This window comes from Numenius arquata, chromosome 10 (genome assembly GCF_964106895.1).
Source record: "Numenius arquata chromosome 10, bNumArq3.hap1.1, whole genome shotgun sequence".
In the NCBI taxonomy this organism is placed as follows: domain Eukaryota; kingdom Metazoa; phylum Chordata; class Aves; order Charadriiformes; family Scolopacidae; genus Numenius; species Numenius arquata.
Window position 1 is genome coordinate 19,554,260 of NC_133585.1, and position 125,044 is coordinate 19,679,303.

The following is a 125,044-nucleotide window of genomic DNA, read 5'->3' on the forward strand; positions in this document are numbered from 1 at the left end:
TTTTTCTGTGTATGGATATCTTGAAGCACACAGTGTGGGCTGTCTTTTTGGCAGGAAAATAATAACTAGCTTCCAGTTTGTACAGGTCACTACTATAAATTTTAGAGAGGTGCACTGAAATCCTTAAGAATGCTCTTGAAAAAGCTCCTGACAGCACTAAAGAAATGGGAAATGTTTTACCTACACCTAAATAGTAATGTCTGTCTTCTGAAGTACAAAGTGTGTCGATCCCATGAATTTTAGATGAAATGACCTTGAAGCTTAAACTCGGAGCACCGTTCCTACAACCTCATACTCCTGACTACTCTCTTAAATATTTGTTGTCTTAGGACAAAGAGGAGGAAACCAGAACTAAACAAGAATAAAAGGGTTTGAAGTAGGTCCTTCCTTGATGTTTCCTAATATACACAGTCTGCCTTTGTCTTACGGGCTATAAATCCTGATAAATTGTACAGTGTTTTGTCTTCTTTCGTCCAAAATACTTTGATTCTCAAAACTAATCAAAACATACTGTGATGCCGTGTTGCAGCTTTTAGATATCATGGTGCCTTTGGTATAAATGTGATTGTGCTTAGACTAAATGTCTTCTACTTTTCCACAACGTACAGAAAATTTAGCAGATACTGCCAAGCTAATGGGAGTGAAAACCTCTGTCATCTCTCCGTTTTTCTTTGACGGGCACATCTCTTGATAAAAGATGAACCAAAGATTTAAAGTCTCTTTCATGTTCAGCTTGTAACCATGTTTATCTTTTCCTCCATGGGACGAATACAGAACTACTATGAGAAGATACGTTAATTTTTAATGATAAACTTGCATTTTTGTCGTCTTTGTAGAAGTGACAGTGGTTTACCAAAACGGGTTACCTGTGATTTCTGTGAATCTTCCATCCCGACGTGAACGTTGCCAGTTCACGCTTAAACCCATCTCGGACTCTGTTGGTGTGTTCTTACAACAGCTGCAAGCAGAGGACCGAGGAATTGATCGGGTCGCAATCTATTCAGCAGGTACCATTGTTTACAAACTAATTGATTTACTCGCTTGCCAGCTATTTTCATCCAGCCTTTTGCTTTTTAAGTAAAAGCTCGTTATGGTGCGAGTTCTGGGATGTTCCTGAGAAAGTAGAAGGTAGAGATGCCATTCCTAGAGTAAGACTATTGTGAGCTGTCCCTGTCAGGGGGAGGCAGTCAGGTCTGCCAAGGAAATCTGAGTGTAGAGGGGAGGAGGTGGAAAACATTCATAATGTTTAGCTTACCTCCATTAGGACTAACGTCTATGGTTTTGGTGAGTTTCCTACTATTTAGTATGAAAGACACATGTAAATTGGACCTATGTAAATATTCTAATCAATTCGTAAGTAATTGGGTGTAATAGGTAGTACAAGTGAAACAGTATCTTGCTTAGCTAGGAAAACTCAGTCATCTTTCACGTAATGTCATATTTTGCTATGTTTTGCTTAGTTGCTACGTGTTTGCTAGCCACCAAAGCTCTGAAACATCATGAGGATGTCTTATGAAAGTGCCATCAAAGCAGATATTTCCTTAAAAAGTGTTGGCCTGAGAGGGAGGTGTTTGCGAGGTTAGTGATGTCAAAGCTGTCCGATACCAGAGATTAAAATAATCATTTCTAATGCCAGTGGGGAGAGATGAAGGCCACGTAAGTGGATTGTATTGGAAAACATAGTAAAATATTCAAACTGTGTGGGATGATGTGAACTGCTTTTTATAAGATGACCCAAAATATCACAAATTTAGAAAAGCAGCTGCATACGTAGTTCAGCTAGTATTTGCCATGTTAAGGTTTCCCAGTCTATGGATCTGTCTTGACAAAGAGTATTGTCTGTGGGAAAACGTGTAAGTCCAACAGCTGGATTTGAGATGGCATTACAACTTGCTTAGCCATGGTATGTTTAGGTACTTGTTTCTACTGTTTAATGAGTCCTCTGTGTTTGCCTTGCAGATGGCACGCGTGTCGCCTCCTCCACGGGCATAGATTTGCTTCTGCTGGATGACTTCAAACTGATCATTAATGATGTCACATATCATGTTAGACCACCAAAGAGAGGTAAACCAGCCAGGTTCTGGTAAATGTCAGTAATAAATTTCAATATTCAGTTCCCTGTTTAATTGCAGGATGCTTTATTAACTTGTACAAGCACATGAAGTGTTATTTCTACAGGAAACCTTGCAGTTTCTAATCCTGCCCTTGGAGTATAATTTAGTGATATCCAAGTAATCATAGTCATTCATGATGAAAAGCAAATATTCATTATGCTTAAAGCCAGTACCCACCATGAAAGAAAAAAATAAATGTAATTTCTTTTAATTTATAAATTTTTCTGATTACTTTTCAGTAATTGCGGAAAAAAATTAATTTAACTCATTTTCAAGGAGTACAGTATAAAAAGCACCAACTTCTCACGTGCCTATACTTACCTCTGAGAAATTAAACAAAAGGACCAGTTTTGGAAATGTTTCTCTGCTTGTTGCTTGGCTCACAGATAGTGGGGGATTTTTGTCTACCTTATTGTTCTGTTATTGCTGTGGGCAATGACATGAAGTTTGCAAGCAGTATTTTTCTGAAAGGAATTTTTAGCCTTGTAGACAAACAAATTAGTAAGGATCTATAACTTGACTTGCATGTCCAGTTGAGGTTAGATGGTGGAAACGCCTTCCCCTATTTATCTGGATGTTTTCCCTGGTGTTTGGGCCTTCCTCTTTTATGCCTCTCATCAAGCAGTAGATAATTAACAAAATCATTCATAAGGTAAAAGCTGTGAGGGAACTGTTAACGTTCCTTTTACCATCTTGGGAAGCCTGAATAAGTCAACATGATAAAGGAAGTTGGTCTATCAAAAATCAGGAGGCTGACCGTATCTTTTGGGTCAGACTACCCTGGGTGGATGACTTCTAGGAAATCTGCTGATACATGCCGTCTTCCTCTGTAGATGTAGTTAGCTTCCATGGACATTTTTGCAATGAAAATAATAAAAATGTATTCTAGCTTTTTACTGTTTACAATATTTAAAAAAAAAAAAAAGTAAAAAAATAAATCTGACTCAGGGAACTTTGTGCAGCCACTTGTGTCCGTAGCGTGCAGGAGTCTCTGGAACTGGGAGTGCGACATTGGGTGAGATGTTGTTTCTTCCCGATCTGTGGATTAGACTGACCTCCACTAGAAATGTGTTTTTTCAAATCTCCTTAAGAGCACCTTGACGGAAAACTCTCCATTAAGACTGGGTATCTAAATCACTGGATATTTCACACACACACGAGTTATTCTCTGCTCTCTTGCCCTGCTTTGTGTCCTGAATGGGGCGTTTTCACACACTTCTAAGACATTATAAGACAGAGAAGTGGAGTGAGTATTTTAACAAGTTATCTCTTCCAACTGTTAGCCCCTGAGAGCATATGATGGTATCAAGGCTAGCTGGTCTAGGCTGTAATTTTTAATACAACTAAATGAGAATGCAAATACGGTGTCTGTTTCTGCACTAGAGAAATTGGTGTCCCAAGGTAAGGCAATCCATACGTTCCACTTACCTAATGTTTGGGAGAACAATGTCTGTGCCAGTGAGTCGGTGTGGTTTTGGTTAGTTCGCTTGTGTGATATACCCTTTGTGCGCTGGTACGTGAGCTCCGGGATCACCTAGGTTACATGAAATGCTGCCTCTGATTCATTTGCCAAGGAGATTTCTATAGTTAGCTTGTATTAAAATGAATGTGCCCATAAATAGGCATTGAGATTAGTTCTGTTAGACTTTGCAGCCATTGCTTTTTCCATTTTCACAAAATTGCCCTGTGTATTTTGAAATGTAAGTGCCAGAATGCTATAATCTTAAGTACTTTTTGATGGTCACTTCTGTAGGAACACATGGGTTTTTTTCCTTCGGGGCCGGGGGGGGGTGGGGGTGGGAAGAGAAAGTAGCCCTTTAGCTGGGAGGGGAATATCGTGTGCTTTGTGTGCCTTGGCACAGACATCTGAGGCACTTCTTTCCCCTGAGCTGCTAGCGTTAAAACTTCAGTTATCCAGAGCTTTTTATGAATCTAAACTCTTTCACTTGTTGCTCATTCAGAGAGTTGCAGGCCAAGTCTAGATGGGTTGCTGCAGCTTTTCCATGTCAGTTTTGTTTTCTATGTTGATAAAATCATATTTTGAGAAGATAACCTAAGGAGTCACAACTCCTTCACAAGTTGATTTCCTTTAGGAATCCTTTTTGTGTTGAAATGCAGGAATAAAGTCAGTTCCAGTTAGTGGCCCTGTTACTGTCTTTATTTGAATACTGTGAGGGAGAATTTCGTTGTCCTGTAGGCATCACAGCATGGGGAAACAGAGAAACAATTCCTGGCATTGGTATTCAAAATGATTACCATAAGACTGCATGTTCTGGGGTCACTAGCCCAAGATCTTTGGCCACCATCATCAATAACGGTGGTTACTGATGGTCTGAATTCTAGCTGTTTTTTGACAGCTGGTGTGATGCATCATACCAGTTTAGTTGTTTATTTGTCTTTGTTAAGTCTTGTGTATAAATATGGATCGAAAGTAGCTGTTGATAATCGGGCAAGCTAATAGTATGTATGTCTTTTCGTTGTTCTTACCAAATTTTAGGAATATCCGATAATAAAACCTGGTTTTCTTTGGAAGAAATTGTATTGTCTTAGAGTGCTGGAGCTCTTCCAAAGGCTTCTTTGTTGAAAAGATAGTTTCATGCGTTTCCTGTGTAGACTAATAGCAGTTTCTGAAGAGTATATGAGACGTCCTATGGATAAATGCATATAAAGCAGTCTCTTTTTTTTTCCTAGAGCTCTTAAGCCATGAAAATGCAACGACGCTGAATGATGTCAAGACATTGGTTCAGCAGTTGTACACCGCCTTGTGCATTGAGGAGCACCAGCTGAACAAAGAGAAGGAGCTGATAGGAAGACTAGAGGAATTGAAGGAGCAACTAGCACCACTAGAAAAAGTGAGACGTTTCTCATCATATTTTACTTATCCTCCAAACGCAGCTGTAATTTATTTCAGGGTTTTAATTAGGTCCCTGGCATGCTTCAAATAGTTTTAAGATCACTGAAGCAGAAGATGCAGTAAGTGTATACCAAACCATGTCTGTTTCTGGTTTCTATGGAAGTATTTTGTTTCCTTGCTTTATATAATTGGAAATGAACTTGGTAGTAAATAAAGACTGGGACTGATGCAACAGAACATTTCTGAACACAGAGAAATAAGCAGCTTTGCAAGGTATCCAGAGCGTGCTCAGAGTAAAATATATTTGATGGCAAGATACTGATAGAAAAGGCGTCTGGATTTGCCTGCATAACCTAGACTCAAATCATATGTCTCAAAGAACTTAGGATTTAATATAAATACAAGGTGTTATTTTTACGTATCTCTTAATTATGTTAACATATTATTTTCGAGAATATAAGGTGTGTACTTCTGTCTCCTGCAGGTAAGGATGGAGCTCAGCAGGAAAGCAGAGAAGAGGACAACCTTGGTGTTGTGGGGAGGCCTGGCTTACATGGCCACTCAGTTTGGGATTTTGGCCCGCCTCACCTGGTGGGAGTATTCTTGGGACATTATGGAACCAGTCACCTATTTCATCACCTATGGTAGTGCCATGGCAATGTACGCTTATTTCGTAATGACTCGCCAGGTAGGACTTGTTGTGCTGACATTGACACTTCAGTAGAAGACTTGTTTTGAGCCCTACTCTGTAGAAAAATAGGAAAATTGTGCCTGTTTGAAGTCTCTTTGCCCCTTCCTTATCCTTTCAGAATCTAGATGCCACTTGATTTAATTTGTGCTGTCCAGGATGGTGGTCTGTGATTATGGGGGTCTTCTGGTGGTGGTCATTGCTGTTTTCCTGGTCGTCTTACCATAAACGCTTATGTATCTTCTGTGATTGACTGCTTTAGCTATACAGGTTCAGCTACTGACAGGTAATGGTTTCTGCACCCGCATCCACACACACATTGACTTGCACCAGAGGCCTCCAAGTGCTGTGATTTATCAGCCCAAATTAACTATGGGTACATGAGGTACCTTCTGAGTTCCAAGGAAAAACACATTCTGACATGAGATGCTGGCCTTTTTCATGGAATCATGGAATTGTTGGAGTTGGAAGGGACCTTCTAGAGATCTAGTCCAACTCCCCTGCTAAAGCAGGATTGCCCAGAGCACATCACTCAGGATGGCATCCAGGCAGGTCTTGAAGATCCCTAGAGAAGGGGACTCCACCACCTCCCTGGGCAGCTCTGGCACCCTCACCGGAAAGAAGTTCTTCCTCATATTTGAGTGGAACTTCCCATGTTCCAGCTTGTGCCTGTTTCCCCTCGTCCTGTCACTGGAACCACTGAAAAGAGTCTGGCTCCATCCTTCCTCAAACCACCCTTTAGATACTCATAAGCATCTCTTTTTAAAGAGACAAACTCTCAGGAATCATGTTGGAAATGCTTTTGTGTAGGTGTTTCATGGATCTGGCCTCGCATCCAGATGAAAGATCCTTTTCTGGATCCTTGTAGTTGTGACAGACTCTGTGTGAGTTTCTAGTACATGGTTTGTCTCATCACTCCCGTTTAAACTTCATAATCCCACCTAAATAATGAGGGAGAGAGGGCTCAAAGAGTCTCTGCTGTCAGAAGACCATCGGAACAGATGCTGCAGGTGTTCCAGTGTGGTGTCCCAAGGGTCTTTCAGCTGCATCATTTCAGGGGCTGTAGACGCATGTGCTCCCATAGCTTTTGCCAAGTGCAGTTGGAACTTCTGCCACGTTTGAACTCAGATTTGATGTTTTAATTGTCATCTGTATCAACTAGTACCTCTTCTGCCAGACCTTAAAATCTCAGTGTTTCAGGGTTGGCTTGATTCTGGATGCAGCTTTTCTCCACCTGACAGCCCTGATCATTGGACGCATATCAGACGCACAGGTTATGTGATGTTCCACTGCAAGGGAGAGTTAACTTCAGCAGAGGCAGACCTGTGCTTTGTAGAGGCTGTGTGGGATTTGGTGTGAACAGCTCTGCACACTCTAAAAAGCTGTGACTTCTTGCAGTAGAGTATCCCTGACAAAACCTGTGGTATTGGGTTCTTGTTATCGCTTGCATAGCTTCATTAATATTAGCTATTGCATGTTTATGACCTTAAGAAAAAGAGATTAAGGGCCATCTTACAAAGTCTTATTCTGGTATTTATAGCTTTTTCTCCCTTTCTCCCCACAAACTTGTCAGCATTGGAACTCTGAAATGTGTTAGGTTTTGTTCTCCCTGGATGGAAGGATTCACACATTGGGGAGGGGAGGGAAGGTGATGGTAACTCACTGCCGGAGTGTAACATACTGCTAAAGAAGCAAATGCCTGACTCTACTGGGTCTGGCTGGGATGGAGTCAATGTTCTTCTTAGCAGCTGGGTATGGTGCGTGTTTTGGATTTGTGACCACAAAAACACACCAATGTTTTTGCTATGACTGAACAGTATCAAGATATTTTCTCTTTGTCGTTGCTTTCCCCGCCCCCGGCTCCCCCCGGGAACAGGCTGAGGGTGGGTGTTGTGTTGTGAGGGGACACAGCTGGCACAACTGGCCTGAGCTGACCAAAGAGATATGCCATACTATACATCTTCATGTTCAGCAATAAACTGGGGAGAAGTTTCTCCAAAGTAGCTGTTGCTCGGAGACTGGCTGGGCATTGGTCTGCTGGTGGGAGGTGGTGAGTGGTTGCTTTTGCATCACTCCTGTGGGATTTTTTCTTCTCTTATTAAGCTATCTTTATCTCGATTCTCAAGTTTTTCTTGGGTTTTTCCCTTTTGATTCTCTTCCCCCATCCGGCTGTGGGGGACTGACTGGGTGGGGGCTTAGCTACCGGCTGGGGTCACACCACCACACTGGGTGAGCTCAGACAGTGCTGTCTGGTCTTGTGCCTTCACAGACGGAAACTAGTCATCCTCCCAAAACACATCTGTTACATACTGTGCTAATGGTATCCTGTGTTGCATTCTGTTGTGGCTTTGTTCCTATCTTCTCTCTTTTTTTTCTTTTTAGGAATATGTTTATCCAGATGCCAGAGACAGACAGTACTTATTATTTTTCCATAAAGGAGCCAAAAAGACACGATTTGATTTAGAGAAATACAATCAACTCAAGGATGCAATTGCTCAGGTAACAAGAATTTTTCCAGAAATAAGACAAAGAAATTACTGCTTGCTAGTTCTTAGCTGCTATTATTAGATGCACCTCAAATAAGAATGGATGTATCTTAAGTTTTCAGCCCATTTTCTTGTCACAGCCCCAGCGCAATCACTGAATTGGTTTTGATATGCCCCGGAATAGAACTGCTGGATGTGTAAATCAACGCAAAATGGTTGCCTGTATCTATCTGTAAGGGCCATTTAGAAACTGCTGGCAAATCTTGAGTTGCTTCAGGCACTTCATGCCTCAGAGGAGCCTAATTCAAGATTTCCTTTCTTCTCAGCTCCTACACACCAGATGGATTTAGTGAGAAATGAAGACTTGCATCCATTCAGTTCATATCTTCCTGACATAGCACCTCAGTGCACTGGGTTGCAGTCCTGGAAAATAATTTTCAAAAAAATTAGCTGTATTGTTAGAGGCAATGGGGGCAGATTTCTCATATTCTGGAGATGGACGTCTTTGGCAGACTGTCCACACTGCAGGATTTGTTCAGCAAAGGAGTCAGGCAGTGATCTTTCCTCGTGTTTCTGAGAGCATTTCTGAAGAGGGATGGCATAAGCAGAAAAAGCAGAGCTACCACATTTTTTTTCACTGCTCCGTATCATTCTCTGTTTATTTCTAGGCTCTGGAAATGACAGTGTAGGATATCCAGGGCAAGATGTGTTTTCCCCCTGTCTTGGAGAAGGAGCTGCGCGAGGAGTAGAGGGAGGTCAGGGCTAGGCTCTCTTGGCTTCATGAGAAAACCCAGAAAGAGCTCTGGGTTTTCTCATGCCGTGTTGACTACTGTACCCTTGGGTAGCTGTGTTTTCTTGGAGCTTTTCTTCTAGAATCAACCATTCCCATTTATCTAGTTGTTTGGTGTTTTGTGGTTCTTTGTTGGTTTTGGTTGGTTGGTTGGTTTGTTTGTTTAAAAAAAAAAAGGTTCCAGTGAGTTTATGGGCATCAAGTCTTCCCTACTATGTTCCTTTTAAGTGTCTGCATGTAGACGAGTTTAGAGAAGTACAGAGCAAACGTCTTTCAGTAAGTGCTGAGAATGATTTTTCCCAAATATGAGCTTGTGACTGCCTTTTTGAACATTTCCCTTCTGGACAGGAAAAACAAGGAAATACGGAAAAGCTTTCCATACAGTAAAGAGGAATGGTATTGGATGAAGGTGTATTGAGAGCTTGTTCTTTATAATGTTTCTTTTACTTTTAGGCAGAATTGGACCTTAAGAGGCTTCGAGACCCGCTGCAGGTTCACCTGCCCATCCAGCAAATTGATGAAAAGGACTGATCAGCAAAGAAGTTCTGAACCCCGGCAAAAAACCTGTTCATAGCTCTTGCCTTTTTAATAAAAGCATTGCAGGTGGAAGCTGGGAGGTGGTGTGGGGGTGGAGGGTTTTTACCTTTAATCAAGACAAAGGACTGTAGGGGGGGGCATCTCTTAAATCTGAAGATGGGACATTGTGGAATGTTAGTTCTCAAAAGGGCTTGGCAAATAGTCACCTTTAAAAACCGTCTGAATGGCAATTGTGTACAAATACAGGATTGGGGGGTTCATGAAAAGAATGTAATGCTGGGGTGTAGGGGTGTCTTCTTCCAGCTTTGCAGGGTCTGCCTCTTGATAAGACACCAGCGGCCTGCTTAGCTTTTTTAATTTTCCTTTACCTGATTCAGATCTCTCTTTCTCTCTCAAAAAAAAAAAAAAAGGAGAAAAAAAAAAAAAAAGAACAAAGAATCCAAGCCACCTGGAGCTATGGCTGGTGATCAGAACTTGCACTCCACAGCCATTAACACGCACACTTCTGATCAGACCTGGTCTCTTTTATAAAGTTACTACAAGACTGCTTTCTACTGGAAAACCGTGAGCTTCCTTTTCCCAGCCCACCCCATGTGCTCCACTGACTTCCTCCTTTGCTTATTTGTAGCACAGATTGATTGTAGCCAAGTGAGAGAAGGAATGAGTTTTCTTCTGGACATTTGATAATTGATATTTTGGATTATTCCATAATAACTATATAAATTTTGCGTCCCAATGCCCTTGAGCTCCTTCTAGAAATCACTGGCAGCATTGCATGAGAGGTTTTTTTTATATTCAGTCTTAAGGGAGGGAGATTCCCCTCTTCCTACCCCAAATCTGATAGCCACCTGGACTATGAAATTATGAATGTTTAAAGGATTATGAAACTGTTGCAGAATCGTGAGTCCTGCTTAAATGAACAGTTTTGCAATGTGGAATAATTAAACTTGATATTTGACTGCTTGTGTAATGGGATAAAAAGTCTCATATATGGTCAAATCATTTTCCTTGCCCCAGAGGCTTTTTGAAAGCCCGGGGCTTTTACACAGTGCAAGACACAGAACTACTGCAGTTCTCTAGCACTTTCCCTGACTTAAGTAGCTTTAAATGAACTTTGCACCCACAGGTCAGAATTTCATAGGAGTGGCTAATGACATCTTCTGTTCTTAGCTAAAAGAAATAGAGGAAGGAAAGTCAACCCGTTGCCCCCTCTTCTAGCCAAGACTGGCTGATTTCTAACCAGATAAACATCTCTTCATTCAAAGCGGGTCAGTCTGTTTTAGCATCCTGCTGATAAATACTGTGGAGACAGGATGAAGGCGGGAGAAGGGCACTAAGCTTTATACATAGAAAGGCTGGCTGCTTTTTTGATGTTTCACTGCTACTCCTCACTGTGTCATGGAAAGAGGCTTCTGGGTTTTTTGGAGAACCATGTTTAAAAAAAAAAAAAATAAGAAAGAAAAAAAACAAATCAGTATTAACTAGACGCCAGGTGCCTTGCAGATGTGAAAACACAACTGGGATTGCTGCCTTTTCTCACTCAATGGCATGTTGGACCGAATGGGTGCATGTTTCTAAGTTGGTTTTTTTTTTTCCCCCCCTTCCCCTTTTCCTCTGTCTTTCAATTTAATTACGTTGTGTGATTATTTTTTATCTGTTTTATCCTGTTTGTGTGGTGAGTTTTAAAGGGAAAAAAAAAAATGAACACGATCCTGTAGCTGAATCCTTGGTGTGTGTTTGGGATGAGGGAGGGAGCATGGAGAAAAGTCCTTCTTTAAAAAACAAAAAAAAAAAACAAAACCTGAACATGTGTAAAATCCTGTATCATTTATGAAATATGTATAAAAGAGCAATGTACTTCTGGAACAATAAATAACTATTCAATTTTTGAATCAGTGCTCTTGAATAATGTTATTTTCCCCATATGAGAAGAGCATATTCTATGTGTGGCAGCTGTCTCCTGAGTTTCCTCCATTTCTTTTTGTTTAGGTTGTTTCTTCTTCACCTTACATCACTGAGGCCATGATGATGCAGATAGTAGCTTTCCTTGAAGACGCTCGGATGGAGACCTTGCTGCCATGCCTAGCTGCGTAACACAGGGATCTCAGGAGCAGTTGAGGTGGTGAGGTAGATGTAGAGACGTTTGGTCTAACAAAGACCTGCCTTTGTTTGACTGGCACAGTAGCTCCATGTGGAGGCTGACAAAACCTGGAGACGTGTGGCAGGTTGCAGGATAAGAATATATATGGGTGTGTAACGCCCAGCAACCTAAAATGTACCAAGTGGCGTCAGCGTAGTTCTGTATTGCATTCAAATGCTGTTTCAGAGCAAACCGAAGCTTTAAGCTTCTGTTATTTTCTTTCTGGGCCCTTGAATGGCTGTGGTCTGATTTGTCATGGTGACGTATCATTTGTTCATTAAATTTGGGAATCAGCAGACCTTACTTTGCCCTAACTTTATGGGATGTTATGTTGAGATGTTTAGTGCCAGAAGATATTTATTATGTCCATTGACTGTTTTAAAAAAAAAAAAAGAAAATTTAAAAAAATTTCCATGATTGGCCAGATCTTCAAACAGCCAACTCACTCCTATGTTTTTTGAAGTCAGAGAGGAGGGGCTGAAAGCTGTTAGTTGTTCTGGCCTACCTTAAATCACTGTTGAAATTTAGTTCAGCAATGCTGACGCTCTTCTTCCAAGCAGCGCTGTCTGCCGCTGTGTACAGATGAGCTGCCGCCCTCCCTAGACAAATTGCTTGAGCAGTTGCATAAGAACGCAGCCGGAAGAAGTGAAGACTTTGACATCTAGCACCTATTTTTAAAGGAAGAAAATGGTGTGGCAAAATTGTTCCTGCACGTGCTTTAGTATTGCTCTAGAGACGATGTGGGAAAAGGAGTAAAGTAAGAGTCTAGAATTGTGCCCTTAAATATGAGCTGCCTGGTGGGTTTTGTTAGTCTGTACCTCTTGGAAGGTGGCTGTCTCACTCCTCTCTGCGCCATTCCTGCACACATGGTCTCTGCCAGGGGTGGATGGCACGCCACAAACCTCCTCAGTGCCTCTGCTTTTGTTGCCCTTGAATGCTAATATTGAAGGGAAGGGTGGTGGTTGCTCTCCTGATAGACACTGTTGTATATCAACATCAACAAACTCTCTTGCAGTGACTATTCTATGCTTCAGAGCCAGGCAGGTAATAGGGTCCTGTCCCACTGGCAGCACTATGGAGCAGGCAGTGCTGCCTGAATCTTAATGTAACACTGCATTCTTAAGGCCACTTTGAAGGATAAACAGCAGTGTGCATTGCAGTGTTCAGATGCTGCTGCTTCTACCAATTTTATTATTCATTTGGTTAACCTCTGTTCCCTTCTTTTGCTAGGAGGGAGCTTTCAAATACATGTCAAATTCAAAATTGTCTGGAGAAATTGTCTAGAGACATGGTTTAGTGATGTTTTTTTATCAGAGTTAGTTGATGGTTGGACTAGATGATCTTAAAGGTCCCTTCCAACCTAGACAATTCTATGGTTCTAAATGTATTAGGTTCCCTTTTTGCCACGCCTGTGAGGCTGTGCCTTGCAAGCCTCTCCAGGGGAGGTGTTCATGGCTCCTTTTTCCTGAAGGGCAAAGAAGAAATCCTTTTTCTTTTCCCCTGTAACCATTCTAACCTGGCAGGCAGTGACGATGATCCCCTTGCTGCAAGTTCTTACACCTCCACGTTGTCTCTAAGAGGGTTTGCATGATGCTCTGAAGCTGCTGTTGGCTGTCAGACCTTGGCACTATGTCAATCAGGTGAAGCGGGCCAAGTTGCCCTGTCTTTCTGAGCCAGCAGGACGATTTCTTTGATCTCCTCTGTGGTTTCTGTGTGGAGTTGTAAATGCTCCTTGCTGCTTTCCTCTGTGCCACGTTGTATGACTTGATTTTCACCTAGGAAGGAGATTTTTATATCTTAAGTATTTTTCTACCTATCCCAAGAGATTCCAGTTATTCCCTTTGGAAAAAAAAAATATCAATTTCATTTCTATACTGATACTAAAGGGGTTAAAAAGTAAAATACAGGAATGAAGATCAAACTTTCAGTGTATGCAAGCTCTAAAGTATAGGAGAAGCTGGTGTTAATGCTGTCTCATCGTGGCTCTGTGAACTTGTAAAAGATGGGTCCTACTCCTGTTTCTGCCCCTGACTAGTTTTGCAATTGTGGGTCTGCTGTCTATGCCCCAATTCCTCCATCTAGAAACTGAGCATCATGGAAAATACACTGGGTTCTATAGAACCTGTGGAAAAACACTCTCAAAACACCCAAGTTCTGCATCACAGGGCTGCACTAAGGGAAAGGAAATAACTGGTACTCTTCACTAGGAGTTATGTACTTGTCTGATTTTAATGGGTTCTTGGTGTTTTACTTGTTCTCGTGTTGAGTTTGCTCATACTTCAAACTCGTGTTCATTCCCTGATCTCAGCAGCCCTTCCCATTGGCACTGTGTCCTGGAACAAGTTGTTTACAGAAACAAGGCCTATCTCTAAGTCCTTGACATTCACGCAATCCGTCTCAGCAGCCTGTCAAGGCTCATTGTGAACATACATCCTCAAATCAATCGCAGACAGGGATGCTGTCATATGTGTCGGGTTCTCCTCTCTCTCGGGCAGGAAATGCTGATTAGCTCTTCCGCCTGCTCCTTCTGGGCAGGCTGCAGGAGTTACTCCTGCACCACGGGCTGTTCTTCACACACCTCACTTCCATCAAACGTTGGTGTGTCTTGAGAGGTGACTCTGACAAAGACAAGGCCAGCTTCAGCAAACACCAAAGCATCTTTATTCATTAGTCCATTACGAAGAGTGTGAGGCTTTCCAGCCTAGACAATGCTTTGAATAATTTGAGTTCCTTGTGTAAGGATGGTAAAGCCCTCCAAATCTCTGGAAGGAGAGAGAAGTGTGGTTGCCACCTTCGTTTGGTTACCTTCCTTTCTTGCATTAAGACCAGAGATACCTGGCCTTAGACAACAGCAAGTTTAGAAGATCCCATCTCTTGGGTTACCAAAATAAAATCTCAGCCTTCTATTTTAATATCACTTTCCCTCTTTGTATCTTTTAACCCATACTGATGAATACTTTTAAGAAATATTAACTTGATCCCCGATTGTTCTTGCTTCTTGGGAAGTTGGGCTCGCTTATCTTTGGGTTGGGGAAGTAGAGGTCAGGAACAACGGATTTATCAGATCTGTCTAGAGTGCAGGCCCTACAGCATCTAGAGTACTCCATTGGAGTTTATATCCTCTCTCCCAGAGGGTCTGTTTGCAGAAGGGTTTTTTGGGCTTGGGGTTTTTGTTCCTCCGTTCCCCTCACAGGAATAATTACTTCAGCTCCCTGAGGCATAGATTTGCAGTGACCTACTCTAATGCAGGCTACTGTTGTTTCTGGGGAAACTGGAGCTATGTGTCACCTAAAATAGCTTGCAAAACAAAGAGCAAGTCCTGACAGAAGAATTGCCTCTACTGGTGCTTCTTCCGGAAGACTGAGATGAGCTTTGCCTTTTCCTGTGGATCCCAAGAATGTTGAGAGGCAGCACGCCGAGTCTTTTCCAGCTTTAGACTGTTTCTTTGAACTAGATAGTTACAGGGATTTTGGGATAGTGTCGTCTCTGGGAATGCTGGGGCATTTCCTGCTTTAATTCCTTTTGGAGAACTTGATAGGGCCTGTTTGTGACACCTTTGAGGCTCAAAACTGCTATGATGTAGTTTATTTCCTTACCTTAATTGTCAGTTGTCAGTCACTTAGGTATAACTGTCAAAACATGACTAGAGTCAGACCCAATCTACCACCTACAAAAATGAAAGCTGTTGGTAATGAAATGGTTCAGAGAAACATACACACCTCTAACACAAATAGAAAATTCAGCTGAGGTTTGTCAGTTTTATTTACCCAGGATCTTATGTATGAATCAAACTCTCAATGAAAATGGCACAATATAACTTCCTGTGGCTTGCTCTATTATTCTCTGTTCAATTTTAGTTTCTCTTCAGGGAATTCACATAACCACCTTTTGAGGGTTATCTGCCTTGCTAGCTTTGCGTAGTGAAATGCCTTGCTAGCTTTTCCTGTTGTTGAAGAAACTTTTCTGGGACTGCATAGCCGTCAGCACAATATAGCCACAAAGATATTTTTTTCTTAATTTGTGGTGGTGGTGGTGTGAGCAACGATAGTCATTTATAAAGCTTCCTTTGTTGTTCCCTAGAGTCATTCACCACTGAAAACGTCTACTCTGTTGGGGTGGAGCGGGGCAGCACACTGCACTTCACCGCCATGGGAACACCCAGACAGAGAGGCCGTTGAGAACCTTCTATAATGTACCATCTCTACAAAGCAGGCAAATACCCAACCCCTTGTCTCACGCAAACTTGATATGAAAATAACGTAGCTACTTTTTTCCTACTGGGATTTGAAGCTAGCACATCAACCTCGATGTTATCCCTTAGGCCAGCCTCCTGCAGAAATACAGGGTGCAAAGGAAACGGGGAAATGCCTACATTTGCTTGATTGTGCGGTTACTGTACTCTGCTGATGGAGAGCTTTCTGCCTGCCAGAAATCCAGATGATTTCCTGGAGTGTGACCGTTGTTCATAAGCAGGTGGGGACCTGTGGATGTGTATATGTACGTATATGTTAAAACCAGAGTTTTAAATCTATTGTCTATAATAAGAGCTACAGCTAGTGGGATGAGAGGGAAGATCCCTTTCTGCTTATTCATGTTGTCCTTGACATCTCTCAGTGCCAGTCATGGTGCTTGGTAGAGAAGAGATTCAGGGTTCTACATCTCATCTATAGTCAGAGCTTGTGGTTATGACCTGCTACTCCACATAGCTTGGTTTGAAATGGTAAGGCAGAGGTTCCTAATTGCTCGGTTTGGTATGGAAGTTAATTCAGAACTGTTGGGTTTCTTAGTTGTGGGTTTGGGTTTTATTGTTTGTTTTTTTTTAAAAAAAAAAGACAAATCCTAAGACTACTGCAGAAAAATGTCTTTATTTGCCTTGTTTGATAATCTTGCTGCTATGGTCAGCTTGTGTGACCAGGAATGGAAAGGGTCTTTGTGTAGCATAGGAACAGTTTATTTCCCTGTGGGACATCAGTCTTTTACTTTGACTGATGTTCCCATTGTAGCTCTGCTCCACGCACTCATCTGCAATCTCTGCTCGGAAGGATTGGTTCTCTTCCTTTGGCCACTATTTCCTGCAGTTAAGCCCCTCTAGCTGGTGTTTTCTGCCTGTAGGGAGCCATGAAGTCATATGACTTGTGGAAGGAGCAGAGATAACAACAAGCACCCATCTGTTCTTCTTTTTCATTCCTTCGGGATGTCCGGGTGTCCCTAGTTAGAATTCTTCTCCAGATAAGATAGCGGAAGTGTCACTATGGGGCGGTCAGGTCAGAAAACAATAGCGGGTTGAGTCCAAAAACCAAGATTGATCAGTAAGTACATCTCTATTGTCAATAAGGGGCAGAACTGCTCTGTGGAGGTCAAGGCTGGAGCTGTACCTCACATCCCTTCAGCTTCTTCCTCTGATAAACTTCCAGGAGAGCTATCACACTTGCTCTTCAGAAAGCTTGAGGTCAGAAGCTCCACCGAGAGGAAGGCTACAAGAGCCACAGCGTGTGCAAGGGCTTTCAGGCCTCTGTTCCTTGAGGGGTAACTGTTCCTTGGCTGAGTGGAATGTTCCAGTACTTGTTTTTCTGTATCTGCTTCATCATCCAGTTGCAGCCAGTGTCTTCAATGGGTGAGTAGAGGCATTGCCTTCAAGCTTATTCCTGTTTGCTACCTTTAAGGTTCATGCTGAGCCTTGGTATTCTTAGGTGAAAGACTGAAAGACATGAGAAATATCCTTTTTCTTTGAAGGTGATACGAAATTCTTTCCAATTGGAAAGATCGTTCTGTCACAGAGAGTGAAGCCTCCCATATTGGGAAAATCTCTACTGCCAAGGCACTGTGGGATTTTCCTCTCCCTTCGGAGGAGAGACTCTACGACTAAATATTACGCTACTTTTTCACCTACTTCTTTGACAAATCCTAACTGAATTGAGTGTCATAATGCAGTGCTGCTCATTTCATTGCTTAGTCCTGCCACAGCAGAGACCTCCAGTTACACAATACACACAGGATTAATCTCTCTGCAGAATGGTGGGCTTATGAATGCTTGCTAGAGCCTGATTTGTCATCCAATATATATGCTAGCGTGTCAGGTAGAGAACTAATGATATCATCAAGATTACAAATTGAAAAGCTTCACTTCATAGCTAATGCTTGTCAGGCTGAATTGCTCAGGCCGTGCAGGAAGTGTTGGGGAAGAAAAAATTGAGCTAAGAAAAATGAAAACCAGAGGGAGTTGGAGACAGGTATATGTCTTGTGCAAAACTCCCATGCTTTCGTTGTTTGGGGAGAAGAGATGAGAGGTTGATTAGTTGCTTCTGTATTTTTGTGGAGTTTTTTTTCCGTAGAATCTTGAATTAGTTTTCAGTAAACTGTGCTGCCAAAGGCTGCTTGGTGTCTGCGGGGAGGTAGGTTTGGGGCAGCCCTGGCAGTCCGAGGGTGGCCATGAAGCTCTGCAGTGTTTGAAAGAGCACTGTCTGCTTTTTCTGCTTGTCTGCCTCCTCTTTACTCCTGCTTTGAAGCTCTCAGAGAACTGAAAGGTGGGAGGGTGCGCTGCCCTGTTCCCTTGCTCCTCTTCTTCTAGCTCCCTCTGAGCCGCTGCATGTTCATCTCTGTAAATTATGTCTCTAAATTATCTTCTGAATGTTTAGGAGACAATGTGATCTCCCTAGATGAGCGTTTTCAGAGTCTGTCTACAAAGGATATTTCATGAAGTTAATTATACTATATGAAAGCTAATGAGAGTGTGTGTATTTTTGGTGCTCCCCAGCTGGGAAGCTGACAGGGCATTCCTCGCTTCGCCTCATTTGGCTTTCAACAACAGAAAAACCTTTTAGTCTTAGTCAATGACTCACCCTAAGGCCATACCAAATCATCTTGTGGAAACTGAGTTACACTGAGGGAAGCCCAGAGGAAGCTCTGTTCAGCTGTGTGCAAAGAAAAGGCAGGACCCATCTTTGCCTATTGCAAGAAGTCCTCCAAGCTTTTGGAGGATGGGATTTAACAGTGCTGCTGCTGTCTGTGGGCAAGGAGAGGAAAGGAGAGGCAGGTGAGATTAAGAGCTTACAGGGGATTGTCTGGGGAATCTCATCAGAGGTTTCCTGCTGTGGTTTTTTTCCCTCTGCTGCTCAGGAGAATTAAGGGCCGGTGGTGGTGGGGAGTGAATCTGCTTCTCTCTCTGTCTCATGAATTGTGGCACTAGAGATTCCCTTTGTAACCCAGACCTACGCTTCCTCTGCCAGCTTGCAGCTCTGCAGCACTCTTACTGATGACTACATCAGCTGCTCCTGCCTTTTATGCTGGATTCGAGGCCAAACAAAACGTGTCGATGGCTGAGGATGTCGCAAGGGTGTTTGTCAAGAGAGTTGTTGTATTTGTGAGAAGGTACAAGATAGCATGTCAGTGAGACAGGTATTTCCAGAGGTTGCAGCTAAATAAGGACTCCAAATAAGACTTGGAGTCTATTCTCTGAAGCACTTGTAGTTCCCACTTCAAAGGCAGCGAAGCAAATCCAAATAATGAGCCGAGAAGGTTTGTCTCCATCCAGAGCGTTCTAATAGAAGCAATATAATATCTCCCCCCATCCAAATTGCATCGGCCTATTGTTTAAATAAAATAAACAGAGAGAGCAATTTTAGAACTTCAAAAAAAACGTGATGTGGAAAGTACAGGGTATTCCAGTCTGAGATTCATTTAATCAGAATGATTGGTTTTATTAGCCTAATTCTAGCAAATGGCAATCAATTGTCCTTATTCAGGACAGTATTAGTATTCATTTTGCTTAATAGAGAATAGCTAGTCATGGGTAAGTGGTGCTTAATCGCATATTGGATGTAAGTGAAAATGAAACCTCTGGACTTTTAGTGAGGAAGCTGCCAAATTGGGGTTAATTAGGAGAAGACTGAAAATGTAATGAATACTTCGGTTCTTCATTTTTTGTCTCCCTATGGTATTCTTATGTTTTAATTGTTTGCAGAAGGTTCAGAAAGGCCTCTGAAAAGGGACACGCTCTTTGAGCGCTACACGAACAGACATGCACATACCAGGAGGTCCTTGTGTTTATATCTTGCCCTCATAAACACTCACTTCACTCGCAAACATCTGATGTCCTGTGGAGATCAGGAGGGTTTGTGGGCTTGCAAGGAACATGACTGTGTAAAGAATTGGATGGTTTGCTCCCCAGAACATCCTGATTCAGACCTTCATGGTCTCCTAGATTTTAAGGTAATAAATAAAAAGATTTCAGGAAGCTGTTTCAGATGCACGGAGGCGGCAACATCTCATAAGACCACAGTAGATACTGTGAATCGTGGAGGTGGTTAGCATTTGGCAGAGAGGGAAGTGAGGGACGGTCTGTAAAGGAGACCAGGGCACGTCTGAGTGGATCTGTAAATACAAGGGGCTGCCACCTTTCTCTTTTGCCCCATTACAGAATTTTACCGAATGCATGAATTTGAGTTACAGCTCTTTCAACTCACCTTGGCATAAATGAACATAGCTATAGGAGAGCCAGTGGAGAACAAAACTCCTGACAGAGTAGGGTCTCTTTCTCCTATCTCACCACTCTAAGCATGCACTCTTGGTTAGAGATAGCCTGCTAGGCTATAGATCAATTTTATTATGACTTGGGATAGCAGTTCTTATATTTAGCTGTTTAAACTTGTACCCTGAAGTGAGTAGGAACTGATAAATTATGCCCTATAATTACAATTATATAGAGGTCTAATAATTGAAATGGAATATTTTCTTTCTGTACACTGTAAATGTAGCTTTTCTGTTGCTTATCTTGCAGTTCATGTTTTAACTGATGCTTTGCAAGGTGATGTCTGGCTTGTGGTTATGGCGACTCAACCGTGAGGGCTGACATGGGCTACGGATTTTTAGAGAGGATGCATAACCTGTTTGAAGTCTGGCCCTCTTCCCCAAGACACAGCGGAGGGTTACCAGTGACTTCAGGAGGAGCTTGCAGGTGCTCGGTTAGCACATCCCCAAAGGTTGGATGTCCTAGGTTTGATCCAGTGCTCCCAGGATGTATTTCCTATGGCAATCACTCCCTGGACATCAAGTTTATTTATATTACTTTTTTCCCCTCTTATATCCTTCAGCAGCTAAACAGCATGTCAGACTGTTGCATAATGTTGTAAGAGCTCTCTTAATTTACTTTTTCTTTCAAGACATTTAAGTGGAGCTGTCAGAATTTTCCATGAAGCAATTAGCTGGTATTGCTGGTTTTGCCCGGGGATCTCTATCTATCGCAACATTTCTGTTAAGTCAGGAATAGAAAAAGAAATTATCTTGCATTCCTTGCAATTATCAGTCAACAACTTGATTTGATATCTACCAGATGTTCTCTCTTGTGTCTTGCTGCATGTCTCAGCCCTGGACCCCTGCTCTGCCTACATCAGCCTGAATGAGCCCTGGAGGAACACAGATCATCAGATAAACGGTTCCCACGGCCAGCCAACGTGCGACAGTCAAATTGACGGGGAATGGTATCGCTTCACTGGCATGGCTGGCGATGCTATGCCTACCTTCTGCATCCCGGAGAACCACTGTGGCACCCATGCTCCCATCTGGCTGAATGGCAGCCACCCGCGAGAGTCAGATGGCATCGTCCCACGCCAGGCCTGTGCCAGCTTCAATGGGAACTGCTGCCTTTGGAATACCACGATTGACGTCAAGGCGTGTCCGGGCGGGTACTATGTGTATCACTTAACCAAGCCTAGCGTTTGTTTCCATGCATACTGTGGGCGTAAGTAATAGCTGAGATGGCTTTTCTGAAAACCCTTTGTCCCTGTGATGCAGGAGAGGTAGTGAGCATCCATACACCTGGGAGAGGTGGTGACTGGTTCTTGGCTGTCTCACCCAGAAGTGTGTCAGGTGATGCAGTGCACATGGTGGCCTGTCTATAAGAGATCGATTAGACTGTTTCACCTCTGTGAATTCTAGCCTTTGTTCAGCTAGGGTAAATCTTCCTTAGCTGACCTGGCTACAATGATTTAATGCTCTCTGTGGGCCCTGGGGTTTGTCTTGGCATGCTACCAAAGCCAAAATTTGCATCTCTGACTTAGAGTAATTAAACCAGATTATTTCTTATCAGCTTCAGTAGTTAGCTTTTCTAATGTGGGCTAGGTTTGTAACTGGTGGACCAGACAGGGCGTGAAGCTGTTGGGACAAATACAGTATTTTCAGTGCAAGCTCAGTGGTTTGTGCTGACAATGTTCTTGTCATGCCCTAGATTTTTATGACATCTGTGATGTGGTGGATTGCCAGGGCTCCTGCCTGGACACCGGTGACTGCACATGTTCCCTGGGGACAACACTAGGACCTGATGGACAGACATGTCTTGGTAAGGCTGGAAATAACTTGTGTCAGTTACTGATGCTTTCTTTCCCCTTTGTTTTGTTGCTCGCATCTCAGTCCATAGTCTTACAAAGCAGTATAAAAAAAGAAAAGTATCCTGAGAGGAATTTTTTCCCCTTGCTGCCTAGGACAGGTCTTTGATACTGTAAAGGGTTCCAGATCTTTCCCCGCAGGGCGAGATACAACATCCCATGAGTGACTACGTTCTGGTGCCCCTGGAGCTATGCATGTACAAAGGCTAGATTTGCTTTCTGCGTGGTCCATCTGCTGAAGGCAGCAACTTCACTGTCAGCAGTAGTCTCTTTGCAAGATCATGGTTCAGCCTCGGTATGCAGGAACAGCTGTGCAGTCTGTCATTAGAGATTTCCTCTCACCCACTCTGTTGAATGCCTCTTTCCTCCAAGAAAAGCTTTGCTGGCTGGCGTAGGACTACACACTAAGCTTCACCATACTTCCCTTGTGGGGCATTGTCCAGGGCCTAGGGTTTGAGGAGAGCCAAAAGACTGCAGGTCGCAGCACCGCCTCAGTGGTTCTAGGCAGCATGACAAGGTGTTATTCAGGGGGCTGGCGCTTGGTGACTGCAGTGACAGAGACTAACGTGACCAGGAGGGAGGTAGAAGGCTGTAAGTGAGAGCAGAGCAAGGAACGTGGGCTTCAGGGATTTGTGAGGGAATCCCCGTCAACCCCTGAGGCAAGGAGAGTTGCGGTTGTGTGTGGTGCTGGGAGGAGAGCAGCTGGGCTGTGAGGTCTTAGGAGAAGGATGGTCTGCGGGACAATGCAAGGGGCTGTTGGGGAGCTGCAGAGCCACACTGATGGATAGAAAGAGGTGGCACGGAGGGACGAAGGGGTGCTAGTGTTTGGTGGAAGTGGGATCTCATCTTTGTCTTTGAGGCTTGATTTGGTGGAAAAGTTGAGAGTAGAGTTGGTCCAGCAGGCTGTGTAGCAGATGAGTTTCTTCCATACGGACTATAGCTGACAAAGCAGGCATGGGTGGTTTCTTTCTTCACACTGCTCATGTCTGTGGGCATCAGGGTAGGGGCCACCATCATTACAATCTATGGAGGGAGCAGCCTGGCCTTGCTGCAGATTTACACTTGCTCACACTGATTCTACAGAATGGTTTTGCTAAAGCTGCTCCACATCTCTGCAGCTGAGTGGCTGACTTAGCTCTCTCAGCTAATTAAAGCATCTATTGGCTGCTTCTCTGCAAGACTTCTGAGTACAGAAGTGCCCTTGACAAGCACCAGCACTCAATAAACGTGCGGCAGGCTCGCAGGAAAGGATTTCCTGCAGCAGGGAGGCATGCAGAAGTCCTGAGTCCGTCTGCGTGTGCTGGAGCTGCCTTCATCCCCCTGCTGCCAGGCCAGGCAAGAGTTGTGCGCTGCTGCCTATCTTCATGATAACCAGATGGCACAGCACCTCAGCTGTAATAATCACACTGGTTTACCTGCCTGCAGCCTCATCTTTCTAATGACTTTCTGTTGTGCTGAGTAATTGCGCAGTCACATATCTGAGAGCAACCGTGCCTGCCTGCCAGAGAAACCAAACAAACCTGCACTAGCCTTTCCTATGCCTTTCCTATATGGAGAATATTCTTCCTTTCCCAGCTCAGCCTAAGAGGGGGGCTGAAGATGCTGCAGTAATGCCAAACAGCTCCGTCTGTGAAGCTCCCTGTGCTAGGCTGACTTCCTTTCAGTACATTCTGTTCTTCAAATCCCAGAGTAGAACTGCTGATCCTAAGTTGTATTTTCATTTGCAAAATTACTTAAGGGGTTAGATTAGGTCTTTGACTTTCTGTCATGGATCCACCAACTCAGTGCAGTGCCTTTGACCTCTTGAATACCTGGATCCATGTTGGACTAAGCCACGGTTAAAATCAGTTCAGCACTCTTCCGACCCGCTCTCAAGAAAACCAGCCTGTGTTCCAGAAGTGCTGGTTGTCACTGGTGCAGAAGAGCAGGGACAGATCTGCTGTGTGTTGTAGAACTTGGAGGACCAGCAAGGAGAATTGCTGGGTACAGCTCTTGACCAAGCCAAGCTCTAGAACCTATTAACAGCATCTCTACACCTTTACTAGTAGCCATTTCCCCTCCGGTTTAAGCAGCTTTAGTTTTATTGTTAGAAGGGAAAGTGTAGAACCTGTCATGTGTGTGGAAAGGGAAGTGTCGGTGTGTGTCTCTTGGACATGCTTCCCTGCCTTCCAAAGCAGGGTACCAGCCATGTTTTTTGGCTAAAAATATTCAATTCATCTCACTTGTGGAAGGATACAACACTACAACACTACCAGCTGCAGGTACTGTGTATGTGTGGGACCACTTAATACCGAAGAGAGCTCATCTCTGACCTGTCTCTTAAAATGTTTTTTGTTTGTTTGTTTTTAGCTTCTGACATCTAGTAAATTGTAACTTCTAAGCCGTTTTGGTGAAACCCTATGTGGCCCTTGATTGATAACCTCAGCATTCTGGCCTGTCTATGAGAAGTCATTAGTTTTGTGGCTCAGCAATAGCAATGGCTGTCCCTTCCTCTCTATTTGATTCACTTTTTGCACACAGAGATTAAATCAGGTTGAAGAATGAGAATCTCAGAGAATAAAGTACCTTTCAAAAAAAAAAAAAAAAGGCAGATGGGGCACAGAGGAACTTTAATCTTTCAAACAAAAAATTAAGAGGAGTTTCCAGAGCTTTACGAAGAGATTCAAAAGCATCTGCTGTTCTTTTTCCTCAGTAAATACCCTCAGCTCCCTGGAGGGTTATAATCTAAAGCTGAATGCAGCCAGCAGAGAAACATGACACAGGTACTATTCATGGGTATATTGCTGTAGGTTATAAAAACTCAGTCCAGGCCCGTTACAAGGTTATTCTGCAACTTTGATCTAAGAGTCTGCTCCAGAAAGTGTGGGATGCCAGCTCAGGCACTCCTCTTTCTTCTGAGCTGGAAAGGTAGAAGCCACAGCTCTACGGAGGGCTGCAGAGGAGCAGAGCAGGATGATGGGCTATCATGTGGCAGTGAGGAGCCGAGTCCTCAGAGGGAGTAGCTCAGAACTGGGCCCTTTGTCTCATCTTTGGTACAGAGTGGCTAAGCAGCTAATGGTTGTGGTGGCCTGTGTGGGCACCAGTACTCAGGTTAGGTCTCACCATGGTGAGCTGACATTTTTGTTCTGCAAGAACACCTGAGCTTTCCAGGGCAGGGAGCAGCCAGAGCTGGGGCAAGAAGCCAAAACAGTGGAATTTCTCAGGACATGACTTTCATTGGGGAAGCTTCATTAAAATGTTTTGGTTTAACTTCAGGTTTGTTTACAGCTGGTTTTCATTCTCATGTTTGTCTTTTTTTTTTTTAAAATAAGAGTTGAATCATTTAAAATTGCTGTAGGACAGTTGGCCACATGTAGCAATAGCAGGTGTGATACAAAAATAGTTAGGGATTATTTTTGAGTGATTCTGGTATTCACCTAGTTTTGCCATGCAGTGAAGTCATGTTAACTCCATTTTAACGTCCTGTGAGTGGAGTGGAGCAGAATTTAGGATGAGAAGATAAATGAAAACATGAATTCCCCAGAGCGTGGAACAAGTTTGGAAGTTTCTCAGTGGGACTGTGTCCGTCTTCACTCCGAAATCACTGCTGTGTGCCGGATGCCTTTCCTCTCAGGTCTACTTTGTTCCCGAGGTAGACATGGCATGGCAAAACACTCTGCTGCTATCAGTAGATAGAGGTGTTTGGCATTTAGTGGGATTACTCATCTCTGTTGCTCTGATCCACGTCATGAGGCCAGGAAAGCCAGTTCATGGTGCCAGTCTAGTCCCAGTGCTCCCATGTTGCAGCCCGGTTTTGCCAGCTGTGTGTTCACCAGGGGCGTGTTATGACAGTGTGGGGTTTTTTTCAGATGAAAATGAATGTGAGCAGAACAACGGAGGCTGCAGTGAATTTTGTGTTAACCTGAAGAACTCCTACCGCTGTGAGTGCGGGATCGGGCGCACGCTGGGAAGTGACGGGAAAACCTGTGAAGGTGAGGTTTCGGCTATCAGTCTGCTGGAAAATCATATGTGATATAAATCATTCCCCTTCCCTTGCAGCACTATTTCTCTCTTGGCTCCTTGCAGGGACTAAATGTCACTCATATCACTTCCATGCTTGCCAGTGGGGTTGTTACTGAAATATCCTTCTAATCAAGCAGAGAGGAGTCTCCTTGTTCAGTTCTCCCTGCCTTGTTCATTTCTGCTAGGATTTGCTTGTATTTATCTCCATGGGGGGAGAGGCAACAGTGGATCTGGAAAATTGTCCAGCCAGGACTAGTTATTGTTGGAGATGCTGAGATTTGGCTCTGGAGATTTATAATAGTTGTGCGGGGGCAGATTTAGCACTACTGTTTTTTGACAGCTAGTATTAGGTATGGGGTAATGTCATGACATTAGACTAGAGTATGAGGATTGCTTAGCCTCCCAGGATAGAGATTGAGGGGACGGGATGCCAGTCTGTAAACAAAAGCTAGATTTGAGATTCAGGCAGCATTTTGACCATCTTATTTTTTTTGTAAGTGCTTAGTTATGGGCGCTGCTCTGTGCAACTGCTACAGTTACTTCCCAGTGGTGGCACAGCCAGGTTGAAAACCCTTGATGAGTTTAGACTGGTAGCTTAGCAGGGGCTTAAAGACCAAACTGTAGGTTTGACCTGTCGTCACAAACAATTTACAAACATCTTTGAGCAGAAATATGAAAATCCAGCAAAAATTGACTTGTGCCTGATGTTTTCTGTGGTCAGATGTGAGAATCACGGTGCCCCTTCACAGGGAAAGTTGCTGTGTTGTATGTTCATAGATACTGTGTGGCCTCAGACAAGAGTAAGAGCTACAGATGTGCCGCACTTTTGAGCTACCCAGTTGCCAGAACTGAATACATCTGCAGCCCGCATGCCACCTTACAGTAGCTGCTGGGTGGCAGACATTCCTGGTGCAGGGAGACACAAGGATTGCCACTGTAGTTTGGGGCTGGACTCCACTCTTCTTTATGGTTCACTTGACAGATGGCTCCAAACGGCAAGTTTTGTCCCTGTTTTCCCCCTCTGAGACCAAAACACGATTCATCTCTCTTCTGTGAAAGTCTCCTCCCTGAGCTCTGTTAATAACACATCACTCAGTGTTGTGGTTTGGGCCGGGTTGGCCAACGACAGTATGATGGATGGTCTCCTCCACCTCTCAGTCCAAGGAGAGGAAGAAGAGAGAGAAAGAGATTTATGAGTTTAGGGAAAAACTCAACTACTTTAACAAAATTCTAATAATAAAATACAAAGGAAAGAACGAAACAGATACAACATATATAGATAGATATATACAAAACCATATCGAACGCACGGGGAGATGTCACCAGCAGGCACTGGTCTCAGTGAGGAGTGGGAACTGGATTCCAGAACATGCTGAGGTGGCTCAAAGGTAGACGAACTCAGAGGATCTTCCTTGGGCATCAGTCATCAAAGAAAGAGAGCCCATTGAAGAAGCAACCATCCAAGGAGAGCCCATTGAAGAAGAGCCATCCTGGCACCTCTGATCCCTCGGCTTTTATACTGAGCGTGGAAGATGGGATGGAATACCCTATTGGTCAGTTTGGGTCACCTGACCTGTCTGGTCCACCCCACAGGTGTAAACAACCAAGTCAGCTGACCCTGGTTGCCATAGCAACAAGTAAGAGCAAGAGCCTCTCTCATTAAACAGACAGTTGGCTCTGCTGCACTCCAAACCGGGACACCCGTAACTTGCCTGGGGAAAGCTGCTGTGCAGGGTGCTCCTTAAATACTGGTTAAGCTAAGCTGTCTAGGACCAAAAATGATCTGTGGGCTTTGTCCCTTCCATATCCAGCGCTGAGCTGGTGGTGGGGTGTCACACAAACCAGCTGTGCTACGTGGCAGTTTTTGTTCCTGAGCTCTTCTAACAGGGCTGGAATAGTCTGCTCTTGGTAACTAATTTGTTTGTTCAGTTCCCAAAGTTGTGTTTTAGGGCCTTTGATATATCATTTAACTTCCCCTTCTGTGAAAAGGATGGCGACTGGATGTTAGGAAAAATGTTGACACGGAAAGGGTTCTTAAGCCTTGGAATGGGCTGCCCAGGGAAGGGGTTGAGGCACCATCCCTGGAGGGATTTAAAAGCTGGGTTGACATAGTGCTTAGAGACATGGTTTAGTGATGGGTTTTATCAGAGTTAGGTTGATGGTTGGACTAGATGATCTGAAAGGCCCCTTCCAACCTAGACAATTCTATGATTCTATGATCTTCATGAGTTTAACATGGCTGCTGGGGATTTTTACAATCTTGTTAGTAAGTTTTATTTCTAAAGGTGTGTCCTTAGCTTTGTGAGCCATTAGAGTTTGTGATTTTCTTGTGGGCCACCTCACAGCTGTTGCTTTCAGCAAATGCAGGAGATTTCACTTGATTACATGAGCTGGTGAGGCTGAGTAGAGGTAGGAGTATCTCAAAATTTCTCTTATAATGCTTTACCCATTACTTCGACTTGCATGGAGTGTTCAGGCTGTTGTTTTCCAAGCAACGTGTAGGATTGAGTATGGTGTTTCCATTCTTTTCTTTACATTTCAGTGAAAACCACACAGTCATTTCTGATGGCAGGCTTAAGGAAGAGATTTCTTTATATTATATGTGCTATTGTTTTATTGAGAACATCTAGCATCTATTAATCCCAAAGGGTTAAAATAATTGAGCAGTGAAGGTTATTTTTTAAAAAATATGATACTCTGTTATTTTCTCTATAATAGCCAACAACAACAACTGGAAATGGCATTACTTGCCTTAGATTTTCAAATCTTCAGAATGTATTTAGATGACCTTTCAGGCTCTTTCTGCAGCTGTAGTCACTAGGAATATGTCATCTCAGGATAGCGCTCTCTAAGCAAACTAACAAAATTCCTGCTAAACAAACTCCTACAAGCAGAGTTTTATCCTCAGCCTACAAAAGGGATGCAGGAATCCTCTACGCCTACCTCCACCACAGCCGGGAAACCCAGAGCCAAAAGAGCGCATCATCTTCTCTCTGGTGTTCCCTGGTAGGAATAGAAGCTGACTACCTGCAAGTCTGTCCTCCCCAGGACACCTCCCCTGCAAATTTTAGGGCTTTAATTCTGCTGATGACTAAGGGAGTGAGTGTGGTTCCACATTGTAGAAGTTTTAAGAGGATTTTCCTCCCACCCTTTTTGAAGTAAGAAACAACGTAAAAAATTAGTTTAAGAGGATGTCTCAGAAGTTAGAAAGGGCCAAGCTGAAGATTGCCTATTCAGCTCTCTTATGTATGCCAGTTATAGCATGTGATTTAACTTGGTGAGCTTTTTCACAGAATTCCTTGTTAACTTCTTGGTGAAATGACAAACACAGGAAATTGTACAATTGAAAATAGGTTTCCACTGCATTTTCTTGGAAGCAAGCTCTCACCATGCTGTTGCCTTCAAGCTCTGCGTTGGTCATACTGCGGTTAGTCAGCCGGGAGTATATATTGGGGCCTGCGTCGCTGCCACGCAGCTGCCTGAGCAGGGTGTGCTGATTTTCCTTTCTTTTGCAGAAATTGAAGGCTGTCACAATAACAATGGAGGCTGCAGCCATACTTGTATTGAAGTGGAAGACACATACCAATGTGAATGCCCAAGGGGACTTGTTCTGTCAGAAGACAATCACACTTGCCAAGGTAGGTCAACAAAATCTCTCCGGCAGCCTCTATGCCAAAAGTATGTCTAAAGGAACTTCTTGTTTTTGTCATGTTGTCTTAGTCTGTCCTTTCCAGAGCTTTGTCATTAGCTTTGTTAATGGAGCTTTGTCATTAATGACAGCTCATCCAAAAGTGAGAGCCTGGAGACATTGCTCTTTTTACCAGGCAGGAGAACAGAGACACAGGACCCAGCTGGGTGCCTCTTGCATCATAGGTGGTTTTGGCACTGTTCACTTACAATTAAGATTGCTTAACATCTCCCATTACATTGTTCTGTTTCATCTATGTATGCCTTTGACAAATTTATGCTATTAGAACTGACATTTTCCGTGCTTCAAACTGGGCTTTTAAAATCTCAGCTAAAGTGGTTCACTCCCTTCCAAGAATAGGGTTTAAAGAGAGAGGCATTCTTTTGCCCAAGTGTCTCTGTAGCCATTCCAGTAAGCATTCCTGTGTCTTGAAGCAGGGCACTAGTTCTGATACTAGGAGTTTCTGCTGTCCCTGGGAAAAGCACCCAAGATAGCATCTGAAAACTCACTGTTGCTTCTGCTGCATAGAGGCTAGGGCAACGTTATCCTTGGAAGACCTTCCATCTGAACTTTACTCCGTTCCTGTACACAGGGAGTCCTTCTCGCTGACTCGCATCTATAGCATGCACATGGAATAAACATGTTCCCTGTTTTGGACTTAGCTCTGCAGCAGAGAGTACAGGGAAGAAGAGGATCAGGGAGAAGTTCTGGAGGGCACTGAGAGTTAAGCAGAGAGTCTGTGGCTCCTCGTACAATCCAGAACTTACACCAAGAATTCTTCTGGGGCTCATAATCCCACAGCTAGCTGGGCCACTGAGGTGCTGAGAGCATCAAGCAGTCTATCGTATAGAGAAGATGTCTATCTACTGTGATCCGCTGCTGGAGGGACATTGAGTCAAAACTGCACGTTGAGGAGAGCTCTGTGGGTATGTGAAAGGCAGAGATAATGCTCTCTAGTGGACCTCATCTGACTTCCCTGGCTACTTCTGACCTGTCAGGCTCAGCGTAAAGCTGGATGATGTACACTACTGCCTTGGTAGAGACAGACCTCATAGCTCTCTGCTTGTGTTCTGCCTTGGTGCCCTCGTGAAGAACCTGTGTGGTTACTTTCGGACATTTCCATGGGGATTGGCTAATGGGCTGGACTCGGGCCATAACCAGGGCAGCATCTAAAATGCAATGAAAGGGAGCCTGTCGTGGGCTAATTCACTTAAGCTTTAGATAATACCAATGAGCTGGTGTTACCTGGTGTGCTCGGAATCTCCTGTAGTCTGACATGTTATAAAGTGCCCAGACATCAGCTAGAGGACCAGATCAAGACTTCATGGTGGCCAACAAGGCAGGTATGCCTCAGAGAGGAAGTTGGAATGCTTCTACTTGATGAAATTCCTGCTTTTTAAGCTTTCTAGAAATGCAGAGCACTGTTTTCAGGGGTGAACATTGCACACTTGGGAGTGTGCACTACTTCAGTAGAGCTTACTGTTCCAGTAGAGCTTACTGTTCCAGCAGAGCCAGGTGGGGAGGAGGAGATGGGTATTTCCAAGACCTGTGATTATACTTACTGACTGAAGGTCTGATTGACGGATACAGGCCAGAAAAGAGCAGTGTTCTTCAACCCTGACTCGATGAGGCAACCCCAGCAGGGTTAGGAGACTGTGCATTTCCCAGCCACTGTTTCTCCTTCTTCTGAGGCTGCTAATGAGAGCAGCAGCACTGTCGGGTGCCAAGCTGGGGCTCAGGATATGGCATCTCATAAAGCAAAATTGCTTGTTCCTTTGCATTTCATGAATTTATGTCCCCACGCAGTGGTCTGCAATTTCGAGCAGATATCACAGAAGATATCTGGAACTGTACCACACATTTTTTTTAATGGCATCTAATCAGGTTTATAGTGGTACGATTAACAGTGCAGGGCAGGCACAGTTGCCTGAAGCAATTGGATCTGCAGCCTATCAACCCTCCTCTGCACTGTCTCTACCTTCAGAACAAACATTAATAATCTTCCACAGAAATCACGGTCTTGGCTACAATTTTCCCACAAAGATACCAGCCAACAAAATACTTAGAATTTTGCAGACCATCTGAGTACCCCACCTCTTTCTGCAGCGTGGTGGTGAAATGCTTTTCTCCCTTCACCCATGCCCAAGCCTTGTGTGCATCTAAGCAGGATACAATGGCGTAGTTTAGTCGTATACAAACACAGGTCTGCCCAGCACCAGAAAGCCTGTTCTTCTGAGCACTCTGTGTAAAAGGATAACCTCTGCTCCAAGCAGCTGTACTTTGAAAAGCCAAGGAAGGAGCCACAGGCTGGATAAGGAACATGGTGCCATCAATAGCAGACAGCAAAATGAGTGCTGGACTCGCCACAGAAGCTTCCTATCAGGGTCAGGGTATTTGCAGGCGTTGGCGCAAAGCAGAGTTTCCAGTGGTAATGAGGAGGCTTTCCCAGTACTTAGAGATGCTCTGCAGAGTATGAGGGTGAAGAATTGAAACGTTTGATGGGCACAGACTGGGTGAGGCTCTCGGGAGCCTCACAGGCTGGGGTGAGCCCAGGGCAGGGATGTGAGAGATGGTTGCTGACAGCTCTCTGAACAGATGCAAGAAGTTGTGGATGTAAGTGGATTCCTTGGCACCCAGGATCACTCATTTCTTCTGGGCATCTCAGTCCTGGCAGTCAGGACGTCATCACTTGCCCTGGAATATAGTCACGGCTACTTTGCCAGCTCCTTTTCAGCTCCCCCTGCAGCGCTGTTGCTGGCAGACTTGGGGGAATCAGGCCTGCTCAGAGCTGAATCACGCAGTCTCTCTGCTTGCAGCACCGCTGTTAAATTGGTGGAACTGAAACACCCTTCTCAGTATTGATTACTCTTGCGTGTACAAATGTCTAGAATGGTTTGAATTACATGGCCAGTTCCTCTGAGATGGTTAGTGTAAGTTGTTTCTCAGAGTGTTTTCCCAAATAGTGATGAGTTGGCTTGAATCAGCTCCTGGCAGTGCCAGAGCAGAGGTTAAATAGGTGTCTCCTCTTTCTTCCCCTTTGTGCTAATCAAAGACATGTAGAAACAGAAGTAGCCTGAACCAAATTGGTCCTGAACTTTGCAGAATTGTGGTTGGGATCCAAACTCTCTTGCCCTGAATTATACCTTTATAAAAGCATTAAATTTCCTTATTCTTCAAGGAGTCACTGAAACAGTAAAGCTTTAAGTCCACATTAAGCCAATCAGTTCTCCAGAGGGTATTCATCGCTGCATTGCACTGTGTTCTCAAAGTCCCCTTGTCCCCTTGTGAGCTTTGCCATTTGACGTGCTCGGTTATTCCCGCTTGCCTTCTACTGTGTATGGAGGAAAAGTTAAGGTAATTCTTAGTTCTTTAATTTTCTGTTCTAACCCAGCAATGTCATTATGAGAGCATATTGCTTTGGGCGTACTGCACACATTTTAGCATATCACCTTGAAACGATCAACTTTTAATAAAAAATACTCCCTGCAGGTACACAGTAGCTGTCACAAACACTTCAGCTGGGAAAGGAGAATTTTTTATGGGGGGGTAAAAGGCATGTTTTAGCAGTGTGCCTTCTGTCCAAGATCCTGGATTATGTAACTAAGAACTGAAATTAAGGAAAGGCAGATCATATGAATGTCAAGGATTGGGACTGTAATTAATTTTAGGAAAAAGTTTGGGGAACTAGTATATTTGCAAAAAGTTTTGTCATTTGATTTTAAAATACGATAAATGGAAATTCTGGAGGAGGTTTGTTTTTCTGGCTGAGAAGAGGCCAGAATATACGCACCAATATGCTTATCCTGTATCTAACTGAATAGATAATGTATACAACCAAGGAATGTATGTAGCAATTACTTTTTTATTGAAGATTATTCCCTCTTCTTTCCTTTTTCTTTTTGTTCAATCTCTGTTTTCTCCACTTCTTACGTAATGGAATTTTAATTAAAGAAAGTTCATGTGGAGATCTGTATTAAAATTTGAAGGTTAAAGGAGGTGGAATAAGTGAGGTAATTTGGTTTGTCTGTCATAGCTGGGTTTATTGCTTATAAAAATATTATGGCATTTTGAGGTGCTTCCATTTTAGCTCAGCATCTATATGGAATTACTCTGCCTTGTTTTGGCATGTTCTGGGTTAGATGGAAAACCTGATAAAGGGTCTCAAAAAATGGCTTTGCCTGGGGTGTTGTGAATTTGATATCCATATCTGGGAAAGGCTCTTGCCAGGACACAGCAGTGCAAAAGAGACCCATTAAACCTGTGCTGAGTACTAAGTATAGCTGGAAATACTGCATACCTAAGTTTCTGCTGCAAATATAGTGGTCATCTTTCTTGCCTTTTGTGGTGTCTGCAGCAGGAGAATTTGCGGCAGTGGTAGCTTGGGAGGTTTGTATTGTGTAGATGGGAATGTAAGATATGTAGGTGGATTACTAAGGTGAGACAGTATCATAAACGTAGGATAATGATTGTCCTTTCTTCCCCACAGTAGAAATTGGTATAGCCCTTCCCCACCTCCCTGATACTGATGCGCCCGGATAGTTTTGTCATGCAAACTGTTATTCTGGGGACTTTTCTTGTAGTTCCAGTGCTGTGCAAGTCCAGCTCTATTGAGGTGAGCATTCCAAAGGACCTGGTTGGAGGCCTGGACCTTTCCCTCATCAACACTTCCTGCAAAGGAGTATCCAATGGCACTCACGTCAACATCCATTTCTCCTTGAAGTCCTGCGGCACTGTTGTAGATGTACGTACACCCATTGCTGTCCTGTCTCTTGGGATCTCTTGGATTTGGGGAGCCATCTCTTGGCTATGGCTTACTTGGGGAATAAAATTGGTTTAGTTGTACCATCAGAGCAGTTTCCTGTGTTGCCATGTAGCTGGCCTCAGACTAGACCTGGGGTGGCATCCCGAATGAGGAGAGCTTGTTCTATCTCCTCTCCAGTGGTTTGCACCTATCACCATGGGTACTGCTTTCTGCTCACCCAACCCTTCACAGAAGCAGCTTCACCATCGTTCCAGTGCAGAAAGTGCAAGTGGTGTCACTCTTCACCCACCCGTTGAGACAGCATCTGGTCCCCCGGTAACGTTTCAAAGGTTATACTGGCAACTGGTCAGGAACCAGAGAACTCATCTTATCAGATGTGTAGAAGTTGGAAGAAAATTCCTCTGCTTCATGCAGGAATACAGTGCATCAAAATTGACTACAAACTGATACAGGCCCTTAGGTTTTAGGTAAGGATGAATATCATTCTGCTTGCAGCGTATAAATTCACAAGCTGTCTTTTCAGTGGCTGGTTTATATCTGAGCTTGCTGAACAAGGTAAACTCAGCTGCTATTCTGAACTTAGAGACATCTTTCTCAATGATCTCCCTTTCACTTAAACTCCTTTCTTTGCTGCAGGTAATAGATGATAAAATCATTGCCACCAATCTGGTGACTGGCTTGCCAAAGCAGACTCCAGGAAGCAATGGGGACATCATTGTCCGCACCAGCAAGCTGCTGATCCCAGTGACCTGTGAGTTCCCACGCCGGTACACCATCTCCGAAGGTTATGTACCCAACCTCAAGAACTCACCCTTAGAAATCATGAGCCGCAACCAGGGCATCTTCCCCTTCACTCTTGAGATCTTCAAAGACAAAGACTTCGATGAACCCTACAGGGGTGCTCTTCCCACCCTGAAGCTTCGGGACTCTCTGTACTTTGGGATTGAACCCTTGGTACATGTCAATGGACTAGAGACACTTGTAGAGAGCTGCTTTGCCACTCCCACCTCAAAAATCGATGAGATCCTCAAGTACTACCTGATTCAAGATGGGTAAGTTCACTGTTCCCTCCATTGCTGGGTATTAGACAGGAATTGGCAGTGGGACTAAGTTGCGTTGCGTGTGAGATGGAGGGAAGCACTATCAGTTCTCCGCAGCAGCCTACCCGCTGTGTTCTTCCCAATCACCAGCAACTAGGCCATCAAGCTGAAACCACTTCTCCCATCAAAAGTGATTGAGAGAAACAGTGGGAGGCAGTGAAAGAGGTTACTCCAAGTGCAGCCTTTACAGGACATACTTCCCTGTAACTAGCCTCATGGATAATTGAGTTGGCTTCAGTAGAAAAGATATCCTTCCTGATATCCTCTCTCTGCCAGCCTGCAGAGTGCCAAACCAATCGGCACAACCCCCTGATGGCTGTGTGCCGCTGCTGTGCAGCCGCCGCAGCAACTGGAGCTTGTTTCTTCGTTTTCCCATAAAGGCCTTATTATAGCATGAGCCAAAAGACTCCACGACTGGTCCTGGTTGGAGCTGCAGGAGCTCCCCTTGCTTTGCTCCCTCTCTGATACCTGTCAGTGCAGTAACCTTAGATTCCCTCAGTTTGGCTGTAATTTTCCGAGGCGTTGGGGTTTAGTGATCTTTCCAGGTTACGCCACTAAAAAACTCAGGGTGGATCTGTGGGTTGACTGTAACACGTTTCGTGTCGGAGGTTTGGGGATCATTTCTCTGGTCTCTGCTGTGCCTCCTACGATGAGCCCTGTTTTCAGATACTTGTTTGGGTGCTAACATGACAGTGCCGTGGTGCAGTGTTGCTGCGGAGTGTTTGCATCCAGCAGTGCCTGGCAACTTAGCCAGACAGTGCTGTGGAAATGTCACAGCGGGGAAGCAGTCTGCTATGCTCTAGGGAGGAAAATCCAGCCAAGGTAATATCTAAGACATATCCAAGTGTCATAGCCCGACAATCAAGGGACTGTGCTCATGTAAGTCCTGTATTCTGTCTGTCGAACCGTCTAATGAAGACAACAATTATTTCCTCAGCTGCCAGGCTAAATCATCCACCATTACAGCTGGTGATGACTAGTCCTGTGCAATTGTCTTGTAGCAAAAGGGTCCTGCAGAATTCAGTACACAAAAACCCAGTTTACATTTCCTTCTGACAAAGGTTTCAGCATTAGCTTGCTCTCCCTCCACCCTAGGCTGCAGTCCTGTGCCTGACATTTCTGGGGTTTATGAGCAGATTTGTAATGGAAAGATTGAATTATTGACTCCCTGACTTGGCTGTTCCTGTGGACCCTTCACAGAGTCAAGGCTCCAAACATTCATTCATTTCTCACCATGAGTGAAAATGATGGGATTTAAAACAGTGGCCAAAACCTGAGCCATATAGAGGAGGGAGAAGGCAGAAAATGCCCTCTCTTGAATTCCTGGCAGCAGTAGGTGGAGGATTTATGGCACCGGCAGCCCCTTTGGTACTGTTATCCTGCAGAGGGCATTAAAACTTCACTGAAGGGAAAAGTGGGCTGGAGCCGGCTGGCTGGAGCCTCACCCAGCAAGCCCCAGTGTCCCCAGACGTGCCAGGCCCCTGTGCACTGTGCTGTATTTGAATTGAACTGCTCTCTTAGACCAAAGGCTAATGATCTGCTGTTTAGCTAACTGGAGTTCTTTGTCTCTTGGTGTGCTCACAGCAATTAAAAAGTAAAATTAGCTGAATGCACTGCTGATTTGTCCCTGCTCCAAACAGTTCTGTAATAACCCAGTTTCTGTCCATCAACGCAGCCCCGAAAGCCCAAGGCAATAAAGATGGGATTTTTAAATCAGTTTGATTATGTGGGATCAGACCTGCAGGAGTTCACTGCAGCTTCCGGGGGAAACACTCTTTAAATTTGAGGGGGTACACCTTAAACTGAGGAATGGGGAAATTCCCTCTCCTACTTTCTTCCCTGTTAATTCCCTGCCATCTCCAGTCGGCAGGAGGTAGGAGTCTTCTTCTGTGGGACTCCCCAACCCTCTCCCAGTGCTGATGTGACCATGTTGGAAAGCAGGGTTTTCCCAGATCCATCCCCGCTATCTCTGTAATACCCTGTACTGCTGCTAGCCCAGCCTGCCAGCTACAAAGCAGCTCTCTTCCTTCTGATCTTGTTCTTCCTCTTTCTCAAAACAAAAATAATAAAAGGCATTGACCGATCGCACAGGCGATAAACATTGCGGCTCTCTCGAGGCATCTAGAGCAAGGTCATGTCACTGAGGGCAATCCATTGTAATCTGATGTGGTCAAGAGCTGTGATTTATCTGAGCATGATGCAGTTAAGGTAGTTCCATTGCAAGGCTCATGTTATTGCACCTCAGGCTGCACCTCGTTTGTAGGCTGAGATGGCTATTTTATTCTCCAAGCCCTCCTTTCCAACGTGCAACCCCCCAATAAGAGGGTCAGAGCACAGCTCCCATGGCACAGCTACTCTCTGCTCCCCTAACTTCCCTGTATCCTTACCAGGGTCACCCATTTTCCTTCCATACCTGTGCTCCCTGCCCCTTTTTGCCTCGCCAAGGTGGGAAGCAGGGTCTGAAGGTTTCCTGCGAGGGTGGGACATGGTATGGCCCCCATGCAAAATGCAGAAGGGTTTGACCCTGTCACTTGGAAGGCTTCTGAGCTCTTTTTGTCACGCTGCAATGCATTTGTCAGAACCCTTCGTGAGACATACTTAGGGGCATTGTAGGGGTTCATTTTATCCCTGGTTCCTCCTTCTTGTTCTTCCATTTTCTCACTCCCTAGTCCCAAACCAGTAGGTTGCTTGCCACCAGCGTGGAGAAACTTTGGAGACACTGGGATTTAGGAGTCAGTTTGAGCCGGTGTCCAAGAATCATCACAGTTTATATGCTCACAAATGAGGGCATGTCTGTGAGTTGACACTGTAGCCCCAAAGCTCGGCCAGTCACTTATGAAAAGTCTTTAACTGTCATTCTTTACAATCAAATGCCTTCAGGAATGCTACTTTTAAAAGCAATTTTAACCTAAATGACTTAGTAACATATAGTGTTTGGCCTCAAGGGGGAGGAATCTATGCCGATCTTCCTAGATGCACCATGTGAATTTATTAGCTCCTCTTGGATGGCGTTCTACATCTGCCTCCCAGGCAAGTTAACTAGACAAGCGCTGCAGACGAGGATATCCCTTCAGACCGTGATCTCCACTGGCTGAAAAAAGCTACAGAAATACACAGTGATGAAAGTAATGCTGGGATCAGACCAATGCTTAGTGGTCCCTCGAACATACACTGCTCTACTGTCCGTAGCAGAAGGGCGATTCTGGGAGGGATTGCAGTACCTGCCGCCCACGGAGCCGAGTCAGCCCAACAGCACAGAGATTTCCAAACACATTGCAGTGAAAGCAGAGCTACATATAGATGTGGGGTTTGCTGCTGTTTGATAATTGAACATGTCAAATGTCATCATTCTGACAGTGCCTTACATATTTCTGGTGTAAAGATGGAAACTAAAGGTTGCTACAGGAGTAGGGCTTTCAGCTGTCACACCGTTACCTCTTGTCTCTTCCACCACTACTTTTTTTTCCTGATATCTTGCAAAGTCTGCATTTCTGGAATTAACTTGCTAGAAAGGAGAAGCTCCATTGTAATGCAATATAAAAGCAGTATCTGGGCCTCTCAAAATGCCTGAGGCTTTGCAATAGGCAGCCATAAATATCAAGTCACCATAACTTTTTGTCTTGATGTTTCTCTGTCAAACTCTAAATAGGCTGCAATAGTTTATAAATAGACTGTACCCGAAATGTAACATTTTTTTAAAGTAGTTTATTTTCTTGCAGTTCTGTGAGCTCTTGCATGACTGCATAGTGCTAGTGATGGGAAAATTGAAATTGTGAATTTTAGCTGTCTGATCAAGTCCAGCAGGAAGAAAAATGTAAATGATGTAAAGCAAAGTAGATCTTGAATTTTTAAAAAATATCATCGCTGATATTTTAGTAATATGGGTTACAGCTTCTTCATTTTAAGTGTGATTTATGTGCATATATATCTGTATACAGAAAGTATATCATACATTGCATACTGTATAACAGTTCTGTTGATCACTGCAGACTGTTGCACAGGAAGGTGAAATGAGGATAAACTTGCCTGCAGCTCTGGCAGTCCCTCTGCCGAAGGGACTGGACCACGTCCTGCCAGCTCTCTGCTGCTGAGCTGTTCCTTGTCTGGAGATTCTATTATCACCGCTGGTGTTTTTCCCCATCGTTCCCGAATTTTCTCCTGTGGCCAAACAGGAAGTAACAGGGATGGTAGCTTAGCTTGAGACAGCCAAACCCTCCTTTCCTTTCTTTGGTTAAATAGGGTGGGATGTTTTTTCTCTTTCTTTTTTCCATTTCTGGGAAAACCATTAAACCCCATTCCTCTGCTTTCCTTAGCTGCGTTTCTGATGATTCAGTGAAACAGTACACGTCAAAGGACCATCTTGCCAAGCATTTCCAGGTTCCTGTGTTCAAGTTCGTGGGCAAAGACAACAAGGTAAGCTCAAAACCCCACCTCTTAGATATTGCATCAGCCGTGATCTGACTGAAGAGTCTCAGCACAGAGCTGGCTGAATTAGAGCGCAAAGGGGAGGGAACGGCTTGGCCCAAGGCAGATGCTGCTGTGCCTGTTCCAGCAACTGTGTCTTTCAGGAGCCTGACAAAGGTACTTTAGGAGACGGTGATGAAAATAACTACAATTAAATAAAATATGAAGGACAAGTTGTGAAACATCAACACTATAGCAGGTTAAAATCATTTTTGTTTCCAGGGTAGTCTTAGTGGACCCTTGCATGCTGGATGAGAAAAGTGATCCCGGTAACCAAACAGAAACCCGGGGAGTTAGGCACTTTACACAGTGTCCTATTTTAAAACAAGACAGTCTATAGTTTTGAATCTCTTCAACTTTTTATCTTCTCTAGTTCTTGTGAATACAGATACCAGATTTGCAGATATAAGGTCATCACACTGTTTAATTCAATGTGAAACCAGGCCATCCAGGCTGGTGGCACTCTGGGGCAGAAGCTTTGTAGTGGGAAGACAGTTGAAGGATAATGCCATTTTCCTAATATAAATAGCTTTCCTAGAAGAAATCAGGTCTTTTAGTTGCTGTTCTTACGGTCAGCCAATACTGTTTGCTCCAAAAAGCATGAAGCTGCCTGTCCAGCTCTTGGAGAGCCTCAGTAGGGTTAAAAAAGATGAGATCTTTCAAAATTCAGAAATTTTGCTTGGCCGTCTGATTGCCACTGCTGCCTCTAACCTGCATCCTCTGCACAATAGATTTTGCTTCAAATCTCTCCATTGACCAAACATTCACAAATATTTACTTCCCTAATTTGCTGCTTGCAGGGATCTTGCTTACTCTCCTTGTCATTGAGAGGGCAGGGAGCAGCAGTCCTGTCACTGCCTTTACTGTGCAGAAGGAAAAGGCAGCTGCCTCCCTGACCTTTGTGTTCTCCTTCTCCCCTCAACTACTTGTGTTTTCCTCCTTTTCCCCTCGGTCGCCTAGCTTTATATTTCCTCAGCTCATGTCACATCCTCTTGCACGTTTCTATCAGTCCATCTCCTTGTGAGGCTTCATGCATTCTTGGCCTGTTTCCTACCATGCAGCTCCTACCAGACCATGTGAGCTCTTCTAAACTTATTCCTGGCATTTTCATCCCTTTCTCTGGAGGATGATTTCACGCCTTTATATTCCCTGTCTAGCCGCTGGCTGACAGACAGACGCACGCTCTGAGATCTCAGCCGGGCACTCTGGAAAACATGCCCTCTCCTGGGCACATAAGAAAACAGATGGAGCAGCCAGTTTGGCTGTGGATGGTGATGGTGGATCAGGAACTTGTTGATGCAGGGAGAGGAATGGCTGTACTGTGGGATTTGTGTCGCTCACGCTCTCTGAGAGCTGGCAGTACTGCCAGTCTGATTCCCAGAGCCGTGCATTGACTTGGCCTGCTGTCTCGCCATCCTCCAGGAGGTGTTCTTGCATTGCCGCATCCTCGTGTGCGGGGCGCTGGATGAGAGCTCTCGCTGTGCCCAGGGCTGCCGGAGACGGGTGCGCAGGTTGGCTGCGATGGAGAAGGAAGAGGAGGAGGAACCTGGTCACGTGGCAAACCACATCCTGACAGGCGGCCCCATCAGAATTGACTTTGATGACTAAGACCCACCTACTGGAACACCATCTCTGCCTGAGACCAACCTTCCTTGTCAATGCCTTCTTTCATGGTTCTTTGAGAAATGAGGTATTTCGTAAAGCCTCACCTGAACCTCAGGACTTGTTTCCCTAAACGTGTGATGACTATTTGTGAAGTATGTTGGGCGCACGAGGCAGCCTCTGAGGGAAGCCCGGACTGCAGAACAGTTTGGTTTTCAGCTGTGTTTCTTCCCAACAAACCTTCGGTTGAAGGGACCCTATTGCTTTGCAGACCCGAAGTGTTACCTTTGTCTTTCCCTACATCCACCTGCAGGCACCACAGGACTGTTTGTCCTTGACTAAATGAGTGTTATTCAAGCCCTTCTTTCATCAGGCAATACAAATAGTATCGTAGCTGAATAGCAGTTCTGTGAATGATGCTGAAGCTTTCGGGTGTGCTGAGATTTTGAATGACCGTTAATAAAAACATGTATAAAAATATACATCCCGTAACGCGTAAGTTCCTTGGAGCTATAGAACAGTTGTCATTACAGGCAGCTAAAGCTCAGATTTATCACAGACACATTTAAATGTTATTTTTAAATAGTAAAAGGTATTTAATAAAACTTGATTTTTTTTTTTGTGTCTTTTAACAGTTGCATGCAGTTTAACGGTGTTTCCTCTTGCATTTAGTGTATCATTGTTTTTCTCCCTCTCCCCCGCCCCCCCCAAAAATGCGGTGCTTTTCATAAGTGCTATAGTACCTTGATTGTAAGAACATTAAACATCTATAAACACCCGCCCCAAGCGTGCTGCTACCAAGTCTTTGTCTGAAAGCTGAAATGCATTACCCTGGTCTAAGAGAGGCTGCAGCTCTCACGAAGGGATTAGAGTAATGCGCATTAAGTATTTATAGCAATAATTTGTAATGCGGGTAGTTCTTGGGACAGGGTTGTCCCCAGTGAGTTTGGTGACAGGAGACATGGCAGCCCCGTTTGAGTGACTGTGTGCATTCGCAGTCTCCTGGTGGCCCAGAGCTGGCTGGAGACACAATTACCGGTGATGGTGGCGGCGTCGTGCTTGTCAGGGAATCCCTTTGGGCCGTCAAACTCCTTCCAAAGAAAATATAACAAATGATCAGCTTGGGCTCCTCTGGGCTTCATTCAGGAGCAGGAGAGCTGTGTGGTGAAGGATTAGAAATGTGGGGTGAAAGGAAGGAAGCACAGCGGGCAGTGAAGGACGAAGTAGGAGAGGCGAGGCTGGAGGGTGAGAGAGGAAGGCTCCAGCTCCACCGTGAGCTGTGGCACCACAGTGTGTTGATGAGGTCTTCTGCAAGAAGTTTCACAGTGTGCAGCTCTGTCCTGTGTGTTGGAAGGTGCGGTGGAAGCCCCCCATAGACTGCATTACCCATTTCCTACTTCAGTTGGAAGCAGCCAAATTGCTGCCAAAGCCAAAATTTGTTGCTGCTCTCAAATGGATGGGTAGTCCGCTTGAAGGGACCATTTAGAAAGGAGTCACAAATCACCTCAGCAATATTCCGTTTTGCAGATTTATTTCTTCTGGTGACTGAGATTCCAGTGAGGAATGGGCATTTGGTGGGCTGGGAGTTTCATGATTTTTCTAAATGACTTCATGGCTGCTTTTCCAATTTGGGAATATGTGTGTGCGCATCTGTACGTTAGAATAAATGACAATGTTTCGATGATGATAAGTAGGTATAAATGGAAAGACACTTTTCATGTGTTATCTAACCATATGTGAAAGAAAAAGAAATGAAAAATTCTCCTTCTTGCATTGCCGTACATCTCCTGCTTCTGCTGATTCATGTCTGCGTTAGGACCACATGGGCAATTTCCCATTGTCACAACTTTGTTCAGGCAGCCCCTGCTAAATATACTTGTTTTGGTAAAACAAGAGTGGGAAATGAAATTAATTAGTTGGTGCCTTCTGGAGAGGCAACTGGTGGGTTTTTTTGTTCATGTGAAAGGGATGTGGGGGAGCAGTGGAGAGAGGGGTTCATTTCCTGGCTTATTTCAGTTATTGTGCACATTATTTGGTTCTTCCTGACAAGTTCATATGAAGCAGACTTTCCACTCTGAAGCTTTTTAGTTAAATAATCTCTAAGAGCACTGAGAAGGAAACACTGGTTTTGTGTGGCCATGTGAATGGAGCAGTCTGGGAAGGTGTTTGGTTTGCTCTGCAAGCAGGAGAGCAGGTCTGCTGTCTGCCACTGCCCTGTGACCATCCCTCCTCTGATGTGGAGGGGATGCCTCCTAGCCACAAACAAAACTGTTCTTCACAGTCTTTTAGCTCTCCCCAGTTTACCTCTCGCTTCCATCTGTCTTCTATGTCAGCGTTACAGCCTGGACATGAAATCAAAGGCCAAACTCATCTGAGAGCCAAGGGGGTTGTTTGCCTGTTTAATTTAATCTGCCGCATCAGAGAGAGGGAGCGAAACACACTGCACAAGCGGGCAGCGCGTGTGCGAGAGGGCACCGTACCCACCAGTGCTCACCAGGGTGCGACCAGCGCTCCCAACCGTAGTTCAAAGTCCGAGCTGCATCAGTGCTGCCCAACGCGTGCCATTGGTGTTCTGGCCGGCGCCACCTCATTCTCTCTCAGGATGTAAAGTGAAAGTCTCAACGTTGGATGTCCAGGAGTAGACACCTATTACCTGCCGTCCTATGCCCTGCTTTTATGTCCTCAGCAGAAACACAGATTACTGCTTGAGGAACCATTACTAGGAGAGGGCACGATTGCCCAATGGGTTGAACATCAGTAAGAGCTGCCAATAATCCTACCAATACACAAAGTCAACAGGAAGCCATCGGGTGAGCACAGTGTCTTCCTCCTGCTCACAGCACGGTGGAGGCGAAGATGACCCAGAGTTTGTGCACTGACCTGGAGAATCCTGCCATCAGCTGCTTCAGTGACTCTACACCACCGAGTAGCAGGAGTGGTGTGGAGGGGAAGCCGTTTTTAGTTTGGCTGCAGAAGTTTTACTGTAGTTCACGCACTGGTTTTCTCCTACACAGGATTATCTGGTGGTTTTCTTGAGTCGCTGCCACCGCTTGAAAGTTCAGAAGTTTCCTTATAGAGCTGCTCGTGGGGTTTTTCAGATTACCACAGCTTAACTTGCTAGTGAAAAATGCAGTTACTCAGTAGCTGGGCTGCGTGCAGCAGTCTGTGGTGTTTTGGGATGATCTGAAAGCATGAAGAAATTATGATTTGTGTTAGTGGTGTCTCCAAAGCGTCAGTGTGTGGATAGAGAGATTTTGTTCAGAACTCTTCAATTTCTCCAGCGTATATCATCATCTGCCATCAGTTACTTGGCCTGGCTTTAATCTGATATCGCTTGAAGTATAAAATGCTTTAAGACACTGCCAGCCAGGCAGCTATTGAGCATAGACAAGATAAATTATTTATTTTTTTTAATAATTTTTTTTATTTTGTCATTTAATCATAAAAGTATGCTCACGTCTAAAAATGGCAACAGGCATCGTTTCACCAATGAAATACAAAGTCTGGGAAGTGTCTGGAACAAGGAATGTCTCTTTCCCATCCCTAGCCAAAAGTATGTGTTTCTTAGATGGATAATCAGATTGTCTGTCCAGCCTCATTCTCTGATAGACACACACTGCGATGAACATTGGCAGCATGGTGTGCACTCTCCAGTGGCATTAGCACAGCTAGGAAAGTATGTCATTGCATCTAATCAGTGTCAATTAAGGTCCTTCTTAATGGAAAACATCCCAGTACACCTCGTGCGGTCACTTCTATTTTCCTGCTCTTCGTACCCGTGGGCTCTTGTTGTTTCAATCTGTCTGGGGCCAGATGAGCATCTCATTGCTGTTCACTGTAAAGCAGAGATGACTGCCAAGAACAGGAATACAGGGCTTAAACAATTTATCGCTCTGTGCATGCATTTAAACACAAAAGAAAAGTAACTAAGGCAGACTCTTTCCTTTCTTGTTAAAGCACTCCTCTGTAGTCTTAACTTTTCTGTTGCAGATGGGATAACATATTTATGTTTGCAGAAGTCACTGGAGTATTTATGTGACATGGCACGCATACCCAATAGCAACCTCCTTTCAACAAGAAACACAGATGAAAGCTGTCTGCAAGTGTTACATGCAGATGAAATTCCAAATACCTCTTTAAATTCTAATTTTGCATGCAATAAAAGCTCCCGATAGCAGATGGAAGTATTAACCATGTTTTAGAAAGAACACTGCCTTGAGGCTGCTGGTCACTCCTCAGCTGGCAGTGTCTCTGTCTCACAGAGGTGGCGTGTAAGCCCTGCCACCTGACACTCCAGAATTTTGCATATCTTATCCGAGGCAACTGGGAGCCTCCCGTTTCCCTTGTGCAAAAGATGGGGGTGGATACCCAGCCATTTCGTGTAAAAAGGGGTCCTAAGGGAAAAGCTTTGTTAAATGATCTAGGAGGAAAATAATTAAATAGATCTGGATGGCACTGCAAAAGAAAAGCAGCTTCCTCTCCTGAGACTGTGGGAGAGTGCTGTGATTTCACATCTCAGACGTGATGGGCTTTGAGTCTTCTTCTCTCCAAACATGAATTGTGCCTGTATCACAAACACTTAAAGTCCTGCTCGTGCTTACCAAATCCCTGGATGTTTTCAATAGCTTTAGGATCCACCAAGTGTTTAAATAAGCAGTGTTAATCAGGGTGTGTAATGACAGGATGGAAAATGTCAGGGATGGGTGTGAGCAGCATACTGAAAGCAAAGTACCCCTCTTCTTCAGTCTGTCACCAGCAGTGGAAAAATGTAAATAGTGTCCATGGTCTGGGATTTTCAGGGGTTGCAGAAACCTAATGCCTTGCACTTCAAATTAGAGAGTTAAGGGGCAGGGGGAGCTAATACACATGTGCCTATGGCAAACAAATAAAGCCCCTTGTTTATAACCAGTACTGCATCCTGCTTGCATCTTCTGAGCAGTCTGTAGAGAAAATTGGCATCAGATCATTCAGAGTAATGGACTTGGAAAGGGGTAGGGCTATTGAACTGCATCTGTGGTGGACAGCAGGCATCGCTGCCCTGTATTCACAGGCTCTCTCCCCTTTCGCAGCCCTCTGCCCAAACGCTGTAGTCCATGTGTATTGCTTGGCCCAGGTTCCCCCATCCCGTGCTCGCCCAGAGGGCTGGTAGAAATCACTGTGCTGAAGTGCCGTATCTGAGGGGGGATGCTTGGCAGCAGGCTCATGGAGGCCGGGCATCTGCTCTTCCTCACAATTCATCTCGTTCTTCCTCGTTGCAAATGCAGGCACTCCTTTGGCTGTTCATGAAGGGCCGGCAGCCCAGGGTCCAGACGGCGTTGAACACTGTGTCTGCGACAGATTCACAAGCTGTGGAGAAGGAAAAGATCAGGCAGGTACTTGGGGACATCTGGGGGCTAGGTGAAAGCATCCTAGCCAGAGCCCTGCACTGAGTTCTGTGGCATTTGTGGTTAGAAGTGTGGGCTGTCTTTTTTTTTTCTGGTTATTGCATTTTTATAAATCTAGATGTTCCCTTCTGCTGAACTGAGGGCTGTTTTCTCTCTAGGGTGGCACCAATCTGGCGCTAACTTCTCTCTCCCCTAGCCCCCTTCTTTTCTTGTCTCTCTTAGGCTTTTCTCTTTGATGGATCATTTGGGGCGCTGCAAATAGCACTGTTTATCCAGCAGATTTCCCAGAAGACCTCCAGAGTACTGTCTTTCCTGGCTCCCTCTCCCCTCGGTTGCCTACAGCTGCTACTGACCAACCTTTTCTGCCTTTTGGGAGTTACAATGTGGGCTGCCAGCCAGCATGAAAAATCCTACTGCGGTTGCAACAGCAAAGCTGTTGATACGGTCTGCATGACTACTAGCCCTTCCTCTTCCCAAAGAACAAGCTCGAAGCTGCTTGTCAATAAATAAATACCAGGTCTTGTAGGGTTTACTCACTGGCGCTAACATTGATTGCTGTATACATAATAGATTTAGGAAGGCCCTGCCTTTGGGACTGTCTCCTCCCATCTCAACCTCTCCGAGCACCTCGCTCTGCTCCTGCTGCTTGAGGAGTCTGCTCAGTTGGCAGGCGTTGGAGAGGCTGCAGTGAGTCAGCGGGGAAAGCCAAGCCTTTGGTTAACTGGCAGTGTTGCAGCTGGGATGTTTGTGCCTGCAGCTGCTCTTCCCCTGCCTGCTTTTTCTGAACTCCCGGTGACTCAGTGGAAAGGATCCCAGATAAGACCCGGGATGGTGGTGGAGGAGAGGAGGCAGTGTGACAGGAGCTGCTCAGAGCAGCCCTGAGGGCCTGAAGTGGCAGGTACAGAGCACGAGGCAAGAGGAGGCAGAGCAAGGGGAGGAGAGGATGGCTCAGAGGTTCATTGTGTTAGAAAAGCTTGTGCCTCCTTCAGCAACCAAGTTGGAGGTGCTTGAGGAATCTAGTCCAACTTGACTATAGGCAGAGGTGGCTTGGCTCAGCCAAGGAGTGTGGGTGCTGCTCCACCTTAGCTCCTTAGCGCCTGTCTGTTGGCTTCACTGTTGTTGGCAGCAAGGAAAAAGGAGGGGTCTGAAAAGTTGGCAGGGGAAAATCTGAAGAGACAGGAAGAGGTTGGCTGTACGAGAGCCTGTAGATAAGGGTGTCCATGAAAGATTGGCTGTACTTGGCCTGTAGGGCTTATATCTGAGTCCACATCTTTGTTTTCTCTTGCTGGCCTGGACACTCTTTCCAAACATTTGTCTGTGAGGAGGTAGGAAGCAAGGTAGGAAGCTACCTGCACTAGTACTGGTGTCATGCAGACTTGCCCATGTGTCCTAATCAGGCTGTGCCTTTGGAAAACAAAAGTGTATTTATACCTTACAGCAGGACATCAGCTGTGGGGATGAACCCAGAGGGGCTCGCTGCGGTTAGCTGGGAGAAACTCAGCAGCACCACCAGTTCTCTTTGGCTTTGCCAATGGGCTGTTCTCAAGGGCTCTGCCAGTTTTTCAGACCTGATCTCCTGTAAATATCTTTAACCGTTTCGGTGTTACCTGCCGTTGGTAGGTCTTACCTCTGCCTGTCCTGCATTACTGCCACACAGCCCCTCTGCGAGAGGTGGATACCTGCCTTACAGAAGATGGGGACGCTCTGAAATGGCCTGGGGGAGGCTTTCCTGCCATTGCTGACCTCTGGGAGTGGTTGGGTAGATGTTTTCCCCTCCTCACACAGTGCAGAGGTGCTTGCTGTTGGCACAGAGGATCAAGAGGCAGGCTTGGGCTATCATAGGCATAACCTCCACAGAGATTATATGCAGCCTTTACTAAAAAGCTCTTCCCAAACTTGCAGACTGAGGCTTTTAAAATTAGGCAAAATCAGGGTGGCCCTTGAGCTGCTGATACGTCACTAGAGCTTTGGTAGCACAAGGGCTTCTGAGCAATCCAGATCTTCCCTGCAATGGCTGAGCCACCACCCACACTGTGGTGTGTCCCTGGTGCCATCATCATCGCTAATCTGTGAATCAGGTCCCAGAGAGTCCCTGTCCTTGACTCTTCCAGTTTGTTGGCCCTTGGCCACATACGGGTTTCAGTGTGTGTACTGGCTCTGGAAGGCTTTTTGATCTCCCGTGAAGGTGTTTGAACTCTTCAGGCAAGCATCCAAGGATTGAAGGAATTGCTTCTAGGGTTTTTTTTTGTTGTTGTGGGTTTTTTTGTTTCTTTCCACATGTGTTTTGTAATGTTTTCCAAATGTAAATAGTTGTAGGTGTCTGGTCTTGGGACAGCAGTGTGTGTGCAGATCTCAGAACCATGTGTTCTCACTCAGCTCTGACCCATCTGTGACAAGCACAGGACAGATGTGCTGCTCCCTACTGCAGATTTGTGTTTCTTTTGGCAAGGAAAGGACTTCCTGCCCGCACTTTCCCCTCCCTGCCATCGCTTGTTCCCTCCACAGGGGCTGCAAGCAGGGAAGCGTACCTTCCACCTTGGAGACGAACCCAAGGCTGCGCTTGAGGTCGGAGCAGATGGAGTGGAGGCACCAGCGGAACTTGGCATCGCAGCGGTATTTGTTGGCCCCGCAGGTGTCGTAACAAATGTCCAGCTGGTTGCAGCACTTGGTCATGGCAGGGATGCCCAAATCTAGCTGGAGAAAGAGAGAAAAGAAGTGTCCCTTGGCTGCATCCTGGCCTCAGACTCAAACAGCTGCAGCTGGGTGAGGTTTTGCAGAGCCCAGGTGGTTTCTTTTCTAGAAGCTACTGCCAGTAGCTGGGGCAGCAGGAGGGAAAACATGGGAAAACATGCCTTCTCCCTCACCATGCAAAGAAAGTGGCAACAGTAGTGCAGGTCCAATGCAGGATAGACCACGTTCTCTTCTCTCCTGTCACAGGGTATTAACTTCTGATAGAGAGGTGGGGAACAGCCCCTCCATGACCATTTGCTAATTCTCATTCATCAGAGCTCAATGGAGAGCTTCCTGTCCTTGCTAGCAGTGGCAAAAGCCCCTTTTCTCTTTCCTCATTTTCCCACAGCCTGACAAGTCCTGATTTTTGGCCTAATAAATCTGCTATAAGTGTTATTAATGCCTTATTTCTTACAGATGTGCTTGCAAGGCCAAGGACAAATACAGCTTGGCCCTGGGAGTTCTGCTTGTTTGGAGGTAAACAGCTAGTAACCATGGGGGTGATGGGGCAGAAAGGCTATCTCCTTGAGAGACCGGACTCATTAGCTTGTCATAAATTCTTCCTCTTTTGGGCCTTCCTCATGTAATATTTAGGAGATGAGTTTTTTTCTTCATTGCACTCAGCGCTTATGGCTGCCTGTGTAAGGAGGAGGTACCTCAGAAATGCCCACAAGGTTTGCAGTGGAATGTAGTTCAGGGAGCTAATCTAACATGAAAAATGGGCTGTAAAGGGAGGGGTTTTCAGAGCAGGAATCTGCCTAATTGCTGCAAACTTCACGGGCAGCAGTAATGCATGAGCTAAATAGTAATTCCTGCTCTTAAAGCCTCCTGGCAGTGCTTTTCCTGGTGCTTACAATATGATTTCATTAATTGCCTTTAAAATAACAAGTGGGTGCAGTATTAAAGCCCACGGGTTTATTTCCATGCTTGGCGGAGGCAAAAAGCATGGGAAGGGATGAAGGGCCGGGTGTGGAGAGTGCTTTCAAATATTGCTGTTTGCACATTCTGCTGTGTTACTGAGCTGCCCAGCACCAAACCTGTTCCCTTTCCTATCACAAGTGCAGAGGATGGATCAGGGCCTTGATAGATATATGTTTCTCCAAGATTGTGCTCTGCTTGGCCAGGTACTTCTTTTTCTTTTTCTAGTGCTAACCTGCTTAGGAAACTTTCTCTTTTGGTACCTACCAAGACAACCAGAGCAACAGGCCAGTCCTTCATAAACGTAACTCCTGTCTACGTGATTCCTGTTTCACTGCCACCAGCAGCCTGAGATCCTAATGCCTCCCTGACTGACAGTAAGTTTGGCAGAGCTCAGACTGACATGTTCGCCTTGCTGTCGGCAGGCAGCCGTATCTTTTGGCGGTCCCAGGCAAATAACTTGTCCCCTAACATCACATAAGTGATATTTCCTCCCTTTTCCAGAGCTCTGGCTTCAGCTGTGAAGAGAAGCCATCACATAGTCAGTGCCTAGCACACCTAAGCCTTCCCCTCCCCCACAATATTATTAGCTGGTTATTGTCATTAAAGAATGGCATCATTTTGGGATCATGGGTGTGACAGTACATACACTTTCGGGTACCTTGAGCCCCAGAAAATAGGAGCTACAGCCGTTTGGTTCTTGGGGTTTGTAGTGAGGTCGTGGCATTGGAGCCTTCCCTGAGAAAGAAAAGGAAAAATGTTAGGAAAGCCGATCTTCCCAAGAGTAGAACCAAAAAGCAAGGAGTGTCAGGCATCTCCCCTCCGGTCTGCATCCCCAGACACTTCATTCTTCTGCAGGAGATGCAGAGAGTGATGGATGGGTACTAGAGCTGGCTGACCCTGCCCTCAGCTCAGTTCCGTTGCGGCTTTGGAGCCTGACTTAACTCATACCTCCTCTGACAGGGCCACTGGAGCAGTGTGTTGTGTATGAACTGGGTCCCCAGAACTTCTTAAATGTTTAAACTGGGCTGAGTCCAGTCCCTAGGTCTGGGACTCTCTTCAGCTCTTACAAATGGGCAGGTCCCTCTTTCCAGTGTGGGGTTTTGCAGTTGGGCAGCCCTCCATGCTAGAGCTAGTGCCTCAGACCTCTCAGATCTCCTAGGAGCTTCTTCATGTGCTTCCTGAGAGCTCTGCACAGCTGGGATCGCCCAGCTGCGTTTTTAACTCCTCCAAGAATCTACTGGCTAAACTGCGAGTTTAGCAAGGGGATTTCTTTCCATCCTCAGTTCACTCGCAGAGTGTTTCTGAGCTATGGATCTCTGCAAAATTGTGCTAGACCTTGCACGTCTGGTCTTCCTCAGAGCACAAGGTCATCTTTGTCCATTTTCTGCATGTGGTGATGCACTGTCACATTTCGCAAGTAGTTTCTGTCCCTTTTTCTCTGCCTTCCCTTAGCACGCTTCTTAATATGCATGGAGGAGCAAGAATTTCCTCTGTGAATAAGTATTTGCCCGATGTAGAAAGAGTCCAGCAGACAAACAGTTAACAGTAGCTTCAGCAGCGATTTAATCTATTTTACTTTGCTTTGAAGGGTGTGCAAGCCCTCCTGTCTGCCTGCCAGCCCATCCTGGGGCTTCGTGTAGGGCTGACAGAGGGCTCTGGGTGTGAGGCTTGGGTGCCCAGGGTTGGGGTGGAAACTGTCCGTGTGGAAAGGAGATTGGTCTGTTCCCTGCCCTGTCTTATCCCCTTTCTGTCATCCCTATCTCAACCCCCATCTCCATCTAACCTAACACCTCTGGTTTGGGGAGGACGAGTCACCAGGCTGCTTGTGTGCCTTGACCCAGCTGTGCAAGGAGCAAGGAACGGGAGAGAATTCTCCCCTGGAGAAGTTGTGGAGACCGTCCCTCATGGAGTCAGCTTTCTCTATATTGTGCCTTGATTCGTGTTCAGCGCTTGTTCCCTTTCTGTCCCAGCTGGGTTTCTAAAAGGGAGATCTCAAACGCAGAGTGAAGTGTTAAGACATTTGAACCCTGTTCTGGGAAAGCTTTGTAAGCTGTGTGAATGCTCCAACAAAAACATGTGTGAGCTGAGCCTTCTGTAAGTCCAACACCTCTAGGGTTAATTTTCTGCCTCCCTAAGCACCACTAGAGATTTTATATAGACATAAAATATATCTAGTTTAGTCCTCTAGGCAGGGTTGGGTTGTTTTAAACTCAATTTCCACTGCTTGCTTGTTGTCAGCACCGATAATCATTTAAGACGCTTTTCTCCTTTTTTCTGTCAAGGTACCTAAAGTGCCAGTGGTTAATACAGCCATAAAACTACTGTGTTCTTGAGAAGACCTCACAGCCAAATGCCTCAAAAGGTCTTATGTTCTCAGCATCTTCTGAATTAAAAATCGCCACAGTGGTTTTGTTTAAACAACAGATTTGCAACAAACAAACAACACACTGAAATCCTGCCCAGCTGTGAGACGCCAATAGCCAATTTTCTCCAGCCTCACCGAAACGCAGTATGCACCAAGGATTTCGCTCTCTGCAAGCCAAGATAAAGCTCTCTAGTTGACATTACCACCAGGTGATGGCATTTGTGTGGGAAGGTATTTCTCGGTACAGCAGCTACTACTGTGTTTCTACCTTTTTGGCCCCTTTTGAATAGGTCATATCTGCTTCTTGCTCCAGGTTGTAATTTTCTAGTGCGGACAGCATTGTTATTTGGAGCAGGTAGAGCCGAGTTAACAGCAGACAAAGAGCACAAATCAGTTGGTTGCAGCACGCCATCATTATAGGATTATCTTCCCACCAAAACGTAACTCAAGTCTGTTGAGGTACGCTGACGCAAGGTAATTTCTGAGTTCATGACACGTTGCAAATTAGGCTATTTTGGTGGTTATGCTATAGAGAGAAGGAATTCTGTCTACATATGGGCTGAAACTATAACGCAAGGCTCTCAAGCAATACAGTGAGAGGAAGGGCTGCACCCAAGTCTTGGTGCAATTCACAGCCCAGTTGCTCTTTAGGAAGGGGGGTGAGAATCGGGACTCAGAATTCAAATGTTCCTGAACTGAGGTAGGAGGCAGAGGAAAGTTCAAAATCCAAGGTGGATTTTCCAGGATGGGGTCAAATTTTAATGACTTGTAATACTGGCGATAAGTTAGGTTCCTGCAGCATATTGTCAATTAATAGGATAAGGTGGCAAGTCAGAGCAGGAGTGAGACTGTCTGGGGATATGGGGATAACTGAGTTTCCAGGGAAAACCTTCTATTAAGCTGAAGTTACAGCTATTCTAGAATTTTAGAAAGTTGTCCTGAGGAAAAAGATAATCTCACTTGAGAATTGTGGTGATCAAGAAAGCATTGAACTGCCTTCAAGATGAGCCCTTGTAAGGAAATCTGTCCCCCCCCGCCTCTCTGAAAAACAAAGCTTAATCATTTGTAAAGTGCACCTTCGTGAACTCTTTCTCAGGTAGATAAAGTCCAAGACACCACAGTTAACCTCTCTCCCACATCTTGTTTTCTAGCTAACAGGAAGACAAAAGCAAAGCAGGAATAATAGGCGTTCCTCACACTGCATGAGCATCGCTGATGTAGTCATTTATTGCTTGCCCAGCCTTATTCCTTATAGGCACGTCTGTGATGGGGATGGGACTTGGTGGGTCACACTGGTTGTTTTGCTAGCCGTGGTTCACCAGGGGCCTGTTGTGGTGTGTCTGCTGCAGGGCAGGCGAGGAGAGATACCAGGGGACAGCCGCAAGCAGAGCGGGACCTGCCCAGCAGCACGCTGAAGAGCCACACTGGAAGAAGCCACTGTCCTGTAGAAGGACAGCATTGCTGAAGAAGCCTGTTCTTTGGAAGAAGATGTATTTCAGGGCACTGCCTTGTTGGCGTGGCCTTAGAGGAGAACTGGTTGCGTTTCTAATGGGAAGCGAGTTTCCCTGATGCATTTTAATATCTCCAGGCTGTTGTAGCTATGCCAAGAGACTGGAAAACAGCCAGCTGGCTAGAACAGCTGCTGACGATGCAGAAGGTCTCAGACACTGCAGTACTGGTACGCTTGGCAGGGGGAAATAGATGGTCTTGGGGATCCTGCTGTTTTGAGTGGTCCATTGTTATTTCTCTGCCCCAGGCAAGCAGACTTTGGGCAGATGTCCTCCATACTCACCACAGCCTTTTTAGTGCTGTGTTGGAGAGCCTGACTTTCAAGGATGTGCAAACCTGGATGTGCCTCCTCATCTTAGGTCCCTCAGGACAAATGCTGAGCAAAACATTGAAGTCCTGCTTGGCCAGACAGCTGAAGGAAGCTACCAAGGGATTTACTCCCAGTTCAGGCCATTTACCCCTGTGAGATGCCCAGAGAGATTTTGTAAGGAGGAGGAGATGTTTACCAGCAAATGCTAGTGTAGCCCTAATGTCCTAATTTAAGGGAGCAATCCATCAAGTTGTTTGTTTTCAGACCTCACTAGCTGCTGAAAAATCAGGAGGAGAGTCTTACAGCCAGAACAGGCAAGCACCTCGTGCTCAGCTGAAGATGAGTGTGTCAATCACAGGTGAGTCCTGACCTTTATTGTGGCGAAATAGGCTATTATCGGTGTCTCTTGGCTAAAGTGAAAGAATATAGAAGGTGTAATGCTTGCTTCGTGCCTGGGGAAAAATCAGTCAGGCCCTGATTCAGCAGCAAGATGGTAAAGGTGGTTTGTGTTCATTCTTCTGGGCACAGCCACCTCATTTCACTGGTTTAGGATCGTCCCTGCATCCCCTCCACTTGCAGTTTGCAATGTCTGTGCTGGAGACCAGCACAGACAAATGGTCCTGGAAGGATCCAGAAAGACCCTTGGAGGCTCACGGGCAGCGTTTCAATAGTTTCCTCCTTCAGCCTGTGATTAATGAGTTGTTCAGCAGAGGAGAACAGGGCTAACAATGTGCTTTGTTTTCCTTTCTAGGTGAAGCATCTCTCCAGTACCTCTCAGGGAGCAGGCAGGAATTTGCGCTGCTCTGTGGAGACACTCTTCTCTCTGCCCAAGAGTGCAGGGACAGGGGCAGGGACAGCCCCAGCTTTGGGATGTACCCAGGAGCAATGACTTCTCCAGGACCTGGTGAGTCCTGAGGCTCCCTGAAACAAGCTCTGAATATCGGCCTTCCCAAACCTTGCCTTAGGCACACTGCAGTACCAACCACGTTATCCGAGGGGAGTACTATCCACGTTATAGTCGAGGTTGGACTAGATGACCTTTGGAGGTCCCTTCCGGCCTGGACCAATCTATGAATCCCCACAAGGAGGGTTTTCAATCCCTGCATTAAGAAGGGCAAGTCCCTTTCTGCACTGAATTTGGAGCGTGGTATGGACCTAAAGGCAAGTTGTGGGGCTGCCAGAGTGTGGCCCTGGGGACAGGCTGCCCTCATCCTGTGTGCTGGAGTCATGCCATGGTGTGCGTGGGAGTCTCCTCCTCCAGACACTGCACCCCCGTGGTGCCACCAGTGGGCCCCACAGAGCAGCTGTGGCTCTCCTGAGCTACTGCAGAGAGGCAGTACTGGCTGGGGTGTGCCGTGGGGCCCTGGGCTGAAGGACTAAAGCAGCAGGGCTGAGGGTCCAGGGCCACTGTGGGGCTGAGGTGATGGGCTGAGATGCCTGGATCCCTGCAGGTTTGTGGGGATGAGGTGCCTGGCTTGCTGCTCCCTGTTCTCTGTTAACATGGGGCCCAGGGAGCAGAGCTGGCAGGAGCAGGAGGACAGATATATACACATTATTAAAAAAAAAAAAAAAAAAAACAAAAAACAACCAAAAAAACACCCCCAAAAACCCCAGATAAAACCCCCAAACAACTTTAAGGCTGATTTTAAACTCTCCTTGTGGTCCCACTTTGGCTAAGGGTGGCCCATCTGCCCTCTTGCCCTGATGGGGATCTTGGGTCCCAGCCGTGCAGCATCTGGCACCCTCACTGATGGCCTGGGAGCGATGGGAGGTGCTTCCCTCCAGCTGCATCTGTGGGGGTGGGCATTACAGACAACCCTGCACAGGCTGGAGAGGCGCATCCTGTGTTCTGGAAGAAAGGGGATGCCTACAGACTGAAACTGGGTCGGTGGGATCTCTCCAAAGCAGGGAGTCTGTGTCTGTGAAAAACAATGCTCAGGGAAGGAGAGGGATTGAAATCACCTCTGTGCTTGGGAGCATCTTGCCCGGGTGATCACTAGGGATGTGGGATGAAGCTAGGGGAAAAAGGGCTGGCGGGCAGTTGTGGATGGGCAGGCTGAGGTGACAGAGGACAGTTATTGCTGTGGGGACAGTTGTAGGAGGCTGGGGAGAGGACACAGTCTGTAGGAAACCTCCTTGCTGTTCCCAGCCAGGCTGTTTCAGCGTCAGTACCCTGCTGATGGCTGGTGCTGCCTGTGCCTTCCCCTGCCCAGCACCCCACAGACTTGTACTGCAGGGTCCTGCCCCACTGCCCCTCTGTGTGCCCAGTCCCTGCCCTGCCTTTGCTCCTTCTGCCCTGCTGTCCCTGAGATGTCACCTCCTTCGTCCTGTCCCCAGGACAAACCAAACTCTTCATTTTTGGTAAATCACTCTAAAGTCTAAGGCGAGCAGCAGCTGCCTTGTTCCGACTTGGGTACTAAAGGTTCCTCTGTGGTGACAGCAGCTCTCATTTACCTCCCTGTTATCTCCCCTCCTCCAGCCTACGTTATTAGCCAACTCGCAACTGCTGAATAATGACACTCCAAGGTTGCTGAGATTAGGGCCGCTGGCGACACTACCAACCCTTCTGAGTCAGGTCCTCCCCTCCAGGGCCTCGCTGCCAGCCACAGTCCATCTCTCCGGGGTCCACGCAGCTGCGTAGCCTGGTTATCTGCATGCCCTTCCTGTGAAACCTCTGTCCTCTCCTCTTGTCCCCTTTCGCACAGCACAGTGGCTTCAAGAACAGGCTGTTCTTGGTGAGAGAAGATGAGGGTTCAGTGTCCCTGTGCTGGCACTAGCAGGGATGTTTTGACTCTCTGCAGTGACTTTTCTGTGCCGAGCAGCGCCAGGGGGTCAGGTCATGGGTAGGAGCTGGTTGTGGTCTTGGGGAAGGAGAGTGCTGCGAGTTTCCACACGAGAGGGAAAGAGGGGAAAGGGCAAAGAGAGAGGAGCCAGCAGGAGTGAGGTTCGCTTACCGTATCGACATCTGTACTGACAAACGCCATTTTTACCCCCAAGCAGTTCCAAGAAGGAGTCAAAGTAGCTGTTAACTGTTTCGAAGCTGTCCCGGATGGTGCCGATGCCCCAGTCTGAATAGAACGACTCTGCTTGGGCGGCTTGGTGAACGGTGTTCTCCTGTGTTGTTTCCTCGGCGCATTGTCCTAAGCCCAGGGTCAGGCACAGAACCACTGCCTCGAAAAGCAGCCGCATGCTGCCGTCCGGCTCCAGGCCCCGGAGCCCTCGTCCAGGCAGGGAGGAGTGGGAGCGAGCTGCTGCGCGTAGGAGGCAGGTAAGCGCCCCTCTCCCCTGGACTTTAAACACTGCGGAGGGAAGCCGGCATGAGGTCACCACAATCAGAGTGCAAAGTGCACGGGGGAGATTTGGACCGAGTTCCTCTCGCAGAGAAACAGCGGGGCTTGACTTTGCGCAATCCCACTGGAACAGGCTTGGCCCCCGCCACGCCACAGCTTCAGCTTCCCCAAAAGGGACCGCTCCCTGGGGTGCCGAGCGGGGTCTGTCCGCCCAGGTTGTGTGGCACACAGGAGACCCTCCGCGGGCCCCATAGAGGCACTGCATGGGCTGCCCCACTCCTTCCCCTGCCTGCTGGGAGATGGGAAGTATCTCCTTGTCCGCAATTTCCACTTCTCGGGCAATGGGAGTAATAGTTCAGCGGCAGACTGAGGAGCACCCCTCACCCTTTTCCTTGGCCTCCTGGGCATGTAATGGGGTGGGATGAGACATCCACCCAGATGGGTGTCTCATTAGGAGCAATAGGGAATTGCTCCTAGCAAAACCTCTCGGACGGCAGGGCTGACACGCTTGCCGTGTGAAGTGGCTTTCCATGGCTACACACCCAGGACAGAGAAGGGTGGCAGAGTGCCGCGTCCTGCTCTGTGCCATGTCCTGCTCTGCTTTGGCTACAGGGTGCTGTTGGGCCTCGTAGGGGTTGATCCAGCAGCTGGGAGTAGTTTGGGTTTAGAAACCCCTTGGCGTGTCCCCTTCAGTTATAGGATCAATGACGTAGATGAGTATTTGCCTTTGATGGGACTCCTGAAGGCTGATGTTAGATGGCTGGTGGTTACAGCTTTTGTGTAAGGCCAGTGTTGCTGAATTAAACACGTAGCATAGATGGCCCAGAATGAGGAAGGGCTGGCACTGAAACCCAACTCAGGCAACGGGCTTGTGGGGGAGCTGCAGGTCCTGGCTCTGGGGTGGGACTGGCCTGCCAGGACGTGGGGCTTGCACAACTGGTGGAGGTTTCAAAGAACTTACTTATTAAAAGAAAACAACTAAATGAGCACCAACAGCTAAAGACGACACAAACCACTGATAAAGAATAAGGAAGGGAGACAGCATGGGAAGGCTCCAGCCACTCTCAGGAAGCTTTTTGGATGTGTCCCAGCACAGCACTGCTTCTCGCAAAGAGCCGCTCCGCTGGTGGATCGGCTGATCTCTGTGGACTCCCAACAGCCAACTTCAGCAGTCACTCCTGTTTGAGTGTGGAAGTGGCCAGCCTGTCAAACAGAGACTCTCCAGAGGGTGAAGGGGAGCTGGGCGGTGGGTCTTTCAAGTATATGGCAAACAAGGGCAAATTCTGGCATTTTATTGTTTTGCAGGAGATTCAGCGCGACTGCATTGTTACTTCTGAAAGGCCAGAGCCCTGCAAGAACCTGACTGCCTGTGCCTTTCCACGTACAGCGGTGCGTTATGCGTTATACAGCGGTGCGTACAGCTCCCGACGTGGGATAAGGAGTGGGGACCACAGCCAGGTCTTGGTTTCTCAGACAGGTAAGTCAGAGGAGTGGGGAAGAGGAGCAAATAAGCTGGTTATTCTCTTTCCTGTGAAATGGTGTGGAGCTGGAGCCCAGCTGCTGACTTCTTGTCACATCTCGGTGCCTGCCGCTGGCTGCGTTCATGCTCAGTGGCCCTCAGAAAGGGGTGTGAGGTTTCCACAGATCAGCAGTCAGGGGTGATTCGGTTGTACAGCCCCAGCTGATACCTGCATGGTGCCTCCCTGAACCATAGCCCGAGCTGCGCACCGCTGTCCCAGCCCGTGGGAGGACGCTTGGCTGAGTTACTGAATGAGGGGACATATAAGGTGTGCAGGAGGTCCTAAGGGAACCTCAAACCAGCTTCGGCTTTTGGAAGATGAACCCAAGGAGAGAGGCAGAGAGCATCAGGAAGGGAGGTTGGCAGTGTCCAAGCTGCAGACAAGGAGGTGGAGCACTGTAATGCCTGGTGAGAAATTAGGTTGATGTTTTGGGTTGAGCTAGAGGTGCCGGGTTGCTACTAGATGGTCTGTTCCCTGGAATCTTTCTTGAACAGGGTTGTCATCACTGGCACAAAGCAATGGGGACGCTTGTGAGGCGAGGACTCCGCGGCAGAGCACTTTGCAGGGCAGGACTGGAGAGCTCAGGTCTGTCCTGCTGTTCAGGCCATGCTGGGGACTGGTCAGTCATGGGTGAAAATGGGCCACTGGAATTTGTTGTCAAAGAGACCCAATGAAATCCCACGCTGTGTCTTGCACTGAGTGGAGCCGTTGGTGTCTCTGGTGGCTGAACCACTGCCCTACGTGACACACCGGTTTGCAGTCCCAGTGCTCCCCGCCCTTAGAAACAGTCTGGCAGAAGTTAAGGTAAAAAAGAGCAAAACAGCTATTCAGAAATAGCTTGGGAACATTGTGTAGAGCCCCTGGGTGGCTGTGCTCAGTGCTGTGCTTTTATGTGGAGCCTTTTAGGGTTGCTCTGGAGGCAATTCCAGAACACAAAATTTCTTTGTCATCCCTTAGTCCCTGGTGGCTGATCCATGTGCTGCCGAACAGAGATAGGAACAAAATGCCGGCAGGACTGCAGGGGGTGCAAACCACAGTGAGTGTTGCATGAGCTGTCCCTGCCGCGCCAGGCAGGACATGCAGCTGGAGTGGGTGGCTCTGGCCAGAGCCCGGGCTGTTTGCAAAATCAATCGGAATTCGTTAGGAAAGCTGAGCAGGGCAGGAGGGGAGCAGCTGGCAAAGTGCAGAGCCTGGGAAAAAAAGGAAGTCAGAAACTTTCCTGCTGGTTCGTCACTTGTTGTCCCAAAGCAAAAGTCTGTGAATAAAAAAGCAGTCCAACAGCTTTCCCCAAACGTGGCAGCCCCTTTGCCCTGCCCCAGGGATGAGCCACTCTCCCTCCTTCCTCCTGCTTCCTTCCACCCCTCCCCACACCAGTCTCCCCAGACGTTTTCAGTCCAGCTGCAAATAGTTCATTGCACCCAAACTTCAAGATCTGAAGACGAGGAAAAATGTAGGATTGAGTAAAACTAACAAACGCTACACAACACTTCCACCCCGCTCCACCCCCCCCGAGTTACCTCAGGGAATTGCTGCTCAGTCTCAAGAGCTGCAGAAGGGAGGGCTTCCCGACGTGGATGCGCACAGTGGGTACCTGCAGGTTTGTCTGACCTTGCTTTCCCACCCACTGCGGTTGCAAATACCCCCTTTCCCTATGCCAATTTTTCTCTCTCTAAGGATTTTAGAGATACAGATGTTGTTTGCTGCGATGGTGAACTCTGACAGTTGGTTTCTGAACCTCGTCTTGACCTCAGGATAAGCAGCTCCTGACTCCATGCATTCATTTCTGACTCTGTAATGCTTAAATATAGAGCAGCCCTCGGGCTGTGATGAGTCACTCACTCCTAATGACACTATCAGACTGTTGGCAGCGAGCTCCTGTCAGACAGGAGGTAGAGCTGGCTACGGCTGTGTGGGGCAGACACCCGTCCCCCCAGCACTGCACTGGATGCATGTGCCTGTGTCTCCCCACACTAGTGGCAGTGAACTCCGTCCTGGATGAAGCTGGAAACCCTCTTGGTTTCACGTATCAGCCCCGCCAAGGCAAACGCTGAGCCTCGCATCCTGGGCTGGGCTGCTGGGAGGGAGGCGCAGGGGCTGGTCCGGCTCTTTTTGTGCATTTCTTTTTCAGAGCACGCTGTGGTAGGCAGAGACGCGTGGTCGTGCGCTGTGCCAGGAGCCTTCCCTTCACGCTGTGGGGGCAGAGGATGGAGGGACTGAGCTCTATCAGTTTTGTGTGGCTCGATGGGATGCTGGTCGGTGTTTAAGCATGGCCTCAAGAGTGGCACAGGCAGCTTGTGGTTAAGGTTAGTGGGTAATCTGTGTCTGGGTCAAAGCCTGCTTTGGGAGCCAGATGAGTCACTGATTATCGGAACGAGAAATGGAGCTCGATGATGAAATGCCGAGTCCCTCACACAGGCAGGTCAGAGTCCAGCAGCTGGAAGAGGATGGGTGGGTGGTTAAAGACCTTCTCCCTCGGGGGGGGTGTTGCGCTCAAGTTTGTGGTCTGGTCCAGACTCTCCAGGAGTCCCTGGACAGCTCAGGTCAGCCTTCTGCTGCCTTCCCCCATCCATGGCTGCTGATACCGTCAAACCCTTTCCTTTCCCTTCATCTCACCCTGCCCTGCAGTGATCCGCAGGACTTTTCCCCTGTCCCTGACCCTTCCCTGCTGCGGTTCCTGGTACCCAGGCGAGGTTCCTCACATGGTCATGAGCCCCTATGGTCGTGGTGTAGGTGGTGTAGGTGCCGCTGTGCTGGAAGAGCCCTGGATATCCAGGTAGGGTGGTGGAGAGCCACAGTGAGCAAGCCAGGTTAAACCACAGTCCTCCCCTTCCTTCACAGGATGGGGCACAGGCCTCCTAGGGCCTCCCCAAATCCTGGGGCAGGTGCCTCTGGCCACTTGCAGAAGGCAGGGCAGCCCCTCCGTTGTCTCGGAGAGGAAAGCCGTGGGCTGCATCTCACCCTTCTCTGCTAAAGCCCCTGTGCCAGCTCTGTGGCCGGGCTCACCGCAGGAGCCTTACCGGCCGAGTGGCTGGAAGCCCACAAACATCTTCAGAAAGCCCAGAGGTTTGGAGCAAGCCCTGTTCTCTGAAAGGAGAGCGCCATCCACTTGCTGGTGTTCTGCTGGCATTGGCCTACCTTGCGGAGAGGGGCAGGGCAGCAGTTCAGCAGCACGCACGGGGCAGCTGGGGAGGGCATCAGTTCACATTTCCAAAATAAAAAAACGCTGGTACGCTTTAGCCTGTTTTCCTACCCTGTGGCTGCCAAATGCAGGGCTCCGTTCCACAGGCAAAAGGATCAAGGCTTCTCACCAGCTTTTTTCTATGCTGTCTTGCAGGTTCTAGATGACCACAAATTAAGTACAAGCTCCACTAGTTCGAAAGACTGAAGCCCAGGAACAGCTGTGGTGTATAAACTGCAGAAGTCTCGGTTATGGAAGAGATCAACCTGACTCTCCTACATGTAAGTGCAGGCTCTGTCCCTCTGTCCCACTGGTGGTGTCTGCGCCACAGGATAGGCTCATCTTGCTTCCCCTCCCTACAACTATTCTGAATAACCGGTTGTTTTGACCTTTTGGCTTCGGGAAATTGAAGTATTTGTCATCCCTGGAAAAGGGTCTCTCAGCAGCTGACCCTTTGCTGTGCCCGTTTTGAGTTTCAAAAGGAGCTCGTGCGGTTCCCACATCGCTATTAAATCCCACACCAGCTTCTGACATGAATCGGTGCGTTAAGGAGCCAAAGGGGCTGGGCCAGGCTCCTCCCTCCGAGCAGGTCAGTGCCTTTTTGTGAATTTTTCCCTATACGTCACGCTTTCAGCCCAGCATTACCTGCCCTCCCCTTTTTTGCAGTCCGTTAGTGCTGTGTGTTCCCAACCGAGACACAAAGTTTGGGTCCGAGAACCTATTTAACAGTAATTTGTGGGATGAGCATCTCCCGCACCTGCCCGCACAGATGAAGTGAAACAAATGAGCTCAGTTTCCAGGAAACACATATGGCAATAAAAATCTGTGCGATCATATTTACAACAGCCATATACGAGGAGAGTTTGATGTGGAGGATTTTTCACTGCTAATGGCAGTGGATTTTATTTTAAGCCCTTTTTTTTCTTTTTTTCTTTTTTTTAACATTAGAAATTTTATTACAAAAAATTTAAACAGTAAGGCAGTTTCTCACTTGTCAGGCACCATGAGCCAAACAGTTTTCAATCATCTTTAATACAAAACCAGATTCACAGAGGAGCCACGCTCTTGATCCCAAAAGCCCTTTCAGAAATGAAGGCAAAAGAAAGCAGTACCAGCACCTGCTGTAATCCCTTCCACGTTTAGTGTTCGGGGCACGGACACTACTGCGGTGGAGAAAGAGGAAATAGGGATTGTCTGCAGTTTAAAAAAAAAAAATAAGCTTACCCTTTGTCTTCAAATAATTTGGTCTGATGTGCCTCAGCAGACCCGAGTTTGAGTTTTGAGGGATTTTTTTTTTTCTTTTTTAAACCAAGTGAAATTTTCCACTGTCAAAAGAGAAACTGTTTTTCTTCCCCAAAGAACTGCGAGTCACTGAGTTGTTCACTGCTTTAAAAAGTCACGCACTGAAATACTTTTACTCCCCAAGCGATGCCTCTCAGAGACTGTTCTTAAAATGCTGTTGGAACACTGGAAGTAGCTGATGGGAGGTGAGGGAGGTAACTGTTCAGCAAACTTCCCCAGACATTCCCCAACTTCTTTCAAGCTTCTCCTTCACCTTTTGGTGTTGGTTGACCAAGGATGGGGAAAAAAAAAAAAACCCATCGCTTTATATAACATGACTGTGATTTCTCAAACCTTCTTTTCTTCAACATGTAAGAGATCGTGGTGTTTTCTTCTGCTACAGCAGCACCTGAAGCAGTCGTTGACGCTTTATTCAGTATTTCTCTTTTACCTTACATAAACTCTACAATTTTTAGCTTTTAATTATTTTAATGTGTCAGGTAACTCCTCTGCTCACTGTAGGAAAAAAATCAGCTTTCCTACAGTAGCCGTTTTCTATATGTGTTCATGGTGGCAATACATTGTTTTCATTTTGTGCTTGTGAACTACGTGGGATTGGCTTTTCTAAAAGCCTTTAGAACTTTAGAACTAAAAAAGAACTTTAGAACTTCAAAATGCCTCAGAACTACTGAAAGAAAATTGAGACTTCTACCACCACGCTGTTCATCGCATTCTTTTACTTGCAGGAAAGCGGCAGGACTTACCTGCAGCCACGGTTACCTTATTTTTCGGAGCTTAAGGAAGTCAAAAAGCAGGGGAAAGAGAAAACTACGGGTAGAATGGAGATGAACATCTGACACTGTGTAAAAGGGAGAAAACTCAGGTTAGTAGAAATGTTATGGATCTTTTTTGTTTAATGATTACGATTTAGTGATCAAAAATATGCTCTGATGAGCCATTTCTTTGGTGAATCTATTTATATCAGATACTGCTCTACTGTACCGGCTATTTTGAATGAGCAGTACAGACATGAGGTGGCACTATTTCTGATTTTTCTTTCTACTTTTCTTACGTGCTGGATGGAATTTGTTTCACATCTGCCAAAAGCACAGGCAAAATGCAAGAAGGCGCGGGGCTAAGGATAAATAGTTCTGTATGTCCCATCGCTAACAGGCTCAGGAGAAGTTTAACAAAGCATTTTCCAGCAAAGATTATTTAAAGTGTCTTCTGAAAGTATGCAGTTTTTCAAACTATAGTACCTTAAACTGCATTCTTAGTAATCAAGAGGTATTTTTAACGTGTAAACAGTTGGTCTCATCTGCCTTTTGGCTCAATTTTCAAGATTTTAGTGAGGCAGAAAATCCAATTAACTAAAATTGGAATTTTTGCGTTGGTAAAGACTTCAGGCTCAACCCCCTACATCATCAGACTGCCTCGGTAGAGTCTGGTGCAGTTCACTGGTTCTTGTCCTCGTGCTAGTGGAATACTTTGACATTTTGTTAAAAATCCTGCTGTTGAAGAGCAACGGCCTAGGGAAGCGAACCTCCCTGCAGTCTCTTCCCACCCTGCTTAGGGGGGCAGCGGGGACAGCCATTATTCCTCTCGCAAGAACCCAACGAGCAGAACAAAACTTCAACAGCCACAGCAGCCACAGCCTCACCTCCCTCAGATAATTCAACTTCATCTCAGCATAAGGATGACTCGTCACAAACTAAGGTCCCTGAAAGTCACTGGGAGTGAGTTCTTCCAGTGAGGGCACCACTGACTTTGGGGACAATTTTTTCTGTGTGGGTGCCATGAATCAGAACAGCTCCAGCCCTGGGTGGTGGGAAGAGCAGCACCAGAGCCTTGGGAGGAGGCATCTTCCCAGGGACAGCTGGAGGCAGCTCCGCAAGGTGAGCAACACCAAACCATCCAGAGCAGGCACCTGCTCTGGCCACCTCTGCCAACAGTCACTCTGGGGCTAAAGGCATGTCACTGCTGCGGGCTGCATTCAGCAACCACGGCAGAAAAAATAACTGCAAAATAAAAACCATCCAAAGAAGTTTTAGGATTATAAACAGGCCACCTATTTCTCACAAAGCCTTAAGAACTGGGACGACGACGGTGGAGAGCGTTCTGTGAGGACTATGTGTCACCTCATCACCTGAAGTCTTATCACCAATTTGAAATTCCAGCATCCTAAGGCACAATTAACTGCGATTAATGAAGATGGTAACATTCCTATCCCCACTGCCCAAGGAACAGATGTAAGAGTTGACTACTAAGACAGAAGAAAAGCAGCATTTGTTTATGTGGACAACCATTAAAGAGAAAAAAAAAAGAGGGAAGCCAGGCTGTAATTGTTGTCGGGCTGCTGTGATGCAGGCAGGTGTGTGACACAACGCTGCTCAAGCATCTCAGCTACACGCATGGAACTGCTGGCTCACATTTGCAAGGTAAAGAGCCACATCTGCCACAGAGGCCGAGAAGGAAAACAGTTTAAAGATTGGGGCTTTTGTGGAAGTGGAAAAAACAGGCTAAAACATGATGATAACCTGTTCCCCAGAGAAACACCAACCACGCCCGCAGCTCTCAACAGTAGTGGTCAGGCACTCTAGAAAAGCAAGGAGTCGAATGTCTGGAAATTGAGGATGAACTGGTTTAATTCAGCCTTCCTTAGAAGGGAGCCCTCCCATTAAATCATCCCGCCCTTAGCAGACCAACAGTTGTGAGGAGAACAATCTCTGGCTTTCCATGCTGATCGGAGGGGCGATGGGGAACACCACACACAATCATCGTTGTGGCCCTGATCTGTATGTTGTCCTTTTTTTTTTTTCCTGTAACACCTTAAAAATCAATATATTCTGTTCATAAAACCGTAAAGGGATATTTTAGAGGGAACTAAAAGCATGTTTGTTTTGTCCACAGATGAAACACCGGTGTAGTTGAAGACTGAACCTGTAGTGGAGTGTTAGTCAATTGTAAACTGTAGGAGATGTGTGCATTTTACACAAACTGAATACAGAAGAGACAAAGGAGTAGTCTGCGTCATTCCAACTCTGATAAAGTGCATGGCCTTCGGAATTCCTGTCCCCGCTCGTGGAGCCATTTATTGGATACTGCAAAAACAGAAAGGTATCTGATCACTGCACCTGGTTAGCTCATGCTCATATTTAAGCTAAATACAGGCCATTGGTCAGCTTTCAGCTAAGCACAGGATTATCTACAGTATTTTCCTACACACACACACAAATGTGAAGTTGCTCTAATAAATCCAAAAGGGAGAGAAAAACTCCCAGTAGCTGCAAAACTATGAAAGACTATTAAAGTAGATATAGTATTACATGTATTTTAGATATATTATAAAATATGCTATTATATTACTATAATTATATATATAATCATAGAATCATAGCATTGTCCAGGTCGGAAGGGACCTTTACGATCATCTAGTCCAACCATCAACCGAACTCTGATAAAAACCATCACTAAACCATGTCTCTAAGCACTAGGTCAACCCGGCTTTTAAATACCTCCAGGGATGGGGCCTCAACCCCCTCCCTGGGCAGCCCATTCCAAGGCTTCAGAACCCTTTCCCTGTCAACATTTTTCCTACTATCCAATCTGAACCTCCCCTGGCGCAACTTGAGGCCATTTCCTCTTGTCCCATCACCTGTGACTTGGGAGAAGAGACCGACCTCTGATATATATAGAGAGAGATATGAAGCAGATGTAGATATAAAGTAGATTTCTTTATAAAGGATCTAATTTCTGGCTGCTTTTTATTCCACTGTGAGGGCCAGAGGCAAAGGAAAAACCAAGACAACCCACCAGCAGGTCCCAGACCTCCAGGCAGTGAGAGCAACCTGAGGGGTACTTACCCCATTTGTTTCCGACTAGTACTGGGCAGGCCGCGTGCCGCGTGCTGTAATCTCCTTCTCCGCTTGGAAAGAGGTTGTACCAGAATACAGCTGTTCCCTGGAAATCGTAGTGGAAACCCTCAGCATTTTGCTCTGTGCAATACATGCTCTCACACCAAATTACTTAAGGATAAGGCAAAGGTACCTGTATTTGTATTTCAGAAATTCCTTTTAAATTGAAGGATCTTTTTCATACTCTAACATTCGCTTTCTTAAGGAATGAGTCTCCTTTGACTTATTCTGTGTCTACATTTATCCGGCTGTTAATTTTTTTAAAGCCTGAAGCCAGTTTCATTCAACTCTGACCAGTTTTAGACAGCAAGATAATTTACTAAAAATAAAGCAAAGATTTGTAACCCTTCTGAGGAAAAAAAACTTAACAGGAACACACAATTTCAGGGAAAATTCCCTACAGACACCTCAAGACTAAACCTGCTCGCAGATTTGAGTATTTTCACAGTGCCTTGTGAAGTATTGTACTGTTTTCCAAAGTCTATGCGTTAGAAGCAGTTAAGTCCAAAACATAACTATGCTTTAACGTGCGGAGCATCAGAGGCCCTTGGAACCACCAGTACTACTCCAGTCGCTTCACTTAATTGTAAGTACCTTTGTGCTCCCATGAACAGCGCTCTACTCTTCCTGATATAAATTCATTTTAAAGCTTCTTTTTAAGCATTTGTACGTGTGTTATATTTTTGAGTAGGTGGAGAGAGGAGTGGTTACACTGGATAAAAGCCCTGCTTACCTTTTTAGGCCAAACACTAGCTCCTACTTCAGGAAAGACAGTAGCTCCCCCTGCTGACACATCGCTCATCTGAAAAGGGGGGAAAAGGCACAGGTAAGTCGAAAGCCAGTACCTTCCCACTGCCAAGTTTTAGCAAAATAAAATCAGGTTATTCAAAAACTTAATTTCTACCTCCCAGTTAGCAAGCTGCATGATTAACAGCCTTAAATAAGGCTGAAACCCACCCCCTTTGTTCAAAGTGCACCAGCCAGCCTTGTCCCTGAATGTTACACGCTCACATGTTTTGGCAGTGAGCATGCTATAGTGATGCAGATATAAAAATGAACAGTCAGTCAAATAATTTAAGCTGATGCTCACCTTTGAGGGAAAAAACCCTCCTTAAGAACATACGGAAGAACCATTACTTATGGGTAAGAAGATACCCCTATGTATTACTGCTAAGTTGGTGGCTGCCTTCATTTGCAAGTCTCTTCAGTAAAAAAACATAATGAAATCATTCAACGGTATAGAATATGCAGTGATAGATATTTTTGGCACTAGCACATGACAGAAATATATCACTTACATAAAACAACCAAGTAGCAATTCTGTTGCCTGTTCCCAATTCCTTAAAAGCATCTGGCTCATCTTTCTGTGAATAAAAGCAAGCAGATTTAGTAAGCATTTCATTTTGATTATTGAGAGAAGCCAGTGACGTACAGCTGCAGAGCCAGCACCAGACAAACTCATGCAGAAAAATTAATTCAATCCCTCTACTTGGAAGGAGGGGAGAATGCAGTATGTGTGTATCTATTAATTTAAATAAACCAGGCATCTTAAAATTCTGTAGGACAGGGAAGGCATAAGCCCGAGTTCCTAATGGGCCAGAACAACTGTACTGTCTGAAAATGAGTATATAAATCCTCTTCACAGCCACAAACTTAATTATTTAATTACACTCACTTATCTCCTCTTGTCCTTGGCCAAGATGAGCTACAGCAAGGGCAGCTCTTTAGTCCCAGGTTCACCGAGAACCACCCTATGGCAGAGCTCTGCCGCAGGGGTGGCTCCGAGCATGCCCCGAGGGCACTGCCAGCCCTGCTTCCTTGGGGTGGTTCTTCTTTTCTGGCCCTCGCCCCCTTCTCCTGCTCCGGCCCTTCCAACCTCATGCTGGAGCCACAGGTTGCTGTGCCAGGCAGGCTGCTGCACGACTGAGCCAGCCTTCCTCCCTCTGCGCTCCTCGCTGGCACACAGGCATTTGGGAGTGCCATTAAATAGCCAAGGAGTGATTCATTTGGCAGCGCACGATCCCAGCTGCAGGCATCTGTGGCAGCCGTTCCCGAAGCTCCCAGCAAAAGCGAGGCATGTCCCTGCCTGAACGCAAGAGATGGCGCGTGGTGTGGCTGCGACACCACCAGCCCAGTGCTGCGGTGGAAGGGGAGGACTCCTTTTCCCCACACTCCAGCGCGCGTGCACGTTACCATCGGCTCTTTCATTACAGCTCGGAAGGAGGGAAGAAGCCAAGTGGGCCTCGGCAGAGCAGGAGCTTGTAACAGGCTAACGGACTAGCCCAGGGAGCCGTTCAGTAACTAAGAGAGTTTTATCACTTGACTTAGAAGAACAAAACCCCGTTTTGATGGGTTACGATACCAACATTCATCACGCCTCTATTCTTACTTCTAGAACCCACCCCCTGTGACCCCTGTTTGTGTCTGCTAAAATTCTGGCAATCATCAACTCCAGAAATTAACCCATGCATTTCCAAACAAAACCTGTTAATCATTTGCAATGCTTTTGAGCATGTGCTTACAGAGCAGAGATTCTGATTAATAGTTGGTGGCTTGGATTCACAGCGTAAGGTTAATCTGAAGGTGTTAAATCACACATAAGTATGCCCAATAAATAACCAACTGAATTCAGTGGCATTATTTTCCATTTCCAGCAGTCTGCAATTTAAGCTGGACTAGAAATACATTGGGAGTGAAAATCAAGTTAAAAAAATTAAGGATGGTGAGATGAGAGGACCTTGGTGGGCTTTTCCCAGTTTCAAGAGTCTGCTAGCCATCAGCATGTAAACGGCAATAACAGAGCACTTATGTTTGCAAAATTTCTTCAACAGCACACACGATGCCTGCGTCTCGGCTCTGGGGAAAGAACTTCTCTCTCCGCATCGCAGGCCGACACGGTAAGCTGCTATCTAAGTTTTCCTACGCTGCCTACAAAGCCTCCCTCGCAGAAGAGGGCATTATGCTCTCACCCACCCGCTCTGCACTGCGCACACAGCTATGGCAGCTTCAGGGCCTGGAAGAATCTTACCTGATGCCACCATCAGCTGCCGCAGGTGTCAGGAGCACAGGACATACACTGAGTTTTTCTACAGTTCAGCTGTATATCCTTCAGTGATTTTAAGCCAAATGGCTTTACGCGGCCAGTACCTTGGCCAGCTAGAATATTTCTGTTTCCTCAGAATGGCAATAAAACCCTTTGCTCTGTTAAGAACTATCAGTCATCTCCTTAGAATAATTCTTTTTTAAATCTATTTTTGAAGAAAAACCTTGTTGCTCTGTAGTGCCTAAAATGTTTATCAGTTCAGCTGGTGGTTTAGAGGGCTTTCTCCACTAACACGGATTAGAAAGGCTGAAGAGCTACAAAATTTAATACACATTAAATAATAAAAATTGTGCTACAGCCAAGAGGCCCAGGCTTCACCAGGTGACTATCTCTCCTCCATCTCTTTACTTGCCCGTGCAAAGTCAAAGTGGGGTTCATACTGTCCTCCCACTCCATAATTTGCCACCTGAAAAAGAGAAACACAGTGCTTGTGAAGAAGAAAGAGGTGGAGACGGAAAATAGGACTTACCCTTCCAAAATCAAAATGAGGCTCATACTGGCCTCCTACTCCGTAGTTGGCTACCTACAGCAAAAGGAGAAGCACAGTATCTAGTAAAGCAGTATTTTATCCAGACAAGAATATGACTCTCATCTACAGCCTTTTGACAGATGAAGTTTTATAATCAAGCCACAGGAGATTGCAAGTCTCTGCCAGGTGAGCTGTACCGTATGCAGCAAAGTTCTCTGCATTTATTCACAAGTAGCTGACTTCACCCCGAGTCCTCATCAGCGTAGAGCCAGAACCCGACTCTAAGCTTCAGGATCTCAGCCCTTCAGTCTGCCTTTGCAGTTCCACTGGACAGCAGCTCCCAGCAAAGGCACAACTGAACCTTCCCTTCCCCAGGGTCAGCTTTCCTTGAAAGCTCTTCTGTCCACTCCCAGCTGAAGGGGTAAAGACATTCTCCCATTCCTGAGTGGCTGCTACTGTCTCATCTAATGACTCTCACGTCACAGAACCCAACCATGAAACTTTTGAAACTTCTGGAGACCTGGAGAGGTCCTCCTGGACAGCCACAGGCCCCAAGGAGCTACGAGATGGTTTGGCTACAAAGAGCAGCAGCGCATCCAAGACTGGTGCTGCAAGACACGGTGTACTCCGGGTAAGGAATCCCGTACTTTCCAGGGCGGAAAAATATTTTTCTTCTATAGAAACTTTACAGGTTATATTCTCTTCAAAACAGGTCATGGTGCTTTCACATCATTCAAACTTAAATCCCTTTTTGATCTCTATGTCAATAAAGAGGATTCACTGTCCTTTTTCCTGATTGATTTTTTTTATTATTTTTTATCTTTCTGTGTGAAAAAATCCTCTCAATTTTCAACCAGATGCTTGGGCATTTTATGATCAGGAGTCTTGCTGGAGTAGCACAGTAGCACAACAGCTTTCAGGAACCACTTTCTAGGTGGTTCTGCTGTCTCAGCAGAATAATAATGCTGTCTCAGAATCGGTGAAGCAGCTGTTCATTTAAAAGCCTCAAGCAAATAAATAAAAGTAAGCACTTCAAAAATAAAATTTACTGAAGTTACGTGTACAGTCAGTCTTTCCCACGTTACGGAGACACCAGACACACTGTTGGCCTCCTACGACCAAGGATGGGATGGAAAGTCTACTTTTTGAACACCCATTATCTCCCCCTTTGCCTAAGTATCAGTCAAGCTAAACTTTTCACTATCACCACAGCAGCAAAATCTGACCCTGCAGCAATGACACTCAGTTTTATTAGTATAAACAAAGAGGAATTACACATCCACTTCAACAAACACGAAGAGTTTCAGTTATTGCTGTTTCCCCCCAGCAATAGAAAGCCATTTCACACTGAAGTAAGCGCTACTCTGCAAAGACAATTTTGTTTCTTCCTTCCTGTAAAAAAACCCCTATTTATTCTTCCCACGGGCTGGAATCAAATCAGCCATCAAATTAGCTGCCCCTGCGCTGAACGAGCTCTTGTGGCCACCTCACCAACGCTACCCGAGTGAGCACCCACCATGAAACGCCAGTTGACATTCAGCATCATCCTTGTGCGAACGGTTTACCTGTAGCTCCTCTGCTGTGGAGACATCAAGTCCTGTTAGGTCCTGTATCCTTGTGTTAATGCGAGATACCACAGGGCTTTCGTATCCAGACAACCAGGCGCTACGTGGGGGGGAAGATAATTAATAAAATATGGTAGTAACAGGCAGTAAGCTAGCAGTACAAATGCAACATTTGCAATTACTTTGAGATTTTTTTTTTTATTTCATACTTTTCAAAAATTTGGTAGGACGACCAGAAATATTTCCAGGGCATTATGAAGGCCTGCATTTAATAAACATATTTTTTAGAAAGAACACTTCCAACGCTCATTTAAGGAAGCTCTAAAACTAAGGGCCTTCATTCCCGTACTAGACCACCAAGTGACTGAAGAAGACGTTCCAAACAGTGAAATCTGCTTCAAGCTGTTTTCTAAAACAGGCACAAACGCAGTTTTGCTCTTATGCATTCCAAACAGCTAATTTGACTCCACATTTGATGCATTTTGAAGCAGCACTCGGGAAGGGAACAGGTGAGTTACTTGATTTAGCATACGCAGCGTCTACGTGATTGTAACTCAGCTCTTCCGCATCAGGTACTTACAGGCAAGCGCTCTGTGATCTGTCCTCTCACGTTACTTACCTGGGCAACGGTACTAAAAATTGTTATGAAAACAATTAAATAATGCATACAACTCTTTACCATTTTCCCTGTTGAACTAGTCCTACCAAAATGGCCTATTAAGACTTTGGTATTTAGCACATATTTCAGGTACACAATGATTTTTAAGGGGAAAAAAAAACCAAAACCAACCCAATTATATTTTTAAACTACAAATGTGAAAGGTCAGCCTCACAGTTCCAAAGGCATCTTCAAAATGTCTGCCTACTACTTTAAATTGGAACTTTTCAGCTAAAAATACCGCATTTAAACTGACTGGCAAACTAGTCAGCAGAAAAAGGTATGAAGAGGTAGAGAAGCAGTTCTACACACGAAATTGCTGCCTTCACCCGGACCCAGTGGAGCATTTTCTACTCGAAGTGGTTGCTCATTCTTGAAAGCTGCCTGACTGGAGCAGCCCCATGCCCAGGAGAGCGGTGTTTGGCAGAAAAGGGCACGAAAGCTTAGTATAACCTTAGCTCTGCGCATCCCTGCTGGACCCTTGCCAGCCGTGAACACATCCAGGTTCTTACATGGAATCAAACACACAGGCATTTTTTCAGTTCTTTACAAGATAAGTATTTTGTTCTTTTTGGAAAAAAAAAAAAAAAAAAAATTAATTTCATCTGCCTGCTTTCTTTTTCTGTTTTAAACCACTCATCTGCTCACATGATGCTTGTTTCTCTCGTTGCTTTACTCATCCCGTTCCAGCCAATGCACCTTCATTTGACCTGCTCCTCTTTTCCCTCTCTTGGCACACTCACTGCCCTCCCTGGTCCTCTTCTCTAGTTACCTTGACAGCTCCCCACTAGTCACTAATATGGAGGATAATAACGATGATTTGGGCCCCATGTTTTCCCCTTTTTTTGCCGGGAAATGGAGACAGCTAGTTCTACCTTTTTTCCAGCATCTGACTCAGCCTTTTGGGCTCTTCAGTGGTTCCTGGTGCTTTTACAAGGGTGTTGCCAGAAATACCTGTGCCCAGAGCCTGGCTGGCCAGTACATCCTAGTATTCCTACACAAATGAACTTTCACATCTATACTAAACGAAGGTTGTTTTCTTTAATTAAACAAAAATTGTATTTAGAAAAACACCAAAACATTTTGCATGGGAGGAACAGTAGCATGACACGTGACACGAGGCACTGACACAGGTTACAGAATCTCTATGAGCATTTTTTTTTTTAAAATGACAAGTGAACTAAAGATGAAAGAAATAAGCTTTCTCGAGACAGACTTGCACAAACACATACAAAGATTCGCCCCCATCTGAACGCTGTTAGTATAAAGAAGTGTTACAATGCAACCTTCTTTGATTTCAGGTGGTAGGAGAATGCAGACTACTTATATGAAGAATTTCTCCCCCCCAAAAAAGAAAATAAAGCAGCTATGCAGCCACATGCTCCGCAGCCAGGTTGAACAAGTAACACTCACAAGCAATCCTAACCTCACACTTAATACACAAGAAAAGCCCCAGCAGAGCCATCAGCTTCTAAGTGCAAGCTCTAGCTCCCTCTGCCCAGTCTACCCATAAAGGCTTTTAGGAAAAAAAAAAAAAAAAAAAGCATTCTTAATATATTGGTTATTTAGAATTGCAGTGAATGCCTTCAACAGGGAGAATACTACATCCTTTCATGAAGTACTCTATATATATATTTTAGAAATAAAATTAATTGCCTAAGGACACAAAGAAAGTCTATGGAAGGTGGAGGAAACGGGGAACTGAAACCACATTCCAAGTGCCAGCCGGGCTGCTGGTTGCTGAGCAAAGCATGTAGCCCTGAATAGTTTCATGTAACAAGTTACAAAGTGGTTTAACCCTGTCAGCGTCACGAAATCTGCTTCCAGGAGGGCAGAAAGCTCAGGAGGGCCCAGAGAACCCTGCCCCACTGTCCAGCATCAGCAGGTCTCCGTCCCTGGGCGTTTAGGATGCAGAGCGAGAGCCTTCTGCTGCTGCAGGCTCTGCCTGGCAGCCTTCACAGAATATAACAATCTGTCCTATGTGGGCCTCCTTCGTTGCCAGTCTCAGCCTTGCTCCTTTGCTGACATCAAAGTAAACGTGTGCCTAGTTCTATAGCTGGTATTCCTTCATACAAAGTAATTTTTTTTCCCCTGCTCTTGTCTATCACACACACACACACACAAAAATATTCCCTCACCAGTGGTGTGTGTGATGCAGAATTAGCAGCCTTAAGTTGTGCTCAAACTTTTAATATATGCATAGTCCAAGGTTCAGCACGATTCAGTGAATGCATACAGCTCTATTCTTCAACGTACATTTGTTAAATTCAGTTGCTCATCTGACAAGTTAACTTGCCTGAACAGCATTCTGTCGTATTTTTTGACCAGCTGACACCTATGAGTCCGTTATGGGCAGAAAACTTCCAAACAAAAAGGGACAAGCTTATTTCTGGGGAGTCAGAAGCGTGGCAGTTAAACATGGGGGTGACTTTACTTACAGGAGGATTTGATATTTCCTTAATAACTACCACACCAAAACCCCAAATCCCCTGACTGAAAAAGGGCATAGCATTTTGGTGTCCCACTTGGCTTTGTAAAAAGAAACCCATGAATTAAGCTAATATGTTCTAGAAATCAAAAGAATTTCATTAGGGTGTGAATTCATGCTGGGGGGTTGCTTTTTTCCTTCCTCACACCAAGATCTAGCTTTTAACAACTGTTATATTCATTACGTTGCTCCTCCCTCTTATAATTCTGCATCAGGTATCATATTAGAGATTTTTTAATAGCACAATACTTAAATGCAGAAATGATTTTAGACTAAGCAGTATATTAGGAAAAAAACCCACCAGACAACTGTCCAGAGCTCTGTGACATACAAAGGGGTTTCTGTGCCCAAAAAGCTCATCTCCCCCAACTGCACGAGTTGGTCTACTACCAGACACACAAAGGCTTTGTCTTTAGGCTCAGCCACACCAGTGCTGCACCACAGTTATTGCAACACTGCTTTTGGAGCAGTCACTGCTCACTCAAAATACTGGCATTTATGTTTAAAGACTTTCTAAAATGTAAAAAGCACTAGTAGAGACACAACCGGGAATGAATAAAAGCACAGACTGGTATTTCTGAAGTGGAAACTTTTAACTCATATGCTACAGGCTCCGACTGGCTGCTGAGAGGAGAGAGGCAAAAAAAACCACCCCAGCTTCTTGAAAAGCAGTGTGAGAGTGGCTGAGTTTATTCTGGTACCGCACACAGCACAGCTTGATGGTGCTCCTCGTACTGCTGGCAAGACGCCCCCTTTTATACAGCCTGCCACGTACTGCACAGCGAACAGTAGTCCTCTCTAAGAGAGGCAAGCTGTAATTTAGAAGTGCATTTGCTAGGAAAGAATGTTTGAAGGGAAAAGCAGTCATCTATTAAAAAAATAAAGCAAGCATTTTTTTGGTTTTCAGGAGCAATGATTCATCTGGAATCCAAAGCAGCTCAAACAGCTCTAACAGAAAGATGTTTCATTCCAGTTTCCAGCGAGATACAGAATTTAAAAAACCCCTTAGGTCAGTAAAATCTGATTTAATTCTGTGAGTTCCTTAGGTGTGTTGGAAGGAAGCCCCGGTGTGCAACCTTTCCAAACGCCAAACCTTAAACATCTCAGGGTCTCATTCACCAAGTACTAGAGAGCAGTCTCTACTCCAGGCTTGCCGCACACCGCACCAAGGCGGCGGCAGCACTTCACAGGCAGTAGCTGCCCTTATACTTTACCCCAGAGTTCCCAGGCAAGGCATAGCACATGGATAATTTCAGTTTAAAGCCTTAGAGGAAACAGTTATTTTGCTGTGTCACAAGGCCATTAATTAACAAGGTGCTTGCAAATGGGACCTTGCCGCGCCATCAGCTGCACACACTGGGAAGGGCTTTTCATGATGGGTGTTATCTAGTACTATCTTTTTTTGACTGCTCCTGCTAATGAAAAAATCAGAACTCTACATAAAGCGTTCTTTTCTGAAGGATCATCTGTTTAAATAGAGGCCAATTACGCATCTCCATTTCAATCAGTGATCTGGTCACCTTCTCCAATTCCTATTATTAGCACATCAAGTTTGACAGAAACTGCGAGGGTACGGTCAAATGGATTAAGACATTTCTTCAGTAAATGCCCCAGAGTGGTCTCTGTCACAGAGAACAAATCGTGAGACTGAATAAATGCTTCCTTTAAAATACGCAGTCACAGAAAACCAAGATAGATAAGACATGGACACACTTTAAAATTAAAAACAAACAAGCAAACAAACGAACAAAATTAAATGCAGCACGTGTCAAACAGAAAAGATACCTTCCTACAGTCATTCTGGCAGGGGCCTGTGGAGGTAGGTTTAGGGAGCAAACCTGTAAGAGCTCACCAGACAGTTTCCAAAGGACTCCCACTGCCTGCACGTGCCCTGATGAGTCAGGAGGCTGTTGTGCTGCTGGAGGTTCAAGGCAGTTCTCAATGGATAGAATAAGTTTTCACCTTGCCGTTACTTGTAACAAGCGTGGCTTCAAGGATCAGACTTCAGCTAGAATGATGTTCCAGTTTCCATCAGAATTCTATAATTCCTGAATCAATTGACTTCTCGTGATCTGGTATTTTGAAGCACTTTTATATTTTTTAAAAAAATCGTAGCTAAATAAATCCCCTTATGCTATTAGCCATTCTAATTTCAGGGCTTTTTTTCAGAGAAGCGGGAAGAACACTAGTTTTCTATTAAAGCAGCAACTACTTTCAACCACTTAAACAAGGAAATTCTTTAAAACGATCAACTGGCTTTAATTTGCCCTATTCCTATGAATTGCAGCAGCTCAGCAGCGCCTAGTTTCGAGCAGCGAGTCTCACTACCCGAGTTTAGCGGCAGAGGTAAGCCTCAGCGGCAGCTTCTCCCACCGTGTGTTAGTGTGAGCAGACCCCCACGCTGTGGGAACATTTTAGTAGGTTAGTTGCACCAGCCAAGCCATGCGAAGCAAAGAGGGCGCTTCCATCTTGGCTACCGCTAACATTTACAACTATTTTCTATTTCCGCAGACCACTTGCTTTGTTATATGACAGCTCGGTTTGCTTCAGGCCATTCTCTTTCTTCTAAGAATAGAAAAGTTATGCAAAAATCCTTATTTGCCCCAGGTTTAGAGATGAAGCAACACGGTCCCAGAACAGACTTCCTCGGACTTTGTATACCTTTGGAAGACGTTCCCCTTACCTCTTAGAGACTCTGTAATGTGCTGTGGTCAGTTTCCCAGTCTCAGGGTCATGAACAGTAGCACGGCTCAGCTACAAAAAGAGAAAGGACAAGGGCTTACCCACCTAGTAGGCTGCTTTTTCGCCAAGCCACAGGTGTTTGAAAAGGGTTCCGATTGGTCTGGATGGTATGCAATGCTCTTAAATTAGCAATATTAGAAGGGCAACAGAAGCTATAGCTGCCATGTCCAAATCAAAACAAATTGGTTGGAAAAATTTGGTTAGATTGTCCTTTCACTTTTTTCCTCCTTTTTTTTTTTTCCTTCCTTTTTTTGCTTTTTGTTTTAAACTAGAGACTTTCTGTAAATAATTTATGATGCTGAGTTTCACAGGCAGTTCCTCTTCACCCAGAAGTTTAACTCCTTTTAGAATTTGGGGTTAACACTGATGGAATGTGCGGCCAATCTTTTAATCACCACTGCTAAAACCAGGGGAGGGGGTGGTGACAGGCGAGGGGGCAGGTGGTTTCTTTTAGAGCCACCCAATTTTGGAAAACATCGACTAAATTCAAGACTTCAAGCCAATGGAAAAGATTGGCTAAATTCAAGGCTATTTAACAGAGGAGCTGCAAAGAACCAGGAACCCAGTGCAAAGGAGCTTACATTCACGTCAGCAGGAGGTAAAAGCACCCAGGCAGGAGTATGGGATTATGTGGGACAATGAAATGCTGTGTGACAAAGGAAGGTGTTTTGCATGCCACTCCAGCTGCCACCTGAATCCGGGACGTGAAGCACCTCTTACGCCTCAAAGCGCTTCACGTAGCCTGCTAGATTTTACAAAGAAAGGGATGACATTTTTTGGTTGGTGAGAAGAGCAAGGGGAAGGGAATATTAAAAAACCCCAACAATCTAGATTCTACTGAAAGTTGTGTAGCATCACGGGGTTTTTTTGGTTTTTTTTTTTTTTTACACTGATTGTAGAGACCAGCTTTTGTACAGATCATCACTGGAGAATACACACTGAGCTGAGAAGGTGACCAAAAAAAGCAAAGGAAGAAATCAAAACATGCCCCCAGAACTTCCAGCTGAAGGAAAAGACTGAGAAACTCAGCAGTAACAGCCTGTTACAGATCTGCACGTAATAAAGCGGTGGACTACGAAAGCCAAAGTTGTCTTTTTTAGACCACCTCTTTTTTTTTTTCCCCATAATGAGCAGAATCTACACACTCATTACAGGCCCAAAACATCTGGCATAGAGCTCTCTTACCTTTTGCTAATTCTGTAATGTGCCGTCTCCAAGGCTCCTGTTATGGGGTTTGAAATGGTGGCTCGCCTCAGCTGTGAAGCGAACCATCAGAATAGTTGCATTACAAAGCACATACTGCATCACAGCAATCCGACCATTCAGAAGCCTAAGGGGAAACGTCACGCAAGCCGCCACGCAAGCCACCCAGTCACCTTTTGTGGTGGTTTTTCTTTTATGGAAGGGGTGGAAATTCATAAAGCAGAGATGGGGAAGAAGGGGGAGTCTCCAATGAGAGGTTATTTTAGGGTTTTTTAGGCTTATTTTTTTTAAAGAAAGCGTTAGAGAAGATCAGGTTTTCCAGGAAGTAATGTTTCCGTTTCTGTAGCAAGAGAACAGTCATCTGAATAAAGCAAACTAGAAGCTTTCATTTCCTTCATATTGCAACAACTGCTGGATGCAGTACAGCATTATGGCACGTGTACAATCGGTCCTTTGTTAGCACTCTGCACGTATGATGAGTTTTACAGTTAAATTGAATCCAGGCAACATTGTCATCTTGTATAAGCAACAGATGAATAAAACCCTACCTTTTTGATTCTCTCTATTCCAAAAGCAGCACTGAACTCCTTTAAGACTGACTGCTAACACAAACTAAATCCTTGGTCCACGGACACATTTACATTGTATTCCTAAATTACACAGAGTGAGAACTCTTGGTTCGAGGCCCTCCTTTCCCTCTATCGCACTCCCGTTACTCGACGCCATCCCATCTATGTTACTCTGACTCAGACCGTACGTGTGCCCTTTGCCTTCCTTCATGTACTATCAGGCACTCTCCATCCTTCATAACAGGGAAGGTGGAATTACAGAGCCCGAATTTTTGAAGAGGCACAAATGGCATGCCAAGTCCCAAACAACTAGAAAAAACAGTATTTTTCTATTGTTAAACTAAACGAAGTAAATCAAGGACACGCCTACTAAGAAGAAAAGGTACTGGGAACTCTTAATATGCTGTCCCTCCTCTCATCCCATGCAGATGCATATAAGAACCAAGGCACAAACTACAATTCCAGTGAGACTCCAAAGGCTGAATAAGGCAGCTTCATCCTGCCAGCTTATGCCGCCAGCACAGCAGAAGGCTGGGCAGAGATCAGACAGCGCTGCCTTCCGGGAGGTGGCAGTGGTAACATCCCCAGCATCGGGAAGAAGGAGATGACCTTTCAGTCTCAAAAAACACAATCCTCTTGCTGCACTCGTTATTGAGCCCTGCAAGGCCTCAGCTGTAGGAAACAGGAGGAACCCTAAGCGCATACAGATGTTTCTGCGTTAATGAACTATGAATATCCAAGTCTTTACCACGAGCCAAACATTTGAGAGGAAAATAATTATCTGAGCAAGTTCATAAGTTAAAATCACCACGTTCACAGGTTTTTATTTTCAGTGGAGACTTATTTCTACTCCATAAAGAAGTGATTCACTCGTATTCCACAGACGTTTTGCAGCAGCAAAGGGGCTTAATCATCTACAGCCAAACCAGCGGGGCTCTGATTTTTAGACCTGCAGCAAGGTTGCCTGACAGGAGAGCAGAAAGAGATGTTTTACAGGTAAGTGAAGAGAAACGCTTGTACTTTTTGCCTACAGTTGAGAACGTCACCTCAGAAATAAAATGCATCAGCCTTTAGGAAGCTTATAAATCGCCTTCAGGCTACCTAGCACTCAGTGTGGTGGCCAAGGACGGGCTCATCCTCGATGTGCCCGTGTATAACCCACAGCTGGTTTACTTCGCAGCAGGCCAAGCTAACAGTTTGTCCTATACTTAATGCACTTATCCCCCTTATCTCCATTTGCTCAGCTCTCTCTGGACGAAAAGCCATGTAGGCTAAAAAGAAAGAAAGAAGCAGTAAAAATCTATTTCTACAAGTTTAAATCTTACTTTAGAAGTAATTGGTAATTGATGGAAAAATAGATCAATTTAACTAACTACATCTTCAACATACATCTTGAGGGGCAGAGTCGCACCAACTGAATACAGAAGTTGCCAAACTTCTCCTTCAGTTTGCTGTTAGTCACGGACACTCCCGTTTACTCTGACAGCTGAGCTGCCCTGGCGCATTCTGCATTCAGAAACAAGAACCTCGGGATCCAGGTTCTGAACTAGGATTTGAGGAGCCGGCACTGGGAATAAGAAGCTGAGTACCACTGATTAAGTACTGCCCTCTAAAAGCTCTTTCATCTGCAGGCGACTTGAAAGCCTGGGAGACAGAAGTCAGTTTTATACTGACTGGAGAATGCAAACGCTCATTCTTGTCTACTCAGTAACGTGTTGTCCTTCCAAAAGCAGAGGAATGGCTGTCTTTCCCTAGATGGCACTCCTCTCCGTGTCACAACTTTGGCAAATACAGACTTAAATAAGAAAAAACCCAAAAACCAGAACACCAAACAAAAACCAGACGACACGTATACTTCAAGGCAACCTAGCTGCAGTATGTTTCTTTTCTGTCGTCTAACATTCTCCTCCTCATCTGAAACAGCGTGCACTGAAATTGTGTCTGCCAGAAGAGCCTGACAATTCTGCACTGCTGTTACCTGGCTATTTTAATTACACCAAATTTCTAGCTTCCCCACTGTCTCCTTCAAAGAACGTGTCACCAAGAGCTACAGAGTGAGAAAAGCAACGTGTGAGCACCCCAGGCACACACCTGCATTCAAGAGGAGACAGAGTCGCACGTACTCGCACGGAAAACTACACACAAAATTTCAGATTCCAAAAGGCAAAGAAGCATAAGGCATTTACCCTCGGCTTTGCTAGTTCTTTCACGGTTTCGATCTCTTCATCGGAGATGATGTCAAGGAAGCGAACAATTCGAGGTTTGTCCCACTCGTCTTCCTGTTTGACGGGGCCCAGAATGTATCTAGGATTCCTGTTTCCATCGTAGTACCGGCAGAAGAGCCTTTTTTGTCTCCGAGGAGTCTGAAAGCCAGGTGGACCAAGAGATAGTCAGAGAACTGCCAGACAACAATAGTATCTCTAAGAAACAGAAGATGTTCTGAGAACAAGAGACAGGAACAGTTCACTTTCCCAACCTGAATGTTAACAGTTGAAGAGATGCTTTAAATCGACCATGTGACCCGCCTTCTCGATGCGGGGAAGGCTGTGGACATTGTCTACCTGGACTTTGGTAAGGCCTTTGACACCGTCCCCCACAGCGTTCTCCTGGAGAAGCTGTTGAATCATGGCATAGACAAGTGTACTCTTCACTGGGTAAAAAACTGGCTGGATGGCCGTGCCCAGAGAGTTGTGATTAATGGGGTGAAATCCAGTTGGCGGCCGGTCACCAGTGGTGTCCCTCAGGGCTCAGTTTTGGGGCCAGTCTTGTTTAATATCTTTATTGATGATCTGGATAAGGGGATTGAGTGCACCCTCAGTAAGTTTGCAGATGACACCAAACTAGGTGGGAGTGTTGATCTGCTGGAGGGTCGGCAGGCTCTACAGAGGGACCTGGACAGGTTGGATGGATCAGTCAAGGCCAGTGGGATGAGGTTCAACAAGGCCAAGTGCCAGGTCCTGCATTTCGGTCACAACAACCCCAGGCAGCGCTCCAGGCTTGGGGCAGAGTGGCTGGAGCTGCCTGGCAGAAAAGGACCTGGGCGTGTTGGTGGACTGTGGGCTGAACATGAGCCAGCAGTGTGCCCAGGTGGCCAAGAAGGCCAATGGCATCCTGGCCTGTCTCAGGAACAGCGTGGCCAGCAGGAGCAGGGCAGTGACGGTCCCCCTGTACTGGGCACTGGTGAGGCCTCACCTTGAGGGCTGTGTCCAGTTCTGGGCCCCTCACTACAGGAAGGACATTGAGCTGCTGGAGCGTGTCCAGAGGAGAGCCACCAAGCTGGTGAGGGGTCTGGAGAACAAGTCACAGGAGGAGAGGCTGAGGGAACTGGGCATGTTTAGTTTGGAGAAGAGGAGGCTGAGGGGGGACCTCATTGCCCTCTACAGCTCCCTGAAAGGAGGGTGTAGAGAGGGGGGTGTTGGCCTCTTCTCTCAAGGGAATAATGGCAGGAGCAGAGGAAATGGTCTGAAGTTGGGGCAGGGGAGGTTTAGATTAGATATTGGGAAGAATGACTTTCCTGAGAGAGTGGTCAGGCACTGGAACAGCCTGCCCAGGGAGGTGGTGGAGTCGCCATCCCTGGAGGTATTTAAGAAACGTGTAGACACGGCACTTCAGGGCATGCTCTAGTGCCCAGGATTGTTGGGTTGTGTCTGTCTGTGGGTGGGTGCAGGGTGTGGTGTTTCATTGGGTTTTTTGGGGGGGGGTTTTGTGTGTGGTTTTTTTTGTTGTGGTTGCACTCGATGACCTCAAAGACCCCTTCCAACCATGAACATTCTGTAAGTTTGATAAATTACTACTTTCCGCACATTAATGTTACTCTGTAATATTGCAACAAACAGTATTTTACATCATCCTATTAAAAATAATTTTATCACTAAAGAAACCACCCTCGTTCAATTCCATATGCAATTCTAGACTTCCAGCATCCTTCTGCAATTAATTACAATTACGTAGTGCATCCAAGTTAGCGGTGCCTGTGGCAGTATTACTTTTTGTCTGCTGAAGAGAATGAAACGGGGAAGAAATCCAACACATGCTAATCCTCAGTTCCACACAGTCAGCCAACTGCTGTACCAACTTCTTTGCTTTCACACCACATACAAGTTCTGGACATTGTTTTGTTATGGTCGGTTTCATACATTTGAAAACAGTCTACTCCACTTTACCATTTTGAGACCCTCCCCACGGCACAGCATTTCGTACTTCCTTCTCTCGGGCAGGTAATCCTTTTTCTTAACCTCAGTTTCCTTCTCCATCTGGTCTTCTGAATCTGTACTGGACTTATTTGCCTCTTTTTCTTTAGCCATGATATATTCAAAATATTTCATGTTCCCATTTGCTCTTTGATGTTCAGGATCTATTGACAAAGAAGCAGACAAGTATCGCTGGCAAGTTTCCAACTTGTACAGAAGTATCCCAAAGAGGCTATTTACAAAAACAAACCAGATGCACACTACTGCTTCTCAAATGGAAATTAGAAACATCTATTCTGGTTTGAGAGCTTTCCCAGGATAGCTAAAACACTGAGCTAAGCTGGAAGCGACTCTAGCCTGCAGCATGCACATATCCTTACTCATCTGCAGGAAAACCCACAATGAGCTTTCAGAGTTAAGCACAACTCTGAAAAGAAACTGCTTACAGCGAGGCCTGGGTCCTCAGCAGGTACAGGGGTCCCCCCAAGTACTAAGGAAAAGGGGTTGGCCGTTCCAGCCCATCTCACCACAGAGGGAGAGAGAAGGAAACCGGACAGGAAGAGAGCTGGGACAGCATGACGGGCTTCAAACCTAAAAACTTCCCTGATGGGAATTAAGATTTCTGGTGACAAAGCTTTTAACAATCACCAGACTTACAGAATTAGCTTCAGTTCATTAATAAATGGTTCTCACTAGCCTTTGCTGTATTAGGTTTAGTTCTAAACTTCCCACAGCATCCTTGACACAATCAGTGGTGTATTTACAGAAGCATAAACACTCTTCATATTTCATAAAACAGACAGAATTTTAGCTCACTCTATTGCATTCTGCATTTCTTATTTTCTCAAGTTTTTAATCTCAAGTATGCTTAATTTGCATTTAAATAATCTGCAGAGATTTTGGTATCACCTATTTAGTTTCAATATCACTATTTTTTACCCATCTCTACCCAAGGGAAAGTAATCTCAGCAAAGGAAAGTAAGATAGAGCAAGAGAATCAAATTTCAGGCAGTAATGACTAAGACGGATAAGTGGTTAGAAGCCAACAGTGACAGGAGGCACAAAATACATCAAAAGAAAGAAGCAATCCTTAACCATGACATGGTGGTTGAGACTATAATTGTCCATGTAAAACCTGGTAGCAAAACATTACTTATGGTAACACAAGTCTTATTTTACTGAAAGCTACACGTCAAGATGTTAGTGGTAACATCAGTAATAACCCAGTTTAAAAACCCAAATCCAAGTCAGAATACAGGCAAGAGCCCACTCCTCAGTATGAGCCCACAGCCGGCACCTGCTCGAACACAGAGCTAGATTGGTGGGAGCTGCAGGTCCCTCTCGCATACCCAGTTCCAGAAGGCGTTTGGTGAGCATCATGGCTTTGCTCAGATCCCCCTGCTGATATACAGCGTAACTCAGGTAGTCCAGAATGTAGACTTTATCTGCAGAAGACACTTCTCCCTCATCCAACTGTTTCAGAGCTTGTTCCATCCAGAGCTCAGTGTGGTAGTAGTCAGCTTCAGTGTAGGCAATTTTTCCCAGCTCAAAGCAATCTTCAGCTGTTAAAAAGGATTTGTGCTTCACACCTGCATTTAAGGCAAACCAAACAGAATTTACACAGAATTCCAGCCCACTCTTCGGAGGAACATTCAGCTATTTCTTATTTTTCACAGCACAGTTCATTTCTGTTCTTCAACACCTCCCTTCTGCGGCGGCTAGTTGTTGAAGACTCAGTTCAAGTATCTAAAGCCTGTATATCCTTGGCAGAACACGTAAGTGGTTAGATGCAGTTTTCCGTTGCCAGAATACCAGCAACTAGCTAGATGTCTTTACCATTAGTGGAAAATAAAATAAACCTTCCTTCTTCAAAATCCCAAACACCTTGAACAAGAGCAATAAGCCAAATACAAAGTTTCAGAAACCTGTTTTCAAAGACATTGTATTATCACTGTCAAAACGTTACTGAAACAAATCTCGTTAGTGACAACTTAGTGGGGGAGGAAAAAGAAAACATCAGTCAGTAAATTCCCAGCTGCTCAAGATTTTTTTTAAGTTAGTCATTTTTAGCAACATCCGAAGAGACCTCTGAAAGATTAAAGCACTAGTAAGCAAATTACAGATTGCTATTTTTGCCACTGTAAATTAAGGCCCAATGAAAAACCAAATTTAATCTTGTAAAAAGGAAACAGGACCTGCCAGTTTTACAGCTAAAATTACATTCCTGGTTACATCTTAATACATCCTGAATGTCTAACAGCAGCTCCCACAGGGGAATAATTCTGCTGAAGACATGCTTTAAGAGATTAAATAGCTGAAGAGACAGTCCACCTAAAGCAGTATCCCATATAACTTTGCTTCTGCTCACTAATTATACACCTTGCGTTCATCCTGTGATGGCCAGTCATTTCAGTTTTCTGAGCCTGAAGCTGCAAACTCTACAATAACACAAAGAGGAGGGAACGGGGTGCGGCGGTGGAGTGCTCTCAGAGAGATCCTCCGGAACGAGTAATAGGTTGCAGGGCCATACCCTGGTATTTAGAAGCAACACAACATCCACACATGAAGAGGCAACTGTTAAAAGGCTGCTTAAGACAGCAATCATCAAATAGGGTTGATAGTTAATATAAAGAAACAGCACAGCCTGTAATGCAGGAAAGAGAATTAATAAGCAATATGACAGTAGTTAAGACTGATCAAATCTTGGTGACCTGGCCAAACAGAAATTCCCTGGGAAAGAAGACAAAGAGCACAGCCAAGTGATCATGTGGGATGGTCCTCTCTGGAGCTCTGAAGAGACCAATCCATTCTCTTTTATAGTCTAGAACTTTTGGGTTCTGCAATTACACTTCATTACACACAGTCTGGACAGCTTATTGCTTCAAAAGAAGCAATAAACTACAGTCCACCCGAAGCACTTTGCCTTGTATTTTTGTGCTGGTTTAAGAAAACAATAACAAACTGCTTATTGTAGTAGAATGAATGTCTATGCCTTTGAGACAGTCTTGAACTAAACCCAAAAGCAAGGTTATACATCGTAACATATAAATCCAATTACCCTTAATTTTATTAGACATCTGACCACAATGAGTGTTTGAAAAAACACAGATGGATTGCAGAGTTGATTTTTTGCCAGTTGGCACAGTACTGGTTTTGAACAGAGAAAACAAGGAAAACTCAGCAGAGAAAGAATCTTCTAACAGGAAAGAAACACGTCTTCTCCTGCATGTAAACCTATTAAAAATCACCTTAGGTAATGCCACATAAACTCAAGTCTGCGTGCGCAGGTGATACACCCTCTATCTTTTGTTTCTCAGTTTATACACTCTGTGAAGTTTAAGCTCAAAGAAACTTCAGTGACTCCCAATGTCAAAGGTCCATCTTATTTATCCGCGAGACAGGGAAAGGGATAATAAATGATAGAACCGTTTTGTTAAAATGCATTACTTTGTGCAATAAAACTAGGCATCTGCTACGTATCTGATTTGTGATCTTTGTAATCGGGACATTTAGTAAAAGTTCACAGTGTCCTCTGAAAATAACATCGATGACTCTTACCTGGAAGATTCCCTCTCGAGAGGGTGTCTGTGTCCAAATTATATGTGTCTTGAAGCCGCAAGAGGGCTTTTGCTGCACCAGTCTGATCTTCATCATTTGGGAAAAACTGACGCTGGATAGTCATGTTGGAGATAAAGCCTGGGAAGACAGGGAAACACTGAGTCTTCTCTGTCCCAGGAATTCTATAAACTCTATGCATGAAATGACTCCCTGCTCCAGGGAAAGCTAACATTTCAGGAAAAGCCATTACTAAGCCAGGAAAAGCTATTAGACCTGCCGACCTCCAACACCGTTAAGTTTGTTTCTAAAGGGCAGGAGTACCCCTTTGGTTTCACACAGAAACTAATTTTGTCTTAACAGGTTAAAAAAAAAACCCAACTTACATAGAAAAAAAGACCACCCTTACATGGAGAATATGATTATTAACATAATATATATAATATATATAATATATATAATATTACAAATAATAAATTGGTAGTTTTTGCAACCGTTCCACTCAATCTGCCTTCCAAAAGGCTTTTCACTTGGTAACGTGGAATTTACAAATAACTTAGAAGAGGAAAAAAACAAACAGTGCTAAGAATAGTAGTGTAAAGATTAAGACCGGTCAATAAAAAGATGAAACACAAAAATGCTGATGTCTAATTGTAAACATCTTTTTACAAGACTTTAGGCAACTAAGCAGACACTACGAACCTAACTGCTTTCTGTGGACTTAGGCATTAACGTATTTACATAGAAACTTGAGAAACACACAAAGTTTAAGAGGTTTCTCAAGATCCATCTACTCGGAGGGCCCTCCTGTAGAGCTAGTGCATTATCCTCTCTTGGTGGGAGAACTAACACTATTTTTTCCCTTCTGCTTCTGCAGAGTCACGAGGCTTGTGGGCTGTTTGCCCCGATGAGGGAAACGAAACTCCAGAAAGCCAGGAGGGCAGCCGAGGAGCGCAGAACCAGCATCCTGGTACACACAGCCAACAAAAGGAACAGCACCAAAGCCCACCATGAGGACCTGAGTTTGAGCAAACTGACAGCTACTCTGGCATTTTCAGAAAAATAACTTTTCTACTCAGCAAACTCTTTTGTCTCAAGATCCAGAAGCACCCGAAGCTTTACACTGTTAACCAAGGATGGTGCCAATATGATGTTTACGTTCATCTAATAGCCACCAGTAGAACACTAAGCAGCATGATCAAAACCAGATGAAGCATAGTACGCAACACACAGCTGGAAAACCATCAAAAAACCCCAATCAACTGGCCAAATTTGTGATTTTTGCCACACTCTGGTAGTTCTTTTTAACTGCTCAGACCCGATAACACCATTAGTTTATGGAAAGGTGTTCGTGCTTTAAAAAATACTATATCCTTTCACTCCCATACATCTTTTCTTTTACTACACTATGCTTCCCCCGATATTCTCCTTTTTCCTGACAATTTTCTTAAAACAAAACAGTCCACTTTTCCCCTTACCCCTCCCCATTCAGAAGAAGGACTTAAGATGCACTGGTCCAGATTTCTGGCTGGCAGGTACAGAGCCCTTTCAGTTGGTCTGTTCAGTCCCTCAAAGCAGGAACAGGGAAGCTGAATGTGCTGAATTGTGTGAAAAAAGCTCCACTTTTTTTACATTTCTTACTACAAACCCACAGCTGGTATCAGTTAGTTGTTGGGACAGATTCTCACAGGTCAAATATAATCACCCCGGCTTCCTTGCTGCTCTAAGTCTCTTTCACAGTCAACTCTTTTGTGTCCTGTTTCTCTACTGAAGAGCTGCCACTCTTGCAGAGGAAGAGAGACAGGGAAGTGTTTACTACACTAATTCAGATCAGTTCTACAACTGCTCAGTCTCTGCCAACATTCAGGTTTTGAACCATCAGTCCTTAACATAACACCGGGCCTATCAGCAGTAACAGCACTCGACCATACTCAAAGACAGCCCCACACATCTTGCACTCTGAATTTTGTTGCCTTTTTTCTGTTCAACGGAGTCATCACATTTACAGCTGAAACTTCCTAAAACACTAGTTTGCAAGAAGTGGGAGAGTACACGAAGCACGCCCTGATCACCTGCAAAATTTAATGTGTCCAAGGAGATTATTCAGTTTAAACATCTCAGTTTTCCTAATTTTTTGTAAAGCTCAAATTATAGCACACTGACAGCAAAAGAGCAGTTCTTCTAGGATTATTTTTTATGAAGGCACCTCAAAACCAGACATACAAATCTAATTCAAACCGTGACATGTGAAAGACATAGTCAAGGAAATGCAATTAGAATGTGATTCTTGTTCTCACTACAGGCACACTTACCGTCTGACATGTCCTTCAGAACCAGGCTCTCCAGCTCACCCCACTCTGTGTTAAGTCGTTTCATCAACTTGAATGCATTTACAGGATGTCCCAAAAACCCCTCTGGGTCTTTCGTAGCAGTATCTGTCAGCTGATCCAATTTCTCTGCCCATCTGTAGTGAAAATACACATTCATTAGATTCTCTTGTAAAAGTCTGCCAATGCACTATAAAACTGATTTCAAGCTACTCAACAGTCTTTGCTAACAAAAATCCCAACAGAAATTGCAAGCTTTTATATTCTCTGTGTATAAAGCTCTCCTAGAAGGAACAAAAGGGGCTTTTTTCTTTGCTTTTTTTTTTTTTTTTTCCTTTTTTAAATCTCCTTCCTCAGCTGCAGTCTAAATCTTGTGTTGCTCTTGCGGTCTTTGTTGGAACGCTGCTGAATGAACTCCTTCCTACAAACACCAAATGCAGTATGCCAGCAGTTCCATTGTGAGTCTTCATGCAGGACTAATCAAAAACAAAGCTCTACCTACATTTTTGATCTTTTTTTTTCCTAAAGTTTACAAAAAGGTAGTTCAACGCTTGTCTCAAATTATTTTACATTCAGACACACTCTCTTAAATCTACAATAAGCCCCTTGCCTCCCACTACAAAACCGCCTTCCATACTGTAAGCTTTTATCAAAAAACACGTAGTTCCCACACTCACAGAATCACAGAATGCTATGGGGTTGGAAGGGACCTCTGGAGATCATCTCGTCCAACCCCCCTGCCAAAGCAGGTCCACCCACAGCAGGTCCCACAGGAACGTGTCCAGGTGGGTTTGAATGTCTCCAGAGAAGGAGACTCCACCACCTCTCTGGGCAGCCTCTTCCAGGGCTCTGCCACCCTCACAGGAAAGAAGTTCCTCCTCATGTTTAGGTGGAACTTCTTATGTTCCAGTTTGTGCCCATTTCCTCTTGTCCTGTCCCTGGGCACCACTGAAAAAAGACTGGCCCCATCCTCCTGACACCCACCCTGCAAGTATTTCTAGGCATTGATCAGATCCCCCCTCAGTCTTCTCTTCTCCAGACTAAACAGACCCAAGTCCCTCAGCCTTTCCTCATGAGAGAGATGCTCCAGGCCCCTCATCATCTTTGTAGCCCTCTGCTGTCCCCTCTCCAGCAGTTCCCTGTCCTTCTGGAACTGGGGAGCCCAGAACTGGACCCAGTGCTCCAGATGGGGCCTCCCCAGGGCAGAGCAGAGGGGCAGGATGACCTCCCTCCACCTGCTGGTCACACTCTTCCTGATGCACCCCAGGATGCCATTGGCCTTCTTGGCCACAAGGGCACATTGCTGGCTCATGGGCATCCTGTTGTCCACCAGGACTCCCAGGTCTTTCTCCTCAGAGCTGCTCTCCAGCAGGTCAGCTCCCAACCTGTCCTGGTGCAGGGGGTTATTCCTCCCCAGGAGCAGCACCCTACACTTGCCCTTGTTGAATTTCATCGGGAAAATCTCCCATCAATCCCAACCGAGGAGCCCAGACCAACTTTCTGGTGCTCCGGTTCTGACTGCACAAACCTCTCTAAGGCTGTCAGTGACACAAGCCGTTCACAACCCCAATGCGCTCTGAAACAAGCACACCTTTCAACAACTACTGTCATTCATCTGCTGTTTTAATGGAAACATCCAGGCAGTCTGGTTCCCTCAGGAAGCACGTCAGCGTGCTGTAAGCACCAGCGCTACGCTACTACATGTCTGCAAATCAACCAAACTTCCCCTCTCCGAAACAACGCAGATCTAGAACATGAAGACACGAAAAAACGCCCAGAAAACAGGATAAATCAACATTAAAAAAAGCCACACCCCACAGAGAATACCAAACATCAACACCAACACAAAGCAAATACAAAATCTGTAGCCTGGAGGGAAGTCTGTAACGAGCCGGCATTCTGCTTGTTCCAGGATTTAGTATGCCTGAATAAAGTTTGTCTGCTTTACCTGAGACAGGTAGATGTTTACAACTGTTACAGGGGCCACTGCATCCACTCTTCCCACACTGCCTTTAGTTAGTTGTTTTCCTGTGCTCTGACAGCCCGTCTGGGTTCTTGCCAGCAGCAACACGAGTGAAGGGGTTCCCTCCAAAATGGACTGCCATGGACCACCTCCAGCTTCTAGCAAGCCGAAGGCTGAAGAAAGCAATTTCAACAAATGTGCTTTCACATCGCACACGGTCAAACCCATCGTACGCTTCCCACAGCATGACCATCACACCTAATAAGTAGCTGAAAGTCACTGCAACTGTGAGCCACGACCACAAGGCCAGGATTTCTTTCAAGTAGTTTCTGTTTCATAAAAGCCTCCACCACAAGTCACCCACAAGGTGCAAGCCATCCTCCGCATTTCAATGAATTACCAGCTTTCACTGAGTTTAAATCAACACAAGCTACCGGTATCACTCATCCGAAGTACAGAGCCCAACCTCAAAACACTCAAATGATGCTGGTGGTTTTTTCCAGCTTCTTCTGTCTCCCTGTGACAGTTGTTTTAATTTTTCTGACTGACAGTGAGCACCTCTAAGATAACAGAGTTGCTATACTTATATGATAAGCTGTATTTACACACTTTTGGATGTCCAATGGGTGTGGCTCCCATCTTAATTTGTAGCTGTAAAGAATATACTTATAACATTCCAAACCTGTGAGCGATTCCAACTCTGTATTTTAAGTGATAAAAATAAATACAGTCCGACAGAAGTATCTTTCTTCCTGGGTGGTAGAATGTAACACAAAAAGGCTAAAATAAAATTCATGCATTTATCTAAAACTGTTTTAAAATCCTCATGGCAGACTTACACACATTGTGAAAGTCAGGAAACCATCCTGTTCAGTGGTACAAATATTTTTATTTCTAGCTGTGATAAATATCTGACATATTGGGCTCTGGTTCTCACACCTATAGAGCCAAGCAACATAGTAATGGCAACAGTCAGGTCTCTTGTTATTTTTAAAAGCAGTAAAGAAGTTTTATTTTGTTTTCTTTTACTTTTAAATCTAAATATAGCACGCAGAAAGAAACTCTGCTCTGGTAGTGGGTTATTACTATTCATCGGTTAGCCACTCATGGGCAATATGGCCACACTATTTTTAGTACTTTTACATCTAATGTATCATTGCAAGTCCTCGTAACGCTTATGTGGAGACTTCTTGGGTTTTAGTTTCCACTAAGCAAATTTGTCATTCAAAAAATTACATCCCCTTGGGAATTACATGCAAGCGGGAGTCCTAAAGTGAAGGAAGGTATCGTATGGAAAGCGCATTGATTGGATTTCACCATTAGAAAGCTACATAAAACAAACCAATGGCTTGGAGATAATAACTTAAGACAAAACCTGCTAGTTTAAGCTTTGCCTCAGAGGAAAAATTCCACAAATTTAATCAGCCTTGGGAAGCACTTTTTACATAAGGGTGGATTCAAATTATTAACTATGAGCATTATGAAACGAGCTGCTTACTTTTTGATCTGTTCCAGCTTGCTTTCTTCTGCCTTGATGTAATCTTTCAGTGACACCACCAGATCTTTTTCTGTATTAATTAAGTCTGTCATATGACCTAGAAAATGAATGAGTTTGGTTAGACAAGAAGAAACAAAAAAACCCGAGCACTGAGAATTAAGAGACTTTCTTCCCCTCTTCAGCTCTTTCTTCCCTATAGACCTTCTGCATTTGCTTAAATAATCCTGAAGGAGTATTTGAATAAGGCTTCTTGCCTTTTATTTATTTTTTTTGAAGGAGAAAATTTCATGTTGTACCAAGCTTGTTGCCATGGAAATTAATGTAATATCACATATTTATTATTAGAACTAATTTAGGATTCATTTGGAAAAGAATGTTGCAAGAGAGTAATCTTTCATCCAAGCATATATAATGCAGAGCAAATAAAGACCAAGCTATAGAAACATACAAAGACTTTGTGTTTGATACACAATACTAATCCAGTGTTTTATTTTTAAGATTACTTGCATAACTTCAATGGGTCTCCTAACAGACTCTGTTATTAATTAATAATCGCTTCATTTCCTGCAAGGAGGTAGCTGAACTGGTTCATCATGAAGTGATGCAGTCCACATCTTCAGCTGTGTCACAGGCCATCAGAACCCAAGAGAGAGTAGGCTAACATACTGGTATCATTCTGTACCCTCCGCAGCTGTTTTGTTTGCTTCTACACGTGTGCAACAGTCCACACCAAAATTTTGTTTAGAAGTCAGTACCTGTAAGAATGCATAATGAACACAGAGCCTAGCCTGGGTCACTAGACTAACTGGACTGACTTAACTCAAATGACGTTTCTCCCAAAAAAAAAAAGAAGTCAATAAGGTCATAAGAACTTGCAAGCAGATTTAGTTCTGTACTAATCAAAGCCTTGCATGTCATTAACATATCACTGCAGAATCGGCTTTGAGAGCCGTCAAGAAATTCTTGTGGTTATGCAGCAAATACACCAAAGCATGTCTCACCAATGGAAGTGAAGAAGTCCGTATGGGCATAAGAAAAAGGCAGCAGAAGTCCAAGGGCTACAGTACACCAAATCTTGTTGAATGCCATAGTTCCAAATCTGTCACCTCACCACGTACCTACAAAAGAAACAGAGGAGGTAAAACATCCCTATTCACCAGAGAGTTGAATCTACTTTCAAGAGGCAGCTTATTCTCTTGGGCCTGCCACCAGTTCTTGAGGTAGCAAAACCTTGACAAGCTTGAGCAGCTCTCACCAAGGACCCATGCCCTCCTGCAGACTTTCTTATACTTTTGCCTTGTGTGCTAAGAGAAGAAAGAATAGCTTGGAGACAGGGTCTTCAGAAGCACTCTTCATCTTTTTGACATCCAAGACACACGGCAGATAGAACTGCTTCACAAAAAGTACCAAAAAACCCAAGACCAAACACTGAAAAAAAAAAAAAAATTGTTAAAAATATGTATTATCAAGTTCATCCACCCAATGGGGTGGGGGGGGGAAGTTTCCTTTGATCAGTCAAAAAGATGCCAGTGGAAGAGGTCTAAATGAAAACCCTACACAACCAGCCCACACAATAAGTTCCTTGCATGCTCCTGCTCTTCTGCTGCCACCACCAAGAAGCCAGCCTCCAGACCCCATACAAAAGGTTTCTCTGTCGGCTGGTTCGTAGTTAGCCCCTGAATTAGTCCACAGCAGGCTCACAGGCAGCGCTTTCTCCCACAAACAGCTGCCAAGCTCTCAGCCGTTCAAGATCCTGAACCCTTTTAACAGCCTAGGATTTCCTCACTACTGCATACTTTAAAAGTAATTACGTTGTCTGGGAATTCACAAGATTTACTTTTTCCCAAACATGAGAAAGCTGAAACTCTCATGTATTGTATCTGCTCAGAAAAAGTTAAAATAACTGCATGTACTAACAGAAATTGTTTTACAACTCTTCCAACGGCAAGACAACTAATGAAAAAAATAAAGAAAAAGAAAAGAAAAAAGCAACGTCACAAAGCAAGTGCAGCTACAAAGTGGCTTGGTCTATTTAGGGAAGAAAGCAATACACTTTTGATGGAGTTGACAGCACTGATAGTGAACACCATAAAAGCAAGTGTGCCATTCCTACAAGGAAGGCATAAACAAAAATCAGGGAAGTTCAGAAGTCACAGCCAAGGAAAAATCGTCCCACCCACAAGTAGAGGTACAAACAGGAAACACTCCCTTGACTCCAGAGCGCAGGGTCTCTTCTCATATTGCACCTGAAGGGTCAGGAAGCAGTTCCCTCCTTTCCATTCCATCCCTAGCACTACAGAACAAGCAGTACTCGGGTTTAGATTTACTGACTCTGGGGACCGCCTCTTGCACAGGGTGAGCACAGTTTCACTGGCACTAACAGGAACCGCAGGAAACTCCCAAGAGCCCAGAAAAGCAGTACTATCTCCAACTCTCGTAAATCATCTGAATCTTCATGACCAAAACTGAAGGGCTGAAACCTTCTGACACATTCACCAGCTAAAAGAAAACTGTAAAGTAAAAATTTGGAGAGAGGAGCCTAGGGTCCTGCTTTTCCCCCCCCGAGTCGAGTCTGGTGCCTCACCAATGCTCTAAACCAGCCCTACCATCCACAGCAGCATTCCTCACCTCCTCCTCACTTGCTTGTCCCCTCCACAGTTTGATTTAGCTTGTTGTCTGGCTGCCTATGTCAAACATAACTAATCTAAAAAAAAAGTCCCTCAGAAGCTCATTTCACCCTGATTCGGTTCTGATACAGTTCACTCTATAGCCATGTAACATCCATGCCAGCACAAGAGGGCAATTTGGAGGCAGCAACTGGCAGCCAAAGACAGCAAAGGAAGGCAAAATTCTTGTTTCTGGGAGGAGCACAGGTTTAATCCATTTACAGAACTCCAGCCCTAAACACAACAAACAAATGCCTATAAGTATCTCAAGGGTGGGTTGAAGGAGGAGGGAGCCAGACTCTTTTCAGTGGTTCCCAGTGACAGGGCAAGGGGCAACGGGCACAAGTTGGAACATAGGAGGTTCCACTCGAATATGAGAAAGAATTTCTTCACAGTGAGAGTGACAGAGCCCTGGAACAGGCTGCCCAGGGAGGGTGTGGAGTCCCCTTCTTTGGAGATTTTCAAGACCCGCCTGGATGCAGTCCTGAGTAGCATTCTCTAAGCAATCCTGCTTCAGCAGGGGAGTTGGACTAGATGATCTATATGGTCCCTTCCAACTCTAAAAAAAAATTCAGTGAAATTCAGTGAAATACACAACCCTCCAGCCAGCCTGCAACACTTACCTGGTTTTCAGCATAAATCAGAGATCCTGGTAAGGTCTATAACTGTACCTACCTCTTCCGTGACTAATGCCAGTCTCATTAAACAAGAGCTCCAGTTGAGTAATTGCTGTGCTAAATTAACAGGTCACATCTGGAATCAAGTCTTCTTGCTGGCAAGTCTCCTTTCACTCTTTACTTAAGCTGTATCCACATGCGCAAGGACACTGATGGGTACCTGCACTCTCACTAAAAACACTACTCAATTCATATTTTGGTCTGCAGAAAGCCAAGTGCCTCCTGCTCATTCAGCACTCAAGCTAATACATCTGTGAATCAATTACAAAGCACAAACAGTTCTACTACACGATAAATATTTGCTAACATTATCAGTACTCAGAATTCATCAAGCTATTTGTTTACTGCACTCAGCAAAACACAGGGAAAGCTTCAGAAAGTTTAGTTTTTGCTATTAATCAATATGAAACTTTTCTAAAACACAAACAAAAACACACCAAAAGGTGATGAAAACAATGTCTCCTCTCCACCTATGGCTCTTGGTGATAGTCTTCCACCTCGCATGATAGAATGATGCTGTAATGCCTGTTGAAGCATTATGCTTTGGAAACGGTCTTTCCTCTTCTCTACCTGCCTTTACAAGCTGCTCCAATACCGGGATGACTTTGTACGCAGTTGCAACCCTATTGCCTCCTCATACCTTCACAGGCACACCACAAAAGAGCGAGCGAGTAGCAATAGTCACAAATGCAACAGGGGAAATTCTAAGTAGGTACGAAGAGAAAGTTTCTCACCGTGACAGCAGCACTAGAAGAAGTTGCCTAGAGAAACTGCATCTCCCATTCTTGAAGCATTTAAAAACTAAATGGGACAAGCCCATGTGCAACCTAACCTAACCTCCAAGTTCACCCAGCTTCAAAGAGGAGGTTAGACTAGACAACATCCAGAGGTCACTTCCAGCTTCATTTTTCTTTCCTTTCGCAGTCTCCAGCTTTTCTGTCATTTGCAAGGACTCAGACTCCCGTAACAGCTTTCAGCCACCCAAGATTATTTCCCTCCCAGCCAGAATTCAGAGCTGGAAACAGAGCCCAAGGCAGCAGCCAGCCAAGCTTTCACTGCCCTAACAGCAGTTGCTAAGTAGCACGGCTTTCAAAACCACTGCGAAAGGATCAGCTACAGGTTCCCAAATCAAAGAAAATAAAGCTCAGTTAAGATAGATGCTGGAAGTCTCTTAGACACACAAGCTGCCAAATAAGTAGGCTTAATGTCTTCCTATCAGTGACATGAAGTAAAACAAGATGGAAATCCTCTCTACATTATTCCTGTCAGTCTGACTCTCCTCCTCAGATGTGTCCCTCAGACAGACAGTGAGATGGCAGCTAAGCCATCTCGGAGAGGAGAGAATCCACTACCCACACACAGAAGTGGGAGTCCAGCTGACAGCATTAACACAGGAGCTTCCCGACTTTCCATGAGAAGTACATTTGCTAAGCTTTGAAACAGTAAAACATGGCAGAGCAGAAAAAATAAAAAAGGAAAAAATAGCAAAGAACAAACAAACATGAAGATGCAAGTAAAACAAAGCAGCAATTAGACAAACAATACTGCCAAGCCAGCACAGGATTCCATGAACAGCAGGGGTACACAACAAATGCCATTTCAAACGATGACACTTAGAGGTGGGTTTTTAGACGGCTTCTGAAGCTTCAGCTCTGCTCCGCAAGTAGAAACAATCTGCAAGAGCCATTGGAGAGCAGACACGCATGTAGCATCCGTGCAAGCAGGAGAAGTGAAGTTAATACAGAGAGTGATATAACCCCACAACAATCAAAGCCATGTTACTTGGTGACCAAAGACTTGAAGCACTTAACTGAAGATGCCTACTATACAAGTCTCCTCACCTCCAATTCCAAGCTCCCAGGTGCCAACCAGGATCAGAAAACAAGACAGGTGTGCTTCAACATGAAATTAGTCTGGAATAGCTCTAACTTAATTCCAAAACAGCTTCTATACTTAGGTAAGAAATAAGTGACCTACTCAAAATTAAGTCTGCTGCAAGGCCAGGAGTCAAAACTGTATCAGCAAAAGCCTCAATTTTTGGTTTAAACACTGGTCCATTCTCACAATCCTTACTGTATTTCACTGTACATTATAAAAAAAATAAATCCATTAAACTGAGCTGAGCTGGGGAGGAGGGGAGGAGAACAGCACCGCAAATGACAGCTGCTCACTGCACTAAACTTCTGTCTCAAGGACAACAAGTTATAGTCTTATGACTCAATGTGACTGGAGACACTACTCAAAATGAAAGAACTTTCCCAAAGTACGAAGTACCACAAACGATCAGCTGTCACCATTGCACAGTCCCACAGGACAGAAACACTAGAATCCAGTTCCCTCAATCCTCCGTCATGTTATATTTAAAGGCTGTTTTACAATTAAGATCCAAGCAGTGAGAGTATAAAGATTTTCTAGAATTGCTGCTAACAGAAAAACGTGGTACATTTTAGGCTTCTTTTTAATCACAAAGTTGTAATACAAGTAATCTTGTATATATAAGTAGTATGGCAATCTAATAAGAGATGAGAATCAATTTTAGAGTCAAGTAGGTGATGTGTGATAAGTATGATTTATTGCCAACTTGAAGACAACATTTGTGAGTCTGCCTATAGAACAGGCGTGTTTGTACACAAATTTGTACCCAAGGAACTGAAGCAAGTATTTCCTTGGTTTCCTCCAGAGTAAGACTGAGTGGACACAGCCCTCTCAAAACCCACTTGTTTTAACTTTCTAAGCCAAGACAAAGAACACTGGCAATGGAGCGGAGCACTTATCTTACTAGACACAACAACCAGAAGGTTATTTTTCTATTTATCCTTCTGCTCAAGGATTAGCAGAATATCTACAGAGATATATAGAATGTTTTCAGGTATTAAGAGTGATTATAAAGAAAGCAGGACAATCCCAATGATCCCAAAACCAGTAACAGAGAAGAGCACTTTCAGGCTGAAGCTGTAGCCCCACAGGTGGTTCTGCGGTAGCAAAAAGCCTGCTCCTCGAGGGGACCAGCAAGTCATTCGAAAGTTACTGCAAGAACACTCCCTAGAAACACACAGCACAAGTGACAACAAAGATGCTGCTTCAGCACAGACTTTATTTTCAGTCTGCCCCCAGTTAAATACAATTTATCAAGTAAGCTTTTCTTTCAACAAGTATGTTCCTTCAGACTGCTTTCTTTAAAAAAGTGTCCTTATCTATATGAACGTCAACACGGAGGCAGAGTTTTCCTCCCGTAAACCTCTATTTATCCTCACTTCTTCCACAGCATTACTTGTTACCTATCGCTTATGTTTTTCAAATTGCATTGGGCATTTTCTAATCTATGTGATTGCCGCAAAATCATCGTTTTCAACCCTAGATTTTAAAACCATTCATTATGCAACAACGTTTAAATCCGTACAGGTCAGAGAGTCACTTTCTCCTCTGGCTCAATGCATATCTTTTAATGCATACATGAACTCTGCCATTCAAGCAAAGTTTCTGCAGCAGCTGCTCTCTCCATACCACCACCTCAGCTGTGCCAGCAGATGCCCGGCCATGCCTAGGGCTACACAGTGAATTAGCACAGGGAACTAATCCACATCAGCTATTTTTTTGCTGGGAGATGAGGTAGCAATTCCTCTCCCCCCCCATACATTTATTTCTGATTTGGTTTATCAGATGTATCAGCCCGCGTGAAGAGCCCAGATCAGGAACTGCTTAGGACAGCACTGCCACCAGACAGCGGTTCATGAAATGGTGCTGCTTCTTCAGCTTTTAAATGAGCCGAGAGCTAGAAGAGATGTGCCTGCCTATGCCACAACCACTGCTTAAATGGAAAAATCAACACCCTTAGCACAGCAAGATTTAAGCACATTCCTGTTGAGTCCCACAGAAAAAAAGGAAAAAAAAAAAAAAAAAAAAAGAAAAAAATCAGTACTGGTGCTGTCAGCAGCACATCATTAAGAAGCAGTACAGAATACTCTAGGTGAAATCAAATGCTTTGCAGTATGGTTCGAGACACTCAAACGTATCCAGCAAGGACCCAAAAGCAGTAATGGGTGCAGAGCAATATGGGAGAGAACACTTCTTACCCCAAAAGTAGGCTTCTGCTTCCCAAACTGGGAACTCATTACCTCTACTTTCCACCCCTGCCAGAGCACTGTGCACGCTCACCTACATGGTCTTCGGCATTGTGAGAAACCGCAGCTAACACTTATCTACTTCTTGTAACAGGTAGCTTCTTTCATTTACAAAATCCTTGAGCACCAAATCTTTACATATCCAAAGCAGGTGAACCCTTAAGCACTGGAGCACCTCTGTAACTCCTCTTACTGAATTCCGCAGAAAAAAAATAAATGAGTTTTCAGTGTGAAACTGAATACTGGGCCATCCTTTTGATACCTTCTCTCTGTAACCCTGAAGTCTCCTTTCCCTAACAGCACTTACGTTTAGAGACTTTACCTGAAAAGCTATCTAACGTTTTTATTTTCTCTTCATTCAACAGCATCCTTGAGACTCCACGCTGGAGTTCTTCCTTCTAGTCAGGCCAGATTCTATACAGATACCCGCTCAAGGGTACAGCTTACTCCGAACTTAGATGCGAGCCAGGTTTTTTACATAAAGCACGCCGGCTGAGTCCAGCCCGAAGCAGCAGAAAGAGAGGGAAATCAATGCCAGCCCATGGTTACAACCACGGTGTGCCACAGCTCCCGCAGCCCCTCCGGTGCTTGTGCAAAGTAACTTTTCACCCATCCCAGCCCGGTACCCGGAGGCTCTTCACCGCCAAAGGCAAGATGAAGCTACACGAAGCTCCTCTCACGGGGCGGCAGGTCCCAGCGGGTGCCCGGGAGCTACCGCAAGGCCGGCCTGGCACCGGAGGGGAGCCAACCTGGGGGTGAGAAGGGGAGGACGGCGTGCGCTCCAAGCCGCTCGGGGCCGCGTTTAAATGCCGGCTCGGGCCCGCGGCTCCCGTGAGGAAGCGGCGGCGGCACTGTTGAGTCTGGCAGCCGCGGGGAGCCGGGCGGGCCAGCCGCGGCCCTGCCTGCCGGCGCCCTCCCGCCCCCCTCCGGAGGCTGCCGCCTCCCGTTACGCAACGGCCGGGCGGGCCTGGGGCACCGGCCCCTCGCCGGGAGGGCGCCCGCCACCGCCGCCGCCGGAGCACTGCCACGTATCGCCCCCACCCCGCCGCCCACGCAGCGGCCGCCACCGCCGCGCCCGGACCCCGCCGCTCCCCTCACGCCACCCCATCCCCTCCATCCCCCACCCACGCCCACGCCCCACCGGCGGGCCAGGCCTCACCTGAGGGGAAACGCGGGGGGGCGGTGGTTCGGTAGGGGAAGGAGGGAGGGGTGGCGGGGGCGGCTGTGCCGTTAACGGCCGAGCGCAAGCTGCCCCGTGGCGTAACCGGCGGCGCGCGGCTGGCCCCGCCGCAGCTTTTATAGGCGCCCGGGCCACGCCCACGCGGGGCGGGGCGGGCGCGCGCGCTACGTGCGCTCGGTCACAGCGGCCGCCGCCCCCCACTGCGCAGGCGCTGCCGCTCCACGTGGGCGGGCGCCCCCCCGCCCCCCCATTCCCCCCAACTCCCCAGCACACCCTTTCTTTGGGGTATTTCCGCCCCGAGGGGATGGGCTGGGAGGGGGTTCGGCTTTTTAATCACAGCGGGACAATAAATAGGGTGAAAACGGAGCAGGATAACCAAACCTGGGAGAAGCACGAAGCCAAAAGCGGTGGGTTTTGAGTAGAAGCTCCCACCCAGGCACCCTCATTTTTATCGTTTTTGGCTTTAACGCCCATCAATTTTGGTTCTAAACCGAGCTGGCACCTCCTGCCCCGCAGCTGGTGTCACCTCTAGCGACAGCTGAGGGCAGGGGTCCTGTGCCACCGCCCACGCAGCCCATGCTGCCCCTTGTCTCCTCTGGGTGAAGGTGTCTCCAGGGTGGTGGTACCTTCATCACGAGGAGTTCCTGAAGCAGCCACCTGTCACAGAAGGACGTGAAGCTGCTTGGACATGTCTTGCCGTGACAGATCTACGCTGACTGTTCCTTATTTTGTAGGAGTTCATAAATACAGAACTTACTTGTTCATTGTAGTTAGAATCACAGAATGATTTGGGTTGGAAGGGACCTTCAAGATCATCGCGTTCCAACCCCCCTGCCCTGGGCAGGGACACCTCCCACCAGACCAGGTTGCTCAAAGCCCCATCCAGCCTGGCCTTGAACCCCTCCAGGGATGGGGCAGCCACAGCTTCTCTGGGCAAACTGGGCCAGGGTCTCACCACCCTCAGAGTGAAGAATTTCTTCCCCAGATCTCATCTAAATCTCCTTTCCTTCAGTTTGAGGCCATTACCCCTCGTCCCATCACTACATGCCCTTCTAAAAAGTCCCTCCCTATCTCTCCCGTAGCCCCCTTCAGATACGGGAAAGCTGCTATAAGATCTCCCCAGAGTCTTCTCTTCTCTCCTCTTCTCCAGCAAGTAAGTTAGAAACAGGGACATTCATAAACAATTTTTCCTCTCTTTTTAGATGCAAGCTTCAAATAAAGAATCATCTCCTTACTCACCTGTCCAGCCTGTCATCTTCCTTCTTTTGAGAGAGAACATTTTTCATGGAATCAGGGAATTGTCAGAGTTGGAAAGGACCTCTAGAGATCATCCAGTCCAACTCCCCTGCCAAAGCAGGGTTGCCCAGAGCACATCACTCAGGACGGCATCCAGGCAGGGCTTGAAGATCTCCAGAGAAGGGGACTCCACATCCTCCCTGGGCAGCCTGTTCCAGGGCTCTGCCACCCTCACCGGAAAGAAGTTCTTCCTCATACTTAAATGGAACTTCCCATGTTCCAGCTTGTGCCCGTTGCCCCTCATCCTGTCACTGGGAACCACCGAAAAGAGTCCGGCTCCATCATCCTTCAACCCACCCTTTAGGTACTTGTATATAGATAAGGTGTCCCCTCAGCCTTCTCTTCTCCAGGCTAAAGAGTCCCAGCTCTCTCAGCCTTTCCTCATCAGGGAGATGCTCCAATCCCTCCATCATCTTAGTTGCCCCACGCTGGACTCCCTCCAGTAGTTCCTTGTCTCTCTTGATCTGGGGAGCCACCCCTAGCTGGAAAGCTTTCACAGCAACAAATACAGAGCGTTGGTAAAGACACAGGAGGGGTCAAAATCCCTTTCTAACACATGCTCTTTAGGGTTACTTTCATCTTGCTTTGTCTCATGAAACCCCACCTGGAGTCCTGCATCCAGCTCTGAGGCCCCCAACATAAGGACATGGATCTGCTGGAGTGGGTCCAAAGGAGGCCACAAAGATGATTGGGGGCTGGAACACCTCTGCTGTGAGGACAGGCCAAGAGTTGGGGGGGTTCAGCCTGGAGAAGAGAAGGCTCCAGGGAGACCTTAGAGCCCCTTCCAGTCCCTAAAGGGGCTCCAGGAGAGATGGGGAAGGGACTCTATTGGGGAGTGTAGTGATAGGACGAGGAGTAAGGGTTTTAAACTCGAAAAGGAGAGATTGAGATGAGATCTCAGGAAGAAATTCTTTGCTGTGAGGGTGGTGAGACCCTGGCCCGGGTTGCCCAGAGAAGCTGTGGATGCCCCATCCCTGGAGGGGTTCAAGACCAGGCTGGATGGAGCTTTGAACAACCTGGTCTGGTGGGAGGTGTCCCTGCCCAGGGCAGGGGGGTTGGAACTAGGTGGTCTTTAAGATCCCTTCCAACTCGAACCATTCTATGATTCTATGATTAAAAGCACCTCACTCATAAGAGCTAACTGGAGATTGCAGCATGATCCATAACTGCGATTACTCCCTGTCCCTAAGCTGCTATCTCAGCTTCCATTCCCTCAGCAATGTCTTTTAAAGAGCAACCATCACAACGTCAGGTGTTGTGCCCCGCTTTGGGGAAGACGACGAGATACGACATCTCTCATACGAGAAGCAAACAACAACTTTAAGTGGATTCAGCCATTTCGCATCCAGATGTTGACACAGACGTGTCCACATAGCCAGCTACATCGCCAGTACTGCGAGTGCTGCTGCGCCAGAGCAGGAAGAAGGCCAGCTTTTAGTGGAACCATCAGTCAAAAAAAATAAGCCTTCCTCTCCTCTCCTTTTGGTTGTCTTCCAACAGAAATACAACTCTTAGAACGATCAGGAAACACGGGAGCGATAGCCAAGCTTCTAGCTGAGGCATCCAGTTAAAGCCCCGTTATCCAAAGAGTCCGTAGTCTCTAGCCAGAGATTTAACAGCAGCTTCTAGAGATTTGGCAAAACCTCACACACAGCAGGGGCATTCAGATCCTTTCTAGCGAGATCCACTCCTTTCTCCTCATCTTTTGCACTATTCAGATATTTTTAGAAAGTAGGGCCGACAGCAGCGAACACCACCACCAAGAACTTTATTAGTGTGTTCAGTAGCAGGCTCGCTTGTATTGGTCAGCATGGGGCTGAAGGTGAAGAAATTTCCGTTAAAAGGAGATTTGGCAGGATTTTGGCATCTACTAAGCAGTCGGGAGTTGTTTCCAATAGTCACCTCGCTCCATGAATCTTGTTTCTGCCCCTTGTCAGTGCTTTCTGCCAGTTAGGTAGAGAACATTTACTCATTTTCTCCTGCCTTCCTAAACTCCAGCATAGTCACTGACGTTCCAGTTTCATTAAGAGATTGTTTTTTAAATTGCTCTACACTGGACTTGTGCATTATCACCTGCTGTCGATGCTGGCGGGGCCGGGCAGCTTCAGGCAGGCCTTAGCAGAACAATTCGTTATGTCGGCACCTTGTTAAGAGGCACTATCTCTAAGAACAAGTGCAACAGGAATGCTTCTGGAGAGAGCACCGCAGCAGAACAAGTGGCTTTCGGGAGGCTTTCAGACTTGCTGTAGGATCTGCCAGCTTTAGGATCTGTTTTCTAGCAGAAACACCGACTCCTTTGTAGCCTAACAAGATGCTTCCTTTTCTGAGCAACCCTGTAGAAGCTCTCCACAGGCCCTAAGCTGAAGGACACTAAAAAAAAGGTCCATCTCAAGCAAGAACAAAGCACAAGAGGCCTCATAACGACACGGCTGGAGTGGCTCACACCAACGCTTTCTTTTAGCCCATGCTGCCTAGAATAACGTCACAGCCCCCAAACACATTTAACTTAGGGATGTTCCAAGCCTGATGTGGTCCATCTAGTCAGTAACCCTCAACAGAGGTCTCCATTAAGTATTTTTCCTCTCTTGAGCTAAAACTGTCCTGCACCCTCAACATCCTTTACCCAGCAGTTGCACCATCCCTTAGCCAGGCCATGGAAAAACACCTCCACTTGTTCACTGGGAACGTGGCTACAGCTAATTAAGAGTTGATTAACCAGGCTCCTGCATGGGGTGAGACAGCAAATGGATGGTATCTACCTCTTACACAGAGTAAAGCGTCAGAGCCTACCTAGTTCCTTGCTGGGGCCATACTCCAAGTCTTTGACCATGCTTGTTGTCCTCTTGGACTTTTTCCAGTTCTTCAGCATCCTTTTGGAGACAACGGGCCGTGACCTGCCTGCAGCGTTTTAAGACACAGGTGAGTCATCTTAATACCATACCAAGGTAACTTACAGGTACCTTTTTAAAGTGTATTAACAACTTTGTGAAGAGGGGAAGCCTCATCTACTTTCATGCATGTTCATCAAGTGGCACTTCGGTGTCAAGGCTGGTCTGCTCCCAAAATGGAGTCATCACCTGCAGCCAAGAGGTTAGATCCTGTAATCATCCCTTATTTCACGCAGTGCAGCAAAGTAATGCCAGAATTTGAGGATCTTCCCTGGCCAACAGCAGCAGGGAGGGGAAAAGACAAAACACGCACAGCTGCTACCCCAAATAAGCTGAAACGAGCAAAACCTACTAAAAATGTCGTTGGGATGTTAAGGTGTCCCCTCTGTGCCTGTGCAAGCGTTAGGAGCACAGAATGTAATCAACAGTATAAAATTAAGACATTTTCTGTCTTTCAAGTTCCCCACCCCCAGTAGGAGAAACCATAGGAGTCCCTCCTATACATAATGTACACAACAAGTCTAACTTTAGGGCAAGGTCAGGTTTGGTTAGTTTGCATCTAAAATTTAATGATAGAGGGAAAGAGTACTCATTAACTTTATTACCTTTAAAGAAGTGGTTTGTCTTTCCTTGGTCTCTTCCTAAAAAAAGTAATGGTTTTTTACCAAGAAGTTTCTTGTGGCTCGACCAAAAGTTTTCAATGCAAGTTTGCTATTTTTAGGTATTTAAAGCAATTAACAGTTGTTTTGCAAGGGCCAGCTGTTCGCAATTCTAATGCCTGCGCCTGCTTAGTGGGGGCAGCTGGAAAGACACAAACCAGAGCAGCAAGAAAAGCAAGATTACTAGCATAACTATTAGCCTAGAATTACATTTTCCAGCCACTTTGGCTTGAGAAATCTTTTATCAATATGAGTATTTTACAAACCCAGATTTTTTAAAAAAAGTAAAAAAAAAAATCTTAGCAACGCAGGACCAAAGATTTACCTATTTTGCAATCTTGCCCATGTAAGGGATCACCAGTATTTGTTGCCACTGCTTTTTCCCTCCTTGCCTGCTCCTTTTGTTTGTTCGTCTTGCGTCAGGAGAGTCTCAGGGATTCACTTCCTCTGGTGGCCTGCCAAAGCTCAAATTAGCAAGCAACGGGAAGCTGTCAGAGATGCATTTATATGGCCAGGCCTCCACGTTGCTCACAGGATTGCTGCTTGCACGGAGTACGGTATCTGTGGGGAACAAAGAACAGTTTATAGATGCAACGCACACAACTCAGAGCCTGCCTCAAAAATACTTGACGAAGAAGCAACTCAGTGCTAAAGTGACAACTGGTATTTGTGCTCCTTAAACTAAATAATTACATGAATAAATGATGAGAAAGCCTCTGTTATTTTCAAACTCATCTCCCCTGCTTAGGTGCTGCAGAAGTATTTAATTGGGCGGTGTGCAATCACAAGCAGGTGTATGGACCCATAGAGGAGGCACAAGGAATCTCTCATAGACTGCATGGCTTCCCACCGGTCAGATCAGTCACAAAAGTGACTCAAATCTCATTTTCTCTGCGTATCTTTCCACAGCACAGAGGCCAGGTATACGCAATTGGGCCAATCCATGACTTTTTTTTCAGCTGGGTATAGCAACAAGAGGCTAAAGCACTGCACTGCCCTCAAAGGAGTCTTTACGCTGCATCACAGTGCTCTGGCTTTTAATCCTTGGTGTGGATAGGGGTGCACTTACCAAATCACTGATGGCTTTGGGCTGAAGAAGGTTGAGAGGCTGTCCTGGGATTTGAAGTCCAAAGTATCTCCCCCAGCTGCTTCCCTCTAAAGGCAGCTCTTTGTGCAAGATCCATTTCTGGGGGTGGTTAGGGTCAATAAATCTGTTGGTTTGATTTAATAGCAGGGTGGGTACTTCCCTTAGAGATTATGTTTCAATCCTTTATCTTATTAAGGGAAGATGTGTTTTGTCCATTAATCTAATTAGCCTAGTGGATTAATAAGATTGGGCTTGCTCTATTTCAGGAAGCACACAAATAGCAGTCAAGTATAATTAAACTTAAACTTGTAAGTAACTCTGGTAACAAGAGTGCTATTTCCCTACATGTTCTGTTTATTATTTTTACAAGCTATGCTCTCAAATTACACGATGTGAATTCTCGATCAGAATGTCTCGATTCAAAAGGCTGCCCTGAAAACATTTACTTTCATATGTTTATAAAATTCTCTTTGTGCTAAATATAGGCAGGTAGGTTCCAGCCCAGAATAATGTTTTCAGTACTTGAGAGGAATCTGTTTGTTCAGTTATAGAGGCATGAAAAATATTTGTCGTTATTCTGACATCTGTCTTGGCAAAGTGCACTTTCTGATCAGAGCTATTCACTTGCAAATTCAGCTGTGGCTTTGGGTGCTTGAACACTAAACAGCCCCGTCCTTTAGATACAGGCAGCTCTTGGCATACTTTCCTGTTTGAGGACATATGGTCCTTAACTCTAGACAATGCTCTTGCATTACTGATATAAAAAACAGAGAAGTTGGGGAGGAAAAAAAAAAAAAAAAACAAAAGAGAAAGAAACTAAGAGGAACAAACTCCTCTGCTAAGAACAGCTCAAATTACTGCAGTAGCATTGTTCTCATAATAAATTCTGCTTGGCAAAATACAGCAATATGGATTCCTGATAGAGTGAAGCGGGGGGGGGGCGGAAAAAAAAACCCAGAGTTTTACTCTCAGGCAGCCTCACTGAGTCCAGGAGTTAACCAAAACCTGGAGCAGGGATTCAGCCACCCAGCTTTGCCCAGGGCTTGCCGGCAGCGTGTGCGGAACTACATTTCCCAGCGCTCCCGATGGGGGAAGAGCGGCTCAGACCCACCGCGGCTGTTGTCGCTGGGAGCCCCGCTTCCAGCTGAGGTCAAGGTGGGACTCCCGGGGCCGATCCCTGCTGCCGGAGGCGGCGTTCCTTCTGCAGGGAGCGCAGTAAGTGGGGAAAAGGCGTGGGGAGTGACAGGCCGAGATTTCTCCCCCCCCCCCAGCTCCGGCCGGCTGCGCGGCGTGGCCGAGACCCGCAGGGGAGTTGGGGCTGGCCTCCCGACATCAAGTCTTTACTGAGTTTTCAGCCGTCCTCGCCAAAAATCTTCCTAGGAAGGAAGGGGTTAAACGCCTGCACACATTGCATTGCATTGCATTTCATCCTGCCAGGTACAAGCTCTCCCTCTCTTGTCCCCAGCCGGTCACATCCAGAGCAAAGTGCAGAGCCCTTTGTAAACCCCTGGATGCGGAGATTTTTTTTCACGCACCAGGCTCTACGAGATGTGGGGGGTGGAGAAGCGACGGCCACCTAACTGTCGAGACGGAAAAAAATTGTTTCCGACGGGGTCTCTGCGACAGTCGCCGTCCTCACACGTGTCTGAGGCCGAGTGGGGACACCAGGGCTCTCCCCACTCCCCAGGGATCATCCCGGTGAGGACCACCCTCAGCTGAGACGGTGGGAAAGAGGGATGGGGGCAGAGATGTCAGGAGCCATGAGACTGCAGAAACTGCCTTTGCGTGCAGGCAGGAGCCTCTGCTCGAGCTCGGGAGCCATCACCGACCTTTACCGAAAGGAAGGACTCAAAGCCTCTTCTTTGGCACTCCTTATCCGTCTGTAAATCCCAGCAAGCCTAACTTCCTCCTTAAAGGGCTTCAAGTTCTACGCTTGAAAAGTGAAACATTCAAACAAAACAGTCATCAAGGATTATGAATCATAGTTCATTTTTTGTTTCGGTTGAATGCTGGCGATGGTAGCATTTCTGGCTATTTTCTGACATCCTGAAGCTGAGTTCAAACTGCAGTCTCTGCCTGCCTGGGCTGAAAATGTGGTAGGATGCTTTGGCACAAAAAAAAACCAAACCAAAAAAACCCCATTCATAGCTGGAGGTGATCCAATTCAGCTGCAACTGCTGTCTCTCATCTAACTTGGGGAATTCTCTGCGGAAATATCCGTAGCTGATATTTTGCCTTTCATTCTCTTCTGGCACCGCTGCTTTTCCCACAGATCTACTGTGTGCTGCGATAGGATGTTCCATTGGATGGAGGCCATTACAACTGTGTAGGAAACAAACAAGAGAGCAGCCACCTTCCCTGCTCTTTTCCCCAGGGACACAGAAGTTCAGGGCAGGAACATTTAATCTAGTCTCACAGCAATTTCTCTGAGACCTGTGCACGCTCACAGCTGGAAACAAACCGAGGTATCTTTATAAATAGTCTTAAATTTTGCCTGAGGTGGTTTGATCAAGACCAAAGTGATCACTTTAGAAAGCCAATACCAGCACTCTGCAGACTCTGCGAGAGGGAGATTTCTGGTAGCAGTGGGTTATTGTACCTTTTAAATCAAACTTAACTTTGCAGGGCTGCTGCCTTATGCTCTGTGCTTCTCTTTTTTAGGCAGAGACAGCAAGCCGTAGGTGCTGGTTATGGCTGCGATTTATCGAGCAATGTATAGAAGAGCTTCCTCTCTCGCCTGCAGGCTACACTCCACCTATGTTAGAAAAATGAGGTAAGTTCTCTGATTTTCTTGTGTGCAGTGAGAAGACCAGAGTTTGGCACTCTTGTGTCCGCTGTCACAAGCAGCCCTACCTAAATCTAACCCGGGGGGTTAATCTTTTAACAGCTCAGCAATAATATAGTAATGCTGTGTGAGCTCTGTCAATGATAACCGCCAAAATCTCTCTACTCCCTTCACCACTGATAAGAACCGTTTCTGTCAGGCTGAAGTTCTGTTAATGAATGGCTAAACTTGTTGTCCTAGCTAAAGATTTCTTAAAATACAAGGCAGACTTGAAGTGATGCTGCTCACCTCGTTTTAAACACTGCTTCAAAGAGCCTGAGAGAAGCACATCCTGACACCCTTTTTTCCAATGATTGCTTTTGCTAATCAGGCCCCGGCCAACTAAGACTTCAGCTTGGTCTTTCCCCATGAAGTCAGTGTGACAGGCAGAACACACCCTGCAGTAACGCATGTACAGCCTGGTGGGAAGCGTATTCAACATCTGAAGGGGCTCGGTAGCCTTGCCCAACAGGACTTGCAGCCATCCAGGTCAGGGGGGATGTAAGGGAAAATCCTGCACACAGATGATCGTGTCTATAAAGCAGATCTCTTGGATTAAAAGACCGGGTTACTGATCTTCTCAGATGTCCGAGACTTGAGGCTACCTGTGTGGTAGTAAAAATGTCAATATTTTCTGCCACATGGCACCTTCGCTAGAGGCTACAGCCCACCAAGGAGTAAATTCGACTGTCGAAAACTCTAGAAGCATGTGGAATATGTAAAATCTGTACTGTCCGTTCAGCCTGCCCCCCACTGTGTGCAAAATAAACCCATCCAAATAAGCGTAACACAGGTAATCTCAACATGATCTGGAATTCATCTTCCCACTTCTTTTCTCACTGCAGATACTTAAACGAACTAAAGGAAGATGATAGACTTTGTAGACAAGCCCAGACCTCAGGAACTTTCTACCTCTTTCACAACCTCTCCCCCTTCCTGCAGAAAGTTGGGAAGAAGTATTTGGTCCCACAGGTCGGTGCAGCAGGTAAGCAGTGTCTGGAAAGAAACACCTCCTGGATCATGCAGCTGAAATGATACAGTCATTTGCAATAAGGGGCTGAAAACCTCTTAAGCTGTGCAGGACCATCCTGCGATGTGCAGCACTATTTGTTAGCAGCCATAGACAAAGACCATTTAGAGTTAAAGCCTTGGCACGTGGACACAAGCTGATGCTCTTCACACACGTGCAGTATCAGCGTATACCTGATCTGCTTTGACATAATCAGTTTTCAACATTGGGGACCGTGCCTTTTGAAGAGAAAGGGCTGGCAGGAAAAACAAGCAAGGTCTGACTGACAAAGGTGATTTGGCATAAGGCAGGAAAAGTTTTCTTTGAGAGCAAGGTATTGGCTGGTGAAGGACAGAAACAGAATGGACAGCTTCTCCCCCAGCATTGCAACATTTGCATCTTTTGCTTGACGTGTCAAAACTTCCAGCAGCTAAGAGGAAAGCCAGACTTCTGGTCTCCATCCGGATGGGTCCACTCGCCTGGTCCTCTCTCTCACATGAGTACCCTGCCTTGAGCCAAGATTGCGTGTGCCTTGAAGATCCAGAGAGCGCTGTGGTTGTACAAATTTGCTTTCATCACAGCTTTTTCTTCCCTTTTCCCCTGCTCTTTAGAGATGAAAAAGATCCTGGAGAAACTCAAAGAGACTGAACAGTGGACAGAGAAGTCGGTGCTGATCGGTTGTTCAGATGAGCATGTGCCACACTTTGCCTTGGATTTAGGTTGGGATAACTCCTCTTCCATCTGTGTCAGCATCATGGTTGTTGCACTGAGATGAAAATGCTGCCGAGGCAGTGTCCCTAGTCCTTGCTGGGTAAACATTTGGGGCCAGAGAAGGCTGGGCTGAGTCTCTGTAGGAGCTGTTGTGAGCGTGGGGGGGGTCAGAGCTGCAGAACTGCACTGCTGTTCCTGTGCCTGTGTCGGTAAAGGTGGGCTGCTGGCAGGTCACTTCACATTTGGGAATGTCACCACTGATGTGACGTCACTTCCACAGGAACTTCCAGAAATTGTATACCGGAACAATGAAGGGCGTAAAGTTGGGATAATAACTGCAATTTATGAGATCAAAGATTTTTGGTGGTGGTGGGTTTTTTTTGTTTGTTTGTTTGTGTTTTTAAACAGGAGCCTTGGAGAAATCAGTCATTGAGTCTGAACTCAAGGGATTGTTTACTGACTTGCGAAAGGCTCTCTTCGTAGTGGATGGAAGTGATTCTTCTTTGCTGGCTTCGGTACTGTACAGGATTTTTGTGCTTTAAGAAGTTGCCATTTCTAACGTCAACCCTTCTCCTTGTCTCCCGTATTGTTTTTTGATTTAATACATATTGTGGAAGTACCTACCGTACACTTTCAGTGACCCAGAGACAAACACGCAGTAAATTACAGCAGTTTTCCCAAATTTGCGATTCCAAAAGCAAGCTGCAACAGGAAGAGAAACAGACAAGTGGCTTAAAAATGACTGCTGCAATTAGCCATTTGGCATCAACCTGCTGTATGTCTGGTGTGAAACTTACCAGCAGTCACAGCAATCCCAGTTTGTCCTCAGCTTAATGACTATCAGGCACTAGTTTTCTGTAATGTTCTAGGCAAACTGAATTTCACGAACAAACTTACAGATCTTCTCTCAGAAGTGCTCTCTTTTAAAACTACTCAGTTATAAGCTGTTACTCTGCAGATGTTTGGAAGCCCTGAAAAAAGACCTGTTTGTGAAAATCAGCTGTCCTGACCCATAAGTAGAAATAGCTCATGTTTCTTTTCCTGCTCTATAACGTTTGTGGTGCTTGGGCTATTTTTCAAGAAGGTATTCAGGGTTGGAGACTCCTTAGAATAGCTCAGTTCCCATTCCCATTACTACTTCCACTGTATCCCAATAAAGAACAGCTCTTCCCCTCCTCCCTGGAAGATGCTCAGATTTGGATTCTAAAGCAAAAAGCATGAAACATCGATTGCGGGATCTGCCATTTTTCAAAGCAGTGCCCTTAGTTCCTTTACCTTCCCAAGGCTTCCAAACATAATCAGAGTTTATCCACACGACTGCATGCTGGGGAAAAGACAGCAAAGTATTATTCAAGGGAGACTGCTCCGAATCATCTCTTTGCCCCAGCTATAATATATCCCTCTTGGTGTTCACAGGCTCAGTCCCTTCTCCGGTGGCATGATTCCCACCAGTACTGTAGCAAAACCGGGCAGCCCACTCAAAAAAACGTAGCTGGCAGCAAGCGTGTCTGCCATGCCAGCGGAATAACTTACTATCCACAGGTGAGCACCGAAACAGCAAAGGTAAGCAACACAGGGTCTCTGTGGTGACAAGCCAATGCTGCTGGGTCGCGTGGAGGGGAACCTGTAAAAGGCAGCAGCCATGCTTTGCACGTAGCTGGGGGCCTTTTCTTCAGTGTTCATCCAGTGACCCTCAGCCAGGTAGGAAAAGCAACGATTTGCACGTACCTGTTTGGTCTGAACTGCTTGCTTTGGTCTCTGCTGCCTTTGGTAGATGTCTCCAGTGGTTATCACCCTGGTGTCTGATGGGAGCCGGTGCCTCCTCGCACGACAGCCCTCGTTTCCCCAGGGGATGTACACGGCTCTGTCAGGCTTCTGTGACGTGGGTAAGGCAAGCTCTGATCCAGCGTGGTGGCAGAACGATGGGACATCAAACAAACGCCTGTTCACAGAGGGGAATGGAAACATAGGCGGTAGCAGGGAAAAAATACTGGATCTAAACAGATCAGCGTTGCCATCCAGACAGAATTCAAAACAGTTGCATGTATCTGAAGAGAGTGGGAATGATGGGTGTGTATCAGTTGCTCTAGTCCCTGATGGTAAATACAAGTATAAGACTCCCCAGGCTGGAATCTCGGATACTTTTTTAGCCCATTTTGCGTGTAGCGCAGTCTGGCTTAAAAGAAAAACTACAGACCTGTTGTTACAGGAGGGGAAATGGCTTAAAAAGGGAAATAATGAAGAGAGGCAGCTTTGTTCTGTCCACCTGCACATAGACAAAGCTGTATATAGACAACTGCATATAGACAAAGCCAAAAACATCTCTGATGCCTCTGTTTAAGGGAGGTTAGTGTTGTTGATGAATTTAACTGAGCATCCTGCTGACGACTGTTTCCAGGTCAGCACAGTCAGAGCTTCTGCATGTGCATGACCGGTCAGGGCTGGAACACCTGAGAAATGATCACGCCTACATTTTCTTCGCCACAGTTTGCTGCCCTGAGGCCAGGCTGTCCTCACCTAGCTTTGGTGGTTGCTTCTAGGTGAGAACGTGGAGGAGACAATCCGGCGAGAGGTGGCAGAAGAGGTGGGCCTGGAGGTGGAGTCACTCTGGTACTCAGCTTCTCAGCATTGGCCCTTTCCCAGCAGCTGCTTAATGATAGCTTGTCACGCGTTGGTGAGAGCACAGCAGGCTGAGGTGAGCAGAGCCAGGTTCCCCCGTGGCACCGCGCTCCCCACTTTATGTAGAAAAATCGTTAGATCCTCTCTAAATGCAGTTTTCCATTGGCCTTCTCTACAAGCGAAGAACAAACTTCAAAATAATCATATCTTCTAATGCAACGTGCCAAATTTTGCACAGCCCACCGTATATATAGAAGCCCAGAGCCCAACACCCCTATATTTTTTCCTCTGAACTTTGCAGAGGAGGTACTGTTTGGTATTAATACCATATTTGCCGTAGAACATGCAGATTCTGCCATGTTAATTACTGTACTCAGCCACTGGTACTTTGCAGGCCATGATGGAATAGGGCTACCTGATTTGTGGCTTCCCTAGGGAAATCAAGACAAGAAAGCACTGGTGGATAGTAATGTCCTTTCCTGTATTGGCATCAGCACTTAATTCAGGCGTGGATAAAGCACTCTGGGCATTCTAGCATAGGATCTTTGTGGGTGCAGGAACAAGCAAGGTAGCGCCACCCACATATAAGCCTGATTTAAGGAACTGGTACTCTCCGAATTCTTTCCAGATCAGTATGAACAGCCTGGAACTCGAGGAAGCCCGTTGGTTTGGCCTGGAGGAAGTAGTGGAAGGTCTCAAGAGAGAGCCCAGATCTTCAAAGCAAGACAATGGTAGTTTTTTACCCTGGTTCCCTCCGAAACAGGCCATCGCTCACCGGCTGATTTGCGAATGGGTTAAGCGGCAGACTTCCCAGCCAGCTTAGGCATGACTTCGACAAGTCTGTGATTCTACCAGAACGACGAAAGCTCAATACACAAGCTCCTAAAGTTACTGAAGGCAAAGTCTGTGTTACAGTGAAGATAGCACCAGGCTGATGGCAGTCTCACACCGAGATACATAGACCTACAAAGCCATATCTAAACTGATCATCCTCAGACATCACCTTTGAGATCCCATGACTTGCAGTAAACGTACAATAAAATTCTTAGTTCCAAAGCATCAAACTTATTGTGAGCAGCTGGTGCTGTTGCCCAGCAAGCAACAGAGCAGTGATCCCTGGCACTGATGTCCCATTTTCCTCCATTTTATCCATCTTGGATGGATATCAAACGCACACTCTTTCCAGAAGAAAACAATGGGACAGTGGCACCTTTCACTGGTCACATTTAAATGGATCTGGAAGAACTATCAAAAAAGAAAACACAGAAGAAAAGTCACTGCCTGTATTCTCTCCGCTTCTCCTGTTTCCCTTCCCATTCCATCTTCCAGTTTCATATAAAACATCTTTTTTTTTTTTTTTTTTTTTTGCAAATGTTAACTGGGCTCCTACTTCATTCATGTATCTGAGCAACTAAAAATATCTCTTGAGGCACCATTTTCCCCACCAGGCAGTGTTACTTCCATCCCAAGGAAGAAGAGAACAGAGCTATCTGGTGGTAGAGAGTGGAAGAGCTATTTAGAAGGAAGTCAGATAACGCAAAGGTGAGAGGAACTGCTGCAAGAAAGGACTGCACATCTGACAGAGGAAAGTCCTGAAAGACACGATGTCTCTTACCCCATGCCAGAAGTCTGTGGCTCGCCTGGAGGGCTGGTCTCATTTTACAGGTGAAATGGTCTTACTTCTCTGGAGGGGGAGTTCCAAAGAGACAGTCTGGGCAAGGAACGCTTAGTCAAAGAGACACATGGAAGGATGTTAGATCTGCCGCTGCTTTAGGCTGGCAGTCCTTTCTGCCTACTTGGTCAGAGTTCAAATGCCAAGACTGCAAAGCCATCAGTACAGATTCTTGAAGGGGGAACAGGAATGTATCATTGACCACCACCATTAGTATTTGCTGTGGGTGAAAGACCTTTAGAGCAGTGGTAAAAATCCGGAGTCATGACACCTGAGCAATAAGTAAAAAAAGGTGGCTTTCTCACACCACTGAGACATGCTCAGAGTTAATTTTACTTTAGGAGGTTGGGAGGGGATTCCTTCAGGCCATGTGTGGCATGTGCAAGCACCTTTCCCACCTTCACTAACTCTCAGTCAATAACACACACGTGTCAGGGCACGTCTTTCATGTTTGTGAACTCGATCTGTCAGTCCTCTTGGTAAGAATGTACAGCCAAGGGCATTGCTTCCTCCCCTCCAGCCCAGCCAGACACACCACAGGAGCCTCCACACCCCTGAACTTAACTGCAACACTCGTGCATCCAGTTTCGTTTGAGCCATCTCTCGCTGCCTCTCTTCGTAGCAGTTCCTCCTGCTTTCTCTCCCATCACACCATTTTAATTCCCCAGCGTTTACCTCTTCCTCTCTCATCTCTGGTATCTGCCATTTTCATTTTCAGCCTCCCTACTTTCTTCCCCTTCTCTGCAGTAGAAGATAGTGAAGAGTTAGATACCCACCAGCAAGATACTCCTCTCTCCTACCTCTCCTCAGTGCCCTCCCAGCTCACCCTTCAATCAATTAATACGTTCGTTCAATTAATACGCCCCAAGTTTGCTTCCAGTGTACAACATCGAGCTCGATGTACTTAGTACTTCCTAATATCCAGGTATGATCTATTCTGTTCTCCCAGGGGCAGAAAAACGATCAAGAAGTAAAAGCAGCAAAAAGTAGTACATATGAGAGAAAGGAGGAACGGCTGTGTGACTTCTGCAGTTATCTGAGCTTTGTGTGGTTTGGTTTTGTACTTTTACAGTACATATTCCCAGTGTATGTCTTGGTCAAACCAGCTGCAACGTGATTGGATTCAACATCAGAGAAAATTCACCTGTGTTTGGGAAACAGTGGGTTACTCTGCTTGTCAAATTGTTTTTTACGTCAACACGCAGGCTATCGGCTGTGATGGAAAGACAGACTGCCACCAGCTCCTCCTGAACTGCTCCTTCTGTGTTGCTGACAGAGACCTGTCTTGGCAGGGTGTCCCTTCGGGGTGAGGTGGGCACCACAGCAGAAGGCAGGCTGGTCGCAGGAGGTGGGATCGTTACTGCTGCCCCCTCGCTTGATGCTGGCGGGTCAGACGCTGCCCAGGCTGAAGCTGCTCGATATCCACAGGCTTCAGGACAACTCTTGCGGTCTGTCTAACACTCTGACTATACCAGGCTTTTTCCAGATTTCATCAGTTACCACCTGTTTTTTTACAGGAAGAAAGTTAGAGGAAAAGCAAAGCTATTTTCTCATTTATTTGCTTCTGTGACTCACCTTTTAAAACAGTTTTAAATGCCTGTGTGTTCCTTTTAATTATCATTAAGAAAAAAAGTCTTTTCAATCTACTCAAATACTTTTTTTGGTAGAGGAAGAACAACTACAAGGCAATATTCTCATCACGTCTTTTGAAGAGCCTTAAATTTTAAACTGTTTTATAAAATCTTTAACCCTTTTGACTTAGGTATGAAACAATAATGATGTTCCTGATGTTAAGAAAGCAGGAATTATTATAGGGATGATGGTACAGCTATGAACAGGACAGAAAAACAAGATGAGAGAGACGTTGTTCTCATTTGCATTTGCCTCAGAAATCTGTCTGAAGCCTGAATAATACTCACTGCAGTCAAGCCAGAACATGCTCCATAAAGGCAGGTGACCTGGAAAAAGAAACAGGCAATTCCTGACAGATGCTTCTTCAACAAAACACAGCAGGGCTTTCCTATGTGAAAGATATCAGGCAGGCAAAAGGGACACAGCAACCTATTTCTCTCAAAAACACATCTGTTAAATGAATCCTCTCTGGAGACACTTGGCTCGTATAAAATCACTGAGACTCCACTGCTTTCAGAGGCTGCAAAGGGCTTGAGACTTGCAGCAAGACCTACCACTGAAAAGCAGTCAGCCTGTGGCATTACAACCTGGTTGTTTACAAGTATTACCAGTCAGCAGGATACACAGGCAGCTATAATATAATAACATTCCTGTGATTAATTTTAAATAGCTGTTTGGAGAGCAATGTGAGCAGGTTCAGAAGAGCATTCCATCTACCTACCAAAAACTGTTTATCTCCAACAGGTGCCAGCAGAGAATTAAAGTAACCAAACCACATGACACAACTTGTCCATCTCTGACTAAGGGAGCTTAGAAAAAAATCTTCCCTGGAAAAGGTGTGGGCTGAGAATATTTGTTTCAGTTAGCACATGCTCTCCTATCACCTTGGACTGCTCTGCTGCTGCATGGAAAGGTCACATTTTCCTACCCAGAGGGGTATCCATCCATTGCGAATGGCAGAAAGTCTGACTTCAGCATTACAGGTCAAGGAGGAAGCTCCTACAAGACTCAAAAAGTAACTCAAGAAGTTAGTTCACCTTAAAACATGCTTTGAGACAGAGTGGGCAAATGCTGAAGCTGACGTTTAGCCTGAGAGGACATGAGCACTTAATGGAACACACTGACAACACGAGCGTGTTCAAGTTATTTTTCAGGTAGTCGTTTCTCAAGTAACCATGAACAGTTCAACTCCAGCGGCTGCAAGGGACAGGTCGTCAGAACAACTTGTAATTACACAACTACAATTCCTGCGCTTCAGTCTGAAGCACTGCTGAAATGAATTCAGCACTCCCAGCCTTCAGCTCCCATTTAAGACTTGTTCAACCACGTGTAGCATCTTTTTATACAGCACTCTCCACAAAACTTCACATCTAAAGACAATACAGCTACAGTAGAGAAAAAGCAGAAGTTAGGAGTTAAGGCAAGGAAGAGATTTTTCAGTAAGATTTGAAGTGATTAGGGGGGGGAAATGTGATAAACAGTAAGGTCATTCTAATGGCAGGAAACGTAAAGGCAGCCTTATTTCTGCTAAATATGTGAAAATGTTGTGAAAATATTGCAAAGGGACCCAGAAGATTTACTAGTATATTAATAAAAGCAGAAAAAGAAGAAAGATGAGGTTGGGAAAGATGAAGGATGGGATAGGGACAGAAGCAAATTACATCACTTTTATTAATAAAAGGCTAAGAATCTCATCAAGATCTTTTAAGGTATGGGAAACTGAAAAATCATAAATGTTAAGGTAGACACTACAGTCACGGTGCTAAATAAATGTGTTGGACTGAGACGAGCAGATACACAGCTTTACCTATGAAACATTGGTGACTGATTTGTAGAACAGGAACAGAGCTAAAGCAAACAGATACTGCACAAAATTCATAACTCTGATCTGTCTGAACAACAAAACAACTTGGGAAGTTTTTAAAAAATATGCCTACAGTCACAAGGGGTACACAGCAATGATCCCAAGAAATACGATAGTTAAATAAGGCTGCTGTCAGCACGGAGAATGCCTAGATTATAGAATCATAGAATTGTCTAAGTTGGAAGGGACCTTTCAGATCATCTAGTCCAACCATCAACCAAACTCTGATAAAAACCATCGCTAAACCATGTCTCTAAGCACTAGGTCAACCCGGCTTTTAAATACCTCCAGGGATGGGGCCTCAACCCCTTCCCTGGGCAGCCCATTCCAAGGCTTCATAACCCTTTCCGTGTCAACATTTTTCCTACTATCCAATCTGAACCTCCCCTGGTGCAACTTGAGGCCATTTCCTCTTGTCCCATCGCCTGTTCCTTGGGAGAAGAGACCAACCCCCCCTGGCTACACCCTCCTTTCAGCAAGAAGCTGAAGGTCTCCCCTCAGCCTCCTTTTCTCCAGGCTGAACACCCCCAGCTCCCTCAGCCTCTCCTCATGAGACTTGTTCTCCAGACCCCTCACCAGCTCCGTTGCCCTTCTCTGGACCCACTCCAGCCCCTCAATGTCTTTTTTGTGGGAAGGGACCCAAAACTGGACACAGCCCTCGAGGTGGGGCCTCATCAGTGCTGAGTACTGGGGGACGATCACCTCAGTGTTATATTCCAACACTATAACTGTATGGCCTTATAACTGCAGGTAAGGTTAATAACCCCCAACAATTAAAAAAAAAAAAAAATCTGGTCTGAACTAATTTAGATTAATATCACTGCAGTCATTGGATATCATTACTCCTTTTTCCCATCAAATTATAAAGTCTTTAGTGTAAACACCTTCTTTTCTGCCTCCTACCTGCAACAGTGGTGGTTACCTACGTATTTTTTTTCTGAATAAACGGAACTTTACCTTCACGTTAGGTTTCCTCTTCATTTCCCATCCTTGTACCTTTGCAAAATTGTGAGTATCTGTCTGGGAGTGCTGACCCACTGAAGTATAGGCTCTGTTCCCAACAGCAATCCATGCTTTACACAGGAGTAACACGCAACGTGATATTCTTCTGCCTCCATTAATTACTCTGCTTCCGAACTACAGTTTCACAGCAGAAACCTGTAAGTTGTTCATGCCACCCTTTTCCACGACACTGCACTCCACAAGGCAGTTTCCCAGCCTGGAGTCACAGCCACCACATATTCCTACATCCGCCTGTTGTTTCTGTCCTATTTCAACAAGACAAGTTGTTACGGTAAGAATTCCAACACAAGATAAACCGAGTCATGACCACAACTGCAATCTCAGTTATTTGCCCCGAAACCACAGTTTTGCTGTTGAATTAATTATCCACTATTTGCACCTGGGATACGTAATAGGGGACCTTCTCCATCCTCATGAGGTAGTAAACAGGTTCCTGAGCTGGTGGCTGCGGAACGCACTTGATGCGCATCAACAAAAGTGATGGTTTAGGCTTCACACCTCTGACTTTTCATATTCTTCAGCAATTCACTTTTTTCAATAGCTCTGTATTCTGCTATTTAAGCAGAGAACCCCAACCATGGTGATATTTTCTTAAGGGAATAAACGAAGTTGGAAAAAGAAGTACATTTCCATCTTAGACCTGCCAGAGCAGATGCTCTTGTGTTCCATTCCGAAGACGTAAACGGCAAGAGGGAGGGCAGCTGTTGCTGCAGCTTTTGCAGCATCCCAAGGGATGCCGAGGTGGTACAAAGGGCCTGCCCTGACTCCTGCTGCTATTAAAAACAAAATCCAGTTTCTCATATGAGTTTGGTAAGTAGCTACAGCAGGAGCTGCGCAAACATTCATAAAAAAATGCTTTTCCACCACTGGAACTAGCAGATGCCCTGGAGATAATCATTACTCCTATACCACTGTGTTAGAAAGGAAAGGTAGGAGGCAAGTGTCGTGCAGAGAGGGGATCTTTCATGGCAGCAGAGGAGGCCGGCATCCACTTACATGGCAAGGACGCTGAAAACAGTTTATTTGCTGGAGATCGATGTAAGCACAGGGACTTCAAATAGCAGGTAGTATCACTGACACCAAACCGCGCTTGAACACAGCCAGCTGTAGCTAAACCTCCATTTAGTTAAACCATTCCTCCTGAGCCACACCTCCTCCCCGCTGACCAGACAGGAGCTGGACTCAAGCTGAAAACATCACTAGCCCGCGGGCTGCTGACTTCCGAGATCAACTACACACCCTCCATCAACACCAAGCAAATAAAGACCTGCTCTCTCAGGCTCCTCGTTATTCCATAAAGCTGCTTGGTGGGAAGAATGGCAACAGCCAAACTGCCCAGGTTTGGGTAAAGTTTTAACAAGTTAAAGGTTTCTGCTGTCCCCTGGGAATAGTTTTGATCTCATACATGGAAGATGAAAGATCCGCTGGTACCTGTCAACAACTACACCCTTCAGAACTGGGGCTACAGGGGTAAAGCCACAAACAAGAAAACTACATTTCTGGGAAGGGTCAGAAGTTCTAGGATGATCAAGGCTGTACAAAAGGCAGATGCTCAAGCGAGCAAGTGAATAAACTGTGTTGGAATGCAGTTCTAGTTAAACCAATTCAGAATATAATGGAAACTTTGATAGCAATCCATTGAAAGGGAACCACATTGCACTTGTCTTCCTTAATTAATTCCACCAGGCTTCCTTCACTAAAAATACTCTCTTTCAAAATTAAAAGCAGAAATGCCTCGTACGTTACTTCAAAGCAGTGGAAGAGGCAGCATGGAAATGCTTATTCTTCGACGGCAAATTCTCTTGTGAGCAATTCCAGAGACTGTGAACCTGCTAAACAAATGTAAATAGTTGGAATAAGAACGGCCCCACAGAAATAAGTTCAATTGATGGAAAAGTAAAATTATACAAGAAGCAAGATCAGCTGAAGTGCTTCTAAAAGAGCAGCTTTGTTCTGAATATCAGCTCAGAGGTTTTCTTCATACCCTACATTAGAAGAGTCCTTTGATCCATTTTGACCTTTTGTGTAGTACAGGCCACAGGAGAGTTTAAACGTGATCGTGTTCTTGAAATTGAGTTATTTTTTAAATTATCCAAACTTCATCTAACTACTCACCAGTAGAGAATTTTACGTAGCTTCAGTGTTAGACTACCTTTCTTCTTAGAACATAAATCCTTTTTTTAAGGTTCAAGCACATCCATTTTCTGTCACTAACTGCAGATTATCCTTATCTGCTAGATTCAAGCACTCCTGCTACCCCAATTTTTCCAGTGTAGATTTGTCTAACCCAATCCCATTCTGCGGCATCTTTATACTCCCTCATTCTTGTTGTCCACCTCTAATCCCTCTCCAACTTGCCAGTACTCTCCCCAAATTGTTGACAAAGTAACTTATACAACACTGATGGTGGACAAATGTGGAGGTAGCACAGCCATCATACCTTTCGTCCCCATTGATTCCATGCATCCAGGTACAGAACCTCCAATATTTATGATACTGGAGCATTTTATGTACTGGAGCATTTTTAAAGATATTTGTCATTTGCAAAAACAAACAAAAACTTGGAAAAAAAAAACAAACCATAAGCATAGATCAGTAGGGAAGCCAAAGGATTTTCTGTGCATTGGTGAAACTCGCTTGGCATGGCAGTCAGGCACTGGAACTCCTCATCCAACGTGTGTCCAAGTCCTACCTGCAAACAACTTTTGCTACATTCTGCTTTGTTGGTTAAAATAATGCCAACATTTTACATGAAAAAAAAAAAATTAAACAAAGACT

General features: G+C 45.4%; 5 protein-coding genes across 9 annotated transcripts in view; 3 read left to right on the forward strand and 2 right to left on the reverse strand.

Moving 5' to 3' along the window:
- Nucleotides 1-11,359, forward strand: part of MCU (mitochondrial calcium uniporter) — a 101,921-nt gene extending 90,562 nt beyond the window's left edge. The window contains exons 3-8 of one of the 2 annotated variants that reach the window (XM_074154686.1): nt 837-1,007; nt 1,960-2,064; nt 4,806-4,966; nt 5,453-5,656; nt 8,039-8,155; nt 9,386-11,359. In XM_074154686.1, the coding sequence (XP_074010787.1) occupies nt 837-1,007; nt 1,960-2,064; nt 4,806-4,966; nt 5,453-5,656; nt 8,039-8,155; nt 9,386-9,463 (836 nt within the window). In that variant the 3' untranslated portion in view covers nt 9,464-11,359. The remainder of the gene's footprint in view (nt 1-836; nt 1,008-1,959; nt 2,065-4,805; nt 4,967-5,452; nt 5,657-8,038; nt 8,156-9,385) is intronic. The other variant, XM_074154685.1, reaches the window with a different exon arrangement.
- A 5,664-nt stretch (nt 11,360-17,023) lies between these two features.
- OIT3 (oncoprotein induced transcript 3) lies at nt 17,024-42,390 on the forward strand. The gene is made up of 9 exons (XM_074154939.1): nt 17,024-17,223; nt 20,971-21,345; nt 21,832-21,942; nt 25,837-25,959; nt 29,506-29,628; nt 34,259-34,419; nt 35,077-35,492; nt 39,854-39,953; nt 41,427-42,390. Exons 1-9 carry the CDS (start codon nt 17,160-17,162, stop codon nt 41,610-41,612), a joined length of 1,659 nt encoding a protein of 552 aa, XP_074011040.1. The 5' UTR covers nt 17,024-17,159; the 3' UTR covers nt 41,613-42,390.
- A 4,443-nt stretch (nt 42,391-46,833) lies between these two features.
- On the reverse strand, nt 46,834-58,014 carry PLA2G12B (phospholipase A2 group XIIB). Its single transcript, XM_074155069.1, has 4 exons — nt 57,780-58,014; nt 51,288-51,376; nt 49,519-49,684; nt 46,834-46,952 (listed from the first exon to the last, which is right to left on the reverse strand). The coding sequence occupies exons 1-4, from the start codon at nt 58,012-58,014 to the stop codon at nt 46,834-46,836; spliced, it is 609 nt and encodes a 202-aa protein (XP_074011170.1).
- A 5,739-nt stretch (nt 58,015-63,753) lies between these two features.
- P4HA1 (prolyl 4-hydroxylase subunit alpha 1) lies at nt 63,754-108,386 on the reverse strand. Of its 4 annotated transcripts, none has more exons than XM_074155072.1 (17): nt 108,151-108,232; nt 107,772-107,807; nt 107,069-107,176; nt 95,340-95,456; nt 94,339-94,435; nt 90,863-91,014; nt 88,554-88,691; nt 86,345-86,584; nt 84,969-85,159; nt 82,992-83,168; nt 80,219-80,289; nt 73,146-73,245; nt 71,581-71,634; nt 69,307-69,372; nt 68,742-68,810; nt 67,958-68,054; nt 63,754-67,195 (listed from the first exon to the last, which is right to left on the reverse strand). In XM_074155072.1, exons 4-17 carry the CDS (start codon nt 95,425-95,427, stop codon nt 67,125-67,127), a joined length of 1,611 nt encoding a protein of 536 aa, XP_074011173.1. In that variant the 5' UTR covers nt 95,428-95,456; nt 107,069-107,176; nt 107,772-107,807; nt 108,151-108,232; the 3' UTR covers nt 63,754-67,124. The 4 variants fall into 4 exon arrangements, with proteins under 4 accessions (XP_074011173.1, XP_074011172.1, XP_074011171.1 ...); XM_074155071.1 differs by lacking the exon at nt 80,219-80,289 and adding an exon at nt 78,975-79,045 and having other exon boundaries at nt 66,715-67,195; nt 108,151-108,386; XM_074155070.1 differs by lacking the exons at nt 80,219-80,289; nt 107,069-107,176; nt 107,772-107,807; nt 108,151-108,232 and adding exons at nt 78,975-79,045; nt 102,962-103,074 and having other exon boundaries at nt 66,715-67,195.
- Nucleotides 108,387-111,326: 2,940 nt separating this feature from the next.
- Nucleotides 111,327-117,740, forward strand: NUDT13 (nudix hydrolase 13). The gene is made up of 9 exons (XM_074154850.1): nt 111,327-111,377; nt 111,574-111,685; nt 112,582-112,721; nt 113,357-113,464; nt 113,865-113,971; nt 114,873-114,998; nt 115,231-115,342; nt 115,997-116,151; nt 116,704-117,740. The coding sequence occupies exons 2-9, from the start codon at nt 111,603-111,605 to the stop codon at nt 116,896-116,898; spliced, it is 1,026 nt and encodes a 341-aa protein (XP_074010951.1). The 5' UTR covers nt 111,327-111,377; nt 111,574-111,602; the 3' UTR covers nt 116,899-117,740.
- The last annotated feature ends 7,304 nt before the right edge of the window (nt 117,741-125,044 follow it).

Bases quoted from the DNA above. Each gene is read 5' to 3' on its own strand.
- OIT3 (XM_074154939.1), top strand. From the start codon at position 17,160: ATGTTCCAGTACTTGTTTTTCTGTATCTGCTTCATCATCCAGTTGCAG. The intron at 17,224-20,970 runs GTGAGTAGAGGC...TGCATGTCTCAG, and splicing joins GCAGCCAGTGTCTTCAATGG to CCCTGGACCCCTGCTCTGCC. The intron at 34,420-35,076 runs GTACGTACACCC...TCTTTGCTGCAG, and splicing joins CCTGCGGCACTGTTGTAGAT to GTAATAGATGATAAAATCAT.
- PLA2G12B (XM_074155069.1), bottom strand. From the start codon at position 58,014: ATGCGGCTGCTTTTCGAGGCAGTGGTTCTGTGCCTGACCCTGGGCTTA. The intron at 51,377-57,779 runs GTAAGCGAACCT...TTTCTTTCTCAG, and splicing joins TCAGTACAGATGTCGATACG to GGAAGGCTCCAATGCCACGA. The intron at 49,685-51,287 runs GTATGTACTGTC...CTCTTTCTCCAG, and splicing joins GGCTCAAGGTACCCGAAAGT to CTAGATTTGGGCATCCCTGC.
- P4HA1 (XM_074155072.1), bottom strand. From the start codon at position 95,427: ATGGCATTCAACAAGATTTGGTGTACTGTAGCCCTTGGACTTCTGCTG. The intron at 85,160-86,344 runs GTATGCGAGAGG...CTTTGTCAATAG, and splicing joins CAAACGCCTTCTGGAACTGG to ATCCTGAACATCAAAGAGCA. The intron at 67,196-67,957 runs GTAAGTACCCCT...CTGTTTTTGCAG, and splicing joins ACTAGTCGGAAACAAATGGG to TATCCAATAAATGGCTCCAC.
- NUDT13 (XM_074154850.1), top strand. From the start codon at position 111,603: ATGGCTGCGATTTATCGAGCAATGTATAGAAGAGCTTCCTCTCTCGCC. The intron at 111,686-112,581 runs GTAAGTTCTCTG...TTCTCACTGCAG, and splicing joins ACCTATGTTAGAAAAATGAG to ATACTTAAACGAACTAAAGG. The intron at 113,465-113,864 runs GTTGGGATAACT...GTTTTTAAACAG, and splicing joins ACACTTTGCCTTGGATTTAG to GAGCCTTGGAGAAATCAGTC.